This window comes from Simochromis diagramma, unplaced genomic scaffold (genome assembly GCF_900408965.1).
Source record: "Simochromis diagramma unplaced genomic scaffold, fSimDia1.1 OVJJ01000466.1, whole genome shotgun sequence".
In the NCBI taxonomy this organism is placed as follows: domain Eukaryota; kingdom Metazoa; phylum Chordata; class Actinopteri; order Cichliformes; family Cichlidae; genus Simochromis; species Simochromis diagramma.
In genome coordinates, this window is record NW_024387287.1 from 772741 (window position 1) to 916919 (window position 144179).

General features: G+C 41.4%; 7 protein-coding genes across 14 annotated transcripts; 1 reads left to right on the forward strand and 6 right to left on the reverse strand.

Moving 5' to 3' along the window:
• Positions 1-6049: 6049 nt before the first annotated feature.
• Positions 6050-9387, reverse strand: nppa (natriuretic peptide A). The gene is made up of 3 exons (XM_040003667.1): positions 9214-9387; positions 6918-7224; positions 6050-6344 (listed from the first exon to the last, which is right to left on the reverse strand). Exons 1-3 carry the CDS (start codon positions 9322-9324, stop codon positions 6340-6342), a joined length of 423 nt encoding a protein of 140 aa, XP_039859601.1. The 5' UTR covers positions 9325-9387; the 3' UTR covers positions 6050-6339.
• A 4853-nt stretch (positions 9388-14240) lies between these two features.
• nppb (natriuretic peptide B) lies at positions 14241-15575 on the reverse strand. Its single transcript, XM_040003790.1, has 3 exons — positions 15373-15575; positions 14716-15001; positions 14241-14630 (listed from the first exon to the last, which is right to left on the reverse strand). Exons 1-3 carry the CDS (start codon positions 15484-15486, stop codon positions 14614-14616), a joined length of 417 nt encoding a protein of 138 aa, XP_039859724.1. The 5' UTR covers positions 15487-15575; the 3' UTR covers positions 14241-14613.
• A 4997-nt stretch (positions 15576-20572) lies between these two features.
• nppal (natriuretic peptide A-like) lies at positions 20573-21968 on the reverse strand. Of its 2 annotated transcripts, none has more exons than XM_040003781.1 (3): positions 21715-21968; positions 21256-21566; positions 20573-20832 (listed from the first exon to the last, which is right to left on the reverse strand). In XM_040003781.1, the coding sequence occupies exons 1-2, from the start codon at positions 21796-21798 to the stop codon at positions 21258-21260; spliced, it is 393 nt and encodes a 130-aa protein (XP_039859715.1). In that variant the 5' UTR covers positions 21799-21968; the 3' UTR covers positions 20573-20832; positions 21256-21257. The 2 variants fall into 2 exon arrangements, with proteins under 2 accessions (XP_039859715.1, XP_039859714.1); XM_040003780.1 differs by having other exon boundaries at positions 20573-20829; positions 21715-21963.
• Positions 21969-42803: 20835 nt separating this feature from the next.
• Positions 42804-64561, reverse strand: clcn6 (chloride channel 6). The gene is made up of 23 exons (XM_040003710.1): positions 64456-64561; positions 63094-63150; positions 62884-62949; positions 61484-61549; positions 61342-61408; positions 60750-60856; positions 60424-60550; positions 59796-59863; positions 59590-59648; positions 57964-58096; positions 57357-57470; positions 55959-56125; positions 53903-54011; positions 51770-51899; positions 51141-51294; positions 49533-49689; positions 49341-49447; positions 47719-47905; positions 46594-46754; positions 45095-45251; positions 44904-45011; positions 44692-44817; positions 42804-44569 (listed from the first exon to the last, which is right to left on the reverse strand). Exons 1-23 carry the CDS (start codon positions 64528-64530, stop codon positions 44489-44491), a joined length of 2583 nt encoding a protein of 860 aa, XP_039859644.1. The 5' UTR covers positions 64531-64561; the 3' UTR covers positions 42804-44488.
• Positions 64562-64884: 323 nt separating this feature from the next.
• mthfr (methylenetetrahydrofolate reductase (NAD(P)H)) lies at positions 64885-78436 on the forward strand. Of its 4 annotated transcripts, none has more exons than XM_040003711.1 (12): positions 64891-66363; positions 66840-67098; positions 67955-68193; positions 70124-70234; positions 70308-70501; positions 70902-71152; positions 75041-75175; positions 76171-76351; positions 76699-76881; positions 76968-77069; positions 77154-77273; positions 77664-78436. In XM_040003711.1, exons 2-12 carry the CDS (start codon positions 66854-66856, stop codon positions 77877-77879), a joined length of 1977 nt encoding a protein of 658 aa, XP_039859645.1. In that variant the 5' UTR covers positions 64891-66363; positions 66840-66853; the 3' UTR covers positions 77880-78436. The 4 variants fall into 4 exon arrangements, with proteins under 4 accessions (XP_039859648.1, XP_039859645.1, XP_039859646.1 ...); XM_040003712.1 differs by lacking the exon at positions 64891-66363 and adding an exon at positions 66370-66700; XM_040003713.1 differs by lacking the exon at positions 64891-66363 and adding an exon at positions 66370-66649.
• A 3191-nt stretch (positions 78437-81627) lies between these two features.
• On the reverse strand, positions 81628-101581 carry LOC120716312 (solute carrier family 2, facilitated glucose transporter member 1-like). Its single transcript, XM_040003792.1, has 10 exons — positions 101208-101581; positions 98720-98812; positions 95543-95703; positions 95179-95419; positions 93391-93553; positions 92875-93062; positions 92008-92112; positions 87180-87281; positions 86583-86786; positions 81628-84087 (listed from the first exon to the last, which is right to left on the reverse strand). Exons 1-10 carry the CDS (start codon positions 101223-101225, stop codon positions 83881-83883), a joined length of 1482 nt encoding a protein of 493 aa, XP_039859726.1. The 5' UTR covers positions 101226-101581; the 3' UTR covers positions 81628-83880.
• Positions 101582-104401: 2820 nt separating this feature from the next.
• LOC120716291 (mitochondrial carrier homolog 1-like) lies at positions 104402-120489 on the reverse strand. 4 transcript variants are annotated; one of them, XM_040003762.1, is made up of 13 exons: positions 120395-120489; positions 120066-120218; positions 116671-116755; positions 116481-116582; positions 114672-114734; positions 113709-113766; positions 113009-113060; positions 112818-112877; positions 112633-112726; positions 107068-107115; positions 106915-106982; positions 105971-106046; positions 104402-105342 (listed from the first exon to the last, which is right to left on the reverse strand). In XM_040003762.1, exons 3-13 carry the CDS (start codon positions 116746-116748, stop codon positions 105277-105279), a joined length of 765 nt encoding a protein of 254 aa, XP_039859696.1. In that variant the 5' UTR covers positions 116749-116755; positions 120066-120218; positions 120395-120489; the 3' UTR covers positions 104402-105276. The 4 variants fall into 4 exon arrangements, with proteins under 4 accessions (XP_039859696.1, XP_039859693.1, XP_039859692.1 ...); XM_040003759.1 differs by having other exon boundaries at positions 114672-114731; positions 116481-116587; positions 120395-120487; XM_040003758.1 differs by having other exon boundaries at positions 116481-116587; positions 120395-120486.
• Between the last annotated feature and the right edge of the window lie 23690 nt (positions 120490-144179).

Sequence of the window (144179 nt, forward strand, 5' to 3'; positions counted from 1 at the left end):
TGAAGGCCTAATCCTAACCAAAATCATTTATTCAAAATCTGCACTTTGTTTTCACTGAGGCAACAGCAGAAAACCCCTTCTCACAGATGAAAGATGTGGCAAAGGGAAGTCGAATGCCAACAGCTGTCCATCCTCTCCTAATTACACCAAGCCAGAATTTACTCAGTGTTTGTGCTGCAAACCTCAGCCGCAGGATGGAATCAGATGTCATATCGATGAACTGGTGTATTTCAGGAGAAGTAAAATCAGCAGGTGCAGCTGCATTAAATGGATCTGTCATTTAGTCATACTGAGCACCGTTGTTTCACCAAGAGCATTTCTGGAAAAATGTTCTTCGGAGAAGAGATGTGTCCCTTAAGACATGTGCCACCTCCCAACTCCTTGGTTTCAGCAAATTTACCCAGATGACATGACTGACAGGAAATTACATTTCCTTCATCAAGTTTTCTGCTGAGTGAATGCACAGATTTTTGTCTGCCAAGAGGTTTTCTCTGCTTCAAGGCTGAAGATTTAATTTCACTTTATAATATATTGCTGATATAAGCCAGCTTCATCACTTCATCACTAAATTTTCTTGCTTTTCTTTGCCATAGTCTGTGCAACATTTATGCAAACATGCACACACTCACACAAACTGTCACAGATGCAGGAGAAAGACTACCCCAGATTCTCTTCTCCTTGCCAATTTCCGGCTTGGAGTAATAATCCGATGTCAACTGTCGCCACACATCTTCCTTAAATGCCACAGGTCTAAGAGGGAGGCTGATTAGAAGTAGCGGGCAGGGCGATCAAGTGCAGGTGAGTCCACAGCCGCGCGGAGGAGCCTCCGTCCGGGCCACACCTTCCCCGGAAGCGCGAGCTTCCGTAAACAAACGCCACGGTTGGGAGAGAGGAGAAACAGGAGAAAACCAAAATAACAAAACCCAGGTTGCCCGGGGAGGACCGTCCGACCGTGACAGTAACATTGTTTGTGTCCCATTTCAGATTATATTCTGTAATATAAGAAACAAGAAGCATAAAGAGCTCATGAGCTCATCTATTTGGGATGTACTTTTAACAGTGAAAATCCTCATGCAGTGACTCTTAGGTGACAAAGTAATTATAAGCAATGAATAGACATCCTTTATTGCTGTCTGCAGCCTAGTTGACCTGTAAGGCACTATTACCTTTACGTTAGCAGATTTTCCCAAGCAGCCAGGAAAACAGGCTGGCTTAGTAATGGTGAGGAGAAGGCATAATCCTAAACAGAAGCCCATGATTCATGTTTCAAATAGCTTTTCCCTACTCTGGCTGTTGGTGATTCTGTTTGGAGAAATGTGACGTTGTGTAATGTTGATTCGGTGTGTGGCTTTGTCAAAATGAGGAAAACCTGGTCTTGTTAGAAGATGTGGCATCCATCTCACTTTGGATGAAGTGGCTAACATTCCTCTCTCTTATAATTGCCTGTTAGCACTTAATAATTATTAGTATAGCAAGTAATAATTGATCAACATATTGATTTATTCTGCCTTACAGAAAGCTGATTACAGCAGGATAACTATGTTAGTTCAAATGCAGCTCATCTACTAATCGGAAGGTTAGTGGTTCGATCCCTGGCTTCCCCAGTCTGAATGACAAATATCGTTTGGCAAGATACTAACCCCATGTTGCTCTCCGTGGATCCATCAGAATGTGGATGTTGGCTAGGAAGCACTGAAAAGCACAGAAGGAACTGTTTGTGTGAATGGGTGAATGTGGCACTTCGAGTGCTCTGGGAGAGCAGAAAAGTGCTAAAAAATAGAATCTGCCCATTTACCATCTAACTCTTTGCATTGTTCCCCTGAACTGAAAAACTGAAAAAACAGTTTTAGAGTTTTCATTTGATTTTTCAAACTTTTTATCCAGTTTAGTTCTCATTTCAGGTCAAATTATTATTAAAATAAAAAAAACAAAACTAAAATCAGAAGTACTTGAATTCCTGGTATAACTGTGAAATGCATACCTTAAAGCAGATAACTCATAAACTGGAGAGGTAAGGGTGTCTCACACTATTCCTCTATCTTGGCCTCACTGGTACTGTACTCTTCAAGTTCCAGTCCTACCTTTCGATTTTGGCTATCCTCTGTAGCAGAAACCCTTATCCAAGTCTTTCTCACCATCTGGCTGGATTACGGCTGTTCAGGATTTCCAGCAAAGACCTGGACAGGCTCCAGTATGTCCAGAACTCAGCTGCTATGATTTTAACATGCACTTATCTCTGGAACATGTCACTTCAACCGACTCTCAGTTGACTCCCAGACTAGTCACACATTACTTACAAGATCCTTCTTCTCACTTACAAATCCCTTGATGCTCTGGGCCCTCAGTACCTGTCTGACACTGCTGCACCCATACACACAGTCTCAGATACTGCAGTACTCAGCCAGGGGTTTACTTTCTGTCCCTCACAACAACCTCCAAACCTTTGGGAACAGAGCCTTTAGTGTGGCAGACCCCACCCTCTGGAACTCTCGCAACGCCCCATCACTGGACTCTTTTTAAAAATCTTCTCAAAACTCACCTCTAGCCACAAAGCTTTTAACCTCTAGCCTTTTTATTTATATACACTACCAGTCAAAAGTTTTAGAACACCCCAGATTTTCCAGTTATTTATTGCAATTTTTGAACAGTATTGTACTGCAGAAAGCAGTGTAATGGTACACAAATGGTGAGAAAAAGGTGATTGACAATGGAAGAGAGACAGACCATCATAACACTTATAAATGTCAGTCTGTCCTACAGAGAAACTGCAAAGAAAGTCAAGGTGTCAGTGAGTACAGTTTCCTTCACCATCCAAAGGCTCAGAAACTGTGACAGGAAGAGGTCTGCAGACCCAAAGACACGACTCAATCAGAGGACAAGTTAACAGCTGTGTGATAGGCGGCTGACAGGACAACAGCTTCAAGCACAGCTAATTGTAGTCATAGTAAGTAAGTCTCAGTTTCAACTGTGAAGAGAAGACTTTGAGCTGCAGGTTTGACAGGACGAGTGATTTGATTTGATTTGATTTGATTTGACGAGTTGCAGCAAGAAAGCCAGATGTCAGAATAAGACAAAGAGGCTTGGCTGGGCCGTGAAACACCACCATTGGACTACTGAAGACTGGAAGAAGGTATTATGGACTGATGGATCAACATTTGAAATCTTGAGATCATCACACAGGATCTTTGCGGTGGAGTAGGTAAAGGATGGTTCCACAGTGTGTTGCATCGACTGTCAAACATGGAGGAGGAAGTGTGATGGTCTGGGGCTGTTTGCCGGTGACTTGTACAGAGTGAGAGGCACCCTGAACCAAAACCACAGCATTGTGCAGCACCATGCAGGACCCTCTGGTATGACCTTGGTTGGTCAGGGCTTCATCCTACAGCAAGATAAAGACCCAAAACCTAAATCCAAACTGTGCCAGAACTACCTCAGGAACAAAGAACAAGGTGGTGAGCTTGAAAATATGGAGTGTCCAGCACAGTCTCCAGACTTAAACCCCATCGAGCTGGTTTGGGATGAAGTGGAAAGAAGAGTGAAAGCAAAGCAACCTACAAGGTCCACATTTATGGGAACTTCTGCTACAGATATGGGAGAATATTTGATTTCTATTGTAGAAAGAAGCCACGGCTGTGTTCAGCTGTTATATCTGCCAAAGGGGGCGACTTTGATGAGTCAACCCTTTTTTTAAGCTACTATACAAGACTAAGTTATTCACGATAATAATTTAAAGCACCTTCAGTACTTGTGTCTGTGAAGGTTCTCAGTCATCCAGGTCATTGTAGTCAAAGGAGCTTGCAAAGAAAAGCGTCTGGACTTCTTTAAGTTGCTTGAAGACGTTTCCCCTCTCATCCGAGAAGCTTCTTCAGTTCTAAGGTCAAATGGTGGGGAGTCCCAGATTTAAACCTAGTGGGAGTACTTCAGTACTTGTGATTAATGATTTGGCATGATATAAGTAAAACTGGGGTGTAATGTCCCCAAGTGACTTAATTTCTTGTCTCATAATGTGAATGAAGTTGGAGTTAATTGAATAAGGATCCATTATTTTTTGTTTCATTTATTTTATTTACTTATCTTTTCTCCTTGTTACTATGTGGAGTGATATATTCTGATTGTAAATTTGTTGTTTGGTTTGAGTTAGGACTGGAAATAAGTGTTAATGTTAGTTTGTTCCTTGACTTTTGGTGCCCACTTGCGATATAAGTTGGATTGTAGATAGGGGGCAGGGTTTAATAAGAATATATTCTTCTGCCTGCTCCTTTTCACACGTGGTTGCAGTGCTTTACTGAGAGAAAGTGTAGTTGGTTTGTTTGAAAGAACTAACTGTGGAAACTGCTGACCAAGTGTGAAATAAATAAATAAATGAAATGAAATAATGTTACATGCAGATGTTTCCAGATGGAAAATACATACTGTTTGTCCACATCTCAAACCCCATTCACTGTGAAACCATGCACAAGATTACCTCTATCATATATACTCTTTGAATCCTTTTTTGCTGATTCTGGTGCCTCTGCCTCTTGTTTATTTTACACGTTATGCCCATATTTTAACTACATTTTTGTCTGGCATCATCTGCCTGCTAGCCCTTAAATCTCTTATGTATAATTTCCAGAGTAAAGCAAACAGGGTTCTTTCCAGCACAGCTTGAGGATGGCCCCGGGCATACTTCCACTTTTGATGGTCAGCCTGTCTTTGCTTGGGATACCCCACAGGAGGAAAGAGCTAATTTCCTTGTGCTGCTTCTGTGGAAGCTCTGCTCCTGCGCTCATGTTGGGTTGATGCCAGGCAGATTCACCTGAGACTGGTTGAGGCTGGACTAGTCCATGCTGCCTTGTGTTTACCACCTGGGCTGCCATCTAAAAGGCGTGGAAAGCTAGGGCCCAACACAGCAGGAACCCTGATTTTGTGTGTAGCTTATTCCACCAAAAAAAACTTGTAATAAATAGCCACTCAGTTTGTAGTCTTATATTTTAAAGGACTTGTTCTATAATGAGAATCTGGATTTAATGTTAATCTTTTTGGCCTGGCAGCGTGATAATAAAGTGTGGTATTTTTTAAAACTATATTCTAGAGTTCCAGTTCATTTGTGCTCCTCACATCTTTGCCAAAGGAAGTGGAACAGCTGTAAGCTTTAAAAAAAGACATTTTTATGCCCGATGATCCGTTTGAGCTTTCACAGCTCTTTTAAGGTTCATAATGATTGAGAAAGGCAAGAAAGTGTTTATTAAAACAAACAGTTTCTTGCCATTCTCAATCAGGTCACTCCTTACAAAGTGGCCCTTGCTCTGTCAATTTCCACTCACACCCTGGTTAATTAATAAAACTTGCAGCCTTCAATATTTCCATCGAAAAGCAGGATGACTGCAGAAGTCCCGAAGTTTGGTTGTCTACTGTGAACACTTCAAAGAGCTCATTCACTCTTACTCGCTCGAACCTCTTATGTCAGTAATCTTGCTATAAGAATAATTTCCGTTTATCATTGGATACTATCAACTGTATTGTTTCCCCTCCCTCAGCACGCTCTGTTACTTTCTGATGATGATTGTAACACATTTATCAATCACTTAAATCACATAAATAATGTGATGTCCTCAAACTGCTTCTGTTCGGTGCCTTGAGTCATTTATTTGGCTTTGCTAAGGTAACTCCTCTACTAAAGAAACCTAACCTTGTTGACAGCTCTATTGGTAACTATCAGCCTATTTCACAATTAGCAAATTATCAGAAAAATTGTAAAAAGTTCGTTCGAATCTTAAGTATGTCATGGTGATGGAAGCCAACAGTAACACGGAACAACTATTTCCCTTTTTATTAAAAACCTCAGTGTGGACAACCACTGTCCTCCTGCAGTGTGTCATATATGCAGTAAAATGTTTCACATACTTTACCACTTTGTTGTTGTGACTTTACCACTTTGTTGTTGTGAGAGCCGTATTCTTTTATAGCAGCATCAGTCACTCCGCTCCTCAATGTGCACACTGCAATCTCAAATATTATTTAAATTCTACTTTTTATTCTGTCTATAAAATAGAGAGAATCCTTCATGTAAGTAAAAAATATGTTTATTTTTGTTAGACCCCCACATGCAGTTACAGTAGTTGTTTAACTCTTTTCCATTAAAGTGTTTATGTTGCTCATCTACAATGGACTTATCGAATTAATTACCTACTTGAAAAACAGCCAGTTTCTCATGTCTGACACAGAAACATGCAAAATAGATACACAAAGTTGAAATGCAACTAATACAAAACCATACATTTCCAAACTCTATATTTCTCTGATATAATTTCAGTTCCAACAGCAGAATTCGTCATGCGCCCCTGGGAAAAGGCTGGACTATCCTAGGAGGACAATGACACAAGCACAAAAAGAAGACAGTACTGTTATTTAACTGGTCATGTTGCAATCCTGGTACCATCATCATCCTTCAAATGCATTTATTTCTAACTTCTACTTAAACTTTAAGTATTTATATTTCATTTAAAAAATAAATAAAACTAAGTGTCAATCAACATAAATGTGTTCTGCAAATTATTACTTGGCATACTTTATAGTACGAACAAAAGTGGACTGTCCAAAACATTTTTACAATGAATAGTGTGAAGAAGGTCAATGTTTAAGGCAAAGCTGAGATAGTTTGGACATGTGCAGAGGAAGTTGGTGTGATGGAGGCAGATGAAGGCTCAATGCTGTGCCAACCCCGAAAGGCAGCAGCCCGAAAGAATAACAAGTGAGAAAACACATCAACACAATTGTCACGTTGTCAAGTTAAGAACTTGTAGAATATGTGATTGCACATTTAGTCAAAATCCAACTGCATGCACATTTTTAAGGGTTGACATGTTCTAATGCTCTGTATTTATTTAACAAATTTAATTCAAATTTGTGTTTTGCTTCTCCAACTGCAGTCCTACCTCTTCCACTATTGCATCCCAAGCCACTGGCATTTCCTATTCGATCGATCCTGGCTCCAAAACAGCCAGAGGTGCGTTTCCTGGTGGCCATCAGCAGGTCCTGGAGGCGGCTCCTCTGATTCACAGTCTTGCCCTCAGTTAGTGGTTGGGCTTTTTCAGATATCAGAGGTTCTTGGTTCCCCTCTTGGTCCCATCCTTGGCTGGCCTGGCTGCTTTTGGGCTCTTGGTTCATGTCTTCATAATAAGCTTCCAAGTCTTCTTTCTGGACCACTTCATCCAATGTCTCCTCAAAGCGTTCCAGCAAAGACTGTTGTAGAAATCATAAAGCATCTAATAAATCAGGTGGGACGTGCAAGTGTGTGTGTGTGTGTGTGTGTGTGTGTGTGTGTGTGTGTGTGTGTGTGTGTGTGTGTGTGTGTGTGTGTGTGTGTGTGCGTGTGTGTGTGGGTGTATATACATAATGAGGGTGACAGGCTGCAACAACACCCCTGGGAGCCAGAGTCAGGTCCATTAGACCATGAGACCCAGGCTGTCCACGGACCCCCAAGAATAGTGAAGACCTGAGGCCACACATCTCGATGGCAACCACGTGAAGGAAGAGGGAGGCTCCACATGGAGCCCCCACTGCCAAAGGACAAGGGCCCCAGAGAACCAATGGGTAACCAACCCCACAAGAGGCCGGCCATCCCAGCGTGAGCCAAAAGAAAGGTCCCAGGTGATGAGAATTGTTTGTCAACCCTTGTTTAAAGGACAATAGTGGACTTTTAGAATGAGATGAAGTTGCTGAACCCTGACCTCCAGCATCTCAAATCAGTTGGTTTAGCTATAAACTTGTGTGAGGAATTTATTGACAGTGGGGGTCTGTCTGTCAGAAAAGGAGGAATAAAAGCTGCCTCAGCTAGGTAAACAGGAAGCAACAGTTAACCCAGCTGACTCTCACACTGGATTATTACGCCTCACAGAATCTCAGTTCCTATGTTATGTTTCTTCTGCTAATACTGATACTATAGTGTACACTGCAAGCTTTTAAATACAGACCTTATGGTGCAAGTGAGTTTTTGAGATATAAAGGATGAGTATGACTGTATGAAAAATAGAGTGCTTTTAAGATTGACAGTTGTGACATGAGCACCCGACAGCTGGTCAACAATGGTCACACTCAATGCCTCAGGTGCCGATCAAATTGAAAAACACACAGCAGTGACGAGTTGTGTGGGGCCACCAAGGTAGCCAGGAAAGACCCAGTTCATCAGCTGATCATCTACATCCCCTACTACACCCTACCTGGGACCCCAGGTAGGGTGTAGCAAAGCATGGACTAGAGTCAGCAGATGGGTCCCGAGTCTGAGAGCCCATCTGGAGTCACCCACTCAGCCAACAACAAACAAGAGGGACCCATCATTCACGATGTTTAAATTTTAAATATCACAGTTATCATCAGTGCACAGATATTGTGACGTTCACACTATGAACCAAAGGCTGCATACTTTCAAAACCATGGTGGATGTTTTTATTGTCTAATTTAATAGGTATGCAAATATTAACAGCATATCAGGAATAAAGGTGAAGGTTTTGTTCATGTCTTGTCAGTGCTGTGTCAGAGTCACAGCAAACTCCTTAATAACTGTCTACTTCAGCCACAGCTAAACCACAGCTTGTTATTCTGGAAGCAGAGAGCTCTAATTTCTAGTTCACCTCAGCTAATTATAAGATGAAGGAAGAATGAAGATGAAGGTTTTGATGAAGTTAAAATTACAAGTGAAAATCAGGAGAACAAAGTAAAGCTGGTATATCTTTGAGATCAGATCAATGTGAGGTCACACTCTAATGATAACTACTTTTCGACATTGTGTTGCTTTGTTTGTAATCGCCTGATCTGTTGTTGTGTCCTCTTGGTGTCATCACAACAGTCAACATTTTATCTTGTTATGCCCTCTCAATACTCACAAATCCATAGAAAAGCATGTCAACACGTGATCTGATTTAAACTATATTTGAAAAAAACTCTTTACTTTGTCAAGTAAAACATAAATCAGTTATACTGGACTGGATGCATTTGTGCAATTATAAAATGCTTGTAGCATTCCTACAAGCATTCTATAATTGAAGACACTGATACCAGTGAAACTGCCTTTGAATGATTTTTAAATGTTGTAATAACAGGAAATATGTTATTCATGCAACTATTTTCTCATCTTTGACCTTCTCTCTGTTTGAATATCAAAGTACCTGACCCTTCACAGTGTAATGTTTTCACAAATGGTGTGTTGATTACAGGTGTGACATGGTTTCTTACCTTGAGCTGAGCCAGGTCATTAGCAGATGAGGGCCTCCCCAGTATGTGGCTGCTAACCAGTGTTTGCTGACACAGCAGGGCCAATACACCCCACAGAACCTCAGTTCTCATGTTATGTTTCTTCTGCTAATACTGATACTATAGCATGCACTGCAAGCTTTTATATACAGACTGGCTCACATACACAACCATCTACATACACTTACCATGCGCCAGACAGGCAGTGCCATCATTTTGTAGACGGCCCCAAGTGCATTCTGACACCTCTAAATGATAAGGCCGCTGGTCAGATGTCTCTTTAAGTGGCGCTTGGTGGTAAGTGACGTGTGTGTGTGTGTGTGTGTGTGTGTGTGTGTGTGTGTGTGTGTGTGTGTGTGTGTGTGTGTGTGTGTGTGTGTGTGTGTGTGTGTGTTTGTGTTTGTGCATGTGTCTATGTATACAGTATATGTGTCTGTGTATCATCATGCTTTCCAGTCAGCAGTGGCATGACCTAAGGAGCCATCTTGGATCTCTGAGCTGTGTATTGGGAAGAATGCAGTTTCACTATGCAAATACTTAACACTGTCTACACTCCTAAGAATGAAACGTACCATAGTAGGTTAAAACTGCTGCTCGTGGTTCCATGGTTTAGATTAGGACAGGAAGGAAACAATGTTATAGTCAAAGGAATATAAACAGTATCGTGAATATGATTTATTACCATAACTGAAGGCATTTCTTCCTGCCATGAGTTTGTAAGGTAGGAATAATACAGCCTATAATCTTAAATTATAGGCTGTATTATGAACAGGCATGAACAGGCGGTATTATAGAAAAGAAGAAGCATATACTGTGAGTATGTTTCAATAATAGGTGGCCTTTAATAGAAAGTAGACAAGAATTACATGGACTCAACTTTCAAGAAACAATTATAAATTTACATGTTTTATAACAAACAAGTAATTTTCACATATTTAAAGAAATATTTACAAAATAAATATTTGAGTTTTAATGTGTATTCGGTGAGTTTCAAAGTTAAGAGTTACACAAACACCATGTTCTCATTTTACTGTAACTCCACAGTATTAATCAGACAAATCAGAGCCTGAGGTCTTTATTAGTTTCTAGGGTCTCCTCGTCTTTGCAGTCGCACATTTTGGAAGTGCAGACTTTGATGCACTATGATAAGAGATTGCATTTCATGGGTGGAGCTTTGCCTTGTTCCCTCATTCAGAAGGCACATAAATGGCACATTTAATAAGGGATGTGCTTCACACAGACCCCTAATAATCCTGCTGATCTGAATTCTAAGGAGTCATTTTAAATTCCTATTTGGAGAAAATTAAAAAGCAATTTAAAAAAATCACAAGGTCACTCAAAACTAAACAGAACTGAAATAAATAAATAATATTTAGAGAATCATTCGTTTCATTTTGCTGAGAAGACTAATACCATTGTCATGCTCAGACCTCATGTTTAAAACATACAAAAACTTTTTTTTTTATTTGCTTTTTCTTTTTCTTTACACTCTTGGCATGGGACAATCCTCCACAGCTGACCAAGCTCCCAGAGGACTTTGTAGGACCTATGATGGCTTTCATAGCTAGAGCCGGAGACTTATAGGGAATGTAAAGTATTTGGGCAATAAAATATGAGATTTATGTGGCTTTGCAGCATTACAGATGTGTGACTTTAGCTGCCTTCAGGCTGTGGGCTGACAAGGACATTAATCTGAGTGGTAAGAAGGAATATAAAGGGAGTGCACTGGGTGTGATTGAAAAGTAATGTGATCCTGGACATGCTGCTGCAGGAGGTGTCTCTGTGGCCTGATGGTTGAACTGCTAGCTGTTGGAATGCATTTAAATTACCCAGAATTAATCATTGTTGTTGCTGTTTGAATCCACTTCAGACCAATACAGTTTGGACTCCTTTCCATCATTTGAGGAACAGGCTAACCAAATGACTGTGGCTGTGGTGAATGGATGTGGATCCTGAGCACCCAGCTTTTGCGTGCTCTCTCATGAAAACAGAGCCAGGAGAGCCTGAAAGAGCGTAATGTCATGGCTTGATGCTTTGGCTTTATGAGAACTCCAAACAATGAAAATTAAAGCAGTGACTGCAGTCAGCAGTTCAAAGCTGGGCGACCTTCATTTGGTTCCAGTTGCAGCAGCTGTGCTTTAGATGGGACTGAACTGGGAGCACATCCAGTTCCTCTTCATGGGATGGGAATGGGGTGGCTGAGAACCAGTTGAAACTTTAAACAGTGATTGCTTTTAGCACTGAGTGAGTTATGGGCATATTCACAAGACAACTCAAAGTTATGGATTGTTATGGATAATTCAACCACAGGCTGCTGCTACTTCCTGCTTTCATCTTTCGATCTGTCCATTTGTCTGACGGTAGAATCCAAAGCACTTGCTCTTGTATTATTATACTGTGGTGGACCACTAGAGGGCTCCACTCACACCCAGTGTTGAGGAAGTGTGTGTTGCTGTGTTTTGTGGCGCGATGTGTTCAGTTGATGTTGGAGAGGAATAAAGAAGGAGTGAGAATTAAGAGCTCTGTGTCGTCCATGCTTACCTCCACAATGCAGTCTTTATCTTACAATTTAAAGTGCCCTGAGTCAACTGTTGTTATGATTTGGTGCTATATAAAATTGAATTAAATTTAATTGAAATTGGAAGCTGAGGGAGCTTCTTCAGGGCCACACAGTGAGCTGCCTCAGAGAACCTGTACACAGTGGTTAATATAACTGTCTTTCCATCTGAGAGGAGAAAATCAGTGATAAAATCCAAAAAGATGTATGACAAGAACCTATTTGGAATTGTTAGTGGGTGAAGGAGACATGTGGGGGAGGCAGGAACGTACTCTTTAACACTAATGAAGGACAACAAAAATGTTGTTTCAGGAAAGAAGTAGTTCTACTTACCCAATGGTAGCAGGCAAACCTAGTGATGTGGTCCCAGTGGAAGCTGGGAAGGAATGCCATGGTGGTAATTTCAGTTCTTAAAAAAAAAAAAGAGTTCCAAATACAACAAAAGTTGCCTCGAGATGCTGTAAGGTAAAAGTCTTCAATCACCGGTACAAGCGGTACATGGTGGACAAATTGAATCTTCTAAAAACAAGAACCATTGTGTAAGATTGGAGTTCAAACTTTTAGCAGTCTGCAGGTAGGAGAGAAATTGTAGTCTGTGGTCCAGCTGGACCTGAGGTGGGGCCAGGCTTCACCTGTCACCCTCGAACAGGATTTAGAAAAAAGTAGAGGAAAATCCCAATCTAAACACAAAGATGAAGATGCTAAAGAAGTCTCTTAGGACATCTTTTCTGAGGGTCTGAGACACTGTAGGGATCGGTTAACCCAAACAGCATACGAGGTGTTTGAAATGTCCCAGTGGAGTTTTAAAACAATTTTCCATTCATCTCCATCTTGGATTCTAACCAAATAATTAATTTTTTAAAACCCAGTTTAGTAAATAATGTTGCAAAGATCAGAAGACAGAGTTGATTAAAGGCTGTGGATACTTACTCTTGACAATGGTTTAGTTAAAGTTCTGTAATCTATAGACGGTATGAGTGTTTTATACCTTTTGTTGCACATTCTACTCGCACATTCTACTTCAAACAGACAATAAAGAACCAGACTTAAAATAAAATAATGCTGAATATGACAAGAAAACTATTGCATACTCTTACTATAACTAAAAAACACAACTTTTCCTCAGATCCCCAGACTCTTGAATGATGCACATGGTTCATGACAACTACTTCAATAAAACCTTAAATCTAAAATGATAAATCGATAAACCACCCCGCCATTTTCTTCTGCTTCTGTGAAGTTGGGCTGTAGGGGCAACAGTCTAAGCAGGGAAGCCGAGACCTCGCTGTCACCAACCAGCTCCTCCAGCTTATCCAGAGAAACATCAAGGCATTCCCAGGCCAGCCGACAGATTTCTCCAGCATGTCTTGGAGAAATCTGGCCTCCTCCTGGTAGCACATGCCCAACCAAACATGGCTGCCTAACATTTGGGACACAACAAGTTGCTGCCATTGGGCATCCATTAAAATGAAAGCAATTAGATTAAACAAATAGTACCTCTGGTGCCCACTCGTTACAATAGCAATGATTAGTCGTCTAGTCGTGCACGTGCCTAGTATACTTCTAGACGAAGAGATTTTTAAGATGGGTTGTCAGACCCAACCCATCAAAAAATATCCATAAAATTCTGATTTTTTTGGAACTGAGATGTTTATTAACCCTTATAACAAAATCCACAAATCTTTTTTTTCCCTACATAATGTTGTGCATGATATATGTTTATTATATATTTATTATATATTTTTTGTATCGTATTTGATACATTGGATGTTTTGGCAACTTTTTGTTAACAACAATGTTAATTTTAGACAAAAAATGAGTTTTGTCCATAAGATTTTGAAATTATGGCAAGTATTGATCATGTTGATGAGATAGAGGTCTCAGAAACTCATATTAAATATGATACAAAGGACATTATAGGGTTAATACCCTGTTCGGTGCCTGTAACAAGAAATCACATGTGATTTTTCTTCCCCCTTTATTATCTCTAAAAGGGGAATTTATTTAACAAGCTGGGGACTTGTAAAGTGTGGTGGAGTCAGTGTGAATTGTTATACATCTAGTGGAAACAATCAATATATCAATCAGTCAAACAGCCATCTAAACCATGTGGCCATGAAAGGTGGTTTGAACCTTCTAAAAAAGTCAGCAAATTCAAATTCACTGATGATGATGTAATTGTAGCTTTAATCAGTGGAGTGCTAAGCTGTACTGTAATTCACTGTACATCACTTCCTTGTTAGAAAGTGTTTAATCAACCTCAAAGACGCAATCAGGTGCCAAGCTAAGCATGTACACACTAAACTACTCAGCTGATCAGCAGTAACGCACTGGCAGTGAAATAAATGGGAATGGAAAATCATTATCACCAATAAACAGTTCAGCATATTAATCAATGTTGTTGAGTAATGATCTGTGTCAGATCATTACTCTTTTTTTATGAAGACAGAAAAATAAATCTGTTATCAAATGAATTCTGTATATAAACGTCCTGCATAGAGCTCCCTGCTGCTGTTAGTTACTCAGAATGACAAGAGCTTCTTCATTAAGACAACACTGCATGTTTCACTGTGTGTTTTTATATTTGACAGTTCAAAGAAAAAGTCTCCCGTACATTTGTGCCTTTTTGAAATATGTTGGCTGTGTCTCATGGTCAGTGATGAGGGCCAATGACGTGCAGTTGTAAACATTTATTAAAACATTCAACAGTACACATATATTCTGCTGAGCAACAGTATTTAATAAATATTAGTAAATAAATAGCCTTTAAATAAAAGTATCTTTGGGTAGAGACGTTGCAGTTTTGGAATTTAGATGGTAAGACTTCATCTTTGCTTTGGATCTGCAAAAGAAGAGTAAGAGAGTAAGAGTTAAATCTGTGGTACATTATACTCTAACCGTGTTGTAGTGTAGTTACTGTAACTTACTGTATCTTCCCACAGTGTTGCACCCCAGAGAGCTCATGGAGCCTATTCTGTCCATCCGTCGCCCAAAACAACCAGAGGATTTCCTAGATGAATCATTGCGGACACTCTTGAGGTTCTTGGCTGAAAGAAACTCCCGGATTTCAGCTTCATCTAGTCCGGTGTCTGGCTGATGTCCATCTCCTGCGTCCTCTCTGCTAAGGCTGTCTAGAAGATCTCTCTGTCCAGGGGCATTTTGGTCTACTGCCGTTTGGTCTGAAACAGACTCTTCCAGTCTGCTTAGGAGCACCTTTAAAGATCCGCACAGATGAAAGTTGTACTGTGTCTTGAATAATAAACATGGCAATTTAACTATGGCATGAGGATAGACAGAGGCACTCCTATGTATTTGTCAACAGTTTATGTCTCAGTTTATTGAGATTGTTAGAAGCAATGTTGGAGCACAGGTGACAGATAAAAATGATCAGACTTTATGCTTTTATCACAAGAGAGATCAAGGCTAAATATTGGGAACAGCTATGGAAGGAAATGCAGGATGTTGTTCAACATTTTACGTGAATAAAATTGAGTTCCTTGTTCTGATTGCTGCTACAGATTGCCTGAAACTCCCAGAAAGACTCAACTTTTTCAAGAAAAACTTTAGTGACTTTAGAGACTTACCTTCAAGATGTCCATGTCAGTGTCAGTCAAGCCAGTGCTGATGGGATATGTACTAGTCAGCTGCAGCTTTAAAATGAGAAGGAGGCTACAGAGCGATATAGAAGACAGACGCATGTTGCTCTGTGGGTTGCTGCAGCTCGTGTTAGTAGTTGGATGAATGGATAAATTCTCTTTTTCTTCTTTGACTTGTAGGTGTTTGGATGCCGGAGCCAACAGCAGCACTCTCTTTTATACTTAAGGTTAACACACATAGGTATGCCAGGAATTGGACCGGCATGCCTGACACCTAATTCTGATAACACGAGCTGTCGGAAAATGCTCCTTTTAAAGCGTTGTATGCTAGTATTCTTATGACATAGCCGCTTACATATGCTACTTTGCTTGAGAAACATTCTCCAGAGCCTCCCCACCTCACACGGGACACTGTTGTCACTGAGTTACAGGAAGTAGTAAACTAATGTGACAACATGATAGTGTTACTAAATGAAGACACAGATGTAATAGTTGTACGGTCACCTCGTAATAATTGCTCTGAGAAATCATCTTTTAGTGGAAGGAATAAAAATGGGGGGGGGGGGGGGGGTGTCCACTCTGCTAATGGGCTGTTTACATTGCCTAATGTTCTTTTCTTGAAAGTGTATTTTAAAGTCTGTCACCTTTGCATGATTACAACATTTTTAATTGTCGGTCATCACTGACCTGCTGTGAGAAGCAAAGGAAAAACAAAACACTACACATATCACTCACAAGTCATATCACAAGTCTTGTGATAACTTTAATCAAATATAGCAGTGAATTAAATGATTATGAATTTAGGTGAAGTACTGTCTCTAAAAGACGGATTCAGCTCTGCTTTCATACAGACAGATACAGGAAATCTTTTATATTTCATGACTGACAAGTAGTAACTGCTAAACTCACTGCTGGGATTTTGGTAGGTCTAAATAAATAAAATCGTATTTATTATTGTAGCAGTCTCATTTGGACCACCAAGTCACAGAATCCTCAGTAACTGAATGAACACAAACAAAAAAAACAATAAGTTAATGAACAACAACAACAACAACAAATTTCACTTTCTTGTAAACAAATTAACTTCAGAATAAACTCCTCTAAAAAAATTAAAGGGTCATCACACTATCTGGGTTTGGGGCAAGGTGGAGCAGGAAAAGCACTGCCAGAGCCAGATCACCAGTAAGCTACTACTGCATTTTCAAACAAAACTGTCGTGAACGGACCTAGAGAACACTACAACTAGCAGGTCTGCCACTGGTGCCCCAAATATCCTCGCAGATGAGAGCAAGTTCAGCCCTGAATCCAAATAAGAATGAGAATCCAGCTGTGGTGGGGTGGAGCAGCGGGTTTAGGGTGTGGAAGCAGGGGAGGCTGATCTTCACAACTGATGAGCATCATTTAATCATGCATTACCTATTCCAGTAGCGGCTGGGGCCAGAGAGGAGCATTTTCATCCAAACACAGGAGCTGGCGTGACAGAAACTGACAGCGAAGATAAAAGAAGAGCGCTGCAAAGTTCAAGAGCACATCAATCAAATAAAAACTGCCCAAGCATCCGGGTCGTGCCAGGAGTTTTTTCCACAGTGGTGCTGAGGAAAATTTCCTCCAGGCCCAGGAGCGCCTGTACAACAGAGCGGCTAGATTCTGGCAATTTTCACTGGGAGACAAAGTGCTTGTATTAGTCTCTCCTTGTAGCTTCTCTGGTGACCCTGTAGCTTCTCCAGACCCTTCTCTGGTGGCTGGAGGTGCCAAATTTCAGCTTTCTGGCCTCCCCCTATTGTGATAACCATCTCATACAGGCCCAGAGAGCAGATTTTGCTGTGTTGCAATAGCAGTTTTTGCAGATGTGTTCTCCCCCCTGCCCGGCTTTACAAATGCCATGGAGCAACATTTTGAAATGCGGCCTGATGTGACAGCACGTTCAGAGGTTACCTGAACGCCAGAGACAAACTGTGCAAAAGGAATTGTTTGAACTGCTCAAGCTGGGAATGATAGAAGAGTCAAACAGTGCATGGAAGAGTCGCACAGCCCCATAGTTCTTGTACTAAAGAAACATGGGTTCCATATGGTTCTGTGTTGAAGTTGAATGAGGTTTGATGTTTGATCGACGAGCTCCTGGACCAGTTGGGCAGAGCTAGTTTTTTTTTTACGATGCTAGACTTAACCAAGGGCAACTGGCAGATTCCCTTATCTGCAAAGAACATCCTTCACGAGCAGAGAGAGAAAGTGGCTGAAATCCAGAAATCCAAGAGTGGCTGAACAAGGCACTAATTGTGGCAGTACAGAAACAAGCTTTCAGCACAAGATCTATAGAGAATGAAACGCCACAACAAAGTGGCCGGCATATTGTACAGCAGGGGTCCCCAATCCCATACCACGAGGGCCGGTGTCCCTGCAGGTTTTAGATCTCGCCCTGGGTCAACACACCTGAATCACATGATTAGTTCATTACCAGGCCTCTGAAGAACTTCAAGACATGTTGAGAAGGTAATTTATCCATTTAAATCAGCTGTGGTGGATCAAAGACACATCTAAAACCTGCAGGGACACCGGCCCTCGTGGTATGGGATTGGGGACCCCTGATCTACAGTAACATTGTAGCACTCCTACCCTTTTATTCAAAAGGCCTGCTTTCAGTAATGGTGACCACAAACACTTACCAACAATGCCATGGCCACGGTTAGAAAAACTGCTGAAACGGCCAGCAGTTTTTCTAACCGTAACAGTGGTCCCAGTGGTAATCGGAGTACTTGGTGCAGTGACTCCCAAGCTAGGCGAGTGGCTCCAGCAGATCCCAGGAACAACATCGGAGATCTCTGTCCAGAAGAGTGCAATCCTGGAAACAGCTAAGATGCTGTGCAGCACCCTAAAACTCCCAGGGCTCTGGTAGAGGACCCAAGCTTGAATGATGGACTTTAGACAATAATACAATAATATATGGTGATGGTGACGATTTAATGATTTTGTTTGCTTTCCACCAGGATGTCACCAACTTCTAATTTCTAACTTCTTAAGTTCTACATCTATCTGTGAGTCATTGTATGTTTTCTTTTGTATCCATTTGATTAAATATTTTAGTTGACTGTGACATAATAATGCAAATTTGTACTGCTTCTAATCTATCGTGTCATTTATTATCTTGTAGTGTTGCTATGGCAATTTTGGGTTTCTTGTTTTTCCGATAGATTTTTGTTGCTCATGCATCGAGGAATTTAAACCAGTTTTCTGTGAATGCTATTAGGGGCATTAAGAACAGATAATTATTGTGTGGACTTTAATTTTGACTGTTGCAAATCAGCCAGTTAATGACAACAGAAGGTTGATCCAGTGTTTGAGCAGATACTCACTCTTATTATTTGAGGTATTTGTGTCTAACTGATGAAAACAGTCATACAATTTAAAAAGGCCCCAACATAGTTTGGACTGGTTGTGCTGGTAAAATGTGTCTATATTGGAACAATAGTCATGAGGAATGGGTCAAAAAATTGAGAAGTAGTAACTAAAGGAAGCATCTAATACTCTACGAGTGTATACATGCCCACCTGACAAGCTTCACTACTAATTAGGTTTGTTTCACTAATAGATCCTGCCCTTGACTGGCAACAACTTGAAATGAGGTTCTAACGACAGTCAAGCAACACCTGTGTTAAGTAATAAGTAGGTAAAACATACTTTATTTCCTCTTCGGTAAGAAATACTTGACCACAAAGGAATACTTTTTGTCATAACTCATGGGTGTTTTATTTTATAATTGAAGATTTCAACACAATGTAAATGTAAACATTCAGTTGGTTTCATCACACAAATATCACATAAATAATGTTTACTCAAATGAGTGAAAATAAACTGCACATTTTTTATTGTTTATATTTGGTTGTAACCCTTTGAGTGGTCAATAAAAAACTATTCAGTTCCAACTTTTAGATGTTCGTTGACCGAGGGGCTGGTATTTAATCCCGACTGACTGACCCCACATATTTAGCCAGTCTTACTGTTTCTGTGCGTTGTACTTCTACCTGCCCAGGATTAGCCATCAGTTATGAAGCACTTCTTTTCTTCTTTTTGTAAGATATAGTTACTTGTTACTGTACAGCAGAATATTATATGATTCATATAAAATTATATAATGTATCAGACGAAACACAATGAAGTTTCATGCAGTGAAGCTATTAGACAATATCTAAAACAAGATAAATAAGGCTGATGTTAGGCTAATATATTTTACATTCTGCTTTCATCCAAACAGCACAGAAACAGTGCAGTGACAGAGCACATTTATCTGTGAAGTAGTCACTGACATAATAAAAAAAAAGCGTCTACACCAGTTTAGCTCAGTTGGATGAGCAGATGACCATATGCAGCATGGCTGAGAGCAGGCGGCCCGGGTTTGGACCTGCGGTCCTTTGCCGCATGTCTTCCATTCTCTCCTTCACTTTCCTGTCAGCCTTCACTGTTTCTGTCTAATAAAGCCAAAAAGTATATTTTAAAAAATACTTCATTTTTGTACTTTTGCTCATCATTTGAGAATTTTTATTGGTTTCTTTTTTGTTCTGAGACTGGTTGAGAAATTACAACAAAGTTGTAGAAATTTGGTGAAATTCAGTTTGATTCATTTTGTCATTTTTAACATTAATTGTTTGCTTGTTTTTTCATTTTGGTCTACTGGCATATACAATCAAGAACATGTGGAACCAATGTTTCATATGCCGTGTCTCTGAAAGCTGTGATTTATATCTTGTACCTCAAATACTCAAATATGAGAGCTTTGACTATGGACTGCTTGTGAAGCCTAACCCAGCAGCTTTTTATTTTCATCCACCCATCTCCTGCTAACCAGTTCAGGGTGGGATGGCTCCTAGCTCAGCTATCATGGGGTGAGAGTCAGAGTGCATTCATGGAAATTTAAAAAAATATATTCATTATATTTTAAGAAATATAGGCATTTTTTTTAAAAAAAACGTCTATATTGCTCCAAATGGAAGCAATAAAATCAGCAGAAGTGATGTTGTTTCCTATCAGGTGATCACATGATCAAATGAAACAAACCAAACAAATCCTTCAGGTACCGGCTCCCCATATCACAGACACCTTTATTTCACGTGTATATATCTCATTAAAATATTTCCTGGGAAAGTCTGGAGCTGCTTTAAATTGTGTCAGGAAAGAATTGAATGCAACACTCAGCAATTATGCAAAATACCTGTTTTACTGCAGTACATTCTATTACAAGGCAACTCTTATACAACAGCAAAAAATAAATAATAAATACATTTATAATAATTTAACAGCTCACATTTGAAAAAGGAAAACACAGTTTTGAATATGAACCATGTACAGCAGAGTCTGAATCAACCGCCCTTTAAAGTGTCAGTCAAAACCTTGTGGTGTGAGAGGAGCTCGGCTCTTGGTTGCGTTTCACACTGATGCGCTGAAGGTCCCCGCCTGCTGACAGAACAACACATTATTAGTCCCAGTGAAGAGCCACCCTCACCTGCTAGAACTGCCCAGCTGTTCTCACACAATGACATACGAAATCTGATCTGATTAATTATATGTATAATGATATTTATTAAAAATAAATAAATAAAATAGGATGTGACTTAAATCTTCCACATAGGGACCATAATACTGCTTCTATCATCGATTTATATTCATATTAACAAATCATATCAAGTTATACATGAACGCAAAATACCTCTGCATCAAGACAATATTTTAACTGCATTTATTCATAAAATGTAACATTTAGTGGCGCAAATTGTTTCTGTTACTCAGAATGAAAAGAAAGACATTGAAACTATGTTTGTCTTTTTTTCTGTCTTGCAACTATTCCAAATAGCGTTAAACGGAAAGTTTTCTGCTTCTTACCTTTAGCATCCCAGCCCACTGAAGGAACCGATCCTCTCTAATCGGACCCCGAAACAGCTCCTCATCCCACCCTTCTTATACCGGCTCCACGAGCGCTTGGAGGTCCTCACGAGATCTTTGAAGATGCGGGACAGGAGGTTCTGTTTAGCCACCAGTGCGGAGTTACTGGGGTCAGAGGAGTCCCATGGCTGTTCCTCTGGCGCTCCGAACACCGACTTGCCCGTGTGCAGGTCTTTCCCCTCCACCTCAGTCTCGTCTGCGGGGAGTAACGGTGAGGCGTTGATCTCCTCTTCTAAAAGCTGCTTGAAACTCTGAGGAGAAATGAAATAAAGATGCTTTTAGAATAAAGTTGCCATTTCTGCACAGTGCTAAGAAACTAATCCGCAAAGATTCAGCAATAAATAACTCATCATTATAAAAGGAGACATTTACACCAGCTGACAGCTCAGGTAAACTCACCTGAAGGTCAGAAACGGGTTTAGCTCCTACGAAATGAAGCAGTAACAGCAGAGACACGCCGCAAACAGAGACAGTCAAACTCATTTTCTTTTGTTTTTCTTGCTCTTTTCTGTGAGGACCAGCTGACGCAGGCGCACTCAGTCTGTCTCTGCTCCACTGGCTGTCCAACGGTGGACAGGTGCAGCTTTTATACGCGACCTGATTCCGTCATCAGTGCTGGGGAAATTAACGAGGTGTGACTAATGTTCTCACACGTGGGAGTAGAGTCTAACCTTGGCGTTCACACTCCTCTGAAGCTCTCTCTGCTGCTCAGTGTCAGAGCTTCATTTTAGAGTTGAATTACTCACGACATGGAACATCGCATCTGTTTGGCTTTCACTGCCATAACTTTGTGACAATACGCATCAACACACTTTGTTATAAATGTGTAATTACTCAAGAACAAATGAGAAAGGATTTTGGAAGTTGGCATTTGGATAGCTGACCCTTATAATCACTTCTTAACTTTATCAGCCCTGTAAGTACAGTACATGGTGAGTAGTTGGTTTGGAAATACCATATTAGTGACTCTTCAAGTAATTGAGCTCATTTATTTTTATTTCTGAGCCATAGTCGTAATTATATCGCGAGACCTGCCTGAATTCCAAACATAGAATTGGCACAAATATAGATGTTAGTATGTTTACAGCACAGGTACAAGTACTGGTTTATTATTTTAAATTTTCAACATAATAACTCAAAATGTCAGGTTTTGTTTGTTGGAGTTTTTTTAGTACCAGACCAGTGCTAATCCCTCAGACCTGATTGTGGGTTATCAAGTCGAAATGTTTTGTTGAACATTTTGCATTTTTGAAGTGATGTAAATGACATTTAACTGTATTAGGTAATTAAGGTGGTGTATGAAAAATACTTGTATTAAAGCACTTTTAAATGCAAGATAAAAATCGAGTAACTGTTCCTCAACTCCAGATTAGAATAAAGTTTGGTTAAGGTTTGGCGAAGCCCAGTCAAACTAATGTGTTCTGAAGTGATGAGCCACATGTGCACATACCGCTGCCCCTAGCTCATCTCCCTGCAGACATGTACCAGGGGTAAATGATGAGCGATTAGCCCTGGACCCTATGAAGCTGAGCACACCGTGTGGAGGTGGATGGAGGCTAATTGACATTTCACCAGGTTCTCAGCTGGAGGGCTATCATATGAAATTGGCGCAGGCAGCAGTGAACAATTCACATGGTTTTTATGGAAGAAATCTGCACTTTTCTAATTTGTTACACAGAGAAAGATACTACATGTGCCAGATGTGATGCTGTCAGACAGAAGACAGGCATTTAGAGCCTCTGTTTCTCAGCATTTAAGAAACTAAACAAACATATTGTATGAACCACTGTGCTTTAATTTTGGGGCTTATATGCAATAGTTACATGATAAAAGATAAAATGCAATTTTTTAATGCTGTGCTGAGAAACTTTGTCCTGCCATTTTTAGTTCTTTCTTTAGTTGTTGATTATTGGAGGGTTTTTCTGCCTCTTGGCCCATTTTCAGCAGCGGAAGCTCAGTCAGGTTAATATCAGTCAAATGGCTAAGCTACTGTACAAAACTGACAATATGTTTTATGTCATTGTTCAGCTCGTACAACTCTTCTTTCAGTGGACATTTTATTGCACTTGTACTTGTACAGACGTTAATGGAAGCAATGTTTTTTAGTGTTTTTCAGTGTTCACTATATGTATTCTAAGTTGACGGGCAGCTTCTACAATGAATTTTATTCTCATTTTCCTTTTCAGATTTTTTTAGTCTTACATGTATGGACAAGGTTCAAACTGGCTGCTGTTCCAATCATGTGTTTAATCACTCGTAGACTGTATGACCCGCCCAGTAATGACGTGCTGTCACTGGGCACTGCCACTCAATGGGGTATGATTCATTACTAGCAGATGCTTGATGAAGAAACATGATGAAACATCATGGTTAAATATCTTTTCTCGATCTCTTAGCTCTTTGTGTTTCTTTATACACACACTAAAGCTAATAGAGTCATAAGAAAGGAAATTTGACCTTCATGTTGTGCATGATTACTTTAGCTTTTACTTAGCGTTTATTTATTTTTTATGCTTATTTATTCTATCCTGTTATTCTATTATTAATTTAGGATTTACCTAATATTTATTGATTTTATTCTTATTCATTTTTTAATCTTCTTACTCTATTTATATTTATATTTATATTGTATCCTGTTCTTATTTATTTTATCATTTTACCCTGTATATATCGTATTGCGTCATATCTCCAGTGTTTCCTCGGAGGGCGCTCTCTGCACCGGGGCTGTTATTGACCGTGGCTGCTGGGTCTCTGGGGTCCTCTCAGCCTGGTTGGGGGGCTCCTTGGCCTCCCTCCTGCTGTGTGCCCAGCCCGGAGGCTGCGGTCTGTGACCGGCTCCCGGTGCAGACGGCTCCCTGTTATAATGTTTCCTCACTTGGCTCATGCGAGCCCAGCCCAATTTTTACTCTTTAAGCGTGCGCGTGTGTGTATGTGTGTGTGGGTGGGGGTGGGGGGATATATGTGTATTGAGAGTGTGGGGAGTGCGTTGGAGGGTGGGGTGGGCTGCTTTTAACTATGTAAAGCACTTTGTGCTACATTTTTTCTGTATGAAAAGTGCTTTATAAATAAAGATTGATTGATTGATTGATTGATTGATTGATGATTAAATATCCAAGCTTGCAGCTTTTTGGAGCAAAACTGAAACAACCGTCAACATCAGGTTAGGTACATGAACACACAACATTTTAGGATATTTTAGAGGTTGCTGGATAAATACTAATCAAAAATCACTGTGATTTCAGACAGACACCAAAAATAATACAATTTTTAAAAATAATAAAACAAAAAAAGCACTTGGTTGTAAGGTCAAAGCAAACAGGGCTAAGTAGTTCTTTCTTTCTTAAAAAGCAACAGTTACACATTTATGATTAAATATAAACACCTCTAACTTAGCATGATGTAAAGAGAACAGGTAGACGTGGTCTTTGACCAGCGAAAGACAGCAAGCAGGTCAACAAGCCTGTCGTTCACAAGGCCTCTACAGTATTTCACCCAGACTATGGACTCTTGTGGACAACAGGCATGCAACCAACTACCCCATGTTTAACTGATGTGTGCACATACCATAATAATATTAATACACATGTCTCCTTCTAAAGATTACATTTTACATTTATATAGCACATATAGCATGGATGGATGTGAACTATGAAACTGTAGGAAGGAACTGTTGAAACTAGGTTAAGGAATCCTTTGTGGGTCTAGTGAAAGAATTTAAATAAGAGGAGATCACTTGAAAGAACTGAATGCGATTTATTGAGATAAAGAAGTTGTATGACTCCAGTGACCCATCGTAGCAGATCAGAATCCCAGTGGTGACCCCCACCCACATCTGCTGAGCTCAGCTGGAACCACAACGCAAGTGCCCTGATAAGGAAGGCCCAGCAGCAGCTGCACTTCCTCCATGACCTAAGGAAGAATAACCTGGACCAGGAGCTGCTGCTGGCCTTCGCCCGCTCCTCTGTGGAGAGCATGCTCTCCTGCTGCTGGTGTTTGGTACACAGGGGCCATTACTGAGAACAGGAAGGCTGTACCGAGGGTCATTAACACCGTCCAAAAAAATATTGGCTGCCCTCTGCCCCCCCATCACACACACACACACACACACACACACACACACACACACACACACACACACACACACACACACACACACACACTCTACTCAGACTAAGTCCTTTGCACTACTTTCAAGCACTTTGCTGTCTGTCCTCTGATGTGTTTGTGCTGTCCTACTACTTATATTTTTACACCATGCAGGGTTGGTGTGGACCACCCACAGTTTCATTTTGCACAATGGCTGGGACTATTCTATTCTATTCTATTCTATTCTATTCTATTCTATTCTATTCTATTCTATTCTCAGTGTCCAAAGCTGTATTGTAAGTAAGAAACGCAGCACCTGATACAGGATGTGACTGAAAGACAGTCAGTCATGGATGATCCTCTGAGCTTCCTGTCATCATTTAGCTTATTGCCAAAGCACTGCTGGAAACAACTCTCAGCTGTGTGCTTTAAGCAGCTCCTCAACCCCACATGAGCCTACTTTCCCATTGAAACATGGCTGAATGAATGAAGTAATAAGTTGTTTCATTTTAGTTGTTTCATACATAGAAACATTGCAATGTGAAAGTGTTTTACAATGTTTGCTGAAAACAATATTTAAAATAAACTGGACTGAAAATCAGTAGCAACGGGTCCTACAAGGTGAGGAAGCCAAGTTGTCAAAATGTATGTACGAGGTCACAAAAGAGGTACAACAGTGAGCGTCTACAGCCATTTGTAAAAAACAGTGGGGGCACTTTCATGGTGTGGGGCAGCATGAAAGCTATTTAAAGAAATGTTGGATAAAGAGGTCAGACTGTGTTGAAGAATAAAGATGACTTTCAAGCTTGCTAGAACTGTACAATCTCTGCTTTTGACTTGTATAACTAATCCACATATGATTGCACATATTTCTATCAGTCATTGCATCTGCCTTCTATTTTCATAGCATAATATAAACCAAAGGAACTTTTTTGCAGTACTGTAACTAGATGTCAGTGTTACGTTTCTTCATGACTCATCTTTTTTAATTCACCATGTGTTTATACACTATTCAGCATTTAACCATTAGTTATTATTAATCTCTGGCTCTCTTTTATACTGTCTCCCTCCCCTCACCCTCAGCTGGCTGCCCCTGAGCCTGATTCTGCTGGAAGTTTCTTCCTGTTAAGAAGGGAGTTTTTCCTTCCCACTGTTGCAAATTGGTTTCCCATAGGGGGATTGTTTTCTCTGAATGACTGTAAAATGTAAAGCTCCTTGAATGAACTCTTGTTGTGATTCAGTGTATGCAGATAAAACCGAATTGAATTGAGCTGAATTAGTGTTGGAAGACCTCAATAGTGCCCAGTCCAAATCAAGGATACAGGTTTGGTTTAAGAAGTGGATTAATTAAGACACAATGCCTTTGTTTGTATTGCATTTGGAGATCATTATGCATGTGTGTCGATATTTTTTGCACTTACTAAATGTATTTATTTCTGTTCATCAAGAAATCCACAAAGTATACCAAGATATTAAAGAAACTGACTGCTGACAAACGTCTGTTTTTTCTCTGTTTTCTTTTCTTATGACTGTGTAGTTTCTTTCTGACCTTCTTCCAGCCCACAGCTTAGACATTTCCACCTACTGCTAATCATTCACAGCCATTCCAAAAATAGCCATCAAAATTCACTTCCATAAACAATAAGCCAGCTTCAGTTAACTCGTTAACTTGTTGGTAGACACTGAATGTTTCAAATATTACCAGCTTGTGTCTATTTTTGACTTGCAACCCCCCCCCCCCCACAGGGTAATTATGTTTCTGTAATAAAGCCATTTCTTAGTTGTGAGAAAAGCAGCAACATATGAAACTGAGTGTAGAAATAACAGGACTTTGGCTGTGTCGACTTTTATGCATCGTGCTTTCCTTTCTTCCTTTTTACATCATCACGGTCAATTTAATTCTATTCAAGTTTTATTTATGTATCACCGATTCAAAACAGCAGTTGTTTTATATTGCAACACAAAGACCCTAACAAGAATTCATTGTAAATTCATTGTGGTGCACTTTCTAAGAAGAGAGCGTGTGACCTTGATGGCTCAGAGAACTGCAACTTTAGATAAGACAATGCAGGATAATAGGGCATGAATCAAAGCTTATAACTCACATTAATGGCAGGTAGGTTTGCAATTTGTGTCTTTAGCGGGAACCAGAACAGTGATCATTCATTTCTCAAGCATATATGAAAACCAAGTGCCAGTGAAGCTCTAGCTCCTTTGCACTTTTACATAAAAAGAAACTTTAAAATGAGTTATAACCATAACATGAATCTAATTATTTAAAAACAAAATCTATGTTTAAAATGAGAAAATGGCCAATAAAAGTATGAAAGAAACAGCTAGTACAACTTTAATTTGTCAGTTTTAGTTTAAGAGAAGAGGAAGTCAATGCCTGTTGTCTATCATGTTGCCAATACGTGTCTAAGAACTTAACAATGGATGGATAAAAATATAAAAGCCCAAAATTCCTGTCATATCAGTGCACATGCGCCAACCAGCATGTGGCCTGTTACAGTTTCTCTGTCTTGGCCAGTGCAATCCTCTATGCTGGTGCATGCTGGAGGAGTAGATTGAGGGTTGCTGATGATAACAGACTCAATAAACTGATCCACAAGGCCAGTAATGTTGTGGGGATGGAGCTGGACTCTCTTAAGGTGGTGTCGGAGAGGCGGATGTTGTCCAAGATAAAGACAATGGTGGATAATACCTCCCACCCACTCCATGACATGCTGGTCAGTCACAGGAACACGTTCAGTAAGAGACTGAGATTACCACACAGGAAACCATTCCTGCCTGTGGCCAGGTCCCTGTACAACTCCTCCATCTAACACACTGTAAACACTGCAATAGCTACATCCTTTCTTTCTTTCTTTCTTTCTTTCTTTCTTTCTTTCTTTCTTTCTTTCTCAGATATTAATCAGTAAGTGACTTATATGTATGTATATATATTGTGCTATTTCTAACTTCTTGAATTGTCTGTTTTTGTTACTGTTATTACTGGAGCACTGTAACCAACATAATTTCCCCTAGGGATCAATAAAGTATTCTGATTCTGATATATGTATAAACTATATACAGTAGCTATGCTAACACATTTTTAATAACATCTGCATTCCCAATTCCCAAATTGTTGGGACAGTGTAAAATGTAAATAAAACAGAATGCAATGATTTGCACATATCACGAACCTGTATTTTATTCACTTTTATTCACATTGTCTAACACAGAAAACATACCAAATGTTTAAACTGAGACAATATAACTCTCATGAAAAACATTAGCTCATTTGAATGAGAGGGAACAAACTAGTGGAAAAGTAAGTAGTCCTAAAAAGAAACCACTACGGGAAAATTTATCAAGTTATTAGTTCAACTGGCAACAGATCTATATTCAATTCAAGGCTGACTTCACTTCAGCATTGTTATAATACCACTAACAGCTGACTATGGAATATCAAGTAGTAGGAGAATTCATAATTGGATAAATTGAATTAAATTGTTGCACAGCTACTTCATAAATTCTGTTTTCATGGATGCCTGGATGTTAAACTTAATTGTTACACCTGGTAGAGCAGCCACACTGATCATTTTCTTAAAGATGAAAGTTTGTAGACAGTTTGTAACTCTCAGTGTTAGTTTGACTTTGGGACCTGAAGCGAAGTTTGGACCTGCTGAAAGTAACCCACTGTTTCACAAGTCTTTGTAAAAAATAATAATATAGTGTATGATGCAAAGAAGAAGAATGATCCAGACACACTGAATCAGAATCATAATATTTTATTAGTCCCTGAGGAAATTACGTAAAAGAGAAAACGTAAAGTAAGAGTAAAAGAGAAAGAAAAGTTAAAGTATGGAGAAAAAAGCAGGAGCAACTGATGGTTCATGCATGCGTACTATATATGCTGCTGTCTTCTTTGGGGCAAAGCTCATTTAAAATAGAAATAGGCAAAGAAGAAAAGAGTTGTGTGGTCAGACAATTCTAACATTTTTCTGGAAAACATGGATGCTGCATGCTCCAGACCACAGAAAAGAGGACCATCTTGTTATTAGTGCTCAGTTCAAAGGGTTACATCTCTGATGGTTTGGGGGTGCATTGGGAATAAAATCAGAACAAAAAGAGTCTCTGAGCTCAAATAAAACAACAAATATAGTCCAGGGGCCTGGTCCATGGAGCTAAACAGAAGGCAGCGCAGATCAGGGAGTCAGCTTGAACACTGGCTTGATTCAGAGGCAGGGACTGCTGACAACATAGTTCACGGGGTCTGCCAGGAGGTCAATAGCTGAGATGGAGAAACTCTGGAGGCTCGCTGAGTGGGCATCAACAGAGATGGAGTAACTGTGGAGGCCAGCGGCTGATGATGGTGAGGGAGACCCTCAAGTGGCTTCGATGGCAGCCTACAATGGCGATGGCCAAGGAGACGCATCTCTGGCTTGGGGTGGCTTAGCAGAGAACCCAACGAGCTTAACTTGGGACAGGGACTGTGGCTGTTCTTGCTTTAGATTCTCCAGGGGGGGAGAGCTAACTGGGGGCTGTAGCCCTGTCTCTGGGGATGTGTTGGCCAGTGTTACGGCCCTAGCAGGGCCTCCTCCTGAAGGTGCCTGTGTGGGCGTGTCCCACTACCTCTTCTGCCTGCAACTGCAACTGCATTACAGTGGCCTGAAGACATGTGGGGGGTGATGTTGCTGTGTAAATTCACGGGTAAGGCTCAGGAAGTTTGTTCTGGTCTGCCTAGGCAGGACGGCCTAGTTTATGAAAAGATCAAAAGTGCCGTCCTCCAAGCCTATGAAGTTGTACCTGAGGCCTATAGGCAGCATTTTCGAGGTTTGGAGTTGGCACAGGGTCAGTCCTATCTTGACTTCGCTAGGGACAAGGCGAAGCTTTTTGGTAGGTGGTGCTCTGCAAGCCAGGTTAACAGTTTGGGGTTGTTACGTGAGCTCATGCTTGTGGAGGATTTTAAAAACTCTGTTCTTGAGTGTATTGCTCTTTATTTAAGTGAACAAAGGGTTTCCACATTACATCAGGGTGCCACACTGGCAGATGAGTTCACCCTGAGTCATAAAATAAATACTGTAGAATGTGATACCCCTCTGTGCCATAGTACATCTTGGCGAGGTAAGAGTGGGCCAGCTAACAAGGCTGAAAAAGTTGTGGTATCGAGACCCAAAACGAAGCTTTGTTTCTTCTGCCATAAACCTGGACACCTCATTGCTAACTGTTTGAAATTGAAACTCAAACGGAAAGCCGACTCAAAGCAAAAAGGTCCTTCTTTGAGAAAAGTTAGTCGTGGTTCTCAAACCGACAAGGTTGCCTGGCCTAGTAAAAGGCTACACTTGGAGCATAATTGCTCAGTAGTGTCATGTAGTCAGTGTAAGAGGTCAACTAACCCTGAGCTGCTGCTGGTTGACAATGTCCCAGTTCCTCAAAATGACCTGCAGGTGGACAGATCATGTATAACACCACCACTCAGACCTGCACCTCTGACTAACAAACATGCCTGTACCCGTGACCTGAGCAATCGTCTGAAAACTGTTGCAGTAAGGTCTTCTGACTGCCTGCTGTGTTCTCCCCATGTTATGGCTCAAAAAAGCCCTGGCTATCACATGAGACATTGTTTTGAGGGTCTGCGGCAACCCTCAGTAAGTATTTTTAACCCATTGAGATGGGGTTGGCAGCTTCCGCAGGCAATGCCTAACCGTTGCTATGGGGTTTGGTAGGTGGAAAGCCTGCAATTTGTTGATGCGACGGTTACGGACTTGATTAGTTGTTTTGGTTATCATAATCATTTGACAAACCATGGGTTTGTATTTATGGGAGGGGGTGTTACGGCCCTAGCAGGGCCTCCTCCTGAAGGTGCCTGTGTGGGCGTGTCCCACTACCTCTTCTGGCTGAGGTGCCACCTTTCCCTTTTGTGCAGCTGACTCTCGTCAGTAGTTAAGGAGATTTAAGCCCAGGGAAAGGTGAGCTCTGGGCCAGAGTGCCAGTAGTGTGGTTACAGCTTGTGAGCTGAGTGGTGGTTGTGTTTGCAGCTAGTGAGCTGTGTTTTTGGTGGTTTTCAGCTAGTGAGCTGCTCTTTCTTTTTGGCTTACGTTTTACTTTATTGACCAACGCCTGAGTTTTGTTTGTTTTCTTAAATGGTGATAGCGGCTTGTCCGTCTCTTTTAGTTAGTATAAATTGAAACTTTAATAAAACTCTTTAATTTAACCCTTTTGCCTCCTTGACTCCTTTTTCTGACCCGGTCACTTTTTGTTACTTCCCCCTCCCCGCCTAGACCCCTCAGGGAAACGTAACAGCCAGACTTACAGTCACTGGGCATTTTAGCTCAAGAATTTACCAAACAGTTCATTACAGAGGTTGGCTCACAGCTTGTGCCAAACATTCCATGTTGGGAAATGTTGGGAACAGGTTGTAAATGTCTCCTGTGAGTCTTTAGCATTAACTATGCCCTGGCAGTATTCCAGAAGCTGGGTAAACATTTCCTCTGAAGCCTCTGAAAATCAGAGTTTTGCACCTGATTCTTCACAGCCTCCTACCTGATGGGAGGGGACAGGTGTATCTCCTGGATGAGGAGCGTCTTTAAAAATACAGGACGCTGCTGTATATGTAAGGTCATCAAGAGGCTGCTGCCAACATCCTTCATGCATCCTTCGTGCTGAAGATGATGGGAGAGGAGTAAATGTTGTGAATTTTGATGGAAGAAATTAGATTGAAGAAAGAAAGAGCAGGCATGAACTTTTCAGGTTTGTGAAACATGCAGGAACTACTGATGATATGGCATCGTCTGTGGAATGGTTTTTCCTGTGGGTATACTGGTGTGGATGCACAGTGACATCGATGTCCTTTATCAGGGCTATAACCAGCCGTTCGAAGCACTTCGTGACCATGAGGGTGGAGGCCACCATCTTTTAGTCATTCAGTCATTTTTGGGAATTCAATTAGAATAAATTTATTTCAGTTTCAAGTGTTACTTATATAGCACTAAATCACAATAACAGCTGCCTCGAGGAGCTGTATGTTGTATGGGCAAGACCCTATAATGATATAAATGAGGGTGATTATGGCAGGTACTGTTGCCTGTGAGAGAGAGGCGTCCGGGATTTCAGTCAGCACCTCCAACAGCTTAAACAGCATAAATGAACAACATTTATGTTTCATTTAGTTGTTTAGACCCATGAAGAACAGTAACCCTCAGAGCAGCAGCAGCACAACAAAACCCAGTGGAGCTTTTACTGGAGCATTTCACAATAAACCTGTCTGTACTTCTACTTTAACTACTATTAGATGTAAACAATCGTGAAAAACACCACTGTAAACTTGCAAGACAGTGTGGCCGGCTTTGACAGTCAAATATTCTCAGGACCTCGACACCATGACTGTTTACCAAAACCAAGATTTGTACCAACTTTTGTTTATGTACACAAAGAGTCCTCATCCTGGATATTTCCCTGCCAGATGGTCTCGATACACATGAAAGCGTGGCATGCCATCGATCTGGATGGTTGAATCTGCTGCTGTTTAGCAAGGTTCCCAAAAGTCAAAGTACAGCACAGTTCTTCAACTTCCTGAAAACCCCAAACCTTGTCCACCTTGTTGTCCAGTGAGTGGACCAGAAAAAGAGACAGGATCAGTCTGTTAGCTTTTGGAATGGCTATCAAGCCAACTTCCTGATCTCTCCATTGCATAAGCTTCCTATTGCCTCCTGGCTGCTGTACCACGGTGTGCTCTAGGGATTTTATGGTTAAACTCCCTTATCTCAGTGAGGTCAATCTTTCTGTACATCATACCTTTGAAAACTAAGAATCCGCTGCAATGCTATGCACCATCATTGTATATGACACCCCAACTTCTCATGAATGATTATTGATTAATCTTCAAGTGAAAACATCTTGTAAAGTTTTGGTTAGATTTCAAGTTAAACTTCTCCTGTCTTCTCTTGTGTTACCATAGTGATGTTTTAGCACATTACACATTTAGCTACAGTTTTCTGCATGAAGGGACTATTAAGTTACCCTGTTAATTAAAGACATTATCTTAAACAGTTACCCAGTGCACTAAAGTATGGCATCAAGGGGCCTTTGCCAAATGATCATCAGTGACAAGTTTGGAGTGAGACTTGAACCATTTAGATTTGCAGTTGCAGGATACAGCACCAACAACGGTACAGCAACAGAGTGTTGCCACTCTCAGCAGGATTTGGTTAAGCTAATCTAAACTGTTTTACAATTTCTGTTTATGCATGAGCGACAAAAAACGTTTTTATTGTACAATAAATTCAAAAGAGGAACTGACCTATTTTTGACACTGGTGAAAGTTTTTTCAATGGTCACAGTTTTTATAGATGCAAGGTAACTTTAACCTAATACTTTTGCTTTAAAATATCATTAGCTATTTCCTGAACACCCAAAACTGGGAGATATATATATATATATATATATACACACACACACACACCGAGGTAATTTAAATAAATTTGATTACAATGGACCTGTACCCTTCTATATTACGAAGCAAGTCAGTCAGCTCTGAGCTGATGTGTTGAAAGCAGGACAAATGGCCACACTGTGGACTTGTTCTTACTTTATATGGTCAAAACCCTTTATTCTTTATTCTTGGTCTATAAGCCACATTTTCCCATTCAGACACTCTTATAATACAAGCACTTTCTAACCATCAAACTCACACTGATGGACGATTTGGTATCTTGCCCAAGGACATTTCAACATGCAGATTGGAACAGCTGGGGATTGAACCACCAACCTTCCAAGCTGCTCTACCTCCTGAGAAACAGCTGCCCCTAATTGTGATGGCAGGCAACAATATCAGAGCATTCTCAGAGCTGCAGGTCTCGGGGGTTGTTCCTGGTGTGCAATTGATGCCACATTAGCATCAATCCTAAACAAAGGAACAACCCACCTACTATGAACCATGTTTTCTTTTTCAAGATGCGCATATAAGTTAAGCATGACAATAAAAGAAAGAACATGCAAAATCTAAATGCATGTGGAGGCCATCTGTCCTCAGTTAGCGAGCTGTGATACCTGGCTCACTGTGGCTATTCATGGATTCATTTATGAGTCAATATCGGATGACAAAATGACAGCTCAAATATTTCAACTTGATCAAATATACATCCTCTTTATGCCTCTCTTCTCTGAGGGACTCAGATGCTGCAGTCTTTGCAGTATGTGTAAGGAAGCCTCCTGCTGACTTCCTGGTAGCTCCGTACACGTGCACTTTGTTAGTCTGCTTTAAAAAACCTAAAAACTAACTGTAATTCATTGTCAGTAGGCACACCTTTCTGAAATTATAGCAAATTCTGTTCTAACCTTCAGTGAACAATCCTTGTATATTTCTGTCCTAAACTGATCCCAGATGCACTTGACACCTCATACCTTCCCCTTCCCTCTGGCTCTGGAAAGACTAGCATACACATGTTGTAAATGTGACCTCTCTAGTGCAACCTTTGAACAGATAAGGCTATTTTCACACAACAGGAGTGGGAATGCATATATTTAGCATTAGTTCATGTTATTTTTAACACAAATGGCCTAAATACAGCAAGGAAGTACTTTTTGTCACTACCGGTCTTTCTTACTGTTCACATAAAAAATCAGGTGTTACATGCAGTTTAAATATTTCCCTGACAGTCTGATTTAACTACACCAGGCCTTTATATAGATTGGTGTTGTAGATTTACTTTATTGAGTTATTAAAATGCTTCCCTGTAGCAGCTGCTGGAAACTTTATCGTGGCCTCTAATTAACTCTGGATTTCTATCAGTTAACAGATTTCATTATTATTGTTATCTTTTTTCTTTTCACCTGTAGAGAGATAGAACTTTGTTATAAGCTATATTTAAATTAAATCTTTTATAAAGATTATTAGCATACCATTTGAGCTTATTATTAAGTAATCGATAGACCCGTTGAACCTTTTGAATTTTCAAAGCACGGTGTTTCAGATTGAAGGAAGCACAAAATCGTGCATCATAATAATAATATTAATAAAAGAGATTTGAAATCCAGAAATAATCCAATCGTAAAGCAGGATGGGTATAGCTGACATGCTGAACAAAGGAGATGGATTCTGAGTTAAGACTTGAACTTTGTAAAATCGTCAAACTGATGAAGGTGTCGCCATGATGTTTGGTTTGAAGCCAGGAGCACTCAGGATGATGCTGAGGATAAAGCATGTCAAGAGGTGTAAGGCTGAAGGTGGTCTGACTGATAGGGAGGTGCCAAATCATTAAGGACTTTGAAAGTAAAAAGCAGAATCTTTTATTGAAAAATCTGAGGAATTGGGAGCCAGTGAAGCTGGATGGGAATAGTGTAATATGGTCTGTAGTGTCCCATTTAGACCTCATTACAGAGTTTGTTGGGAAACCAGAGAGAATGACATTACAGTAATCCAAGTGAGAGGTGACCAGAGCAGGAAAAGGGCAAAGTCTATAAATGTTACGAAGGTGGAAGTAGCAAAGACTGGTTTTATACCAGTAGCATTGGAGGAGAAACCAAATCAGAAGCTGGCTCAGTCGGCTCGCTCTGGAAATAGCCAAAGAACAAGACAATTTGCATTTGAGTGTCTTACTACACGTACAGTGGAAATACATTCATATGTGGAAAATATAAAAAGATGAAAGAAAACAAAAGTGTGTTTTATAAAGCCCCATATAACAGTGGTACACAGAGCTCCTTCTTTCCATTTAGTGTTTCCTCAAGGCAACAAAACACACTCAGAGTCTGTTACATTTGCATGTAAGACACAGATTTGACAAAAATGAGAAAAAGAGCTTTTTACAATGTCATTAAACCTCTAAACCCCCCCTCCCTCCACACACACACACACACACACACACACACACACACACACACACACACACACACACACACACACCCTACTGCTGACCTCCTATTGCGTGCTGACAGATATTGATGGCATTACCTCCGGCTTCCAGGACTCCAACAGTTCCTAATGGACTGGTTACAACATACAAAGAAAAGAAGACAACACAACAATCTGGTCACACTCACTAACTCTCATGGTCCTCCATTGCTTGCTCTGGTGTGCTGTTTTTCACCTACTCCACCAGGGCGGCATCGGGGCCCCAGTTTCCTACTGATCCCCAAACCCACGCACTGTTCACCTGCTGCTCATCACTGCTGACTGATCCAGACAATAGTCAAGACCTCAGTGGATCGTGGCTCCTCACTGGATCGTTGTACTTACCTTTGTAAGTGTAGCCCCGGCTGTCTCTAGCGTACCTCCTTGTGTTTCCTGGTTCTTCTCCCCCAAAGGCTGCCTCTGTCTCCATGTACAGATGTTCCTGGACCTTTGCCTGTTTCCCTTGGACCCAACCTGGATGAGTGCGAGTGTGTTTCTTGTCACGGACTGTAGGAAGAGGAGCGTGTATCCCCTGCCCCGGACCCTCCCTTGAAATCCCTGGAACCGTCATCGCTGTATAAATGTATATAACTCTCCTTGTTTCAATCATAAACATGCGCCATTAAGTCTAATATTCAGATTTACAGTATGTCTGTGAGTGCATACATGTAACACACAGACTAGTTGATGCTGATACAGTTGATGCTGTATCAAAATTATCAGACAATTGTGTGATGAGCTCCAGTGACACAGCCCCTGATGACAGAATTGTGTATGTAGTATTTCATTTACTCCAGTGCAAACAGGACTGTTCTGCTCGACTTGTGTGGCGCCTCCATCATTCCTCGAGCTGTGTGATTATTTTTACATTGTCTCCATTTCAGCCACTCCCACTTCCTACTTTGAGACACTGCCCGCATGTAACTAACCCAGATAGCATTACCTCAGGCAGACACTGTTTACATGATGTTTTCATCACAAAGTTTTAACAAATAAAATATCACATTACTAGAAATTAAAATCAAGTATGCTTGTGTCTCTTTTAGAGTTCAGGTTTAGAGACGCAGACGTAAAACGCAGGACTGTACAGCATTCAGGAAAGTGCACACGATATTAAAGTTTGTAAAAATGATTTATTATCATGATTTCATAGTAATGTTCACACTGTTGTTTTGTTTTTTCTCTTTCGCAGATCTTTATGGAGCTTCTGCATTTGCCCAAACTTTACCTCTTTGTGAAGTTTGGTGAAACTGGGCGTGTTATTGTGTAATGAGTAATAGATGCCCTTGGCTCTCCTGGCAGAAAAATAAATAGGTGCACTTAAAGTCATTTGGGAAATGATTAGTGATATTCCATGAAACAGTGTGCATGGTGTAACATTGTGACTGTTCATCAGGAATCTCACCTTGCTCTGGGTCATATTCCCATACAGGCACGTAGAGATTTTCAAGACCTTCTCTTGCTACCATTCTGAGATCTAGAGCACTGGAGCAGATTTCAGTAATGTTTACAATGCAATAATTTAGCATATTCACACATATTTAAAAACATAAAAGTCCACACGGGACTCAGAATTTAGATTTGAATAATATGTAGACTATAGAATATAATAGAATATAATAATAATGAGTACATTTCAGAGCTGGTACTTTTTCACTCTCTGTTTCTTCAGTACTTCAACATTTACTGGAGATTTTTTAAACACAGGTATCTGTACTTCTACTTAAGTAAAGAAAGCGTGTACTTTTGCCACCTCTGATAAGAAGTATGTGAGGTTGGTGGCAGACATGTATGAGAACTGTGAGCCACTGGTGAGGTGTGTGCGTAACTGGACTTAACAAACAGAAACTTGAAGCTAACTGCAAATTTCAGTTCAGTTCAGTTCAGTTCTTTTTTATTTCAAACATATACATTCACCAACGTTTCATAAAATCATTCCATACAGTTGTTTGAAAAGGAGTAGGCAGAAGTAAATTTGAAAGTGTTTTGATAAAACATCAGCTGATATTAATAACTATTGTTTAATAAATGTTGTATGTGTGGTAAAGCTGCTGTTTTAAGCCACAGTGAACAAAGCTTGACATGATGACTGCGTGATGGCGTGGTTAATTCCAGTGCGCGAGCACGGGTCACCCATCACTCTGGACATTCCAGACTGTGGGTTCTTAGGGACTAACTGTCATCACACTCAACAAAGTTCGTTTTGCAGTCTTGGATGAACACGCCACTGCTAGTGTGTGCATGCTACTTTAGTAACTAATGTGCATCTGAAAGGCACAGTTGTATTTATAACAGGTAAACACAACCTGAAATGACACATTTAAACTCTGAACTACATGTTACATAAATATGAATATAATACAAGCAGGCTAAATGGCTGCTGCCTCTGTTCTTGAAGAAATGAAATGATTGACCTGCTCTTTGAAAGCCTTTGTGAGACGTATTAGTGGTCAAATTATGCAAGTTTCAGCTACTGTGATATTTCAGAAAGTGATACTTCTCTTTTGACATCATTAAAAAGCTTATATAAGCAAGGCAGGACAAACCAACCGACTGACACAGAGCAACTGAAAGGAGCAGCAAACGAGTCACACAGAGAGCGTGTTCGCTCTAATCACTGCAGTGTTGCAGTCATCACGCTGTCCCCCCTTGTGGCAGTTTTATTATCAGAGCTGGAATGCAGCACAAGAGTCATTTCCCCTAACGATCTCAGCCACCTTCCACACCTCAGGACAAGTGAGTGTGGCTGACATGAGTGTGGAAGAGGGGAGGGCAGCAGAGGAGGATAATACGTATACGAAAAGGACGAAAGATGGAAAAAAAATAGTCATGTATGAAAGTGAGCCAACAAAGACACCTGTTAGAACGGCAGCATTAATGAGATGAGAGTGAATGATGTAAACACAAAAGTGTTTATCTGATATACTGTAACACTGTCAACAACTAGTATTGTAAGTAAAGTTATCATAACTGGTGCTGTATGTCCAGATGCAGTTCACAGCTCACTGAGTACAGAGAGAGAAGCCATGTTTAACTCTGGAAAGATTAGATTGATAAAAATAAGAAAAACATGCAGCTGAGCAGACAGAAGGGAAAAAAATAAATGGATCTGAAGGTAGAAACAAAGACGGGGGAGACTTCCTGCCTGACCGCAATAAGTAGAATAGATAAATAAAAGTTGCTGCCTTGGTAATGGGTTTAGGTTTTTGTTGTCATACTCTATCTATATTTCTGTGTCTGAAGTTTTTCTTTCAGCCTTTAGAGCTGCTTTATCTGTGGCATAGACTCCACACTGGCTTTTGGATGTGATGACCTCATTGTGGTGTTCAAGAAACCAATATGAGACTAGTTTGGTGTCAGGATCGGGGCAGACTGGATGTTTTTCCCTCTTCTTTCATCACCAGGTGGATTGATGGGCAGGGTTTGCCTCCCAGCTCTCCACGGCTCCTGCCAAGTCATCCTCACAAGTCTCCTACAGGAAATTCTTCCCCGGTTCTCAGAAGTCCGTAAGAGTCACTAGCTGCCGTAACCTTAGCCAACTCTTCCTGCCCACACTAATCCTGCCTCTCCTCTGCAGACGCTCCCTGACTGCCAGTGCTACGTGTAGTGTCAGCTGTGATTCTCCCTCCTTGTTTTGCCTTATTTATGTTGTCAAAAGCAAAGCTCGTAATTGTGCTACGCACCGTCTCAGGCTGCTAGAAATTCTTCAGCCATGACACATGGTCTGTGATTCACCCTGAGAGGAGCACGAGTTATTGTTTCTGCACCATGATACTAAACAGTTTCATCTGCTCTAAGCTGCCTAGTTATTTCACACAACATTTAATAAACACTAAAATTAATCAGAATATGTTTTTCAACATATTTTCCAATATAAAATAACCTGATAACATCAGCAACACTTAATGTAGAAACCCAGGGTCTAACATGAATTAGGACATTAAAATAATCTTTGAATGTAACATTTATTAAATGTCACTCATGGAGAAGTTCTTACATCTTTTTTCCACCCTTATGAATCAAGTCATTACATGGTGAAAGCCTATCAGATTTAGTGATTTATTTGGTTAAGATGCTCTTTTTGTCCACTTTCCGTATGTATGTAAAACAGAATAATCTGTTAAAGCAAACATGATGCATAGCACCAGATTTCTTCTTCTACAAGAGCTTACAGCCACATCATCGCCATTAGCAGTCTGGCTACATTTTTCATGCAGTACGAGGATTTTTCTAGTCTTATTTTAATAATCCATCATAATAGTCTGTATTTCTCCTATTAAAAAGTCTGTTACATAAGCCATGCTTTGATTACCCTGCTGGTTACGGGTGACGCTTTTTAATGGCTCGAGGTAAATGACAGGATTGTATTCAATCAGCTCAGGTCAGATGGAAAGAGCCTCTCATAAATACCATCACCTCTCATCATCATGTTCAAGTGTGTAGGGTCTGTTAGAGCATAAAGTGTCACATCGTCATTATAGCATCGAAGAGACTGACATATTATGTTTTTATTATTTGCTAGTGATTTTATTTGAAATCTCCATGATGAAAAACGTTTTACCAGGTAAAAACCTCAGAATTGGACTCAGAGGTTAGCCATCAGCCTCGGCTGATCTAGGATGACGGTGTTACAAACAACAAACCATAATGACACATACATGTTACACCACAATAGCAACATAAATGCCTTTTTAAACTGTATCTGTTTGGGAAATGACGTTTGGCTAACTAGCAGTGCAATACTGACAACAGCCACTGGATTACTTTAATGCTGAAGCATCACAACGAGAAACAGGATAGGATGTGTGCATCGTTATGGTATAACATTATAACTTTGGCCAAAATGGAGACATACAAACATGCCAACAAAGTTACTCAGCCAAGAGCAAACAGTAGCACCGTGCCAAAGCGCAAATTATGCTGTTCTGCATAGGCCCGAACCCCCTCAGATCATTGACAAGACTGACTACGGATACATGGATGACATCAAGCTGTATGCCAAGAGTGAACGAGAGTCACTGATCCACACCACCAGGATCTACAGCAAGGACATCGGAATGTTGTTCGGAATGCAGAAGTGTAGTTGGATGGTAACAAAGAGAGGGAAGGTAGTCAGAACTGAGGGACTGAACTACCAGAAGGCAACATTGCAGACATAGAGGACAGCTACAGGTACCTGGGGATCCCACAGGCAAATGGGAACCATGAAGAGGCTGCTAGAAAAGCTGCAACCACCAAGTACCTGCAGAGGGTCAGGCAAGTCCTGAGGCGTCAGCTGAACGGTAAGAACAAGATCCGGGCTATCAACACCTGATCAGGTAACCTGCTGGGATAATAAGCTGGCCAAAGGAAGAGATAGAACCCACTGATATCAAGACCAGGAAGCTCCTGACCATGCATGGAGGGTTTCACCCCAGGTCCAGCACCCTGGAGAAAAATCTTATACAATTAGTCATATAAATGTATGTCTCTGATTGATTTCCACTGCCATACAAAATAAGGGTTATCAAAATAAATTGTGCCACAATCAATGTCATAAAGTAAAACAAAACCAAAAATAAATGTGAACAACTTGAAATAAGATCTCCTCCTAATAAAAAACTGAACTAGGAGAAATATGTAACACCAGGCACCTCCCTCATCCCTCCGAGCTGCCCCACAGATGTATAATCCCCCCACAAAAACAGCCCATGCAGCACTGGAGTGGTTGCCTCCAGATTCCCTCCAAACCCTCTTGTGTAAAGTGCAGCTTCTGTGATTACTGAATAAAATTATTTACCCATTTAGATCCCAAAATGAACACGAAAATAAGAAACCACGCATATTTTACAACAAAAACAACGGTACCGTTTAAGAACTGCTTCTCAGGCAAAATACAAAGCTCTATATGGACCATGTTAGTTCTCTGCACTACAAATGTTACTGTAAAACCACCTTTCATCCCCACTTTGCATTGTTGTCCATAGCATAAAGTTCACTTCTATAAACTGTCTGCATATTGGAGGTTTTCTCATGCTGAAACAGAGTTTTTCCTTTCCCACTGTTGCCAAGTGCTTGCTCCAAGGGGGATGTTTGATTGTTGGGTCTTTACTTCACAACATAAAGCTTCCTGAGGCAACCGTTGTTGTGATTTGGTGGCATATAAATAGAATTGAACTGAACTACATGGAACACTGCATCTATTATAACAGCATGGCTTCGTAGTACAATAGTAAAAAAAGTGTTGAAATTGCCTGGCTGCAATGCAGATCTTTCACTAATTAAAGACAGCTGGCACAATGTGAAACAAGATGAACTAAAAAAATGAAAACAAGAGAAGATGCTTCACGGCCAGTAAACGTCCTGATTCCAGTGAGACATGTTGCTGCCATCATGGTACATTTCCTCACTTTAAACTCTGATTTTATTCTGTTTTGAATAAACGATGCCTTTATTGCTAATCACTACATTCTGTTTTACACACCGCCCCAATGCTTTCAGAAAGGAAGGACCGTACATCTTATTTAAACCAAAACAAACACAAACACACAAAACAAGGATCTTTATTTAAGCCACAATGAAGTCATAGAACAGAGGGCAACATAAGAATGGTTTTACGTCGCGCGTTCTCTAGTATGTGACCACGATCCAGGACAGCCTCGGCCCATCAGTGAGCGATTCAGACTAGAGTCAGTAAATCATAAAGATAAAACTGTATAAAAATAAACCACAGCGCAGAGGCTACACTAAAATAAGAAATGTTTGACGTACACGTGTGCTGTTGTGCTTGCCAATAATAAAATAACCATACACATAAAGGAATTTCACCTCTTTGACTTGCCTTTACTCACATCTTTAGTCCCTTTTAGGAATGACAGTGAAATGATGTACCGGAAAATCAGATTAGAAACATATTGTTGAAAAAAGTAATAGTATGAGAAACAAAATACATAATAGACATTTGTTTTTCTAAAATATGGCTCTGCATTAAAAAAAATTTAAATGACATAACACGTTGGTCAGTGAAACCTGATCATCACAGCCCTCACAAGTCCAACACTGAACTCTGTGAACGCAAACATGGATTTACAGACAGCTCAAGTGGTCACAAATGTTACAGTACGGCATGTGCAACAAGGTCACAACGTTACTGCTGAGCTCTGGGTTAGTGTCAGACCGTGGGGACATCCGCCTGCTTTTAGTGCACATATCCAGTTCATCACAAAGATTCAAATACAGACAAAAATAAAAGTGCTATAGTGATAAAGCAAAATCAAAACATCAAAAGCAACATTCAGTCATGAAGCCATTCAGGAATCCTCAGTAGATGACATTTCATTTTGGAAGTTTGTGTCCTGTGCGTCAAACTGCGAGAAAAACAATCAGCAACACACTGAAGCCGCTGCTGCTTTTAGATGATTAGAGTGAGACGGACATGCTAGTTTGAATTTATTATAAGATGCAGATCTTCCTTCTGTCTAAGAGCTGTTCGGTTGGTTTCCCCCCTCAAACCAGATGAAGATCTCTCCCGTTTAAAGGGGGCTCTTCCTTCTTACCATTGCTGCTGCTGACTGCTGGGGTTCTCCCTCTAGTACTGTAGGGTCTTTGAGTTTTTCTTTCTTTTTAGTATCAACTCTTTAACCAGTGGAGACACGTTGGAAGCTCAGCAAAACAAAAGACAAATTAAGATGATACAATGTTCACCAAATGTACTGACGACAGGGTTAATGGTGCATTCGCACTGGATAAACAAGCTGCTTCATGTTTTTATATATGACAGAAAAATCCTTGCCGTCACTTCTAGAGTTAAATATTTGTAGGAAGGTGGACGTGCATGGACCTGTTTCTCCTCTGGGAACACATAATGTCCTTGAGAATTATCGGAATACTAGTGAGAATCTCGCATTAACGTGTGTAATGCTTTTAATGCTATCAATCATTCTGCAGCTGTTTCATCAGATGGCAGGATGACTCTCTGCGGCTCACAGCTTGAATGCACAGCAAGTGTTCTTGAATAATCAGCATCGATATCTGTGGTTTATGGTTTATTGTGTGTGTGTGTTAGCACACTGGAGGTTGGACTGAAGAAGACCAAAAAGACTGCAGTGATTGACAGCTGAAAGGTTTCGTTACCTGGATAACGACGCCCCCTACTGTACAGAGAATGTATGTGCATGTGTGTGTGTCAGAACGCTATCAGGGATGGAGGAGGTTTGAGGGGAGGCAGCTGGGTCAAATGGTGATGTAGTGCTGTCGCAGTTTGGCCATCAGGAACTCGTGGGTTAAATTGTGTCGTGTGATTATTCCCACAATCTAAAAAAAAAAAAAGAAAAAGAAAAAAAAAAAAAGAGTTGAGTTGGTGAGGACAACATAACACAACAACTCTGTGGCTTCCTCACACGTTAACTAGAGGCATGAAAGCCCAAATCACTTACTTCTCCAACAGCATTAACCACGGGTAAGTGTCGCAGGCCCATAGTCCTGAAGAGGTTAAACACCTGGGAGATGCGGGCATTGGGTGAAACAGTGTAGGGACACGGGTTCATGTAGGGGGTGACATCCTGGGTACACAAAAAGGACGGCCTGTTAATGAATCGGAATTTTCTGCTTGATTATTTTCTGTCTCAGTCGGGTAAATCGAACGTACCACTATCATGCGAGGGCTGAGCAGGGTGAGGTCGAGGTCATGGATGTCAGGGTAGCGTGGGTAATCTTCAGTCAACTCTGCATACGACAACCTAGGCTGATTGGTGCTCTGCGTCAGAGGGTACAGAGAAACTGCTCGTATAAGAAAAAGTCATCTCATTTATTATCTACACATGTGTGTCAACGACTGACCGACTGGTTCTCGGCGTAGCACACCCCTCGTATGAGCAGGTTAACCAGCTGGGAGCGAAGGATGAGACCGTGAAAGGTTAGCGGCCTGAAGCGCTCCTCCATGGTCCACTCCTCACTGGGAGACTGGTCTGGGTACAGGTTAGGGTAGGGAGCATGTCTGCAGCACAGAAATCACAGGAGTGCCAGATTTATTTGCAGTTATTATGCACCACAAAGAAAACACAGACAGAATGAAAGGCAGTGTTACAAATACTTGTAGTTACTATGTGCACTGACAGCATCAGGAGTAAATTCAAAAACTTGTGGTAAATATTAGGAGTTCAACTCTTTATACTACGCCATTCGACATCAGCTTCTCTGGTCATTTGTCATCTGTCTGGAGCAGGGGTGGGAACTCCAGGCCTTGAGGGCCGGTGTCCTGCAGGTTTTGGGTATCACCCTGGTTCAACACACCTGAATCAAATGTTCAGTTCATTACCAGGCCTCTGGAGAACTTCAGGACTTGTTGAGGAGGTAATTTAGCCATTTAACCCTCTCAAGGCAGGCGTTGCAGATTTGCAACAGTTAAAAGCTAACAACCTGATTACCCCACATACATATTTTATGAGATTTTTTTACTCAGAAGTACCACTGCAGGTATTCTTTTGTGCATTAGCAACAAAAACTTAATTTGAGCCTGAGAGGGTTAAATCAGCTGACACATCTAAAACCTGCAGGACAGCGGCCCCTGGAGTTCCCACCCCTGCTCTTGAGCGCTGCTTCTGGGTCCCCTTGGTTATACTGCCTCCTCTTGGTCTAAAGAATTATTTCGGACAAACTTCAAAAACCAAAAAACAAACCTCTGACACTGATGATGACAAGAGATTGTAATCAAATCTGTAACATTCAAACTTCTCTGAATTTTAAATCTTTCCTCTCAAGGGGTGGCTGTAGCTGTAGCTCAGCGGGTCATCTCCTAATCGGGAGGTGGTTTGATTCCCTGGCTGCACCAGTCTGCATGACAAATACATACCTTGGGCAAGATGCTAAGCCTGACCATATACCGTATAAATGTTTGTGTTTTCGGTCCATTTACCAAATACAAAACCTTAAATAATTAGGCCCCATTTTATCCAGGTTTCAGCTTTCAAGCCCCTCGTCTGTGGATCTCCCAGTTTTTATTTGGGACACAGACACTGTCTGTACTTTTAAGATTAGTCTAAAAACGTTCCTTTTTCATAAAACACATAGTTAGGGCTGGATCAGGTGACCCTGAACTCTGTTATTGCTATGCTACACTAGGCCGAGTGCTCGTCAGTCAACTGTCTAATTACTTCTGGCCCTCTGAAACTATAAATGTCTAAGTATTAATAGTTACTGCCGTATTGTTATCAGACATCCTGAATTAGAGCTTGATGTCTGCACTTTAATCACAACTTGATTGTTTGATTTAAAATCCACTGAGATCAAATTTAGAGGTAAAACTTCAGAGACTGTCTGGATGTGTTTATCTGGCCTACCTCCTCTCTAACATCTGCTGCAGCAGGTCTTCTCCCTCTTCTGAAGGTTCGACTGCAGCACTTTGCTCATCGCAAACATTCCTCAGCTCGCTCGATGGGTACGACTTCATGGACTGGCAGCGCCGTCGCTGTTCGCCCGCACGTGACACAACACTGGATTTCTACATGTAACAATCAAGGGTTAGAAGAAAACACAGCCTTCAAAAACCACAACAATGATGTCATCCAAAAATAAAGAAACATGAAATTCTTAAATAATTATCTGCACATCAACATATTGCAAAGCTTTGCTCACTACAGAGCCAAATCTATGGGCTCGCACTTTCAAACCCACCGATTCTCCCTGGAGACAAAAATACAAGCTCGGTAACTGATGTTACTTTGGTTTTTATACTTTATTTAGCTCAGTAACATTTCCTGCTGCCTCTAGGTTTTGTTAAACACTACTTCAACACAGACCATCGAAATGATAGAACCAGTGACAGAAAACTCGATCATCACAGTCTGACCTGTTAGGAAGCACAGACCGTATGAATCCATTTGATCTGCTTCACAAGTGACAACAAGTGCACTGCAGACACACTCAGGCTGCACATACATATGTGGAGACCACCGGTGGCTCCCCGTTCTCCTCATGTTCACACTTTCATTTGCACCCAAGCAGATGAAACTGATGCATGTTGGTTTCTGCTTCCTTACTGGACAGACTGATACACCAAAGGTTTACACTGTGAGGATCAATTTGCATGAATGACACGGCAAAATAGAGCTGACCAAATCAATCATAGTTTCTACTGTTGTTTAATTCTTAATCTTGGAAGGGAAACAAATCCACATTCTTTTCAGAATTATACAAATTACTGACTGCTGTAAAAGTCTGAATGCTCTTTGTTAAATCGATGACGTGTCTGTATCAAAACTATATTATGGGACGAGCAATGAGGAATTAGAAAAAACGAAGAAAAAAGCAGAAGCAACCTGAAGGACATTGCTGGAGCGGCTACAGTGTCACTAAAGAAATGTTTCAAAGTCACTGCTGCCCGCTGGCCCTGGTGGGGGGAGCCTTAATCACCTCCATTTGGACGAGAAGCTTGAGCTTGAGCTCTGTAAAAGAGCAGGACATACCTTGAAGTGGATATTGTTGCTGATCAGGATGTTGCCCTTCATGAAATCCCTCTCATTCTGACGGTTTTCAGTAACTACGGGGAAGGCATGGTAGACCGTGGTGCGCAGAATGCTGACTAGAGACTGGACTCGGGTGTGGGGGTACACGTAAGTCAAGTTGGTCTCCATGATATCACTGGCTGTCAGCCTTGAAGAAATGAGAGATAAAGACAACCTGAGTCCACAGGAAGAGCGACCATGCTCGAATCACACAGTTTGGGTTTTTAACCTCACCCTCACCCTGCAGGCTTATTATGGGGTTCCTAGAATTTGTAAAGGCAGAAAACGAGACAGAGCCTCTCATGCTAATGCTGAGACTGACAGCTTTGTCTTTTTGATGAAGTGCATCGAGGAAGCTTTGACACTGCTTCAGCCTTTCACCAAAATGGACTAAATTCATTTTTCACCTACATTTTTTCAACTATTTGCAAAAATCTCAAGCATCTAAACAGTTTGAGGCGTGTATTCACCGATGAAAGGCAACATCAAATCCCCTGACAGATCAGCTCTGCAATATAAAGTCTTGTCATAAACCACCTCATTTTTAAATTTCCACCTTAACCCTTCAGCTACCCTACCATGGTGGAGGGGTTTGTGTGCTCCAGTGATGCTAGGGTGAGGAGGCTCTTGTTTTGTACCCTCCCCGGGACAGGATTACTGGGGCCACACCCTCGAGTCAGGCCTGGGGAGGTAGCTCGATGGAGAGTGCCTGGTGGGTGGGCTTTAGCCCATGGGGTTTGGCCGGACTCAGCCCGTCTCTCTTCTGTAGACCCACCACCTGCAGGAGGCGCCATAAAGGTCCGAGCATTGTGTGTCGGGGTCTCAGGGTGTGTTACGCCCCTCTGCAGTCCCTAATCTCTTTGCAGTGACAGTGCAAGAGTGTTCAGCTGTTGCTAATTGACCACACCTAGTCAGGTGTGGATAAAGGCATACCTGAGGCAGGCTTTCAGGGAGGATCACTAGTCTTTGCCTTGGTGGTGCCAGCTATTTTAGCCAACTTGCCATGTAATTTTAGAAAAAACTATTCTTGTTGAAATTCTGGTGTTCGTCTCCATATTTATGTTGCGGCTTTCAAGCCGGGTCATAACAGGGTGTTTTTCACAAGTGAGAAGAGAGGCAGATTAACACATGGATTGATGCTGCGTCTACAGTACCGATTCGTCTTGGTAAATAAAGAGCGAAGCATAAAAGTAAAGCTTTTCTGATCGATTTACATCCCTACATGACCTGTGGTCACAAGCTCTGGGTAGCGATCGAAAGAATGAGATTGTGGTTCCCCCAGATAAGCTGGAGCTCTGGGCATTCTTGCTTTTAGGGTGCTAGCTCCACAATCCGGCCCCATACGAGCATTGGATGGATCAGACCCGTGCTTTGTGTAAGCAAGTAAGTAAGTAAAACTTTATTTATATAGCACCTTTCTAGACCTTTCTTGTGCTTCACACAAGGATGCAGCTGCATTGATCTGGAGAGTTGAACTGCTCTGGGCTAAGGAGGGATACCAACGCCTACTGACAATGCTGACAACACAGTTCATCCACCACAAGGGCCAACTGTCCTTTTTTGTTGCCAACAACAATTCTTACCTGTCCATCTCTACCTCAGTCTCCCACTCGAGCAGAGGCACTCCTCTCAGCTGGATGTGTATATCATAGATGCCCTTGTTGAAGAAATCACCAGTCCACTTGGCAACCTGACAGTCAACACAAAAGAATTTGCACATGAACTCAGGTCACAGTGGCGAACAGTGCAAAGTGCAAAAACACATGGTTGTGTACCATTAGCGTAATCATGATGGGCAGCCCGTATGTGATTTCATTGGTGGATTCAATGAGGATGACAGTGAGGCTGATGGTCATTCTGACCACACCTCCAAGGAAGGCAGCAGCTCCAATGAGAGCAAAGGTTCCTGAGTAGATGTCCATTCCCAGTTTCCTAACAGAGGACAGACTCATTAAGAACCAGTATAACCACTATGAGAGAATGTGACAACTGAAAGTGTTACGACTCAGTTTGCTTTGTTTTTACTCTGATACGGTCGATATTGTCTGTTCATTTTGTTCAGTCTTTTCTATCATGTAAGCTGCAGGTAGCAGCTTGTTGGAGACTGGATGCACCACCTTTTAATTGGTACCCATCCAGACCAATTTGGCTCCACCTTCTTCCTGACTCCCAGACAGATTGTGTCGTGTTTCTGAATCAAGAAATGTCTGAATCTAGAAGAGCTGGATTAGCAGCTTTGTATGTACTGTCAGTTCTCTACAAATAGCCCAGGTAAACACATTTCTCCTGTTTCTGTTAGCGAAGGATGTAAGAGTCCTGCATTGCTTTTGTTTATTTTTGGGGTAATTCCCCTGAGAACACTTTGAGTTTCAGCTGTACCCACCCTGACCTTTTGTAAGTGGAAAATACACCAAAATGTTTGGAGTGCAAATCTTGCCGCAGCACTGGGAGTGAGGAACAAGGAGTTACTTCTATGGTATTCTCTGGCTGCCTTAGGCTGGGGTGTAATATAAAGTGTAGGGGCACCAACTAACTGGAAGCTGGGCGGTTTGATACCTAAATATCACACCTGCTAAATATCCTTGGGCAATACACTAACCCCAAGGTGCTCTCTGGTGCATCCACCCATAGATGTGAATGTTAGGCTACGTTCACACTGCAGGTCTTAATGCTCAATTCCGATTTTTTGATCAAATCCGATTTTTTTTTTTTGTCTGCTTGTTCACACTACAAATAAAATGTGACAGCAAACGCGCTCTAGTGTGAACGGTTCACGGCCCTCAAAGCGGCCGCATGCGCAAAAGAAGACGTCACAGACAACGCGCTCTGTTTACGGAAGTAAAAATGGCGGCTACAGAGCGAGTAGGTGTTGTTGCAGCAGTCTATCAATTTCTGCACAGTCGTAACCGACAGAATTTTGACAAATTAATTAGAGAAAGGACATTGAGAAAACAGAGAGCCGTGCTTTAACAATGGCCGCCATGCTTTCTCGTTTGTCTTCTCTGGCGCTGATAATTGGCGTCTGTCTTGTGTCAGTGACGTAAAAGACGGATTTAATGCGACATGACCATTCACACAGCAGTCGCTTTCTAAAACATCAGATATGTATCGGATTCAGTGCCACATATGAAAGTGACCCAGATTGGATTTGAAATATCGGATTTGTGCTGTTCACATTGTCATACCATGATCGGATATGGGTCGGATAGGGTCAAAAAAGTCAGATTTGATGTGCTTTCACCTGCAGTGTGACCGTAGCCTTAGATAGAAAACACTTGAGCAGAAAAAAGTGCTTGTATCAACAGTGACTGCTCTCATTTCAGCTCAACAAGAGGCTGTGACAGAGAAAAAGTGAGAAAGAGCATATTCTAATTAGTTCTTACACTTTGAGGACGTTGGCAACCAAGCGTCCAAAAGCTGCCCCACACAGCAGTGAGGGGACAAAAAGGCCACTGGGGACAGACACACCATATGTCCAACAGGCCAGCAGGAAGTATAAGAAGAAGAACACTGACAGAGTCACAGGGCTGAAGGTACCTGAGGGGGAGAGTTAGAAACCAGCATTAAAAATGAGCATTATTATATATATGTAAGCATTAAATTTACTGAAGAGAGAAGAGATTACGACACTGAGTCATGAAAGGCTAAGCAATACTAAAGACAACACACATTTATTTCATTCAAAGTGTACATACACCATAAAATAAAGCAGATTTTCTTTTTCAAACTGCATTGTTGCGGTGCTGGAGAACGTAAAGACGTGGTCTGAAGGATTTAGGAAATATTAGTGGGCACATTTAATCAATGACTGTATAAAGATCCAAACAAAATGTTGATTCCAGTCTGACCTCAGAAGCCTCAGTGAGCAGAGTGAATGGAAAACTACAACTCCGTATAATAGTTTGTTTATTGATAGAATTGAACTTGATTTTTGAAAAATGGCCTAAAATGCCACTTTACTGTACGGGGTATGAGTAATGCATGGAATGAATCATGTGTGAACTCATCTAACCATCCTGATGGAAGAGCTGGTGGATGGCTGCCTCCTGTGGGTTGAAGAACAGTGTTGCCATGTCATTGTAGGTCTTGTTTGAGCAGAAGAACTGTCGAATGGTTGAGTTGATGTCCTCACTGCCAGCCAGCTAAAAAACATACGTCACAGGTTAACATGGTCACATAGTGAGGCTCTATTTTTCACCGGAGCTACAGTATCCAGAGTCGTACGTAGTGAGGAGGTAAAATTATTAACAAGATGATCGACCTCGGTTGGAGTAGCGTTCAGGTAGCTGCTCTGCTCTCTGTTGGTACAGGGCATTGAAGATGATAACAGTGGGTGGATTATATTCTTAAACTTAGTCACAGCGCTTTCAGAAAGACATCTACTGTGATAAAGTCTACTCCCCACTGCTGTGTAATCAATTATTGTAAATGTTATCAGGAAATGATCAGACAGGAGAGGGTTTTCAGGAAACACTGTTAAATATTCAGTTTCTATGCCATATGTTAACACAAGATCTAGAGTGTGGTTAAAGTGGTGGGTGGGTTCTTTTACATTTTGACAGAAGCCAACTGAGTCTAATAACAGATGAAATGCTGTGTTGTCATTTTTAATATATCATTCCATCATAAATCAGCACATTTTTAGGAGATGTTCTGCTTGACCACCTGATTTGTATAAAGCTTTTATGATTTAAAGTTTAAACATATAAATGAAAAATTAATATGCTTATATATCATTCAGACATCATCACTGATTAAAATGTGAAGTTTAATACTGCATGGGTCTTTATCAGACAGCTTGAAATAATTTCCATATTTTAGTGGGCCAATACTCATATTTTGTGATGCATCTGTGCCAAATTGCAGATCCTCATTTATTTTAATGGTAGAAACACTTGTAGTCCAAGAAAGGTCGTACACAGGAAGCAGGCAGGAAAACCTCGGGATCCCGCTTCTATGGACTTATAGTCACTCACTCACATGTTCTCAGCCTCTCCACCGGCACTGATCTACGAGTTCTCGGTACTTTGGATGTTTGCATTTGTTTGCTTCTTCCAACACGATCCTCACAGGGAACTGTAAGCTTAACTACAAGGACTCTTTCAGGGAGAAATAGCTGTAAGTACCATATCTGGCCTCAATGAGGTTTGTGTCATATGGTCTGGGAACTTCTCTTGATGCGTTTGTGAGTCTCAGTCTAAAGCTGAAAAGGCCGTCTGATGGTTTTGGCTGAGGCTTCTCTCTAGCCAACAGCAAGCAGCTGTGCTGGGGGTGGCATCAGCTCAGGAGGTAGAGCAGGTCACCTACTAATCAGAGGTTTGATCCCTGTCTGCATGCCAAATATCCTGGGCCAAGATACTCTCTGATGAATGTGTGAGACTTTTAGATAGAAAGCACTTACATGCTCCAGCACAGTAGACCAGTGCCACAAGAACCAGTCCATTTACCATGTTGGCCAATGAATTGAAGATGGTATTCACGGTACATGTTCATAAATATTTAAGTAAACCAAAGATGGTTGAGCAGAAAATATTCTGAAACTTTGATGATTACAGATGGAATGAAAAAGGAAAACATATTGAACTAAAGTATTTTCTGTTAGCAAACCATCTGAAAACTCAAGAATCCTGCTCTGTTTGAACAGGACAGTCTTATTTTTGTTTTTGTGGTACAACTTTTCATATTTGCTCAATCCAGCAAGAACATTGAAATGTAAAGTAAATTTAACTATGCACCATTAAGACGTTGTCAGTACAATATTAAATAAAAACTGTCATGTAGTTTAATGCTAACTTTGCAAGACTTCTTGAATTAGTTTTCATATTTTAATTGGCCAGTGTCTTTTTGATACATCGGCCCCAGATTACAGATCCTGGCTCATTTTAATGGTAAGAAAGGATCATGGAAATGTCAGGCTTTTGTCATTAATAGTTTCTGAATTATTCACATTCAAACGGTGTGACAGATTTCAATCTGAGGGGGAAAAAAAGGCCTGAAAGTGGGCTGACACTCACACAAATATATCTTAAAGAGTATTTGAAGCTAAAATATCACAGTAATCATAACATACGTTTAACGTTTAGACCAGTGAAAACACACCTGTGGTGTTTTAGTTCAGTAATGCAAAGATTATTAAAATTCTTACCGTGGTGTTGTGAGCTGTGGGAGTGGACAGGTCACGACATTCACCCAGCATGGAAGCCGCAAAAATCACAATCGTTGTCACCATGGTAACCAGCAGACTCTCTAAAACTCTGGAACATTAGAACAATCGTTTATTATCCTCTGGTTACAAAGTTAGGCACATATTTAACGACAGTTTGCACCTTTTATAAAAAGAAACACAATTACAGTAACTGATTGGAAAATTATCAATTAAAAGGAGCGCCTCGTTAATTTATTCAGCAGAATACATCATCTTTCTCTCAGTGCGCAGATTTTAGGGAAGAATCTATTTAAACAAATGATAGACAACTGGGACGGGAGCTCATTCATTACTAACAGTGCTGTTTGTAAAGGAGACGAAGCTCGTGTGAGTCTGACATATCTGTGCCAGCTTCTACTGAGAACAGGAATGTATTTTCCAGTGGAAAATGTGGATGTGTCACAGCTTTGAGGGCAGTGTCACTCTAACCACTGTGGCAGTGAAACAACAGTGAAATCTTTGGTCCAAATGTTTACAGACCCGTTCTGCATGTTCCTGGTCCTGATACATAACATGGATCACCAGAAGGAGTTTCTAAACACAACTCAGTTACTTTCCATAGTGAACGGAGCAGTTTGTGACTTTCCAGTAGGGCTGGGCCATATCATACCGTTCACGGTAATACCGGTATAATATTGGGCAACGATAAGAAAAAGAAATACCGCGATAGAATATGGATAAAACGTACGGAGCCCCGCAGGGGACATGGGAGAAAAAAAATTAAGACTGACTTTTGCGAGATCTCGCAAAAGTCGCGGAGTGATACGCACTGCGCTTCAACATAATATTACCGTATTGTGTGTGTATAACCTCTTTTTAAGTTTTGTGGATATTATACATGGTTATGCTGAGGATATGTCGGCCAGTTTCCACTGGAAATGCCTTTTGGTTAAACTGTCAGCAAGGAATTTGCATTTGCACTGTTACATTTTATATAACTTTAATGCACATAAAAAACAGCTGCTTGTTTAAGTGAAAATACATTGATGGGTTTTTTTGCACTAATAAAGTTGTGGAGTTGTAAAGTATTTTGTCTCACATCAATTATATCGTCAGTTATATCGTTATCGCAAATTTTCAAATGTATATATCGTGATAAATATTTTTGCTCTACTTTCCAGGTTTTTGTATACGTTACCATGGAGATCATTGTACTGGTACTTATAAAGCACTTTTCTAGTCTTACTGACCATGTGACCAAGTGCTTCAGACGATAAATTATCTTGTCCTCTTTACATCTAATCATACATTCATACAGAGTTTTATTCGATCCACTTGCTGATGCATGGTCAAATTAGACTGAACAATGACTCTATTACACATGCTGCATGGACTGTGAGAGAAAATTGGAATACCTGGAGAGGAACCGTGCAGGCACACAGGGAACAGTGTGTGTGCGCCACACAGGTCTCATATCTAGGCTTTATGGCCCATTCTAGGCTTCCTTGTTTGTTTCTCTACAGATGTCAGTATGTGAGACTTCTTCCATTCCTTTGCATGCAGCTTTATACCCCATGCAACAAAATGACAGTGGTATGCTTATTTATGCTATGATGTAACACAGGAACGTTCAGGTAATATTCTGGGTGTTGACCAACCACACATCTACCAGCTTGTTATACACAGATTTCAGGAATTTACTGAGGAATTGTTTGTAATAAAGCCTTTGCCTTTCTAACGTTTGTCCTGCTCTGAATGTTCCCTGTTATGTTTGTTCCAACTGTGAACAGCAGCTTGGCTCTGAGATAACATTATTATTGTCGGGTCTGCCTTACAATATAAAGCAGCTTGAGACGACTCTTGTTGTGATTTGGTGCTATATAAATAAAATTGAATTGTAGATGCTGTTCACACACTTATGCATTATCAGTAGATCACTTTAAAAACCTTTCACTTCAGTTCATGTTTGTCTTACACCAAACTGCTCGGCTCCTAGTGTCACAGTCTGATGAACATGAAAAGCACAGATGGGATCAAAGATGGTCAAACAGTTCACCTGATAAACTTGGCCTTAGGATGAATGTGTCTTATGCGATACTTGGCCAGGTTCTTGTTCATGCAGTTAAAGAGCGCCCCCAGAAGGCCGCCCACCACACCCATCAGGACAAAGAAGGCAAGATCCACAGCTGTCCACAGGTGGCAGTTCTTGTCTCCATCTGGACACTGGTCAGCAAGAGGAATAAAACCATAATAATATTTACATCAGGTTGATATTAGTGATAATAATTTGGGGTCTGATATTTGGATGATTTGAACAGGAGGTTGGCATCAAGTCCGTAGAAGGACAGTGTTTGCTCTAAAGAGAAAGCAAACAGTGGCAGCAAATATAAATTCTTAAGGCTTCGACAAATGGAGCAAGTTTCAACAGCAGATGAGGAGACATCCATGAGCTGTTTTCAAAGTGCAAAAACACTAGAGAAAAATGTATTCTCCCAAATGACAGATTTTGCCACTTGGATAAAAAATCCACATCAGTGTGGGTACAGAAGGAAAAGTCAAAACTGGAAGCAAACGAATCACCAAGCTTCTTTTTCCAAGTTTTTTTCTACAAAGTCTAATCTTTGCAAACTGTTGCAACATCTCCCTCTGTAGAATCTGTCAATATCTGCACATCTATACTGATACATCATTAAAATTGGGCTAAAGACCTGCGAAATAAGACACTCGCGTCTTCAACACAGCTGCCAGGTTACATAAATTGAGTGGTGCATGACCTGCAGATCTTTAGTCATGTCAGCAGCTGTCACATCAGTTCAACATCAACTTTGTTATCGAGTACTGGAAAGCTCTGCACAGCGGGTATTAACTGGGTCGGTTGCAAGAGATATCACAGACAGGAAGAGGCAGTAACGATGATGTGAGGAGCAGATATGAGGTGAGATGGTGGAACAGTTGGGCTAATGGTGACCCCACAGACTCTGTTTTTTAAATCCATATGTAAACATGTCAGAACAGATTAGTTGAGATTCGGATGTTTTAACTTCATTTGTGTCAGTTGTATTTACATATCACCTACTCACAAAAACAGGTGCCTCAAAGCACTTTATACTGTAAGGTAAAGCCCTACAATCCAACAATCGTGAGCCCCTGTGAACAGCATTTGGCGACAAGAAAAACTCCCTTTTTAAAGGAAGAAACCACATAAAAAGGTACCATATGGTAAAGTTTAGTCACCCCAGATCAGTGTTTCCCTACCCACAGGGTTGGCATGTTGCTTTTGGAGCCGTCCTCAAAATCAAATCAAATCAAATCAGGTGCTCCTACAATGAGTCACTGTGTAGACCTAGAGTCTGTTATTTCAGCATCATACTTTATATAAAAAATAAAATACTATATGTAATCTTTGAAGATACATTTTGTACCACATGGAATAACAAGATAAGAAACTCTTAACCTTGAACTCTCCAAAGTTCAGGAGGCCAGGCAGCTGGAAGGAGCCCCACTTGCTGAAGTTGATTCCCGAACGGAAGAAGTTGAGAGTAAAAGTGGCCGACATGGAACAGAAGAGCTAAAACAGTAGATAGACAAGAGGAACATTTAATCACACTCATTGGTCAGTAAAGGTCAGAGAGATTGGATGGTGCACTGTGTCCTGGTCTACCTGGCTATATCTGTAAAGCAGATGGATTGTTGTTGCAAATAAGGGAAAAATGACAGGATCAAATTTCGTGTACTTTTATCCTCTTGGTGTACTTCTGATCCAAAGCAAACGTTAATCTGTCGTGCAAACTTTCAGCTTTAGGTCAAAACCATCAACTGTTTAGGTTTAAAGACGTTTTTGCACATTTTCAGAGCTCAATTTTACAATTGACTGACGAGCAAGTAAAGCTTGTTCTCTTGTTATTTGATGACAAATGAAGCAGGTAAAATAGAAATAGAAGAATAGAATGAATTTTTATTTTATAGCTTTTCAGTGTAACTCCTAAATATGATATCCAAAGAGGTATCAGTGCATCTTTATCAAAGAAATTGTGGTGAAGTAACTATAAAGGGTGACCTACCACTTTCCATGTAAGGGCTTGGTTCCAGAATGACGAGCCCTCCTCCAGACTGAAGAGGGTGCCACCGATTGGCGCACCAAAGGCAGCAGCTACCCCAGCAGCAGCACCAGCTGACACAAAGTCTCGCTTGTCCCTGAAGAACAGGTAAGAAAACTGTCAGTCACATGTCACACATGTTACACTGCTAGGAGGCAGTAACAGTGTTTGTGCCAAAAAGTTGGAACATTGTGTAAACTACAAATTACAAGAAAATTTGTTGCTTTGGAGATTATTCAAACTCTTTGAACAACTAAAAATAGACTTTGTATAGTAAAGAGAGAGAGCTGGTCGAGAATATTGGAGAGTCTCTGTTATACCAGAGTAGGGATAATCTTTAAGAGAGGACACATAAATAATGCGAAGGTGAAGACAGCGTCATACAGGATCATGAGCCTGAAGCTGGAAATTAAAGGGGTGGTGTTGAATGCGGTTTTATTTAGTGCCAAATCACAAAAACAGTTGCTTCAAAGCATTTTATATTGTACAGTAAAGAAAGTATAATAACGCAACAATCAGAAGATCCCCTGTGAGCAAGCACTTGGCCTCCTGTTAAGTTTTTCCTGTTTAACAGGAAGAAACCTCCAGCAGAACCAGGCTCAGGGAGGGGCAGCGACCAGCTGGGGGTGAAGGGAAGGAGACAGGGCCCAAGACGAGCAGGGGAAAAGAGTCAAAGCTTAGTAGTAACTAATGATTACATGCAAAGTGGTTTGCATAAACAAACTGAGAGTGAAAAGAGGTGAGTGAAGAAGTCAGAAGAGAAAGATGAGGAAATAGTCAAAGAAAATGTGGCCTAGGCAGAGAGATGAAGAAAGCAGCCGGGAGCACAGGCGAGGTTAGGATGTGGATGCGAGGCTGGACGATAACGAAGGACAAAAGGACTTGTACTGATTGTCTACAAAGAGAAAATGAGCTGGAAAGGAAAGGATGCACAGCAGGTTAGTGTGGTTAACAATAACAACTGAAATCTACTAACAAGTGGAGAGAGTGTGTTGAGAAGATGGTAGGAGTGCTGTGAGGGGCTCAGGAATGAAGAGAGAGGACGGATGGAGCAAAGTCAGTGAATCAGGAACTGCAGAGGATTAGTAAGGAGGACAAGAGTGCAGCTGTGAATTCACACCATGCTCTGTATTAGAAATCATTCCCATGTTTCATCTTATCCAGATTATTAATCCCCTGTTCTTTTTTCTCAACAGACTCTCCTTGAATGAAGCTGTGTCGGTCAGCTTCTTCCAACGATGCTTCCACTGCTCCACGCCTCCTGCAGCTGAGCCACGGACCACAATCTGCAAGTTCGTCACTTACAAGGCTTGTAAGTAAACTTATGTCACACCCTTGCAAAAGCAGTTATACTGGCTCCCAGTCAGTGTCAGGGTCCAGTTTAAGAGTCTGGTTTAACTTTGGGCAATTGTGCAGCACAGATCAGTAAAGATTTACATCTGTAGGTCCCCAGCAGGTCCCTGAGGTTTTCAGGATATCAAGGTCTGCTGTGTATCACACAGCACTGAGCAAATCCTAGTATTCTGTTTTTATTTACATTTACACCATATTCCAACTTTAGTTTGGATCAGGATCGTTACTGTCACATACCTGTCGCTGCGGAAGTAGGGAAAGTCAAATTTGATCTTCCTGAAAGTAATGCTCTGAAACTGATGGAGAGAGAAAAGGTCTGATATCCACAAGTACGACCAGACAAATCACAAGAATAACACCAGTGCTATTTTTAGTGTCCAAAATGTTTCACAAAACAACAACAACAACTAGAACTAAGCAAACTAGAATAAGCTTTGGGGTACTTGAGGAAGGCCGGCTCCCACGATGGCTCCACTGTGGATCATTGGACCTTCCTTCCCCACAAAGAGACCTGAGCACACAGAGTCAGTCCATCAGCCTTCTGACCCTGGCTCATCATTTATCATTCATCATCAACATCATTTTGCTCTAAAGTTAGCAGAAGCTGACACTGCTTGACTCAAAGTATAAAACCTCATTAGTGATCTTGTTTTGCCTTAGTTAACCTAAAACACCACCGGGAGCACAAAGATATTTCTTCTATGTTTGCTCCCAATTCTGCACCTCCCATATGAAGTCATTATGATCACAACACAAAATATTCCAATAAAGTGCTTTGCTGTCAGTGTACAGGACTGCCTGTGGTGTCTGCAGGTTACAAAAGTAGATGCTTAACAAGTATCACGCAGGGAATACCGCAGGGCATCTGTGACGTCCATATTTTACACAACTTTCAGAAACAAGCCCAAGAACATGAAAACTCTACACAGAGTCTACCCTGCGCCTCCAGGAAGGAAACAACAGTAGTAACCAGGGAGGAGGAGGAGGAGGTTGTGTGCGTGCATCTACCCTGGGTTGTTGATAATATTATTATTGGGTACAGTAAATGTCAGGGAGTCAAACGCACTTTACCTCCAGCTACACTGAACAGGACTCCAGCAGCCTTGCAGAGAAAAGTTCGTAGTCGAACAATTCCAGGAATCTTCACTCCGTTCAAGTAACTTTTGATTTCTGGAATCCCTGATCCTGCAGCCACAGGCTGAAAACACGATACTGCAGGTCAGTGTGTATCACAAACATACCAGAATGAAACAACATGCTACAACCAGTTAACAAACTTGGACAGGTAGAGATGCAGGTAGACAGGTCTCAAATGCAAGGACTGCAGAATTTGCACACTTTAACTGTTAAAGCAGGAGTTCTTTCCTGAGTTTGTCAGCTGCAGCTGAGATGCTTACCTCGATGAGGACGAGTACACTGGCAATGAAGACGAAGGTCATGTTGAACGCCAGGAGCTCCAGCAAGGACAAAGACAGACAGCCTTTGTCACTGCACTTCTCTATAGCTGGAGGCTTCAGTTAAAGTAGAATCACCACCATCAACAAACAAAGTGTGGTTACACACAGTAACACTCTTTAGATGAAGAGTCAGGCAGTAAAAAGAAACCATATGACAGATACTAGCGAAGGGATCAAACCCAGGCATGAAAACACACATATACAGCACAGGATGAACCAAACATTACTTCACACTATTATTACAGCATCTGCATCATATGAATGCACTCTGAATTCTTTCTAGAACAAAAAGATAGACCTGACATTTGTTTGGACCAACTCTGGACAATGTTCAAACAAACACAAAAGAAAAAGAGCATAAAAATGCGCACCTGCTGTCAGCAATCTCTGAAGAAATAATGCAATATTTTGTGCAACTTTACAAACGCTCTCCTTCTGTGCGAGGATCTTCTAAGGCACAACATTTCTGCCCAATATTTAGCTGCTTTGGTATCTGCCCATCCTCCACGTACAGAGCCATGTTAAAGGATACAATCACCAACCACAGTAAACTTTAGTTTGTTGAAGAGGCGTACGAAAAAATCCACAAACAGGCCCAGCTGAAAGAGAGCAACGTTTCTTATTGAGCAGCTGAAATCCAGCAAAACAAAAAGAAGACCCAGAATGCACCTTACCAGGCCCACTGTGACCCCGATCGCAAACACCATCATCCAATGCACCGCCTCATATTTTTTGGCTTTCTGTTGGCAGACAAGAAAATAAAAAACAGTTTTTTTCTCTCATATATAAGAGACTAAAAAGAGTCTAAAAACATTTCTACGTTGGATGAATAATACACACACGTTCCCAGTCGCACAGTTTGTGCTTTATTCTGTGGTTTTAGTGGGAGTTCACAAGCTCCACATACTAAATGTATTCCCCCAGCATTGAATCTATACAGGATTAAAAATGCTGTAAATAAAAGTGATGGAGACGTGGAACAGAACCTCCCTGTGACCAGGCTGTGTTCAGCATAAGCTACTATAGTGGTTTAGCAGGTAAAAAGAGAGCCACTGTAGTGATACAGAAAACCCCTCTAACTTTAGCTAACCATGCTAATCGTGCTTCGTAGTACAGCCCGCAGGACTTTCAATGATCTGTATACAAATGCTGCCATCTGTATATGCCTCATACATCGAATGTAGGGCCGAAGAATAAAGCTTGGTGACAATGACGTAGCTCTAGAACGTTTGCAGGTATGGTGGCGTAACAGTGGCACTCCAGGGCAGTCGCATCAATATCTCTATGACTGGATAAATGGAAACGTAATGCTGACAAATAATTCACAATAATTCTTCAGAGTCTTCATTGATATTCTTGTGGCCATGTGTAGCAGTACTGTCTGACAGTATCCTAACCGCCCTGCTGCTTTCATCCCTGACCTCCTCCCAGCTGTAGGAGAGTGCTGTTCTCTGCTGTGTTTCCTAATTCCTGGAACACTGTTATTATCACTGCAGTGACCGTGACATGTTACAGAAACTTTGATTAAATGGAGGCTAAAAGATCGTGATGCTGTCTAAGTTTAAATCCATCAACGATCCACGTGACTTCTAGATTCAAACTACTGTTACAGTCATATTTCTTTGGATTTTGAGATCTGCCCCAATAAAGTGGACAGATCCCACGTGACCTGTTCTAACATAACACTGCATAGAAAGGTTTCCTTAATCTGATTATGAATCATTCACAACTTTTAGAAAATAGGAAAGATTTTTAAAAGGAAGTTTGTTCAACTTAATATTAAAATATTTGAGCTAGCTCAATATTTATAATAGAGTGGTTTCTGTGTGTCTGTGCAATCAACAAATCAAATATGAAAAGCTGATTAGTAACACTGATCAAGATTAAAAACACAGAGCTTTGTGGAACATCAACTTTAATACAGATCACATACAGTTTAACAGATCAGCTGCTGGCACAAGTCCTACTATCAGTGATCTCATCATGTGATGTAAAACAATAAACGTGCATCGGTGACAGCCTTTGCACAGGCGTCATCCACACAGGAGCCGATGACACATTTAACCTGTCTTACCTTGTTGTCCATCCCCTCCAGGACCTCCACATAAGGCTCACTGATGCAGCGGTCATAATCCAAGCTCTGTGGACACAAAACACTGTGTGACTATTTCCTGCCTCACACATCGACTGTGTCCAGTACTGAAAAAAATAAATCTGCTCTGGCATTTCTGCTCTAAATACATAATATAATATCTCTTTGAAGGCTTTCTCCAGCAAGTCTCACCTCATAGTCTTTCCTGGGTAGAATCTGTTCCTCGTCTGGGATTTCCCCAAGGATTGTCTGGGGGGGGGGGGGGGGGGGGAAACAAACAAACACACAAACAAACAAATAACAATAATAATTATGTATGTATTTACATATACACACAAGGATATTTGACACCAAATTAAGCTTCCTACTAAAAGTTCAGCTAAATGTGTGCGCCTGCATGTTGGAAAAAATAATAAATAACAAATAAATAGAGGAAATAAACAAAGAAATGAGTGTGGAATTAGTACTTGACTCCTGCACCACCATCCAAAGCATCCAACACTGGACACACTTAGTTCCTGTAGGAAGTGATGCTCGGACTTTTGGTTTAAAACCAGCGAGAAGCAACAGTTTGTTCACAGATTCTTAGACATGGAATATGTTTTATATGTGCAACATGTGAAGCTGTGCCTCGGTGAAACCACAAAATGAAGACATAAGCAGCACTGTTGCTGGAATTTGCATATATTAAACTGTCAATACAGAAAATCTATGAAAGTTTTTATATTTGGTTGTAATCTGATCTAAATCTGTTTTACATTGTGGAACTAGAACAGTTGCAGTTGGAAGGTAATTGTCTCCACAGTAGGTCTCCTAGTCCATCAATAAACTCCATTTACTCTGCTGTGGTTACAAACTACAGCGATTAGTAACCTTTACTTTTTAAATGTATGTAGTTGAAAGTTTCAGAGCTTTCATGTCAAGCTGTCCCGTTAGAATTACACAGCTTTACTTAAGAGCAGCGTTCAATTCAATGCACAAACTCCAGGTTACATGTTTAACTAACGCAAATAAAGCCGGGCTATGTCCATACTGCCTTCGCAGTATATTTCTCGGAGGTCCTGTAAGACTACGTCTTTGCTTGGTGTAATCACAACATTCAAAATGTGGGGAAATAAATAGAAAGAGGTTATTTTCCACGCGACAAACACGCCGCATTGCACAATAGCTTCCCACACCTACTGAAAGATTAAAACCATATGAAATGAGGCAGATTAAATTGATTAAAATAAGAAGATTGCTTAATCTGAAGAAATTATAAATGGAGTTTGGTCCACGGACTATATCGTCACACGGAAAAACGGGAAGCTCTCTCTTCTGTAAGCAGCAATATTACAGCTGACTTAACGACTATACATTCATAATGTGCATTAATAAGTATTCCTCGCTTTCCTGCAAAAGAACCAAGACAAGAGAACATAGTGAGCAGCGGGGTGGAGCAGCTCAGCCAGAATAAAGCGCTTAGAATAGCTCAGGAGAAATCCTAAGAACCCCAAAGTAAACACAACATAAGCAGATGATGCTTCCTGTGCTTGTTATCACGTCTTTCTTTACCAGCTCTTCTGGGGTCCGTGTCTCTCCCTCTCTACAACAACACTGGCAACAAAAACATCTTCCACAGCACGCCATCTTCGTTGTTGTGTCATGCTGTATTCAGGGGCTGTCATAAAAAGTAAAGATTGTTTTAGACGACTTTGAAAATACAGTAGAATAAACAATGTAAAACAAAGAACGGAGAAAATAACCGAACATATCTGAATATAGCTGAATTCTAACGTTTTACATTTTTAAAATGTATTCATAACAAATAACGTTCCAAGTAATTTTGAATTGCGGATTTCCGATGACAAGTAAACGCAACAACGCAAGTCTCGCGTGAGGACAATGTTGCGTTTGATTCCCGTAGAAAATTAGAAAGTGACAGTTCCTCTTAAAGTGCCAACCTCGGATATTTGATGTCTCTGCTCTGTAACAGACAGTACACAGAACTGGCCATACTGAATATGAACGTTTTGCGACTGTCCGTCTGTGGTAGCCGTGTGATGGATTTGCGACAGATTTCAGAGTCGAACGGCACAGATTTAAACTAAACGCTGCAGCTTCATAGGCTCACTTTAAAAGTGTCTTGGTTGCCTGCTGTGGCTCTCCTACGGGCTGTCATGTGACTCTAATCTATAATGGCGTCATCTGCTGTTACTAACACAACAGCGGGAGCCTCTTTAGAAACTCCCGCTCGGGTTTAAGAAGACACGCAGCGTCAGTCTTACGACAGAGAGGCGCAGACACGGATATTATTCGGGAGAAGAATATTACAATGAAACACACCAGGGCGATTTATAAGATTATTAACGGCAGAACTTGGAAAAAAAGCACACACACATTTGTTTGTTTGTATGTGTCCGATTAAGCGCCACTTTAGCTGTCGGGTGGCTGCTGCTGCACCGTGGACAGCAGTACCAGCAACAACCAGGCCTGATAGGCTGAGCCCATCAGCCATGGAGAGGTGCAGCAGGAGTGGCCGCAGTCCCAACGGCACTGTGGGGACGTTAACGTGGTAATAAAAGGAGATTCACTGATCCCAGTAAAGGGTCACATGCCGCCCGTGTTGTATTGGAGCCCAGCAGGAGGAAGTGTGTTTCGGGTTCTTGTGGCGTCTCTGCAGGAGGCCGCTTCACAATAACGCCTTTTCTCAGTACACAGCGATTATGAGCTTCTCCGTGTCTGAGCCTACATGCCACAGCTGATGATGTGACAGGACCATAAATAACACGTCCTACGTTTAAACACGTAGGACAGAGGGCTCAGGATAGGAAATGATTTTTGGTGTGCTTCCACACAGCCCACGGTCAGGTGTCACACATTCTGGTTTATGCAGTGGGATCATTTGTAATAATGCACCTGTCCTCTGGGTAAATCCTCCACTCCACCCGTGTCTCACTCAGTCCTTAACAGACGGGCTGGTCCTTACTGATTCTTCCTCAGCCTCTTCTCCTTAGCTGCCAGTGGAGACAACGTTAGAGATGCAAGGCTGAGATTGTTTGGACACGTGCAGAGAGGATACGTGACAGCTGCCAGGCAGGAGGGACAGAGGAAGACCTCTGAAAGTTTGGATGTAATGAAGGAGGACATGTGGAGAGTTTGTGCGTCCGAGGAGGAGGATGGGATCAACCGAAAGGAGGCAGCAGAATCTGGAAAGATCAACATAAAGCTGATAATTACACGAAAGACCAAATCGTGTAGCAGAATTCTGATTCAGAAGAGCGCTTTGTGTTGCAGACCATTTGGAGAATGAGCACTAAGAACAGAAGGGGGCAGTATTGCAACTGTAAAGGATGCAAACTGTTGGAAAACTCCAAAGAGGAAGCAGTTTAGCGTAAAGTTCGCTGCAGCTGTAGCAGTGCTTATTTTTGTGGCTGTGGACGAATGGGAGCTCAGGGGCATAAAAGCAGCAGGACCGAGGAGGTGGTATAAACTATCTGCACATTGCACCAGTGTAAATCAGTCCAGCACGATGGCGTTAGGCGCACTTGGTTGACTCGATGTGTTTACGTTTACGATGTTTACGATTCTGCGTTTATGTGTGAATGCAGCCTGAGCACGTGCTGAGCCCGGACAGCTAGCTTAAGCAGCGCGTGCGCGCAAGAGCTATAACGAGCCGCTCACGTCGCTGTTAGGCAACCGACGTTATCACAGCCGTCGGTCACCATTCAGTCAGGCCATAATTAACCCGTGATGTAAAGGGTCAGAGGTAGGATATAGCGTGTGTGTGTGAGTGAGTGCCGTGCTGCCTGCTATAGTGGTAAGTCCGAAACAGCTGTTATATCCGGGATGTGGAAAAGTTTCGTGGAGAACATTTAGCTAAAGTTGTGCTTTAACACGTTTTCTCATGCAGGCAACATTAAATCTGAACACACCGCCGTATCTGTTCTTCTTCCCAGTGTAAGTTACAGTCATGGTGAACCAGGTTCAGCAAGGGGATGGCACCTGCCAGTGCAAGAGCGACTCCAGCGGGGCCAGCAACAGTGGCGGGGACAGCTCCAAGGAGAGCTCCCGGTGCTCCACGCCGGTGCTGGATGCTTACCGGTCGGACAGATTGCGGGACAAGATGCGCAGAAGGATGGAGTCCGGAGACCGCTGGTTCTCGTTGGAGTTCTTCCCTCCACGCACAGCCAGTGGGGCTGTTAACCTCATATCACGGTATGTGAACTTAAACGGGACGCATCAAGAATGAGACGTCCCTGTCAGAGCCTGGGTTAACAGCGACCGCTGGTGGGGCTGTTGGTGGGTGCAGATGGGAACTGAAGAGGGACAAGGAAAGGCAGGAGTGTGATAGTAGGGCTATGTATAGCAACAGGAGAGATGATAGTGTGTGTGTGGGGGGGGGGGGGGATCCAGTAGAAGTGACAGAGTCTGGCAGTAAAATATCCCAAAACGTCATGATGGCGTTCTGTCCTACTTTGTTTTTGTTTTTTTAAACTCATGTTTTGGTCCACAGGCAGCATCCACTACCTCAGGATGTTTATTCTAATGCTTATAAAATTGACCGATTTCACGATTGGGACCTTTTCACGCCTTCTTTAACTTAATCACAAAAATCCTTTTTATGAGCAAAATCAACAGAAGGTTGCAATTTGACAGCTGTTCTGTTATGAAGTATGTGATCTCTCTGATATGTATTCAGGGAACTCTAAGACACAAAATACAGTGTTCTTCACTGTCTGGAGCACATCCAGTTCTTGGTAGAATAATAAACCCAACACGCAGACCAACACAGACTAATGAACAATCCACCAAAAAAGTACAAACATTGATATGAATTTTCCACAGCAGACGTCCTCAAATGTGTGACAATAAAAGCTTCATGAAACATAAAACTGTACACACTATGATCTTATCTGCAAAACTGAAAACCCCTGATTGAGCCCATCTGGGAAAACGTGTCCCGGTTTGGCTCCCAGCCCTCAAGTCCAGATTGTAGTTGTTATGTATGTGTTCATCTTTACTACCTCACTCCCACCCCTGGTTTGAGTGTGCCTTTGTGTTTTTTCTACAGGTTTGACCGTATGGGCTCTGGTGGGCCCCTGTTCATCGACATTACCTGGCACCCAGCAGGCGACCCGGGTTCAGACAAGGAAACTTCATCCATGATGATTGCTAGCACAGCTGTCAACTATTGTGGCCTGGAGAGCATCCTCCACCTAACCTGCTGCAATCAAAGCAAAGAGAAAATCACTGGCTACTTGGCAAAAGCAAAGCACCTGGGCCTGAAGAATATCATGGCACTAAGAGGAGGTAATGCTGATGGTAGCCATACCAGCACTCTTCTGTTTAACATTTACGCTCCAACAGATAAACCGGAGAGCAGCTTGGGATTAGTATGAGCCAGGGATCAAACCATCAACCTTTCAGTCATTAGATGATCCGCTGTACTTCCTGGGCTGCAGCAGCTCAGCAGCCATAAAGGTTGATGGGGCATTGTCATCCTGTGAATGCAATAACTCGAGAACAAGAGGATGTGGGATTTAGAGAGGCGTACCCACTGAAGGGTAGCACTGGCTGTCAAGTATTTTTATCATGTCTTCACACAGCAGCACGCCAACAACACTCGTACTCGTAAATTAAATGCATCATTAATGGAATCATCCATTTTTCTGTACAGCCTGTGATGTACTAAATCTCTCAGGATGTACCATTTATTTAAAAGAAAAAAAAAACTCCTAATAAACTGCAAATGTAAAACCTGATGGAGACATCCTGCTGCAGCGTTTGTGCTCTGAAATATTCCAGATCACATTCAGCTTCTGAGACGAGAATTAGAAACACAATGTCAGACCTACTTTTACCTTTACTTTGGTCTTACTGCAAGCAAGAAAAATATTGGAAAATCAACAAGCAGCATGATTTCGAATGGCTTAAAAAATGTAGTAAAGACAAATGTCAGGTGACGTGAAGTTGCTCTGTGTAACAGTGGACTGTGTTCTCCACACTGCCGTGGGTTACAGTGGACTCTCCAAACACTGATTCTGTTCATCTGGACGTTTTCAGTGGGAGAAACGTTTCGTCACTCATCCAGGTGACTTCTTTAGTCTCAGCTGACTGCAGGTTTCCCCAATCTTATAAACAGTACATTTGCATAATGACTAAAACCAGCCCACTGAAGGAACAATGGGCTGTGAGGTCAGTCCCTTAATCATTATTATGCAAATTCTCATGACCATTGATCAACAGCCACTGATCAGTGGTCATGAGTACCATTCACAGAGAGTTGGGGAATGGCTGCAATCACAGCATTGTAAGATGGTGACAGATGTACCCTTAGGCCCCCTCCTCCATTCAGAGATGGTCTTTCCCTTTTCACGTAAATGGCCTCCTTGACTCCGCCCTCAAACCAGCGTTCCTCCCTGTCCAAGATGTGTTCATCCTCATCATTGAAAGAGTGTCCACTGGCCTGTAGGTGTAAATAGACTGCAGAGTCCTGGCCTGATGGTTGCTGATCAATGGTCATGAGAATTTGCATAATTATGATTAAGGAACTGACCTCCCAGCCCATTGTTCCTTCATTGGTGCTAGTTTCAGTTCAGGCAAATGATCATTATGTTTATAAGGTTGGAAACCTGCAGTCAGCTGAGACTGAAGAAGTCACCTGGATGAGTGACGACACGTTTCTCCCACTGAAAACGTCCAGATGAACAGAATCAACTTTTGGGATTTCTTTACCTGGATGACTGAACATCCATCAAGACGTTACAATGGACTGTTAACACAGCGCCGCATGCACGAGCAGTGCTCTGCAGAGGCGGACAGTTTATGTCCTGTTTGTAATGTTCTGTGACACTTTGTTAAAATCATCGGTCACAACCATAAAAGCACTTAAATGCTGCGTTAGCAGGCATGCTACATGCAGCGAGTGATGTCACACGCTACATCTGAATCAGCTGATGGCTGAATGTCAATAATCTCATCGCTGACGGACGAGTTTTTCTTTGGCAATTAAAATCGATGCATTCCCACTGCTAATGCTTCCCAATCTGTGGAGACGTTCCTTCACCGTAACACGCCCTCGATTCAGCTGCACTTTCCCCGATTCATACAAACTAATGGATCTCCCTCTTTGTTTTAATCGGCACTCAAAGCTCATCTAGTTTGTTGTACAAGGATGCGACCTGTCTCATCCAGCTGTGCATGTTTTTAAACCTTAGGCGTGTGCCAAATATCTTCACAGACCCAGTAGGAGAAGATTGGGAGGAAGAGGAGGATGGTTTCAACTATGCCATCGACCTTGTCAAACATATCCGCTCAGAGTTTGATGACTACTTTGACATCTGCGTCGCTGGTATGTTCTCACCGTCGAGGTCAGCAGGATGTAGTTTGAGTGGATTGTCGCTAATTTAAATGTGTGTGTCCAGGCTACCCCACAGGCCACCCTGAAGCAGAGAGCTATGAAGCTGATCTCAGGCACCTGAAGGAGAAAGTGGATGCTGGAGCAGACTTTGTCATCACCCAGCTGTTCTTCAGGCCCGACACTTTCCTCAAGTTCCTGGATGATTGCAGAGCCATTGGCATCACATGTCCCATCTTACCAGGAATCTTCCCCATTCAGGTAACTAAGTTCTTCTAGGAACAGGAATCCTCTTATCTTTATCTTCAAATCAATTTTCTCCTCTTTGAAGTGATAGTGTTGTGTTCTGTTACCCTTTACACTCCCTGTGATTGTGCTTTCCTCTTTCGTCATCTGAACCATGGAGCAGTCAAAGGGGTAGCTGGTTGCAGTGATACTAAAGAGTGTTAAATGTACTCGTCATGGTCCAGATTTCCCTTTTGCCTTCCACACAGGGAACGACGACTCGATGGAGCTAATGTTTCAGACAGACACTGTAGCATTAGCAGTCTCACAGTGACAGCAGTGCGTCCTGACCACACGTAAAGCTGCTGGATAACAGTACGTTCTGTTAGAGCTGCACAGGAGTGGATCTCAACTTTCGTGTGTTCATGTTGTTCAGGGTTACCAGTCTCTGCGTCAGCTTGTCAAGCTCTCCAAGCTTGAGGTCCCAGAGGAGATCACCCAAGTCATCGAGCCTATCAAAGACAACGATGCTGCTATCCGTAATTATGGGATACAGCAAGCAGTGGAGATGTGCCGTGTGCTGCTGGACAGTGGCAAGGTGCCAGGTGTCCACTTTTACACGCTGAACCGTGAAGTTGCGACCATGGAGGTGCTTCGACAGCTGGGCCTGTGGATAGAAGACCCCAGGTCAGTGAATCAAACACCAGTGCTTTGAGCAAAAGTGAGATTCAGTCGAGTTTAATAAGAAAATGTAGTTTCGTCAACCATCTCCACACAATATTAACCCCGATTCTAAGTTAGAAATATGAACATGCTGCCAAAAACCCCAGAAAAAATAAATGAAAGCATACACAAGGTTGGAGCCGCATGTAGACGGAGCTGGGCATTGCTTCAGGAATGGAACTAATAAACTGTGCGGGCCTTTCAGAGTCGTACTTTGCCTTGAGTGTATCATTACACTGCAGCTCCATCTGAATCTGCACAGGTGCAGTTTCCACGTAAATGAGTTGCGAAGCAGCTCAAAATTCTCTTTTTGTGCTTCAAAGTCACCAAAGCGCCGGGTGTGCGCAGTGCGCTCAGTTTATCAGCAAAGTCCACTGACTTGGTTCAACATTACTTGGCAACAGGGAAAGTGAGGCAGGTTGCACTGGTGCATTTGTGACAGCTTCACTTGAAATGCCTTCACCGCATCATACATGTCCATGAACTGACAGATTTCCTTGCTGAGCTCAAAAACTCTATTGAGAACTTTTCCCCAACTCAGCCAACGGACCTCTGTATGATAGGGAATGTCAGCAAACTCTGAATCTATTTCCCACATAAAAGACTGAAATTGACGGTGATTTAAACTTTTAGCTCAGATAAAATTTACGGTTTGCGTTACGGTGATCATTACATGCTCCATTTTTAGGACTTTACCACACAGCCTTTCCTGGTGTGTGATGCAGTATGCTGTTAACTCACCGGTACAGTTCTCCTGCATCTTTACTCGCATCCTGCCGACAACACCGGTGCTCCATCTGTTGTTTGTCCCGGGGCAGTTTCATGTCGGTTACACTTTGACATACGTTTCTGCTCAGGCTCACATTTGCCAAAATCTGCGTTTTGTCTGGACACATGACGTCGCACAGCTTCATCATGCAGCTCTTCAGAGTCGTAAATGGCCGGGCTGATTTGGCTATCTCCTCTGCTACAATAAAACTTGCTTTCACAACAGCTTCACTTTGTGATTTTGCTCTGCTGAAATGTTAGATTCTTCTTTAGCTCTTCTACCTTCTGTAGTTTCTGCATTTAGGTTTTTCAGCTAATCCTGATGTTTTTTTTTTTGTCATAGTACAGTCTTAAATTAAATTACTTAATTACAGCATATTAGCTCCACTAATAAGACACACGGGGTTACCAGCAATGTCTGTAAACATATATTCAGCCTCCCACCGGTGCTGAAAGGCTCTGCTTTCAGAATCAACTTTTCGCTTTGCCATTGTGAGCGGCTAGCTTTGCAATAACAGAAGTTTGACTTGATTGACGCGGGAATGTTCCCGGGTAGCCTAGCAAGGAGGCTGCAGCGCTGCATTATGGGATCTGTAGTTTCTGTGTTATTAGCACCTCATATAACCATGCATAACACTAATAATAAATCTGTATAAAATGATTTCGGCCTGGAGTTTGACACGTGCTTGTAAGGAGTCTGGAATGATGCTGCATTTACTACTTTAAAGACTGGAAATCAAACCCTGACCATGTGGGTATAATGAGAGGATATGGCGATAGACTCCCCAAAGCACATTACTATCTTGCCTTTTCAACTCGCAGCCATACTTCACCTCTGTCAGACAGATCCTCGTCTATGCGATATGACACGTTTGGGCCTGTAATATAAGAAATAAATAATAATAATATACTAAAGTTAATTTTGTATCCTGAGAGTTTCCCAAATCGAGTTAGTGTGTTGAGAATTGCCGAGACGGGGTTTGCACCGTGTAATCTGTTTAAAGTGATGATTTATGTGAGAGGCCTCCAGTCACGTAAAATGATGATTATGGCATGCTGGGTTCCCCAGTGTTCACCAATTCAATTCAGTTTTATTTATATAGCACCAAATCACAGCAACAGTTGCCTCAAGGCGCTTTATATTGTAAGGTAGACCCTACAATAACACATAAAGAGAAAAACCCAACAATCATATGACCCCCTATGAGCAAGCACTTTGGCGACAGTGGGAAGGAAAAACTCCCTTTTAACAGGAAGAAACCTCTGGCAGAACCAGGCTCAGGGAGGGGCGGCCATCTGCTGTGATTGGTTGGGGTGAGAGAAGGAAGACAGGATAAAGACATGCTGTGGAAGAGAGACGGAGATTAATAACAGATATGATTCAGTGCAGAGAGGTCTATTAACACATAGTGAGTGAGAAAGGTGATGGGAAAGAAAAAAACTCAATGCATCATGGAAATCCCCGGCAGCCTACGTCTATTGCAGCATAGCTAAGGGCTGGACCAGGTGACCCTGAATCCTCCCTATCTATATGCTTTAGCAAAAAGGAAAGTTTTAAGCCTAATCTTGAAAGTAGAGATAGTGTCTGTCTCCCGAATCCAAACTGGAAGCTGGTTCCACAGAAGAGGGGCCTGAAAACTGAAGGCTCTCCCTCCCATTCTACTTTTAAATACTCTAGGAACAACAAGTAGGCCTGCAGAGCGAGAGCGAAGTGCTCTAATAGGGTGATATGGTACTACAAGGTCATTAAGATAAGATGGGGCCTGATTATTTAAGACCTTGTGTGTGAGGAGCAGGATTTTGAATTCTGGGTTTAACAGGGAGCCAATGAAGGGAAGCCAAAACAGGAGAAATCTGCTCTCTCTTTCCAGTCCCTGTCAGGACTCTTGCTGCAGCATTCTGGATTAACTGAAGGCTTTCAGGGAGTTTTTAGGACTTCCTGATAATAATGAATTACAGTAGTCCAGCCTGGAAGTAATAAATGCATGAACTAGTTTTTCAGCGTCACTCTGAGACAGGATATTTCTAATTTTAGAGATGTTGCACAAATGGAAGAAAGCAGTCTTACATATGTGTTTATTATGTGCATTGAAGGACATGTCCTGGTCAAAAATGATTCCAAGGTTCCTCACAGCGTTACTGGAGGCCAAGGTAATGCCATCCAGAGTAAGAATCTGGTTAGATACCATATTTCTAAGATTTTCAGAGCCAAGTACAATAACCTCAGTTTTATCTGAATTAAGAAGCAGAAAGTTAGCGGCCATCCAGGTCTTTATGTCTTTAAGACATTTCTGCAGTTTAACTAATTGGTGTGTGTTATCTGGCTTCATGGATAGATAGAGCTGGGTGTCATCAGCATAGCAGTGAAAATGTCTGCTATGTCTTCTAATGATGCTGCCTAAGGGAAGCATGTATAATGTAAACAGAATTGGTCCTAGCACTGAACCCTGTGGAACACCATAATTAACCTCAGTGTGTGAAGAGGACTCTCCATTTACATGAACAAATCGGAGTCTATTAGATAGATATGATACAAACCACTGCAGCGCAGTACCTGTAATACCTTCCAGCATGTTCTAATCGCTCTAATAGGATATTATACCAGTCATCTTGGGTGGAATTTGATTCCACAGCGAGATTTGCTCAAGTTGCAGATCTGCCGATGGTTGTATTGACTGTTCAGGAGCTCACTGATGCCTTTTTCAAAGTCTGGGAGGAGATTCCCATAAACATTACTGCCTCACACCAACTTTCGTGACACATGTTGACATGCTAACACTGTCATGTGACATGTGTTGAATCAAACTGTAAGTTCTAACTTCAATTTAGGTGTAATTTTGAATCTGCTTAAAAGGTTGATTATTACATCTCCACTGACAATTTTATTATCATTACATTACAGTGTTACATGAGTAAAGTATTTCAGCTTGAATGCTTCGTTCATCAAGAACTCATGTGTGATCAAAGTAGTGACCAAAGTATTTTCTTCATTTCACTGAGCAGTGTCTTTTGTAGAGCAGGCCTTTATTTCTTTTCCTGCCCTGAGAGAGTGCTGTAGAGGCTGACGGTGTGTTTCTGTGCCAGGCGGCCTCTTCCCTGGGCAGTGAGCGCCCATCCCAAACGGAAGGTAGAAGATGTTCGACCCATCTTCTGGGCTTCCAGGCCCAAGAGCTACATCTACAGAACCCAGGACTGGGACGACTTCCCCAATGGCAGATGGTAGGTTTCATTTATCACGATGTCCTCATTGTTACATTTCAGACATTAAATGAGGGCTGTTCTGGTTGAATGCCTCAATTTATGCAAATTATTGCACAAGTGTATATAAGAATTTGCATAAGAGTTGTGAGTCGTGCTGTTGTCCACAGGGATCATCCTTCATCTCCAGCCTTTGACTCTGTTAAGTGCATACTGGAGTTACATTAACAGCTGTTCTATGTGATAAGTTTTCTAATGTGTGTTCTTGTAGCTGCAGTTTTTCTTTTTCGGTAATAAACGGGCAAACACACTGATGTCCTCATGACCATTGTATTCACTGTGTGTTAACAAGAAAACTGCCATCACTCTGAGCTGAGTGGACCCTGGCAGACGTGGGAAGTATGATGCAGGTTTTAGGCTCGCTGTTGCTCAAAAGCTCACCATCAGGAGACCCTGCTGCTTGCTTGTTTGTGCATTTCTCCTTTAACCTCCTAAGACACAAACGCTTTCATAGCATGCATTTTTAATTTCTCTTTGATATTTGGGCTGATTGGGACCTGATGAATGTAAAAACAAAGAGTTAACTTTTTTTTTTTTTTTTTTTTTTTAAACCTGATTTTGTTTCTAAGAAATGAGATCCACATATGAGGATACTTGTTTAAAATTTCAATAGAACAGAGGCAGTATAATGTCCTCGTAAGTGGATATCAGGCCCTTGTAGAGCAAAATTTTGTATTTTGGTCTAGACAACCGAAAATGTGATGCCTACATATGTGGACGCCAGGTCCTAGGAGGTTAAATATCTGACTCATTTGTTCTTAAAAAAAAAAAAAAAAAAAGTTCTTCAGATGGACTGGTTGTTTCCTACTCTGCTCGAGCGCTCACATTGACACTATGAAATGTGTACACGCGTTAAATTGTATTATTATTGTTTCTTGTTTTTTAATCTAATCACTTTCTGGAACCTCGTTCAGCTTTTATTGAACTTTAGCTCAGAGTCTTGTTTTCGTCCTCAGGGGAAATTCCTCGTCTCCAGCTTTTGGGGAGTTGAATGACTATTACCTGTTCTACCTGAAGAGCAAATCATCTAAAGATGCACTGCTGCAAATGTGGGGTGAAGAGCTACAAAATGAAGAGAGCGTCTTCGAAGTCTTTACCTGCTACATTACAGCTCAGCCAAATCGCTGCGGACACAAGGTATCCAGGATGAACCACGGAGCTCGGTCACTCGTAGCTTTCCCAGCCTGTGGCACCACAGATTTCCTATATCTGTCCTTGGTTTAAGTATACCAAGCTGTTGTCTACTGTATGTTCCAGCTAAATTAGATAAGTCAAGTGTGAAAACTAACCTTGTGGTTGGCTGGTGTGCCATTGTTACTCTGTTTCAATGAATCCTGTCCTGAGTGCACTGGAAACACTGACACTCACTCTGAGAACAGGTTTTTGTTTTTAACCATACCCCACGTAGCCACTCGTTCTTCCACAGCAAGTCTTCTGTATATAGCAGCAGTAACAGCAGGCTAAGGCTTTCTCTTCTGCTATAGGTGATGTGTTTGCCTTGGAATGACGAGCCTCTGGCCCCAGAGACCAACCTTCTGAAGGATGAACTGGAGAAAGTGAACAGGCGAGGAGTCCTCACCATCAATTCTCAGCCCAACATCAATGGCAAACCCTCCACAGACCCCATTGTGGGCTGGGGACCTCCAGGGGGCTATGTCTTCCAGAAGGTACAAACACTAACAGTATTTTCAGTACCTTCAGATGGGATACTCAGAGTCTGCTATTGTTAATATGGATGTTATTCAACCGACAGGCCTATCTGGAGTTTTTCACCTCCAGTGAAAATGTGACCGCTCTTCTTAAAGTACTGAAGAAGTACGAGCCCCGTGTGAATTATCACATTGTTAATGTGAATGTAAGTTTGTTCACAAAGCATCAGTCACTCCATGGTTTTGTGTGTGTGTGTAAACATTGGTCATGGTGAACATTTTGCATGCAGGGCCATAACCTGACCAACGCCCCTGAAATGCAACCAAATGCTGTGACTTGGGGGATCTTCGCCGGAAGGGAGATTGTTCAGCCGACTGTAGTGGACCCAGTTAGTTTCATGTACTGGAAGGTGAGACACTGTCTTCTTTCTGTCCACAGTTTGGGGAATGTTAAACCTTGTGTCGTGTTTTTAAATGACTGAAATATTCAAGGTTTAAAAGGGTAATAATAAAGTATGACTGCGTTTAATGGTAGAGTAGGAGGCGGAGCTCTGGAACCAGCTCCAAGCGGTCGCAGCAGATGGCCCCGCCCCTCCTTGCTGCTGGTACTGCTGGAGGTTTCTTCCTGTTAAAAGGGAGTTTTTCCTTCCCACTGTCACTAGCTGCTCGCTCATACGGGCTTATCTGATTGTTCGTTTTCTCTGTATTTTTGTATAATCTTTAACTTTAAAGACAGAGTGCAGTGTGACGTAAAAGCTCTGGCATGTTGTGTTGACCCAGATGTTCTCATATCTTCTCAGGATGAGGCGTTTGCCTTGTGGATTGAGCAGTGGGGCAAACTCTATGAAGACGAGTCTCCTTCTCGGATGATAATTAAATATATCCATGACAATTACTTCCTCGTCAATTTGGTGGACAATGACTTCCCTCTGGAGAACTGCCTGTGGCAAGTCATCGATGACATGTTTGAGCTGCTCGATGCTCCTCCAGAGCTTCACAGTGAAGAAACTGTCTGAATAAAGTCTTTTTTTTTTTTTTTTTTTTTTAAGAAAGAAAAGAAAACACTAAGAACAGTTGAGTTTTTTAAAAAAATGCCATTAACGTTACAGAGTATGAATATCAAACTGTAAAGATGTTTTTATTGATATTTTCAAACCTTTGAGTGAATAGGAAACAATGATCAATGAAATTGTGCGGTCATGTTGGCTCCTGATGAGTAATGTCACTGTCAGGCAGATTAACCTGTTTTGTTTTTACGTATGTGGAGCTGATCATTTGTTCAAAGGGAAACTTGTGCTAAACAACAAAACCTCCAAACGATGACCTCAGAACATGAATTGTGAACATTTCACTTTTACTCTTACAAAGAGTTCAGATGGCCTACATGTAAGAATGAGCATTAATGATGTGTTATTATAGGTGAGAACCTAGTGTAGTGATCAAATATATGTAAGATGTGTGCAAATCTTACACCTTATGATGAACTTGATGTCATGACAAGAGTCACACTTAAAGCACCTGCTGCCTTATGTACATGATTAATAATACTTATTAAATACTTTTCCTTCACTAACGTAACTTGTCCAGTAACTGTGTGGGTGGGAGGTATGGAGCTGGGCATCGACGCTGGTCTGTAGTGACAAGTGGCTTTATTAGGTGCTAGTGCTAACGTCAAGTTCAAAGTCCAGGTCGTACAGTACATGACACTCCAGCAGCCAAGTGGCATGTGGGGATTTTCCACATATTGAGTAATTCAGCGCGTAAATGTACATGTCACAGCTTATTGACCAGATCACCTACATCATGTTGAGCCAAGCAGAAGACACGTGTAAAGTATAGTTTGTATTTGTGCAAAAAATATTAGTAATGGAAGAAGCAATCAAAGTTTAAAATTTCTATCATTTTGCAAAATGTATTTTCCAGTGAGTTTTTTTTATTTAAAAGTCCAGTTTAAGTTAGTTTTCTGGGTTCTTGTATCTGTATAAGCTTTTATGGCATGTTAGAATGGGTGTCAGAATAATCAGCACTAGCTTGCAGTGTAGTTTCTAAATCTACGTTCCATTTTTAGTGATTACTCAAAATCTATTGCAAATATAAATGTTGACTGGTCAGTAACATACAGGCAGTGGCGGTCCTAGCCTCTTTGGCGCCCCGGGCGAACACTCCCTCTGGCGTCCCCCCCCCACACACACACACACACAACTTATTAAGGATTGTACATTAACATAAAACTGTTGTCGGAACCATACTGTATTTCACCAGAGAAACATACACATATGAAGAGAGACAGATATGCATGGTATGCAAACGGCTACCAAACAGCCATCATAATTCGTCATACAATGAGAACAGGACAAATCAACAATTAACAATGACTAATTAATATTAAAATCTGTAACACAAGGTATTTTTTTGGAGTTTAGTCTGTAACTGTTGCTATTTTTACCAATTCTTGGAGCAACTGTAACCCACAGAATTTCCTTAGGGATTAATAAAGTATTCTGACTGATTGTTTCAGGATGAGCTGCCATAATCCAATGACACATCTGCTTACCTGTATCTTTCGCTCGTTTCTCCTCCTTTTCTATTTTTTCTAAACTGAGCACGATGGCTTTGAACTTTTCCTGTCCATCTTCCATTGGTTTTAATTTTGCACTCCATGAACAGCCATCCCCCAACCCGAGGATCGCCACAACATAACAGACCTACACCTTAGTTCACAGATTCACTTTGTCTAAGGTTTATTTCTGGGATTTCACACAACCCAGGATTCAAATCGTGAATACATAATGGGCTTAGATTTACATCATTATGAATGAAATGTGCTCTATTTGAAAGCAGCCCCCCCCCTCCCCTTTCGACGGGTTGTGTGTGAGACTTTAAATCATCAAACTGTAAATTATAAATTTTAAATTGTTATTGATCCCTTTACCCCGAGTCCTAAAGTGTATATTTATTTTCTTACTCTTCTTATATTTATTGTTTTCTTGCTGTGGTATCGCAAGAAATAAGTGGTTATATAAATATATGAGTATACATAATAGTTATTATTCATAGATACCTACATCCTAAGTTCCTGTTATTCTTCTGAAAGAAACAGAATGAATGTGTTGTTACAATGGTAATGCCAGGAGAGGCAGTATTAGTTCTGTGTTACATTAATGTGTAAGGAAGTGGAAGAAGTGTGTGTCCTGTAGGAGGCAGTAGAAAATGGATGCTCATGTTCTGTACATGCCCTGAAAGTAAGGTTCAGTAAACCAGTGCAACGATACTCCGGTGTAAGGCTCAGTTATTGTATTTTTATTTTTTGAAGATGCAACACTTGCACTGCTGTAACTGGAGCCTCGTCATCTCGTCTCTCTATATACTGGACTGTATGTAGCGGAGATGACAATAAAGTTTACTTTGACTTCTTCAGCAGCGAGCAGGCGCACCGAGCAAATTATAAGTCTGTATCATGATGTCTGGTGTTTTCGTGTTTGTTGTTTTGTTTTTATTTTGTTTACTTTGCGAGTTGGTTATTAGATGCTGCTCCAGCCAGTTAGAGAATCCCCCGCCGCCCCGCCCTCTCCACCCTGTGCCGCAAGCAGCAGGCGCACCTCGCAAACGGAGGGCGCCCTTACTGCCAGCAAATGGGTGATAGAAAACCGATTGGTGCCTGTACCATTCCCAATATGTGCTGGCTGACGTCGGGGCAGCATGAGTACGAGCATTTTTTAATTTATTTTTGTTGCCGATGCCCGTGATGCCGCCCCCCACCACGATGCCGCTCCGGGCAACCGCCCGTGTCGCCCGTATCAAAAACCGCTACTGCATACAGGTGACCAGTGTTGGTCAAGTTACTTGAAAAAAGTAATCAGTAACTAATTACTGATTACTTCCCCAAAAAAGTAATCCCGTTACTTTACTGATTACTTAATTTTCAAAAGTAATTAATTACTTAGTTACTTAGTTACTTTTTAAAAACACGATTTACAACCTGAATAGGTGATAAAGCGATAGATCTTTCAGCCCAATTCTACTTTTTCTGCATAATCCATCATACAAAATGTAATCAAATGGAAAAGTCTCTTTTTTTAACTTGTTTTATCAGTTTTAATCTTTTAACTTTATGCATCAAGTAAAAATTAAACTATAAGCAACATTCTTTGACTTGAATAAATTAGTTTAACATTTAAACCTATTTTCTACACATTCCAGCACATAAAATAAAATATTTTTTGTGTTTACACTCAGTCTTTCAAATAGATGCAAGTAAAACACAGCAGAAAATAAATAAAGTCAAAGACTCAGCGGTCCTGTTGCTCTATTTTCACCTGTAAAGCAGGACTGCGGTAGGCGGAGGTTTACCCTGGTGCAGGTGTGCCGCGGTCAATGGAAGAATCCGCGAGTTTCTCTGTGAATTTCCCATTACGTCATAGCGCACTCGGCGCTTGCTCGGAAGTTTAGGGTTTTTTTTCGCTGTAAAAAGAAGTTTTCTTCCCACGCACAATGGACGCTAATGTTTTTGTCACTTTTTATGGAATCAAACTCAAAGTAAGGTCAGTACTTCCACGCTTTAAACGCTGCACGCTCATACTCTCTCCCGCACTCGATATGTGATCCATTGTTGATCTGCACACAGCTGTTGTCACTAACGGCGCACTCGCTTATGTCACTGTCATGAGACATTCTCGCAAAAAATCACGGTTTTAGTAACGCAGTAACGCAGCGTTCCTACGGGAAAGTAACGGTAATCTAATTACCGTTTTTGCAATAGTAATCCCTTACTTTACTCGTTACTTGAAAAAAGTAATCAGATTACAGTAACGCGTTACAAGTAACGCGTTACTGCCCATCTCTGCAGGTGACACACACTGAATGTAACGCTTTCAACAAATCCAAACAGACAAACCAACATCGCCCTTGCATGAGGATGCTGAGCATGATAGAAAAGGACAAAATAATTGGTTTTCGTTTGCCTACTTGCTGAGGAGTTGGGTAAAATGCAGACATGTACAGATATATACCCTGTGATCATAATGAGAGATGAATGTGAATTGCACAGTCTACCCATTCCTGGTACTCCCAGTATTTCATTAACTGAACCTGTTCAACAAGTATGAGTGTTTCTAATCACCGTGTCCAGGCCCATCAAAAGAACTACAGGTCCCATCAGGTCCTACGTCTGCTGTGGTTGGCCCCCTGCCCCTAGTTGCTCTAAGGACCAGCAGGGGGAGCCGTGCAGCTCCAGAGAGCTCAGCTCTGCCTTGGAGCAGCATGTGAACCATATAATTATACACGTAATGTTATATAAATGACAGTGACTTGACTTTGGTTAACACAAAAGGCCTATATTCAGGCATTTTCACAGTTCATGTTTGAGGTCTATTTGTTCACTTATAATAAAATAAACACATTTAAATGGGCCAAATATATTATTTGAATGTCTAAATATACGATATGGGTAAGATAATGTTGCTGAAAAAGATGTTTAATGTGTTTATGTAGATTAGTGGTCTCAGTAAATAGTTTCCTTCCCACACGCATTGATGTTTGCAGTGTTTTCTCTGACAACTGTAAAATACCTCTACAGCATGCTTGACTTTCACACTCAGTGTGTCCAACATGCTAACGTGTGTTAGCATGAGAATAGTGGTGTTTTCACTGTTATGTCTATTCTCTAAATAAAGGAAGTAATGTACTTAACATAGAGGAGAGAAACTGAAACACAAGTTTTGGTCCTGTAACGTTAGTATGGTATATTTAATGATATTATTTAAATATTTGAAAGCAGAATGGGAGGCAGAGTCTTAAGCTTTCAGCCCCCTCTTCTGTGGAACGAGCTTCCAGTTTGGATTCGGGAGACAGACACCCTGTCCCTGAACCCTGGTTCAGCTAAAGGTTTCTTCTAGTTTAAAGGAAGATTTTCTTTCCACTATTGCAAAGGTGCTTGCACAGAGGTGGCCATCTGGCTGTATTAATAAAGGGTCTTTACCTTAGGATACAAAATGGCTTGAGATCACTGTTGCTGTGATTTGGCACTGTATAAATAAGACTGAATTGGAAAATGAGTGATGGAGATCTAGTACTTCTATTTTTTGAATGTTTAATTAAAGTATTAATGTTTGGAATAGTTAGAGCTTTGTCATCATGGAGCTGAACAACATGTGTGTGGTTAGATTTAGGCACCAAAATAATTGGATAGGTTTCACAGAGATTATAGTTGAGGTTAAAATCCATTTTTCAATATAAACCAAAGGCTAAGAAGACTAACTTCTTTTCAACAAGATTCTTCGTCTATGCTTTTTACTTGAATTGAAGGAAAAACATTTCAAAGCATTGGAGACTCTCCAAAGATATTCTGCAGGCAGAGTGGGAACATCGGGAGCGTACAGGGAGACGAAACACTAACATGCATTTGCAGTGAGGCCACACAATGCAGAAGTCAAGCTTCATGTATGTCACATCACATCCAGTGCCATTTTATAGGTATTAATTTAATAACTCAGAAAGACAAAAAAATCAATTATTAAACTTTGTTAAGTTTCATTTTCTCTGTTTGACACACATGTAAACACATTTGTAGTTCTAACATATTACGTTTGACTAAAGTCTTAATTATTAAACAAAATCAAATGTATATAAAAAAGCACACAACCAAGATTTTCTGTCACCTATCAAACATGAAACAGTCCATCTAATGTTTTATATCATTAACTCCAAAACTGAAAGAGACGTGTGGGCAAAAAGAAAAAAAAGGTTCAAAACTCTATTTCCTGTAATAAATAAGGAGAGGATTCTATATAGTGATTCCATATACTTAACCCGGCTTTTTTCTGTTACAAAATGACACTTGGTTCATTTTGAATGCCTACTGGGATGTCATTTTTACCAGTGACCAACAGTTTGCTGTGCTACAGATCAAGCCCATGGTAACTCTGTGTGAAAGCCCTTACACTGTGGATTACTGGCTCTAACATTAATGAATGAAATATCTAAAACATGGACAACAGTGTTCCCTACATGAACAAACTTTCAAAGATCAGGGTCATCCCCCCTCAGGGTGTTGAATTCTTCCGGGGCTGAGTACTTGTCAGATCCCTGACCTGCTGTCTGGCGGAAGCCCGCTGCAATCTCATCAAAAGTGCAGCCCTTAGTTTCTGGAACCTTGAAGTAGGTGAAGACGAAGAAGCCGAGCAGCAAGATGGTGAAGATGATGAAGACGTAGGGGCCACAGAGTTGCTGGATTAAAGGGAAAGGCTCAATTCTGTTGTTGTTGCAGACAACAAGCTAATAATTACATTATATATATATTAGGGGTGCAACGATACACAAAATTCACGGTTCGGTTCGGTTCGATACTTTGGTGTCACGGTTCGATATTTTTTCGATACAAAAAAATGTTCATGTCTTTTTAATTTGTCATTTATTAAAATTATAAATATATATTTTAACTCAAAAGTACAGTTTTTAAATTTAACCCTAACCCTTGTGCGTGTTTTTTATTTTGACAGCGAATACGCACCTGTGGACCACTTATGTGCAGCCCTGGTTATTTAGCTCATCATATTGCAGCCACAGAAATTCTTTTGTCCATGAAACCATAAAGCTGCACTTTCTTTTTGCCTTATAGTCTGATTTGTCATAACTTCTCCGTTTTGTGGTAAGCTTTTCTTTGGCTGTCACTTCTTCACCCTGACCTGTCTTATTTGGCTCAGCAGAACTAAAATATATATCCTGCTGCTTTTACACACACACTCACATAAGCTCAGCGATTCTCTGCGCGATCAACCTCTCACATGTTTAAGCTGCGGGAGATTTCACTTGTCATGTTTGCATAGTAAGCTAACAATTAATAAGACGATGTCAGAGGAATTGGTGCACAAATTATCATCACTCACAGATCAGTGCTGTCGCTCTCTATACACAGTTCGCGCGATTGCAAAGTGAAAGCAAAAAAACAAGCGCAAATTCAAACACGATTTCAATATGTCACATATTGACAGTGGCTCACCCAATGACATAATTACCCAGCTACATTTCTGAAAGAATGCAAAAGCATTGACATATATTTTTCCTTCCTACAATAGCCCGACAGGCAGGGCAGAGATAGCCCCGGGACGTTGGGCTAGCGATATTGCAAGCCCTGTATCTGATTGAGGAATCACTCATCTTTGGAAAAGAGAGTTTATTACAGAGAAATGTCTCTTTCCAAAATAAAAGCTATACTATCCGCTTCTTCTGGGCTATATTCTCAGCAGCATATTAAACATATCAGGTCCCCATAAGGAGAATCATGTGCTAACAGCTGTCTAAATGACTCGGCTAAAGTTTGTAGCATGCGTGCTTGTTGTTTTTGTCTTTGCACTAGGATGATGTCGGCGTAAATGTGCAGTCATATTCGTTGTGTTCCCACTAGTGCTTTCAGGTTAATCTCGTTGAAATAACCTTAACGCCACAACACGGCAAATCTCCGTTAACGAGCTACCACCGATCGCCCCGTGCATGGGGCTAGACGGCCAACACGTTAACGAGCTAACTGCGCTAACACACTAGCTCCCACCCATGTAATTGAGCATTGCATGGCACATCCAACATACTGTTTTACTTTAGTCCATGACTCGCTTACCTTCAGGGTCATACGTCACATGAAAACCAAAATAATTCCAAACGCCAGATCTGAATGAGGGTGGGGGAGGTCCACTTCTGTCTCGCTAGCTTGCCCTGCGCTCTTCCTTCTGACCATGCTGTCTGTGTTGAGTGCTCAGTGAATCTGCGTTCGACTACTCCGCCTAGGCTGCACTCTCGAGCCTAGGCGGAGTAGTCAAATGCAGATTCACTGAGCGCTCAACACAGACAGCATCGTCAGAAGGAAAGTTGATAAAATAAATTACAAATTTTGTATTGTTCTTTTTTTTTATCCCCTTTGGTTTTCTTTCTTTCTCTCCCTCTCTTTCTTTCATTCTTTCCCCCTGTCCTATCCCACAGTCATGTCTGTCCCGTTTGCAACTGAAAATAAAATAAATTCATAATTATAATAAAGGTCAATCAAATGGACCAATATGATGATCCACTTGGTAAAATAAATCCTCTTGGCATCTTTCTTGGCCTCAAGACAACAATTCTGATGGCTATAGATCCAAACGGGACACATAAAAAAAAAAAAAAAAAAAAAAAAAAAAATTAATTTTTTTTTTTTTTTTAAATTGTATTGTTCGATACATATGCGTACCGAACCGAAAGCACTGTATCGAACGGTTCAATATCGATACGAATATCGTTGCACCCCTAATATATATATATATATATATATATATATATATATATATATATATATATATATATATATGTGTGTGTGTGTGTGTGTGTGTGTGTGTGTGAGTGAATTGGAGCTATAGAAATTGAAATACAAATGGTCCGCAACACACTCACAGAACAGGACTTTCCTAGACCGGTGCTGAGAGTGTATTGCTTGAATACCAAATTTATTAAAAAAAAAAAAATTGGCTCTTTGTTTTTTAAGGGCAGTCAATTCAAACTGAATTATGAATTCTGATCGGATCTTCTGTTGTTAGAGTGCATATTTACAGAGTTTTTATGTTCACCGGATTATACCTGTAGCCAACTGAGAGTCTGTTGTTGTCTAATCCATGGAACAAAAGCACTCTATGAGTTGTACAACTGAAAATAGGAGCCCCAAAACAAACAAACAAAATTTTAAATAAAAGCTGTCTTACCTCAATGTACTGGAAGCACATCCCCACTAAGAAGTTGGCAGACCAATTGGAGAAACCAGCAACTGCAATGGCAGCAGGACGGGGCCCTTGGCTGAAGAGTTCAGCCACAATAAACCATGGGATGGGGCCAGGGCCAATTTCAAAAAAGGCTACAAAACTGAAGATGGCCACAATGCTAATGTAAGACATCCACTTTAGCTGGTCCTTAGAGCAAAGCATATCACAGAAAATGATCAGTTTCATGGTCTATTTTTTTTACATGGTCAGATTTTTATTACTCTTGATCTACAGCAGGGGTCCCCAATCCCAGTCCACGAGGGCCGGTGTCCCTGCAGGTTTTAGATCTCACCCTGGGTCAACACACCTGAATCACATGGTTAGTTAATTACCAGGCCTCTGGAGAACTTCAAGACATGTTGAGGTGGTCATTTAGCCATTTAAATCAGCTGTGATGGATCAGGGACACATCTAAAACCTGCAGGGACACCGGCCCTCGTGGACTGGGATTGGGGACCCCTGATCTACAGTAACATTGTAGCACTCCTACCCTTTTATTCAAAAGGCCTGCTTTCAGTAATGGCGACCACAAACACTTACCAACAATGCCATGGCCACGGTTAGAAAAACTGCTGAAACGGCCATTCCCATCAGACCAATGAGGTGAAGGGGTCTCCTGCCCATACGCTCCACCACAAACAACTACAAGACATACAGATGTTACAAAATGACAACATAAACCAAACATAATACCAGTATTCACAGTGGAGGTAATATCAATGAATCATAACTGTAATCCATTAAAAAAAAATTTAATATTTAAAATGCCCAAAGGAAACCATCATAAAAACAGTAATATATAATCATCTACTGTTCAACAGTACTTAAAAAATCCCCCAAAATATATGGAATAAAACTTAAAACTCATAAAACTCAGTGCAACATGATGTACCCACAACCCACGCAGCCAGTCCAGGCACTGCGACACAGTGTCACTTCCTGTTCCTGTTGCAATGCACAGTGGTGTTTTGTGTTGTTTATCTGTGTAGCCCATTTCATTGAAACTTTTAGATAACATCTTATTTCATATTATCCATCCATCCATCCATCCATCCATTAATCTTCTTCCATTTATCCGGGGCTGGGTCGCGGGGCAGCAGCCTAAGTAGAGAAGCCCAGACCTCCCTCAACCCCAGCCACCTCCTCTAGCTTGTCCGGGGGAACACTAAGGTGTTCCCTGGCCAGCCGAGAGATATAATCTCTCCAGTGTGTCGTGGGTGTGCTCCAGGCCCCGTCCCTGTGAGACATGCCTGGAACACCGCACCCAGGAGGCGCCCAGGAGCAATGTTCCCTCTAAGCTGCGCGCGTGCGCAATTGCGCACTGCTGGCACGGTCTCTGCGCACAGAAAATCTGCGTTGCGCACTAAAAAAAAATCTAACCTGAATTAAAATTAAAATTAATACTTTAACAATTCTGTTTTGCAGTGTTGGTCAGTAAGTGACTGGCTGCTCCAGTATGGGATTAGAACGATGTCACCTTATCCCGTAGTCCAGCCAATTATGCGATTCACATTCGTATATAGGCAGCTAATCAACTTTGTCTATGACAGCGTCCTTATGTGCCGACACCGGTGCTTTAGCTAGCAAAGCGGCGTGGCTGATGTGGAGTGAAGCCACGTTAATGACAACGTGTACAACTATTGGAGATGTGAGCAGGACAGACGGAACAATTGACGGAAAAAGTGTGGACTTTATACCAGTTTTTAAATTGTGTTGATAGGCCACATAAAACCAGAGATAAAAATATATGCAATGTTTGGTTTTCTTCCTGAATACTATCGTTGTTTATATTTACTGCGGGAAGAAACGGTCAGAGCCAAATCCAAGAAAAACCCCCACCCTTTCCTATTGGTCGTAAAATGTACCATGTCGACCAATCAGAAAATGTTATGGCAACATGGCACATAGTTGTTTAGGGAGGGGGAAGTTTTAGGAGTGACTGCGGTGTTTTGAGATGTGAGAGATTTGCGACATTGAGGGCAAATCTTGTGTAGTTAGTGTGTAGTGTAGTAAATAGTTTTGTTGTGTGTGTCAGAACAATACGGCGACTACTGAATGTTACAGGTGTTACAGGAGTGATACATCTGCTGTTGTCAGGCCTGCAGGTATCAGGCTTTTGATGTTCTGCTTTATCTCATAGTGGACAGAAATTATTTTTGGAGTGGCACAAATAATTTGTGCATCAAATTTGATGCAGAACAGCTGATTGTTCTGTAAATAGTTTAAAATGTTTATTTTAAAAAACGCCTTGGCTGCATTTTTAGGTAAATTGCTGCAAAAAACTTTGTTGTTTGCATAACTCAGTTACTTTTTTGAAGAAGTAACTATATAATTAATTGCCCAGCATTGCTCATTATATACTGTATTTTGCAGACAGAGAGTTACAGGACTCTCTCCCAGACCACAGACTCATAATACAAGTCAGAGCTTTATAAAAAAAAAAGAAAGAAAGAAAGTTTTGTTTTCAAAATTGGAGTTCAAGTTATTTTTACTTGTAATAGTGTTAACATACTACACAGGTCATGAACAAGATTTTTTTTTAAATTCTCATTGTAAGTGGGCTAAAGCAGTTAATTAAAAGTAGTCTAACATAAATGTAAATGCTGTAATTTGATTATTTTAATAAACCATGTAACTTGGATGGATTCGATGCTGGCGTGACCACAGTGCACACGTCTAATGTTGCTCACAGTGGTCCAAGGGACCGCTCAGGGAGTTAGTTAAATTAGAGGGAACCTTGCCCAGGAGGCATCCTTGTCAGATGCCCGAACCACCTCAACTGGCTCCTTTCAATGTGGAGGAGCAGCGGCTCTACTCTGAGCCTCTCTCTGGTGACTGAACTTCTCACCCTATCCCTAAGGGAGAAGTTCAGTCACCCTTCAGAATAAGCTTATTTCCGCTGCTTGTATCCGCGATATCATTCTTTCGGTCACTACCCACAGCTCCTGACCATAGGTGAGGGTAGGGGCATAGATCGACTGGTAAATTGAGAGCTTCGCTTTTACGCTCAGCTCTCTCTTCACCACAACAGACCGGTACAGCGTCTGCATCACTGCAGCCGCAGCACCAATCCATCTGTTGATCTCCAGTTCCCTTCTTCCCTTCTTAAAAATGGGGACCACCACCCCGGTCTGAAGTCCAGGGGTACTGCCCCTGATCTCCACACAACATTGCAGGGGCGTGTCAGCCAGGACAGCCCTACATTCAGAGCTTTCAGGAACTCAGGGCGGACCTCATGCACACCAGGGGCTCTGCCACTAAGGAGTTGTTTAACTGCCTCAGTGACCTCACCCCCCCAAAATTGGCAGGTCATCCCCCTCATCCCCAGACTCTGCTTCCTCCTCGTAAGACATGTCAGTGGGATTGAGGAGGTCCTCGAAGTATTCCTTCCACCGCCCAACAATTTTCGCAGTCGAAGTCAGTACCGCATACAGCCTCCTGAGTCGCCTGACGGATTGCCAGGATCTCTTCGAGGCAGTCTGAAAGTCTTTTTCCATGGCCTCTTCGAACTCCTCCCACACCTGAGTATTTGCTTCAGCCACTGCCGGAGCCACATTCCGCTTGTCCTATTGGGCTAGCCAAGCCCGATAGGACTCCTTGTTCAGCCTGGTGGCTCCCTTCACCTCTGGTGTCCACCATTTGGTTCAGGGGTTACAACGACAGGCACCAACCACCTTGCGGCCACAGCACAGTTAGCACAGCATGCTAGGCGTTCACAGCACACCCTCACTATACGTTTAGGTGCACCGGGTCTGTCCAGTGTTCTCCCCCGTCGTCTAATCCAACTCACCACCAGGTGGTGTTCAGTTGACAGCTCAGCCCCTCTCTTTACCCGAGTGTCGAGAACATATGGCCGCAGCTCTGGTGATATGATTACAAAATCGATCATCAACCTGCAGCCTAGAGCGTCCTGGTGCCACGTGCACTTTGGACACTCTTATGTTCGAACATGGTGTTCGTTATGGCCAAACTGTGGTTTGCACAGAAGTGCAATAACAAAACATCACTTGGGTTCAGATCACGCCCCTCCAGTTCTCGCTGTCGTTACCCACGTGAGCATTGAAGTCCCCCATTAGGACAACAGGCGGAGCATCTTCCAGCACCCCACCCAGGGACTGACAGTCAGGACCTGTTCCCTGACCCAAAGGTGCAGGGAACAAACCCTCTCATCCACCGGGAGGAACCCCAACATACAGGCAGTAAGCCAAGGAGATATTAAAATACCCACCCCAGCCTGCCGCCTCTCGCCAGGGGCAACTCCAGACTGAGACAGAGTCCAGCCCCTCTCCAGGGGACTGGTTCCAGAGCCCAAGCCATGCGTTGAGGTGAGCCTGACTATATCTAGCCAGGAACTTTCAACCTCACGCACTAACTCAGGCTCCTTCCCCACCAGAGAGGTGACATTCCATGTCCCAAATGCCAGTCTTGGATCAGTCCACCAGGGCCTCCACTCCTGGCCGCCGCCCACCACACAATGCACCCGACCCCTATGGCGCCTCCTGCGGGTGGTGGACTTGCAGGAGGATGGCGCCTTTAAATAACATGTATTATTATTATTATTATTATTATTATTATCATTATTATTATTAATATTATAGTTTAATCTTCATGTGCCTTATTCAAAGCACACTCTCTGTTGAATCTATCTAATATTCACAGTATTCATTCACTGTGACTTTAGGGATTTGTCAGCTTAGCTTAGTTCATAACCAACTAGCTAGCTGCACTTTCCTGCTCAGTGTGTTACATGTTTAGGTACTCAGCCTTCCTTAGTATAAATGATACATTTAATAAATGTAGCCAGTTTACAGCTCTGGAGGCTAAAAAGAACACCGCGGTATACCAAAATCTTTTCTCTTCCTTAATCATTTTTCCCAGCTATCCACCTGGTATTGGTTTAGGTCTTCCACGAGAATTCCTTCCTCCTGTGTGTTTTTCCAACATTGCTCAGTATTAGCTCTTCATGGGTCTGCTCTTGTACTATTGTTCCCATGCAGCTGGGACTGTACCCTGGATAGGTCTTTGGAGGACAGGCTATTTATTCTTTTGACCTCTGGTATTTTGTTTGGCAGTTTATAGATCCTCAGTTATGTACAGTTATGTATCTTATTCATACAGGACCTGTCTCAAATGATACTGTTTCACACCTCTGTTAGCCGCCTACCCTCAGACCGAGATTCTCTCATTCTGGAATATAAAATTCCCCTCTCGTCCCTGTAGTCAGTCTATCCTTAAGGCCTGGGTCCTCTACCAGAGGCCTGGGAGCTTGTGCAGTATTTTAGCTGTTCCTAGGATATATATAGGATATATATATGTATATATACGTAGAGCTTATTTCTTTGTTTCAACTTGTTCTTTTGCAACTTACAGAAACAACTGTGAATGCAGTGTTGACCACTCCTGTGCCGATAGTTGCATAGACAGGCTGGGACACACCTGCTCGCTCAAAGATCATAGTTGAGTAGTAGAACACCTACAGAAGATGACAGACACAAGACACAGGTGCGATACTTGCACTTTATATCTTTCTGTGCATGAATTTCTTCTCTACACCTTGCACTTCAACTCGAATGCACTGTTAATGAATAATGATTTCAAGAACATGAGTTATGACTAATCATTTTAGTAGTAGTAGTACAGTAGTAGCGCAGTAGTTCATGTTACTAAATAGGATCTCATTACTTAATGGTCCATCCATCCATCCATCCATCCATTCGCGTCCGCTTATCCTTTTCAGGGTCGCGGGGGGCGCTGGAGCCTATCCCAGCTGTCATGGGGCGAGAGGCGGGGTACACCCTGGACAGGTCGCCAGTCTGTCGCAGGGCCAACACACAGAGACAGACAACCATTTGCACTCACATTCTCTCGCACATTCACACCTATGGGCAATTTGGATTAACCAATTAACCTATCCCCACTAAGTGCATGTCTTTGGCTGGTGGGAGGAAGCCGGAGTACCCGGAGAGAACCCACGCAAACACGGGGAGAACATGCAAACTCCACACAGAAAGACCCCAGCCTGATGGTGGAATTGAACTCAGGACCTTCTTGCTGTGCGGCAACAGTGCTAACCACCGTGCCTACTACTTAATGGTCGTTAAAGTTATTGTTTAGGTCATTTGTAATCTATGCAGCTTAAGAGATGTAAAACATTTTATCTTATACCCTTTGTTTTATACTCTATGGCATTCACTACAATAGAATGCACAAGTTCTCTTTTGCTCATTTGACTTACAGCATTGATACCAGACAGTTGCTGTGACAGCTGCAGCATGATGGCAACAAAGATGGGCTGGCGGTACACGGGGGAGCGGAAAAGTTCAGGGATGGTCACCTTCTTTTCCTTCATCATCTGCTGGCTCTCCTCCTTCATCTCCTCCATTTCCTCACTCACTTCATCAGTACCCCGTAGTTTAATTAGGACTGGAAGACAGTAGTTATATCTATGATGTTATGTTACAACTGTCTAGCAGTATATTAGATGGTTTTGGCAGAAATTGTGTGGATAAAAGAAGATTTATTTGTGTAACTTCAGATATAGGTGTTGTTTACAATGAGTCTCTATTGTATATTTGAGTGTCTGAACGTGAATGTGTCTATGTGTGTATTCTTCTGTGTTTATTCTAATGAATAGCAATTTTTAGTTTTAGACGTTGGGAGTCAGGACATTTGAGAACATGCCTGCCCAAATGTTCCTGTCTGATTGCATTTGATTTTTTCTTCGTCTCTCATGACAGTGTGTTCATCTTACCGCCGCGGGCTTTGTTCTCCTCGTTGCAGTTGATGAGGAGGTATCGGGGGCTCTCAGGACAGAGAGGCAACAGGACACATTGCAGCACAGATGGTAGCAGAGTAAAACCCAGTAGGAGGGGCCATAGGGATGCATTCCCCATGATGGATTCAAGCCCAAAAATCTAAACAATGTATACAATACACTCCTTATTTGAAAGCCCCTTTCAGACTTGGAATATGCACAACAGTAAATTAGTAACGACATCAAATGCTTGAAGTGTCAGCATTTATGTATTTTTTAAAAATTAAATTCCCCTCTCGTCCCTGCGGGCGGTCTATCCTTCAAACTCGGGTCCTCTACGAGAGGCCGGGGAGCTTGAGGGTCCTGCACAGTATCTTAGCTGTTTTTGGGTCTGTGCTTTTCTGGATAGAGATCTCCAGTGTTGTTCCTGGAATCTGCTGGAGCCACTCGCCTAGCTCGGGAGTGACTGCATGTAGTGCTCTGATTACCACTGGGACCACATCTTCTCCAGCTCTTCTCTGAGCCCTTGGTACTTCTCAAGCTTCTTGTGTTCCTTCTTCTTAATCTTGCTGTCATTTGGTATCTCTACGTCTATCACTACGGCTGTCTTCTTCTGCTTGTCCACTGAGTTCCTGATGAAGGCTTTTAGGGTCCTGTTGCTCTTGTATAGTTCCAGGATCCAGGTATGGGGCATCGAGTCATAGGGCTTCTTGTAATCAATCCTGGCAGTGCATAGGTTGGTCAGTCTTGCAGTCTTGGCTGACTGCTCGGTCTACCAGTAGCTGGTATTTTGTGCCTCTGGTATTCTTACCAATTCCTTTCTCTGCCCTGCTAATGTATTGACCCATGTGCCTATCCAGCTTAGCCACTATGATGCCTGACAAGAACCGCCATGTGGTACTGAGGCAGGTTATTGGCTGGTAATTGGATGGGACCGGTTTCTTCTGGGGATCCTTGAGGATCAGGACTGTCCGGCCTTCGATTAGCCGTTCTGGGTGTCTCTCATCCACTAGCAGCTGGTTCATTTCTGCAGCCAGACGCTTGTGGAGTGCAGTCAGCTTCTTCAGCCGGTAGGCGTGAACTATGTCGGGGCCTGGTGCTGTCTGACTCTTCATATTGGCGATCCTTTCTTGGGTGTCTGCCAGTGTGATGGTTACTGGACCCTGTTCAGGGAGGTTGCTGTGGTCTACTCTTAGATCCACTAGCCACTGAGCATTGCTGCTATGTGTTGCGTCCTTCTCCCATATGCTCTTCCAGTATTGTCCCATCTCCAGCTTTGGTGGTGCTGTTCTACTGTTTACCTGGAAGTTACTAAAATTATCTACAGTATAGTTGTGTCTTATCCTGTAGAAACTGCAGTGTTGTCAATGTGTTGCCAGGCCTTCACTGCAGCTGCCTTGTTTGTTGGCATCTGTGCCTTCATTTTGTCTTCATTAACTGAAAAGCAATATCTATTGGATTGAAATCAGGTGACTCTCTTGGTCATAGCGAATACAGTTTCTTTGCCTTGAATAACACTTGGGTGGCTTTTGCGGTCTACACTGCGAAACAATGCACGTGGATAATGAATATTTTTACAGCATTTGGCTGAATGTGAGCAGAGTATAGCCCTGTAACACTGGACTCTCCTGTGGTGGTGTGCAGAGTGTACAGAGGCAAAAATCACAAAAAATATGTCATTATCTAGGAACTTATGAAAGTGATTATACGCAATCTTATTAATCAACTGTTACTCAAACTGGTAAATGGTGGGAGTATTTGTGGTTAAAAATGTAAGGCTCTCACCTGTGCCATGAGAATGCCGATCACTACACCAAGCTGATGCAGCGTTCCTAATGCTCCCCGGAGAGATGTGGGTGAGATTTCCTCAATGTACATGGGCACAAAACCAGTGGACAGGCCAGAATAGACACCCACAATTAAACGTCCAATAACGAGCATCTCAAAGGAAGCAGCCAATTTGGAGAATCCCATAAATATTGCAGAAATGAATGCAAGCACATTGGCCATGAGCATGGAGTTCCTCCTTTAAAAATAATTTACCATAAATGCTCTTTAATAAGAAAACTTTAAAAAAAAAATATTTTTAAATTTAATTAAAAAAAATATGGATGTATATAGATCTTGTTAGCAACGGAGAGAGTCATACCTGCCAAAGCGGTTAACAAAGAGACCGACAGAAAAGGAGCCAAACATCCCTCCCACAGAGAAGATGGCCACAGAGAGAGACCACAGAGCTGTTAGAGTGGTCTGAGGGATGGGCTCTGAAAACCTGCTGCTCCATGTCTCATTGTAGAAGCTCTCAATGATCTAAAACATAAAACAGTACGCAGTAACAGTCTTATTGTAAGACACATAAAGACAGATTAAAGTAAAGTGAAGTAGCTCTTATGTACACAACAGCACTTTAATCCCAACTTTTGCTTAGTGACCCTTAGTGATTTAATACTTTACGCTCAGGGTGAAATACGAAGACAAATATTGGATACACTGCGTTGTCATTTAATTTCCAGAGTCTAATATTTCCAACTCTTTCAGACTTCATGACTTGGGTGGTCTTTAACTTTCTCTCCAGAACTTTCATCAACAGGTCATATGTAAGAGTAATACAGTCAGTCATTATCCTTCTGATACCATTCTAACTTGGTGAACATGATACCTCATACGCATGTATGCAGCTACATTTATGTCACGGCCTGCAAAGGCAGACCGTGTGGAGTGTGTGAGGAGGACTAGGTGCAGACGAGGAGCCAAAACTAAACTTGAACAAAAAGCGAGCCTTTATTTTGGGGTTGAAACTCACAAACATAAAACACAACAAACAAAATGAGGGGAAATCTAAACACACACTGGGAAAACCATGACTTTTACTATGACTGAAACAAGATAATGACTATGAGAACTGTGACATGATGGAGGTAATGTAGAACACAGACACAGAACAAAGGAAGACAGAGGACTTAAACACACACATAAGGTTATTAGGGGAAATGAAGGCACATGGGAAAACAGCTGACAAGAATGAACCTAATGATGCCACAGTGGAAGTGAAACTAAAACAATGAAAATGGACCCCAAGACCCCCTCAAAGTAAAACAGGAACCATAAAAAGACGCAGACATGACATGACAGATTAGATACACTAACCAATAAGGGAGACTAAAACACAGGGGTGAGCCACAAGGGGAACCTGATAAACCATGAACTGTAACCTAGGTGTGACAGAATTTAGCTAGATAAGCTGAAATGAAGAACACAAATGAATAACAAAATACAAAGAAACTCACAAACACTGGGACCCAGTGACAATTTAAAGATGATTTTTCTTCAGCCTTAACCTCCTAAGACCCAAAGTCTTCCACAGCATGCATTTTTAATTTCTTTTTGATATTTGGGCATATTGGGGCCCGATGAATTCAAAAACAAAGAATTACCAGATTTTTTTTTTTTACCTGATTTTTCTAAGAAAATGAGAGCCACAAATGAGGATATTCGTTTAAAATTTCGATAGAACAGTGGCAGTATAATGTCCTCGCAAGTGGATATCAGGCCCTTGTAGAGCAAAATTGAGTATTTTGGTCTAAATAACCCAAAATGTGATGTCCAAATATGTGGACGCAGGGTTCTAGGAGGTTAAAGCAGTTCTGGCTAAATGTCAGGTAACTCAGGAGGGGTGCTCTACTCACACTGTATAGTATAGGCACTGCTGACTTCAACCGAGGATCAGTGGTACAGTAAAATCAGTGGTATGGAAGGAATACTTCTTCTTCTTCATTTAATCCTTAGTTATATTTATTATCTGCCTCTCTTGCACAGTTGTAGAATTCTTCCTGTTAAAGAGCGTTTTTCCTTCCCACTGTTGCAGAGTGCTTGCTCAAAGTGGGTTTACTGACCATTGCAGTTTTCTCTGTATTATTGTAGGGTCTTCACCTTACAATATGAAGCACCTTGGGGCAACTGTTGTGTTTTGGTGCTATATGACTGGGATTGAATTCAGTCTGACTTGTTTACAGTGAGTCTTTGTCACCACTTTGTTCAGAATTTTTATGGGTAGAATTTGTAGGTGGAGCCAAGTGGCAGAAGGCTTCTACTTTGGTAGAAGCCTTCTACAGGATCTTGTGGCTGCTTTTTGTAGATGACATGGTTCTCTTGCCTTAACCAGGTGGTGGCTTGAAGCAGTGGGAAAGAGAATCAGCACCTCCAAATGTGACTCCATGGTTCTCAGCAGGAAAAGGGTAGAATGCCCACTCAGGGTCGGGAAGTTATTGGCTCATGTGGAGAAGTTTAAGTATTTCTGGTTCTTGGCCACATGTAAGGGGGGAGGATATGAGATTCCACACCACTGCAGATTTGAGTGCTTTACTGGTCTGTTGAGATGAAGAGCGCTGAGTAAAGCTGTCAATTTACCGGTCACTCTATGTCCCTACTCTCACTGATGGCATCAAGCTCTGGGTAATGACCGATAGAATCGGATTGCAGATACACACAGTAAAAATTAGTTTTCTGCAATCAGCGTTAGAGATAAGGTGAGAAGTTCAGTCATTCAGGAGGGACCCAGAGTGTAACATGGTAAACTAATGTGCCTGTATTAATTCATCTCCATATTATTGTGTGACGTTGCACTGGGTTGGGAGTGTGTGTGTGTGTGTGTGTGTGTCACATTTCTGGTGAGCCAATGGCTGTAATGTGGTTGGACTACTAGGCAGGTGTAATTGATTGCACTGATACACTGGTCTACTTATAGCCCACACTACAAACACTGCTGTGTCATTTTGTCTCTCTGTGCAGGTATGTAATGTGATGAAACCTGATATATTTGGGATTGATGGGTTTTGTGCTATGAATTATATAGTGGAGGTGTTATTTTGTCTCTCTGTGCAGGCCAGGGCCTATGATATGCCACAGCTTAAAGGCAGCGGAGTTGCAGAGGCTGGAGTGACCACTGGCTATCTACTTGCAGGGTGGTGGGTCTCAGAGGACAACTGCTAACCCTGTTGAAGTCATCGTGTGGAGTGCTACTGGCATTGTGATTTCATAAAAATGTTCTTTTAAGTCATCGGAACTTTTCACTATGTGTTAACAGCATTTAACACTGACGCGTTTGTTTGAGATGGGCCTGTTTAAGCCACATAAATTAATACATGTGAAAACAGTAAATATACCACATAGATTCAGCTTCAAAACCTTAACTGCAAAAAAAGAGTTGATCTTCATCAGTGAAACTAACTACTGTATCGCTATTCTAATTCCATTTGTTCTCACACATTTTCAAATATGTGTATTTTTTCCTCTTTTGCATTCTTCATTCAGACAATGAAACTCTCACATTTTGAGGAGCATTGATGACGCCAGTATTGTAGCCAAACTGAAGCGAGCCAATCACAGCTGTCCCTACTGTGATCATCAGCTGGGGCGTCACCTATTGTTATAAGACAGAAAGAGAAGATTGATAATTACTGTTGGAAGAGGAAATATCCCGTTTTAATCATGTTACAACCCTCCTAAAACTGTGTGTGGGTAAAAAGATCAAATTTGGAGCTCTCTTGAAGCTATTTTTTATTGTAATAACTTTATCACTTGATAACATTCATTTCTCTCGATCATTTTGATTCATGCAAAAGTTACATTTTCTTTTGATATTTTGTAGTTATGTAGCACTTTATTTCTCTAGCTGCAAACCTCGTTCATGCATCAGCACAGCATTTTCAATATATGCCTTTGCTTTGTCTAAGATTCACACACTCACTGATGGATGGATTGTGGAAACATGGTGTACAGTATCTTGCCCAGGAGCAAGGGATCAAAGCATCAATCTTCCATTTAGAAGAAAACCTGCACTACCTTGACTGGTTAAGTCAGGTTTTACCAGGCTGCTACTCGTTTTCCCTTACTCTCTTGGAAACAGAAATCAGCAACAGCTGATTGCTCTGACTGTTGTGGTACCCAGAATGAGGATCGTAATCCTGGAGGAACTTCATAGCAAACAATGAGATTTCAATCGAGCTGTTTCAGCAAGCATCATCAGGAATGTGAGATGTATATTTAACAAAATGGACAAACTTAGTGAGCTGATCAAACCCCAGAGAGCACATCAGAGTGACAGAAGTGTTTCATGGAGCACTGAAGTATTGCAGTTAGATGCTGACACACTCAGACATGGCTTGAAGACTTTTTAGGTGAACAAAGAGGTTATTTTGCACTATAAGAAGAAATAATTCTAATTGAAATATTGTGTAAACTTTGAATGGATGGATGCAGGATGTTTATCGTTGATGGATTAATCCCTGATGCATCGATTGGCATGTGTAAATATATCTATTGATCTGGTTAGTTAAGTAGCAGAGGGGGTGGTTAATCAGGTTCAGCTACTTTGGTGTTAATGAAATTAACAACAGGTGCACTAGAGGGGCAGCACTGAGACAACTCCCAAAATATGAATACATCTGTCCCTCTTCATATTCTCTGACTATTTTTGATTAGTTTTACATTTGCCTAGGGTCAGTGCAACCACTGGTAGCATGAGGCAATACCTGGACCCCACAGAGGTTGAACAGGCAGTTCACCTCCTCCAGGATGGTACAAACAAGGCAAACAAAGTTTGCTGTGTCTCCCTGAACAGACTCAAGAGCATACAGGGGAGCTGGACATGTTCATAGAAGGTAAAAACCCATCAGCAGTACTGGTATCTGCCTCTTTCTGCAAGCAGGAACTGGGTGAGTGCTGCCATAGTCCTACAAAATGACCATCAGAAGGCCAATGTCTCCCACCAACCAGTGACTTTATGTGGGTGGCCTGTGGGCTCGACAACCTATAATGGGCCCTGTGCCCACTGCCTGGTACCATGCAGCCCAGCTGGCATTTGACACAGAATACCCGAACTGGCAGGTCCACCACTGGTGCCCTGTTCTTTTCACTTTGATTTGTTTTCTCTGATCTCATCCATCTGTAGGCTGATACTTTTACCTTCCATTTAACAATATGACATCCTCTGTTTCTTGACTTGTTTTCAAAGTGTTATCAGTGTAGATGAAAGCATTGTATCATTGTGTATGTGACAGGGTGAAGGAAAGAAATTAATACTAATAGTAATTATAATAAAGTTTATTTTATATAGTTTATATGTATTTGTGTGCTTGCTCTTTCATTTGCAGTGCTATAGCTTCTAAGCTAACTATTATTATAGCTAAGCCTGTAATAAAATTAAAGTCTAATCCCTGTCATGTCAGGAGTGCTGCTTCTGCTGTACAGTCAAATACATCAGCATATATAGTACGAATGTACACAGGTCCTATGATGTGTAACACAACTTTACACAAAATTGCATGGCATGCTGTATAAAAGTGCTTAAATACTTAAACGCAGACCATCTTACAAAACTACTAATCCACATATTAATGCATCAATTTTACTTCTTTACTGATAGTTTAAGACTGATCAAACTTCTTATTTTACATAAATTTTGAATCACTTGTTGTAAAACAGTGTTTATGCAAAACATTTGTAAGACAAAGACTAAAATTATCTTCTGTTGCTACTATCTCACAGTGTAATAAGAAAATGGAAGCACTGCTTACAGCTGTAAGAAAAGGAGTAGAAGTCCTGACTGTGCTGCTGAATTTAGGTCAAACACACCATTAAAACATCCTAATTTTTATATCTGAAGTTATTGTTTCACTCACTATGACATGGTGTCTGCTGTGAAAACGTGCTGCCACATAATGGATTAAACACTGGAGCCTTTTAATTGTATTCCTGACCTATTTATTTTTTCAACAAACAAAATCTTCATCCTGTATGAATCAAGCAGCAGTTACCTTGCCACTGCACTCCATGGCAGCCCACAAAATCCAAAATCCGGATTGTCAGTAATCAGTCAGGTAATTTACTATCTACAATAAAATAGTGCTCATGATGTTGCCTGCTAGACTTGAGTCCTCCATCAGTGTAAACAAATCTTTTTCAGTTCCTTCCTCCATTCACCTGCAGCAGTAAGCAGCTTAGTGACGTCAGCACTAAGTGGATCTTAATGAGCTGCTGCGGTCCCAGCAAAGCAGCACTATCATGATGTTGACATCCTAGGGCTGAAGTCTCAGAGCTGTAATACATTCACTGACTGATTTAGTCTTAGATGCATTTAATAAGTTAAAATATGAAATTATTCACACATTTTTTTCAATGTACATCTTCTTATAGATGATTAAAAAATGTAAATACAAATTAAATTAAAAAAAGAAACCCTAGTGGGGGTTGTCTCTTAAGAGGATTGTTGGCCTACTATTAATCACGAGCCTAGTCACTTGAGCCAAGGAGTGAAAAAGGCGTCTTTAATGATCACCTGAGGTTTCAGGTGAGAACACTGTGAGACCTTGCTTCACCCTGTCATGTGACCTATTGAGGTCAAAACTACACTGTAAGTGGCAGACAGCTGGTGTGGTCAGCCGCTGTTCAATGATGGACACTCACAGTGGACACAAAGGAACTCTTTTACTCTTCCATCTGTCTTTTATCTAATTTAGTGAACAGTTCAGATAAAATAGTTACATGTAGATGCTGAAAATGACAGCCTCAGTGTTGAACATACTGTGACTCACTTGGCCTCTCTCAAAGTGTAAATTAGCCCACCCACCTCTCAGATCACACTCTGGCTCTCGTTCTGATAGAAACTGAATATTTAACAGTGTTTCCTGAAAACCGTCTTTTGCATAATCACTTCTTAATAACTTTAAATTTACAATAATGAATTACACAGCAGCGGGGAATACATTATAGGAGATGTCTTTTTGAAAGTGCTGTAACTGAGTGTATGGATGTAATCCCTCCAGTGTTATCTTCTTCATGTGCCAACACAGTGCAGAGCAGCCACCTCAACTCTGCTCTCACAGAGGTCAGCTGTTGTGTTATTAGTGTTACATACATCTGGATACTGACAAAGAAATCCACAAATCACAAGTACTTGACTCCCTGGTGTAACTCGTAAATACATATCTTGAAAAAGATAAGATGGGAATAACCCCGGCTTTGTTTTCAGAGCTTTAGCCAGGCTGACAAATACAGAGGGCCATGTGTGCCAAAATGAATTAAATAAATACATCATGAAGTATTAATTAAATATGGCATCAATTAAAGTATATATAAATAATTAAATAAATATCAGTTAATTTTATTATTAAACATTTAATTAATTATTAATTCATATTAATGAATATTTTCTAGTCTAGAAATTAATGATCTAATCTTCTGGTCAGTCTAACAAGACAGACTCCATGTGTAAAACTGCTCCAACGTTTTTGGAGATGTTCGTTCCCGCTAACATTCAGCTCAGTTTTCAAAACTGCTGCTCCTCACTTCTCAGTGGAGGTAAAACCCAAGGTTTAGCATTTTAACACCTGATTTGTGTGTTTTTTGTTCAATGAGCAGTATGACCTGATGTGTAACCCTGTGAAAACGCTTCTTGTTCAATAAAATAGGGCTGGAAGTGAATTTAGTTTCTTATGAAACTATCTTTTCTTATTGGACAAACCTGTTGAGATTAGAACTTTATAGATTTGGCACCTTAAAATCTTTTCAATCATTGTCACACGGATCGAGGGCATCTGTCTCAAAGTGACATCTGTCATAGTCCTGGTCATCTGCAGCAGTCACCCTGGATGTATTTAGGACCTCCTCAGACGTTCGCCAGGTCGTCAGATGTTCTGTACTGCTAAATCGGCCTCTATGCTTGCTTTAAACTCCTCGTAACTTTCTGTGCTAAGTGTTTTGCTCCTTGTGTCTCCTGTCACCGGTGCTTTGGATCACTCCCCACGCTAACCTGTTACTTCCTCAGATTGTCTGAAGCTGGTCTGCTATCTGCTACTACTCACCTGCTGCCTATCCACTGCTCACTGGAAATCCAAAAAGGATCGGAAAGATCACCTACCTGCCCTACCTTCACTCTGAACACAATGGGGTGATGCAGGTGAGACTTTGGAAAGAACGCTTCATGTCTCTTTGAAACCAAAACAATACAATTTGACAGCTTGTGCAGCTATTTGAAGAGCTTGGGAAGCAGGAGTGCTGTTTTGCTGTAAAGGCAGCCATCACAACACTGTCAAATGCAAAAAACACAAAGGTGCTGAAACCCTTAAACACTGTTGTTGTAGTTATTTTCTTTCTAAGAAGAACCATGGTCGAATGACCGATGTCACGAACTAGTCTCCAGTCCTTGACATTGTCCGTGTCTGGGTCTCGTCTGAGTATTATTCTCCAGCTTGTGATTAAAAATATGGATATGAAACACCATGATGCAAACAGCTTATTATTTATTATTATTTGACTCTGCTTCTGCTCTGCTCATGCCAAACTGCTTTAATAAAATATCCTGTAATATCCACCAAAGTCTAAATTGTAGACGTTCTCTTTTTAACCATTTGTGAAACAGCAAACCCTGAATATTCATCCTAAGTTTAAATAGCTCCTACAGGTTACTGGAGCCTTTTAAAAGTTACAGAACAGGTCCCATTTCACTTCAGGGCAACCTGCATGTGGCGAATAAAGTCTTGATTGATCAGAAGTTAGGACTTTTTAAACAGAGCCGTCCTGTGTTGGGAGAACACTACAGGCGTCATTTATTATCAGCTCTGATGTTCTGTAGCACTCAAGCTCGCAACCTTTATTACAGTGTTTATATTACAAAGCCTCAGAATATCAGGCTGTTAGAAAGCTAATGAAGCCAAATAGTTAATTTAAACTTACCTATGGATTATCTGCTCATCACTGTAAAACCTCATTAGTTCAGAGAACTTCAAAAAGTATGTAAACTTGTCGCCTTAGAAAAACGGTGAGTTATTTATTCATGTTTAAAAAAGTGGCCCAGGCAATGAACTATTCTTTACTATTCTATTATTCTATATCTACTATTCTATATCTAGTAACCCTCAATATGTTCTTATTTACTGCTTAAGATTGGATCTTAAAGCATCAGTATACAACTTATATAATATTTCACATTTTGAATATGAAGTGAACACTGTTGTGGCAAAGATTTGATTTTTTATCAATAAAAACAGGCAGGTGGGGTTGTTACTAGAGTCACAAACAAAGCAGAATTCATTTATCAGTCACATGTATCAGCGAACATGGACGCTTTCAGAACTAACAGACTGTTAACAGGTTTTTAAACCACTCGAGTGGAAGGTTTAAAGGTTTAAAGGCTGACTGATAAAAAAGAAAACATTGTACAAACTTCAAAATCATATTTCTCCGTTTTATTAGACTCTGGCATATATAATATCTTGAGCTTCTTGACTTTCATACATTTCTCCAACCTCTTTTAAAGAAAATATTTTTTACTTAAAAAAAATAGTATTACCTCTTTACTCAGTTTGCAAGAGCAACATCAAGAAAAAGACAAAGAGGTTTTTAATTGCAAAGAAACTGAAAACAGATCATCTGTTCAGCTGCAACACTGGAGTGGATTAATAACATCTAAAATCAAGCAAAATGACAAGTTTTAAAACAACCAGAGATATTTAAAGTGCTGCAGACTATAGCAGAGGTACCAACAAACATATTGGTGCAATTTGGAAGTACTGTTCTCACTGCAAGTCAGTCAAATAAATCATTTCATGTGAGAATCATTTCTAAAATGTCTTTGTGAGTCTCAGCAACAAAACGGTGCCCATAGTTGGTGCATTGTTTGGAAGTAGGGAGGAAAGGAGTAGAAGCTGGTATAATCATAACAATGAATGTGCTTCTCATACTTCAAAAAAGGTTCTGCTGCTCCAGCTACACGTGGCTGTCTGGATGGATACAGCAGGCTGATGACAAAGGAAGGATCAATATCTTTGGAAAATGTTTCTGAGCAGGAGGTGAAGAACATCCCAGCAGGTGGTGGCGATGACCATGTTAGTCCTCGATGGAGGTCAAGGGCACTCGGCGGAAAAAGAAACTGGATCCTCTAAAGAGGTGACCCTGGCGTGAGGGAGACAAAGACAAGGAATATAAGAAAATATATAGTGCACTGGGGAACTCCAGCTCTGGTCTTCTGACTGGCTTTTGCAGTATGCTTTGCCTGAGCAGAGAGCATAGGCCTGTACACGTCGCAGTTCATCCTGCTACTTCTATCAGCAAGTGACCTGTTCCCTTGGCATCCATACATGCACATGCTGCATCACTACCTCCACCCTATTTGACAGGCAGTGTCCTGCTTACTCTCCACTATCCTACTGTAGTGTACAAGTGGTTTCCACTTTTTTGTGAACCCTCTGCATTTACCTTCACAAAGGTGTTTCTTGATTATAGATTTTGACAGTGATAGACCGACTACCTCCTTTCTTGACATGGCTACATACTGTGAATGTTTTTTCTGATCTAAGGAAGAATTCTGCCTCTTCAGTTGTCTTCTGTGGTATTTCAGGCCTTTTGGTGTTGCTGAACCAGCCAGTGCATTCCTTCTTTTACAGATTGTTAATTTGAACATTCCTGAAGCTTCTGCATCCATCAGCATCTCTATTACCTCTATCTTGAGTTCCAGTGAATTGGTCATGGAATAATAAAATGGCATTAAGGAATCAAATGCCATGTGACATAGTGAGTGTACCTTGTTGCTCAGGTGATTCCAGCAGTGCAGCCAGGAGCTAAAGACGGGCGACAGAGGAGGAAGTCCTGCAGCCAGTCTGACAAGACAAAGCTCAGCAGTCAGACTGAAGCATCAGCGATTATTTTGCAAAAAAATATTAAAAGCATATTTACTGTAAACATAATAAAGACTTTAATGTAGCACAAAAAGCCCCTGTTCTGGAGACAAACTTCAAGTGTGAAAATGATGAACCATTTATTGTATGAGCTTCACATTAGTCAGATTTCGAGATCTTTAGTGATTTGGAAATGCTGTCAGACTCCAATCAATGCCTACATGGTAACACAAGAGCAGTTCATGGAGGAATCTGTAAACATATTTAAAACTTTAACTTTTGTTATGAGCACTGGTGCTTGTCCTTTGTCTACCAGTGGTCCTTGAAATATTTCTACAACTTCAGTTCTGCTGAAATTATTGGACATAACCTGGAAAGCACATACTAAAGCCCTTCCTTCGTAGTATATATATATAAATCTAAGCTGCTAGAAAACATGTATGTGGCAGTCATATGAAAAACAGGAAGTTCCTCATTTAGAATTTCACCACTTTGTTTTTAATCATTGTATGAAAAAAATCTATGAGATCAGGAATCCAACTGCCATCTGATTGAAATTACCCTTAAAAAGTTATAAATGATATGAGCTCCAGTTTCTCTAATCTTTGTTGACTAAATTTAACCTTTTCCAGAAGGTTTGTGCAACTTTTGTCTTTTTATTCTTTTGTATTCCACAGACCTGCAATCACAGCATCATGTTTCAAGTTGGTGAGAGAAAAAAACAATCGCTGAAACCATTTAATATGAGTGCGATAAAAAGCTAATTATAAACCTTGAAAGAGTCTATGGCATCAGGTTTAAATCAATATTACATTTTAAGTTCATAACTGTGTTTAGCTTAATGACTCACCCACAATTGTTTACCACCATAAGATCAGCAACCAGCATGAATGGATATGTAAGGACACTTACTGCAATCTAATGAGGCACAAAACGCACACTGCATTATTACTGAATTATGACATACAGGAGAAACCTTTCATGGTCTGAAGAGAGAACTTACGCCCATCACAAATTTAGTGTAGCTTCTCACTGCAGAGGCCTGACTGAACTGCAAAGAAATGTAAAGAGAGGGGGAAATGTTATTGAATGAATTTACATGTTTCCAGAAACTAAAACTAATGCACTTAAAGTTCAATAGTTACAATTGTTTGTATAATAAACAACAAATTACCATGTAAGCATATACAAGTGTCTCTGAAACACCGGTATTAAATGATGAGTTTTCTTTCATTCATCATTTTCGTTTTTGGTGTGTGAGGGTGATGGGTTTGTGTGCTCCAGTAATCCCAGAAGCTTTGTTGTCAAGTGCAATTTGCTACTGGTAGGGTCTTCGAAATCAAACTGGTCCTGGGTGAGGAGCCAGACACCCTACGCAGTATAATAAATCAAAGGTCCAATGTAGCCTGCTCGGGACAGGGTCAGCGGGGATCCTACCCTGCCACCAGGAACAGGATAGAGGCTTATGGGTGAACGTCTGCTGGCCAAGCCTGAGCTCACAGCCTGGCAAGGATCAGCATGAAAAAGCTAAGTGGGTTTACTGTGGGACCACCACTCTCACAGGATGGGCTGCAGAGGAATGAAATATTGATAAGACATATGAACATGTGCATGGTACCCAGACACTGTAGATCACTGGATGATTTTGTAATCAATAAAGACCAAGGAATTGACCTCAGGGGCAGGATTGTATCATGGCACAGATCTGAGGGTGGCTACAGAAAGATTTCTGCAGCACTGAAGGTTCTAATGAACACAGTGGCCTCCATCGTCCGTAAATGGAGGACATTTGGAACCACCAGAACTGTCTGACCATGTCAATCTACATGATCTGGGTAAAAGAGCCTTATTCGGGAGGTACCCAAGTACCCGATGGGCACTCTAGTAAAGAGCTCCCAGCATTGCTCTGTGGAGAGAGGAGAAGCTTTCAGAAACAACCATTCCTGTACTCCAAGTAGCCAGGGTGAAGCCAACTCCTCAGTAAAAGACACATGAGAACCTGCCTGACTACTGTGTGAATGTCTGGCCCTGCCAGAGCCCAGACTGAAATCTGCCTGAAACCCTCTGGAGAGAAATGGCTGTGCACTGCTGCTCCCCAGCTGAGGTTCCACAAAGGAGAATGGGAAATAAGCTGCCCAAAAATAGGTATGCAAAGCTTGTAGCATCACTCTCAAAGAGGCATGAGGCTGTAATTGCTGCCAAAGGTGTTTCAAGTATTAAGCAAAGGCTGTGAATATTTAAGTACTTGTTATATTTTTCTCTTTATGAATATAAATTTGCAAGAATTCCAAGCAATTGCTTTTATAGGTTATTGTATTTAACATTTTGCAGTGAACAATGAATAGGGCTGTAACATGACAAAATGTGGAACAAATGAAGCTCTGTGAATACTTTCCAGATGTACTGTATGTATTATAGGAGACATATATAAAAATGTCTGAGTAATGGGTAATTAAAAAAATAAACCTATCTGGTAAAATGCAAAAGACAACTAGTATATGAAGCTAAAATTTCACAGCAATCCTCATAAACTACCAGTAACAAGTTTTAGAACACCACATTTTCAATTTCTTTATTGAAAATTACGCAGTTTATTGTCTGATTGAACTCTGAAATGAAAGCATAGCACAAATAAGTAATTGGAGTTAAAAAAGAAATCATGGAATCAGTTTATAGACCAAAGTGTATTCTAACCTTTGACCCATCAGAGTAGCCTCCTTTGGCAGATATAACAGCTGAAGACAGTCGTGGCTTCTTTCTACAATAGAAATCAAATATTCTCCCATATCTGTAGCAGAAGTTCCCATAAACGTGGACCTTGTAGGTTGCTTTGCTTTCACTCTTCTGTCCAGTTCAAACCAGCTCGATGGGGTTTAAGTCTGGAGACTGTGCTGGACACTCCATGTTTTCAAGCTCACCACCTTGTTCTTTGTTCCTGAGGTAGTTCTGGCACAGCTTGGATCTATGTTTTGGGTCTTTATGTTGCTGTAGGATGAAGCCTTGACCAACTAGGTGCATACCAGAGGGTCCTGCATGGTGCTGCACAATGCTGTGGTACGTGTTTTGGTTCAGGGAGCCTCTCACTCTGCACAAGTCACCGACCAGCAAACAGCCCCAGACCATCACACTTCCTCCTCCATGTTTGACAGTTGACACCACACACTGTGGAACCATCCTTTACCTACTCGACCACAAAGATCCTGTGTGATGAACACAAGGTTTCAAATGTTGATCCATCAGTCCATAATACCTTCTTCCAGTCTTCAGTAGTCCAATGGTGGTGTTTCATGGCCCAGCCAAGCCTCTTTGTCTTATTCTGACGTCTGGCTTTCTTGCTGCAACTCGTCCTGTCAAACCTGCAGCTCAAAGTCTTCTCTTCACAGCTGAAACTGAGACTTGCTTACTACGACCACTATTAAGCTGTGCTTGAAGCTGTTGTCCTGTGAGCCGCCTATAACACAGCTGTTAACTCTCAGAAACTTGTCCTCTGATTCAGTCGTATCTTTGGGTCTGCAGACCTCTTCCTGTCACAGTTTGTTTCTGAGCCTTTGGATGCTGAAGGAAACTGGACTCACTGACACCTTGACTTTCTTTGCAGTTTCTCTGTAGGACAGACCGACATTTATATGAAGGTCTGTCTCTCTTCCATTGTTAATCACCTTTTTCTCACCATTCTTGTACCATCACACTACTTTCTGTTCAACTGATGCTTTCGAGTGTATGGTACCACAGTGTGTTCCAACACTGCTTAATGGTCTGCATGTATCAAGTGTGTCTCTTCTGTATGTTGTTTATTTGCAATAAGGCAACTTTGTCATTAGCCTAGCCCAGGCTTTTGTCTAGCTGGTGATGATGATAATAATACCTCTGCCATAAACACTAGCTTAGCTTTTTGTCTATGAGACTATCCACTTGTTAAGTGATGATGTAACAACCCTGCTTCTGGGTCCAAACTCCTCCTTCTTTAATGCTGTTGTCTTTTTCATGTATTGTAATGCTTTGTATTTTGTTTTAATACAAACAATACTAAAAACCCCTTAAAAATAATCTATGTTCACTGTAGGCCTCTCTGCTTTTTTATTAGCACTATTCATGTGCACTGCATTTTTAAGCTCAGTTTTTAAAACCTTACGATGTAATTAGAATCCATGGGCTCACAGTCCGCTAGACGCCAAATATTTGAATGTTGAAATTTTAAAAAAAGAAAAGAAAAGAAAAAAAAAGGACTCAGACTAATAATGGATTGCATTTATATAGCGCTTTTCCAGACCCTCAAAGCGCTTTACAATTCCACTATTCATTCACTCTCACATTCACACACTGGTGGAGGCAAGCTACAGTTTTAGCCACAGCTGCCCTGGGGCAGAAGCAAGGCAGCTATATCGCGCCATCGGCCACTCTGGCCAACACCAGTAGGTGGTAGGTGAAGTGTCTTGCCCAAGGACACAACGACCAATACGACCAAGACTTGCAACCTTCCGGTTACAAGATGAGCTTCCCAACCCCCTGAACCACTCGACTAACTAAAGACTTCAACTGTTACATTAAGATGAGAATGTTTTGTTTCTTGTATTATATTCATAGTGATAGCAGAGCTACAACTTTTAGCTTAATTTTATGTTTAACTTTTTATAAATCCTTCAGTCAGAACATGGCATATCATTTTCAGTGAGATAACTTTCTTTGAACCTTGTGAATCCTCTTTTTCATGGATGCCTCAGTGTTAAATTTTATTGGAACATCTGGGAGAACAGCCAAACCTATCATTTTATAGAAGATAAAAGACCATTTTTAACTCTTTAAAGAAGAGTTTTGACCCTGAAATGGCTAATAACGTCAGATGTCAAAAATATATTTTTCTATAGAAAGCACTCAGACATAGAAAAATGTACTTGTAAGATTGTGTGTGTGTGTAAATGGGCCAAGTGGAGCAGAAAAGCACTATATAAGTGCAAGTCCATTATCACATCACACAGTTTGATGGCGATGGCGGCGCGTGCACACGCAGCGGCTTCTCTCTCTCCCGAACAAACTACTTTTTCGTGTTTTTCGTCCTGTAAGTTGCAGTGTTTTTGTAAGACTTTGTCGCGTCTATCTCATCACTGTGTGGTTTGGAGCCTGCAATGCGTCCTGTCATAGAACCCTCCAACGCATAGTGAGAGCTGCAGAGAGGATCATTGGTGTCTCTCTCCCCTCCCTCCAGGACATTTACAGCACCCGTCTCACTAAAAAAGCCCTTTGCATAGCGGCTGATCCCACGCACCCAATGCAAAGCTTCTTCAAGCTGCTGCCGTCGGGGAGGAGACTGCGGAGTCTCCAGGCCAGGACCAGCAGGCTGAAGGACAGCTTCATCCATCAGGCTGTCAGGAAGCTTAACTCCCTCCCGATTCTGCCCCCTCTCCCCTCTCTCCTCCACGGTCTCACTGAACTCTGTCACACACACTCACACACACACACTCTCTGACTCACTCACTGGCCTGCACCAGTTACCAGTCACTTTGTGGAGCATTGGACTGCCATTACCTCATAAGACTTTGTTGTTACACTATCTCTTACCGTACATTACTAAATCTCCATTTGCACTATTTGCCCATTTGCACTACTCTGCCTGGTTTGCACTCAATGTCATTTACCCTTATATTGTATATTGTATAGCTTTCTTGTTATATGTAAAATTGTATTATATTATTTAATTTTATTTAATTTTTTTTACTTTAAAATATTTTACTTGCATTTTTAATCACTCTTATATTTAAATGTTCATTTTCTATTTTATCTAGGGATTGAGAGTAACGAAGTTTCTATTCTCTGTATGTCCTGTACATGTGGCAGAATTGACAATAAAGTTGACTTTGACTTTGACTTTGACATCAGGATAGCCAGTGTCAACTTTAAGAAAATATTTTGTGTTTTGTATGATTAGCAGCATTGGCCAAATAGATTTCTAAGATTTGCAATCATTTATATAAAGTTTAGATTTCTTTCTAAATTAAGTGTTATAATATTCTGGTGTACTTCCGGGCCTTTGCTCTGTTGACAGGAATCTGGTCTTATTTTGTTGAAGGGATACAAATTGGATTATATTAACAGATTTTAAATTATGACAGGAATTTTACAGTTGCATGAGAGCTCTTTTGTTTGTCACATTGTAGCTCTTACGGTATGTTTTTGAATGTACACAGGAAATCTTTGATACCACATGAACAGGATAATACGTATAATACAGAGATTCATCTGTTAATCTGTCAAGTGTGCAACCTCTCATTGTTTAATCCCCCTTACTGCACTGCACTGTCCATTACACTTGAGCCACTTAATGTTATCTAATTTTTGCATTTTGACTACATTTTAAATTCTGGTTTTTTGCTTTGTGGAAAATAAGGGCGCTCTACCTTCTGAGGCACAACCTCAAAGGTGGGCGTGGCTCAGGAGGTAGAGCGGGTGTTGAACATGCTCTTCAAGTGCCCACCTAGAACATACAATAGTTTTCCTAATAAAAATACAGTACTATTATAAAATTATATTTATTGTCAAAGCTTGTTGAAATAGGTAAAGGTGACAGACTTACACTTTCATCCACAGCATAGGTGTTAATAAAGTGAGCCAGGAGATTACAACACCACAGAAACAGAACCTCTCCCAGGACATGCGGTATGAGACCACTGCAAACACACAAACACTGCTATGATGGTTGGAGGTGAAAGATCACGATATCTGAGCAGGACAGACTGTACTAATAAAAGCATGACTCACACATAGAAGCCAGCAACTCCTTCCTCCTTGAAAATCTTGACCATACAGCTGAGCATCCCACTAAAAATCAGACAGACCTTTAATATCATCTTGCGTTTTTATGTAGATGTGAGTGTAGAATGTTTCTTTTAATCCACTTTCTTCATCTACAAAACACTTGTATGAAATTTATGTATAAACCAAAGTCTTACCCATACTTGACTTCTCTGCCAACAAACTGAGCCATGCAGCGTACCGACATAACTGCCAATGCAGAAAGGTTTATCAGATCATTTCATTCAGACAACATAACACTTTCATGAGGACTGGGAACATGCTACATACTGTAAACTGCAAACAAAGATTGATGCCTCAGAATAGTTCAATATGTAAACAAGTCTGTTAGTCCAACATGAGATTCCTGCTTCATGTGACGACTCAAATCACTACCTTCACATTTTAGGCCACTGTTCACAATCAGGTATTAAAAGGAGTTACAAATTTTCAAAGCACGCAGTAAAGACAGAATTCAATTAAAATTACTTAATCAGTAGTTAAAAACAACAGAAAAAGAACACAGTACTTTTTTTAGTTATACTGACGACACACATTTATTTAGAATACAGTCACATTTTAATCATATGTTGACAGAGTGCTTTGTTCTATAAACTTTGAGCACTTTATCTACCTCAGACCTACATTCACTTTAGACTCACAAACATGCGTCTCTTTAGATTGTGGGCGGAGCCACAGAACCCATTGGAAGCTCAGGAGCTGGAGTTCAAACCAGGAAATCTCTTCCTGTAAGGTGACTGCAGCACTATTTTATTTTACTAATCTCTGCATAGCTTTTTTTATTTACTCAAAAGAAATGTTTCATGGCAGAATAAACATTTCCTGTTGCTGACATACCATGAAAAGGATGGGTGGCTACTCTGGACAGGCACTGGATGATCATCTCATGTGAGGTCTGGGAGACAAAGCAATGTAAAGAGAATGTTTTTCAAAGCCAGAAATAGCAAGACAATGTCTACAAATATCCTCTGCTTTCCAGATTTTTCACTTGATCACCACTTGCCTGTCTCAAATTTGCCCAGAGAAATTCCAGGGAAAATATAAGAACTTCCTAACAGGAATTATGCACAATTTCTGGTCCCTACCAACATTTTGTTTCTCAAAAAAGTATTTTAGGGATGAAGGTTGTTTCTAGACACTTTTTGGCATTTTTTAAGGAACATAATCTCTGATGAATCCTTTCAGGACCTGGTTGAAAATCTGCCATGAAGAATTAAGACAATTCTGAAGGCAAAAGGAGGTCCAACTCGCTTTTGGTCCATTTACGGTCCTGCAAATGACGGCAGGTTTCCCCATATATAAACAGTATAAAGTTATAAATATTACATGTTTTTATAATGACTATAATTAGCACTACTGATGGACAATGGGCGTTGAGGTCATTTTTCTTGATCATTAATTTGCAAATTGGGAAACCAATGGGAAACCTTAAAAACCAGGTCCAGTAGGAAGTAGTGGAAAACTTGTAGTAACTAGTTCTAAGATGTTTTGCAAGGTTTTTATTTTGTGGCATGATACCACATTTCAGGTTTTACGCTGTGCCCTAACAATTTTCTGGAAATGCATTGATTAATCAAAAAGGATCCAATATTGTTTTCAAATAAAACCAAATCTATCAGTTACAGCATTTGATACTGATCATCATTGAACTATTTACCCTTTAAATTTAGGGCTTAAATGATTTTCAAATCATCGTATTCTGTCTTTTTCACAACTTATGAATAAGGAAACATTTGTACATCACTTCAGCTACACTCTAAATGAAAGAAGTGAAGAACAGCCCTCACAGAGTTGTCTCACCTCTTTGACCACTTTCCTGAGTGAATTCTGCTGGTCGCCGTTCTTAAACAGGACGTCTATCTGCTGAACAAAGAACTCCGATTACCCTTCAAAACACACTATTGTGTAATCAGATATTTAAAGAACATAACATTCATCGACAACGTCAATCATCTACAGCTCCACCTGCACAATCACTTAAAAACCCAAGTTTATTTTTGCAGAACCACAAATTCTTATGCATGTTTTAAATAAAATCATATGCGTGAGCACAGTGATTACACTTTACTGCCTGTCATTTCTCAAAGGCCTATTCAAGCACATCAGCTGTTCTTATTTGTAACTGGTAACAAATAAACAACATGTAAGTCCTTTGAACTTCACTAATATTTTGACTACAAACTGCAGCAAGATTACAGTGAATTACAGACCATGTTTACATGAAAGGCAAAAATGAATTAATTGATAATAAAAAGGAATTGAAATTGATTCCTATTGTAACACTTCTGCTATCAAACTGTGCCCTGGCTGAAAATCCATATGTTACAGCAATGTGACAGCAGAGGATTATTATCATTATGAAAATTCACTGAATGAGAAAAAGCTTTGAATGTGCTTTTGTCAAAAACTGAACCAGTAATGACAACAACACTGAGCAGCAATAAAAACCAAATTAAAAATATTATTTAAAGAAAAAAAAAACCCCAAAACATTAGCACAACATTGGCATGAAACCTGAAATAACTTGTCCTCTGTCAGGACATCACAACAAAAAGGGAACACAAACACTGGAAATGGCATCCCACTGATTCAGGAGACTTTCCTCCAGACAAAAGCAGCCTGCAAAGCTGGGAGAGCTTGCTGTTAGTGATTCATACAGGAGAACGGTAAAAACCCAAGGTTTCTATTCAACACTGAATATTATTAATTTAGCTTTAATAATAGGCGGTAAGGTGGCGGTAAATAAATCACTTCCTGTTCGAGCTGTTTCAGCCAATTACAGATCATTGAGACCACAGGCATGTCTCGAGTTTTAATCATCTTAAATTCCATCCACAGGTTTTTGGAAAACAATGACAATTTGATTTCATTTCATAAAACTGTAGTTGTGTTAGTGCAGTATAGTGTCAGACGAGTGCCTGTAATCTTCACACACTTGGCAAATGCCTCTTGTTTTAGAGGCATTTAAATACACAGGGGGAAAATCTTATTTGCAGCATGGCACTGCTGGGGCCACATAAATATAAGCACAGTGACCCTGTGCTGTATCTGAAACACTGTGACGTGAAACATTCAGCAGCATGTTAAAGTAATAATTCAGTAACACTGCAGTATGGGAAAAGTCAGAGTGTAGTGTTTATACGTATTCGTTTTTAATACGAAGGCTGGTAAGGAAAGTCTAATATCAGCTGTTTAACAGTTTGGTTCCCACACTCTGTGTAAAGTACAGAGCGTGCCCTCATCATTGGCTATCATCATTGTGCTTCTGTATAAGCCTTTGCAATAGAACATATAGAACATATGCAGCTCCGCTTTTGTTCTTTATCTTTCAGATTTTAAAGAGTTACAATCAATACAATACTCCAGCTTGTCCAGGTTGAAATCTAAAGATAACAAAGGGAATTACATATTTGTCTCAATTTTCAGTTTAATGTTAAGTTCAAGATGAATCACAGAGATTCTTGATGGAGGTCACACTGTCAGAACTGCTAATTCAAATGACTTATACAGGCACCTCTGATGGATCCAGCTATAGAGAAACATCTGCTTATTCATCTTAGCAAGAAGGGTTGTACCATTTGTACCATCTTAATCTCATTTCCTGCTTACCTGTTTAACTTTGCTCCTCACCACAGTAGAGATGGCACTGGATACAATACGTGGTGAGAGGCCACGAAGAAGTCCTCTCTTTCCATCCACCTTCACAATATGCTGCGCTGAAAACAAATTCATGTCCTGTAAAACGTTCATACTTTGTCCAGTTAGACGATAAGTCATCCATTAATCACACTTCACTCACCATAAGAGAGAAAGCCGGGCAGGTATAAAACTCTCCTTCCAAACATAGTTGTGCCCACAGTCGGGGGAAGAGGCTCATGTCCCACCTGGAGACAACAGCAGTTTCAATTAAACAGATTCTCTACATGACCATTTTCTTTTTTTCAACTACAGCTTCAGGTGTTTGCTTTCCAAGAACAGACTGGACGACTTAAAGAACTGACCAAAATACATTTAAATCATTATTTTAAATCAGTGACAAACAGAACAATTCAGGTTTTGAAAAACAGACATAATGAGCCAAAATGAAAGAGTAAAAAAATGTAAACACTGAATGAGATGAAATTAAAGAAAGATGACCATCTCAGCAACGTGTCATCAATTTGCCTTTTGGAATAAAAACGCCACCCTCAATAAAAACCAGTTTATCTGGATGTGCTTTTGCTAATAGTAAATCAGCTTTATTCTTAATCAAGACATAAAACAAAGTACACGTCTGACTAATATGTCAAATGAGAAATGGGTTGAGTATGAAAATTATTCTCATGGCTGGATTTTTGCAGACATGATCCAGATTTGGCCCGTGCAGATTAGCGTCTGCATGCGACTGCAGCAGTGTGACTCTGAATCAGGTGTTGAACCATAACATATGTGTTTTTGCTGATAGTTAATTATAGCTTAAAGCTGATCAGAGTCTAATCAGGTGTAGCTTTGACCAATATCATGAATAAGAAAATATAATCTATAACAATGATTCCAATCAGTCCTCTTACTGAGAAGCTGTGCAGAAACAACCTTGGAGTGAGTGTTCATGTGTGTGTGGAAAAGATGTGACGTGTGTGGGAGTGAGTGACACCAACGAGCCACTAATCTAAAAGGACGTCTGACTTCTTAAATACAGTGTGTAGGTGTGCTGTGTATTCTGTACAAATGTTTGTGTGCGATCTTCTCTGCTTAGGCTGCTGCCTCGATCAGCAGAAGGAAATGGGTGGATGGAGGTTTAAACTTTGGTTTATATCAGCTATGTGGAAAAGTCAAACAGATAGAGAGAGAATGATAAGAGTGGCTGGACATCAGGTGATCAGTTGTCAACCACATGACTGGATGTCACAATGGGTGAGGCCAGATGTCACCTGAGAAGCTGTGCCATTCTGTAACAGAGGTATACAAATTAGGTGAAGAAGAGATTCAGGGTTTATCCCTTTGTCTTCTGCAAGATAAGCAGTTAAGCCGACTGGAACTCCGATGTTCACAGTTGAAAATTCCAGCAGAGACACTAAAGGGATGTTGGGATGCTGTCCACACTGTGAACCTGCACACTGGCTTGTTTTTGTTTTTTACCCTTTAGCTTATTTTTCCGGTGTTAGATGAAAGAATCCGGGTTTGGGTTAGGATCTGGATTTCCAATCAACACGGAACAAAAGGATGAGTACATCTTCAGATCCAGTTGTGCTCACTGTCTCTCTAACCTTCTTCACACACAAGATCTGAAAACTCAGCATTAGCTCAGAGTGGGTTCATTAGATAATCTAATTCAAAGGATTTAATCAGAAAAAAACACAGTTTGACACTGCTTTGCAAAGTTACACACCAATTCAATATTCATTGTAGTGACCTCCAATTTATGTGATCAGTGTCATTACTGCCAACATGAATTATGATTTTACTGAATCTACATTTATCCTGAACCAGCAGGTTCATGTCTCCCTCAATGTCATCTGCTCTGATGCCTGAAAGACGATTAAAGCGGAATCAACAATAACTAGATAAAGTGTAGAACAACTAAATTTGTTTTACTGTTATTTAGAAGCAAAAATCACAATAAAGGACCAATCATGTTAAGTGATGTGGTTTACAGATGACAAGCTAGAAGAAAAAGCAGTGTAAAATTTCCACGTTTTTGGACATCAGTGTGCCAGAACAGCATGTTCACAATAAAGTCTGCACTGAAAAAAACTTAAATAAATCTTAAATACAGATGGTGAAGAGAGCTGTTGGGCACATGAGTTCAAAAATATTTCACAGGCGATCGCTGAAATCTAATGACTGTGAGGTGTACAGTCTACAGTCCTATCAAAAGTTATGGAATCACCAACCTTGATTTGAATAAAGTAAAACATAGTAAAAACTCTGAAAGCACATCCTCAAACTACAGATGTGACACAAAACTATCAGTCCATGCAGTTCAACCCAGCTGTCACAGAGTGACACCCAAGGTGCACGTTGGACAGGTCGTCCATCACAAGCATCTGCAGTGGATCGAAGCTATTTTATGTTTAAGAACTGGAAATTCTGGCTTCATTAAAGAGGCCCCAAACAAATCACATTGCTTTAATTAAAGTTGACATGAAACACTACAAGAGTAAAGGTTCATTTACACTATGGAGACCTGCTTTCAAAAGCAGAACACGTTTAGCGCCATCTTGTGCCACATGGCATCACCGACTTGGTTGGTTAGTTCTGGCTAATAGATTTAAATATTATTCAGAGATTATCTCTCTCGTAAAATCATGGAAGGACAGGCCCCAGCACGGTATGTACCACCAGCAGATAAAGGAGGTGGCCTCCGGTAGAGGATCCGAGCTTGAAGGATAGACCACCCGCGGGGGGAGCAGGGAGTTATACATATCTATGTATACATACATATACATACATACATACATACACACACACATATATATATATATACCTAATTATTCAAAATAGTGAAAAGAGGGTGCTTGCAGCCCTTAACAAGTTGTAACATCTGGCTAAGTAAACGAAAGCATGGCCCCAAAATAAAGATGTAGCTTGTTCCAAGTCAAGTGTGTTTAAAATTTGGAGAAAATGGAAAAAGGACCTCACAGTAGAGCCATCAGAGTCTTTGACTACAGGACTCGGGGCTTATAGTTTTTCCTGTCATCCAGCTTTTGCAATACATTTTCAGTGTTTAAAACAATGCTGGATGTTCATTTTAAGTTTGGAGGGTTTTACAGAATGAGCACAACAGAATGTCTTGATGCATCATCCAGGTACGGAAATCCTAAAAAGTTTATTCTGTTCATCTGGACGTTTTAGTGGGAGAAACATTAGTGGCATCTTCAGTCTCAGCTGACTGCAGCTTTCCACCTGTATAAACAGTACATTTGTAAATGGTTCGACGGAGCAGAAATAACTGCTTAGATTTACAGTATTTTTGAGGTGAGGCTCGGATTTAAAAGTCAAACGCAATTTCGTATCGATGAGGAAAACAAGACAACACTATAGACTCTTCTGCCCATAGCGGTTATAAATGTAACCCACAGCAAGCGATTACATTTCACTGCTAAGCTAAATGAGTAAATAGAAGCATGAGTTGACATATTTCCAAAAACAGCACGGAAGCTGTATATTCATATTCAGCCTCTATGATGACTGTTAGCTAGCTACATCGGCTACCTGTATTAGCAGCTTGACGTACAGCAGCGGGTGTGTGAGGGTTGTTACACCCGCTCCCAGCAGAAACACTGCGGTGTCCACGTCCACGGTGGTTGGTGTAGCATCCTGCGTGACACCGACTGCTGGACCATGCAGGTTTTCTGGCGACTCCATCTTTAGTTACCGTGAACGAGGGAGACGAATCATTAGCGTTGTGTATCAAACAACAAAAACAACTTCCGCTTTTCAGAATAATAGTTTAAGTGGAGACGTTTTCTAGTGAGTAAAACGCAAGCGTGAGTGAGAGCAGATTTCACAACGTATTCTGTCTAAAAATAGCTATCTGTTACCAAAACTCGTGAAGTCATAAAAACACGTGCGTGTACTTCTTATCTGCTACAGCCAGAGAGCTTCCTGTCAGCGTGGATAGAGATTAACAGCGCCTCTTGGGTAGTCTGCCTTAAATTCTAGAAATAAATAATAAACATTGAAAGGCTTGTGTTGTGTAGCATGCTGGTTAAAAACGTATAAACTGGTATATTTTTTCTTATAGTGCTTAATTTAATTCTGGATCTAGAAGAAGCCGATTGGACAGACTTAATCTCGCTGTTTCTCACTATTTTATTTTAGTAGCAGTATTTTTCTTTTTTTTCCCTTTTTTTTTAAATGATGCATTATTTTTAAATATTCCTGACGAAATCAGGAACCGCAAAAAAAACAAAAACAAAAAAACGTTGTATGCATATGGTCATTTATAATTACATACATACACGACTATCAGCCTTCCAGTGCTTATTCAAAATAGCAGTGCTGTTCATGGCTCAGTCAGCTCATCCATCCATTCACTTACCTAACACATAACAAATGTTTTTATTTTTTTGTTTTTGTTTTATTTGATTTTTAAAGTCAGTTACATCCCCGAAGCAACTCAATTTATCAAATAATATGAGATCGTGCAAAAATAAAAAAAAAACTATCCATCCATCCATCCATCCATCCATTCACTTCCGCTTATCCTTTTCAGGGTCGCGGGGGGCGCTGGAGCCTATCCCAGCTGTCATAGGGCGAGAGGCGGGGTACACCCTGGACAGGTCGCCAGTCTATCGCAAGGCTAACTAACACACAGGGACAAACAACCATTCGCACTCACATTCATTTGCACATTCACACCTAGTGACAATTTGGGTTATCCAATTAACCTATCCCCACAAGCTGCATGTCTTTGGACGGTGGAAGGAAGCCGGAGTACCCGGAGGGAACCCACGCAAACACGGGGAGAACATGCAAACTCCACACAGAAAGACCCCGGCCTGATGTTGGAATTGAACTCAGGACCTTCTTGCTGTGCGGCAACAGTGCTAACCACCGTGCCTAAAAAACTAGATAAACATAAAAAGGAAAATGCAACATTTTTGTAAAAAGGACAAGAGATGAAGCAGGAAATTATCAATCTAGTGATAACAAAAACAATTAAATAAAAAATGTAATTGGTTGCAAAGCAATACATCTCACTATATGTTGCTGTCAGCTGAATTCTCTATTATTATTATTATTATTATTGTTATTATTATTATTAGTAGTAGTAGTAGTATAAGTATTATTATGCTTCCTATTCTTTCCCACACCGTTTGTCATGGAGGCAGAATTTTCACACCAAATCAACCAATGAGATGTATGTTTTACATTTTTAGATTTTTGTATTTATTTATTTCAAATAATTCACCTAAAAAAAATTATTTATTTATTTTTTAAATTTCTCTGGCTCTTGTTAAATTCCCAGTAACCCCAGTACAAGAAGTCTCGACCGTCTCTCCATTTAAAGAGTCACTCTTTAAATATCACTTGCTAGGGACTTAATTACGCCGATGTCAGAGGGGCATGCCTAGTTCTATTTGCCTACGTCCTGAAGCTGAGCTTATACACTCACTGAGTAGCCTTAAGCACAGTTACTAGCCACACCCATTAACAGCAGTGCTCCCATTAATGATCAGAGAAATTGTGGACACTTAATTAGGTACGTCTGTGTACCTGCCAGCCATGACAGGCTGTCCACCTTTCTGAAGGTTGTTGGATTAGTCCCTCCAGTCTGCATCTTAAAGTGTCTTTGGGCAAGATACTCAACCCTGAGTTGCCCCAGTTACACAAGGTATTGTTGTTTGGCATTGTCCATTGTGTTGCCAGGTATGTTTTTAACAAGGATTTACAGTACAAGCAGAGGTAGATATTTTTATTTTAAGCCAACATGAAATAATCATGAGAAAGTGTTTATAGAAACTTTCAGGTCAGGTCATCGAGACGAATCATCTGCTCCAGTCTGCAGGCCAAATATCCCTGAGTGAATGATGCATGTGTTACAAAGTGCTTTGAGAGCCCTGAGAGAGTAGACAAGTAAGAATCAGTTCATTTATTTATATGTTAGAAATGATACAGCGTGCTAAAACAGATGTCATCTATATGTGCTTTTGCTAGAGGTAAATCATCTCTAATCAAAATATAATCAAAGTATAAATCTAATTAATGTGTTGAATGAGAAATGCAATTTGAGAAATAAAAATTATTCCAATGTTTGGATTTTGTGTGTGTAGACATGATTCCTGATCATCCTTGGCAGATGTGTGTGTGTGTGTGTGTGTGTGTGTGTGTGTGTGTGTGTGTGTGTGTGTGTGTGTGTGTGTGTGTGTGTGTGTGTGTGTGTGTGTGTGTGAGTGCAAGAATGTGAAAGATAAGATAGTACGAGTCTCCACCCAGCATTATCCACAATTCTGAGTGAGAAAAATGGTATTAAAAATGTTGTAGATGCTAAACACAGAATCATAATTTATAATGATTTCAATGCAGCAGACCCCTCAAAGCACTCGGAGGGATCTGCTGATAGTTCATCATGCTATTAACTATCAGTAGACCCTCCAAGCATCTGGGTCATTAAAACATGGCCAGATATTTGCTTCTCTACTACAGGACTGTTTTGATCTGATTGGTTCACTCAGTCTGTCCTTTTCTACATAAAGTGTTTTAAGAAAATGTGACAGTGACAAAAACCATCTAGGTTTTTCCTAACCGAAAACCTTGGATGACAAGTGAAGTACAGGCTCTGATCAGAACTCATAAATCAGCCTTCAGGCTGAGAGGCAGTTCCCTGTATAGCACTGCCAGAGCCAACCTGCGGAGGGGCATCGAACAGGCCAAGGAGGCCTACAGGAGGCAGATAGAGGGCTTCCTCACTGACAACAACCCCTGCCAGATGTGGAGAGTTATCCAGACTCTCACTAACTAACTAAAGTAGCCCTCCAACAGCAGCCTCAAACTCGCAGAGGAGCTCAACAACTTCTTTGCTCAGTTTGAGGCCACTCCTGAAGCTGAATGTCCTTAAAACAGAAGAGCTCATAATGGACTTCAGGAGGCACAGGCAGGTCCACTCTCCTCTGAATATAAATGGAAAATGGGTGGAATCTGTCTCCACCTTCAGGTTTCTGGGCACTTACATCTCTGCTGTTCTCACCTGGACCCACAACAACATCGCTCAGGTAAAGAAGACCCAGCAGCAGCCGCACTTCCTCCCTGTCCTGAGGAAGAATAAACTGGACCAGAAGTTGCTGCTGGCCTTCTACTGCTCCTCAGAGGAGAGTGTGCTGGCATTTGCCAGAGAACACCAAGATTGGCAACTTGGCCACTGGTGCCCTGTGCTCTTCACAGATGAAAGCACATTCACACTGAGCACATGTGCATGTGACAGAGTCTGGAGACGCCGTGGAGAACGTTCTGCTGCCTGCAGCATCATCCAGCATGACCAGTTTGGCAGTGGGTCAGTAATGGTGTGGGGTGGCATTTCTTTGGGGGGCAGCACAGCCTTCCATGTGCTCACCAGAGGTAGCCTGACTGCCATTAGGTACCGAGATGAGATCCTCAGACCCCTTGTGAGACCATATCCTGGTGCGGTTGGCCCTGTGCTCCTCCTAATGCAAGACAATGCTAGACCTCATGTGGCTGGAGTGTGTCAGCAGTTCCTGCAACACGATGCTATGGACTGGCCCGCCCGTCCAGACCTGAATCCAAGTGAGCACATCTGGGACAACCCGTTCTCACTCCCAAAGCGTAACATTTTACGCTAGGTGACAAATCGTCACCATATTACGTTTTCGGCTACCCACCACGTTCCTAAATGACGACCTCGGAAAAAAGAGGAAATATGAGAACCGTCTGGACTGAATCTACACATGTTCGCTCTTTTTCTTCAAATCGCTTAGAAACACGCTATTTAACATCATTATAGTCCTGGTTAAGATCAGGAATAAGGTTATGGTCAGGGCTAGGGATAAGGTTAGGTTTAGGGCTGGAATACAGGGCTGGAACGTCTATTACCGCGGGAGCGTCATTGCACTGGATTCCAGCCATAACCCGCCGCGTACCATAAGAACGCCGAAGGTCTCCTTTCGCGTTCCTCAGGAACGCCGCGGGACATGACAAAACGTCGACATGTTACGCCTCGGGAGTGAGAACGCTCTGTCTGGGACATCATGTCTCGCTCCATCCGCCATGTTGCACCACAGACTGTCCAGGAGTTGGCAGATGCTTTAGTCCAGGTCTGGGAGGAGATCTGTCAGGAGACCATCCGTCACCTCATCAGGAGCATGCCCAGGTGTTGTAGGGAGGTCATACAGGCACGTGGAGGCCACACACACTACTGAGCCTTATTTTGACGTGTTTTAAGGACATTACATCAAAGCTAGATTAGCCTGTAGTGTGTTTTTCCACTTTGAGTTTGGGTGTGACTCCAAATCCAGACCTTCAGTTGATTTCCATTGATAATTTTTGTGTGATTTGAAACAAAGTATTTAAAGTACTTAATAAGAATATTTCATTCATTCAGATCTGGGGTGTCTTATTTTTGTGTACATATAATTATACACACATATATATATATATATATACATATATACATTTTTTTTCTCCTGCACAGTTGGCGTGGAGCACCCATACTTTCGTTGTACATGTACAATGACAATAAAGGGCTATTCTATTCTATTCTATTCTATTCTATCCTTAACTGCTTACAAACTGATCATAAAATCATCTGTAAGTTTAACCAATAGAATTAATAAGAAAATTCAATAATGATTGTAATAACAGGCCTTCTATGCCAGAAACATTAAGTTAGGTGACTGATGTGTATATACATCTACATGTGTTTGTATCGTCCCTTTAAATGTTTTCCCATCACTCGTTTCATGTTGGTTTGAAATAAAATATCACCCTCTGCTGGTACTGCAGCTTACTGCGATTTGAGCATGCGTGCACATTTCAAGCTTCAAATAGAGTCAAACTGTGACATTCACACAGTGGACCAGAGTGCCTGTTACCAGTGTTGGGAAGGTTACTTTTAAAATGTATTCCATTACAGAATACAGAATACATGCCCCAAAATGTATTCTGTAACGTATTCCGTTACGTTACTCAATGACAATAACGTATTCTGAATACTTTGGATTACTTAATATATTATCATGCTTTTTACAACAACGTGAATGTACTATTGCTGTGTGATTTATTACTATTACTGAAGGTCCGCGACTCCGAACTGTAGTAAAGGGACCTCTGACTAATACGGCGGGGTCCCTGTCAGCTCGTAGCCGAAAAATAGCTTTACTTTGTTGTGTGGGTCAACTTTTCTTGCAAGAGACAGAGAGAGGCGTTGAAAGGCTGCTCCAACGGAACTTATTGTTTTCGGAGGAAAACACGAACACGGTGTACAGTCGAGTCTTAATAGCTTACTTACAACTGGGCTCGTCAGGCACTCTTCTTGGCTGGAGTGGTTATTATTATATTTACATGCTTCCAGCTCCCGTTTTTCCTCGATGACAACTCGTACCTTTCCACTCCCCTTTTTCTCCCTCCTCGCGCTCACAGACCCATAACGTCAGGCAGTCCATTCTCCCTGCAACACGGACTACACTGCCCATGATGCTACATTCTTTAGAGCTATGCTTGTAGCATTCTGCCTGTTAGCTTAGCACAACAACAACAACAACGAAAGGGCGCTCTCTCACCCAGGAAACACACAGTCGCAGAGAGAGAGAGAGAGCGTCGCCCTGTAACCATGGCAACCGTAACGCTGCCGCCTGGAACAACAGAACGTAGCTGTCAAACAAAACCCAAACAGTCCTGACCCGTGACAAAATGAAACAGGAAAGTACCGCAGTGTAATCCATTTATTTCAACAAAGTAACTGTATTCTGAATACCACCTTTTTAAACGGTAACTGTAACGGAATACAGTTACTCATATTTTGTATTTTAAATACGTAACGGCGGTACATGTATTCCGTTACTCCCCAACACTGCCTGTTACACACTTGCATGATGTCAGGTTTAAGTGCTAGGTTCATTCTACACACGTGAACAACTCAAAAACAAGCATGGAGTAAAAGGCAGACACTGCAGATCAGTTGATTTACTGTCGTCATGACAGATGCTGGTTTCAGCTCACTGAGCATTTCCATTTACGCTGACAGACACAAGCCCTCAGACTGCTGTTAGATACATCACTTCACTAGACCATTTTATTCTGCTGCTATCTAAGCCAGAGGTAGTAAAAATTAAGCTTAAAGTGCAATCTTTTCTTCTATCACAACAGCCTGTGTCCATGCATCTTTCCTCAGTCTGACACTACTGATTTTACTGTCATGACTAAATGAAAAACAGACATAAAATATTTTTGCCTTGCCTTTATACAAATGGTCATTGGTCAAATTAAATGTGTTGCCCTGTTAATAACCAGTATGGCTGTACTACTAAACAGCATTAGTGACTAATGCTTGTCCTTCTAGACGTCAGAGCAGCATTTTATACCACTGACCACCATATTATCTTAAAGACATTTAGAGCTGCAGTGGTTCAATCATATCTGATCACATGTCACATGTTGAACAGACTTCTGTGTTGGGACCAATACATTTTGCACTATACGTTAGACCAGTGGTTCCCAAACTTTTTTGCTGCGCCCCCCTTTGTTTTACAAGAAAAATGTTGCGCCCCCCCCCCCCCCCCGCGTGCACGCGCGTGCACACACGCACAAACACATCCTCCAACCACACACACCCATATTTTGCTCCATTGCGGTTTATGTCATACCTCAAACATTTAGTAAACAATTAAGCAAATACAAGTAATCTGCAAATTGCAGGTAGTAATAAAATAAACTACTAACTCTTTTACGCTACGTCCACACCCACACGGATATTTTTGAAAACGCAGCTATTTCGTCCAACACGGAAACGGCGTTTTTGAATCACCGAAAACAGAGATTTTTTTAAAACTCCTTTTGCGTTTATGTGTGAACAAGGGATACAGAGTTCATCATGCAGCGTCAAAGGTATGTGCCTTTTTTCACGTCACGCTGTGCGCCACGTTATTGTTTACATGAGATGAATTGCAGAATGGCAGATAGAGACAAAATACTGTTAATCTGACTATCTGCAGGTTTTACAAGCTTACATACACAAAGGCAGTTACTGTCCCTCCATTTAGAAAGGCAGAGGCGTCAAGGTGTAATTATTTTACATGGAGTTTTTTTTCCTGTGTAATAATCTTCAACATTGCTATCAATACATTTTTCAAAAAATGCCTCTCTGTGCAAAATAGGTTTAAAAACATAAACAGCTGTGGGATACTGTTTGTCCGTGGTTTGAACCGGGGAACAAATTGTGGCAGGATCAGCCTGATGTTATTTGTATCCTGCTGTAACTTTACTGTATAAAGTATGGTATAGTATGTATATCTCCAAAATGTCAGGAGTAGTTAGTCATTACAAGAAGTGTTTGTGAACTAAAAATCACGAATGTGCGATACTGTTTGTCCTTGTTCTAAACAGCCCAGCGCTGCTCCTGACTAAGGGAAAACCAATTCTGCTGAGGAGACCTACCTTGGCACCTGTGCAGGTGAAGCCAAAGGGCAGATATGCTTCACCATATTTTCTAGTCTTTGGCTTAGAATGAAGTTGGTTTGGAAACATATTCAGCTATGCTTCATCTACTACTTTGTGTTTCTGTAGGCGCCCGGTGCTAGCAGTGTCCAAGCGTTTTGTTTTCCCCCCCCCTTGTCATCCCCCCCCCAGCCATGGCTCTGCGGGGGCGGGCCCCACACTTTGGGAAGGTCTGCCTTAGACAATATTATTAGAAAACACGGCATACATGTTAATTCCTATGCAAATGATACCCATCTCTCCAGTGTTAAATTAACACTAGAGAGTGTCTATATGGGTCCACACCTCTGAGTGTTAAATACAACACTGTTGAGTGTTAAATTAACACTTTTGACAGTGTTATATGTTTAAAAGTAACCTAGTCAGTTTTGAAGATTGACAAAGACTAACACTGAGCAGTGCTGATTTTCTAACACTGGAAAATAACTCAAAATGTTAGAAATATTCCAGTGTTAGAAAATCAGCACTGCTCAGTGTTAGTCTTTGTCAATCTTCAAAACTGACTAGGTTACTTTTAAACATATAACACTGTCAAAAGTGTTAATTTAACACTCAACAGTGTTGTATTTAACACTCAGAGGTGTGGACCCATATAGACACTCTCTAGTGTTAATTTAACACTGGAGATTTTGCTGTGTACAAATCAACTAGTTAAAGTACGGGCATGTCTTAAAGACATAACAGCCTGGATGACCTCTAACTGAGGTTATTGTACTTGGTCCTGAAACCTTAGAAACATCTCTGACGAGATTTCTTTAACTGTCATTAGCTTGGCTTCTAATAACACTGTCACAAATCTCAGAGTAATTTATAATCAGGCTATGATTTATGCAATAGCTCTAAAATTAGAAACATCCTGTTTCAGAGTGATGCTGAAAAACATGCATTAGTTTTTGGCTGGACTATTACAGTCATTATTATCAGATTCCTCTAGAACATAGGTGTCAAACTCTGGCCCGCGGGCCAAATTTGGCCCGCAGCCTAATTACATTTGGCCCGCAAAGCCATACCAAATTACTATTAGAGCTGGCCTGCTGGTATTATACAGCTAATATATATATTGTTTAGTATTAAGCTTTGCTTGTTCCATATTCAGCTTTTCAGCAAAACGTGTTTGAGTCCATAAGAAAAGATTCATTCTTATATCTGGAGGAATAAATATATTTCAATAAATATTAATGTTAGCCCACGACTTTGTTCCAGTTTTGAATTTTGGCCCACTGTGTATTTGAGTTTGACACCCCTGCTCTAGAAGCTCACTGAAAAGCCTTCAGTCGATCCAAAATGCTGCAGCGGGAGTATTGATAAGGACAAGGAAGAGAGAGAGCAGATTTCTCCCATGTTAGCTTCTCTTCATTGGTTACCTGTTGGATTCAGAATTTAATTTAAAATCTTTCTCCTCACTTCTCTTGAATAATCAGGACCTCACAGTACCTTACTATCCTAACAAAGCACTTCACTTTCCATGAAGTGGAACTTGTGGTTCCTGGTGTATACAGAAATGGAAACTAAGGCAGAGGCTTCAGCTATCAAGCCCTTCTACTATGGAACCAGCTCCCAGTTTGGAATCGGGACAGAATCTCTCTACTGTTCAAATTAGGCTTAAAACTTTTTTTTAACAAACTTACAGGGAGTGCAGAATTATTAGGCAAATGAGTATTTTGTCCACATCATCGTCTTCATGCATGTTGTCTTACTCCAAGCTGTATAGGCTCGAAAGCCTACTACCAATTAAGCATATTAGGTGATGTGCATCTCTGTAATGAGAAGGGGTATGGTCTAATGACATCAACACCCTATATCAGGTGTGCATAATTATTAGGCACGTCCTTTCCTTTGGCAAAATGGGTCAAAAGAAGGACTTGACAGGCTCAGAAAAGTCAAAAATAGTGAGATATCTTGCAGAGGGATGCAGCAGTCTCAAAATTGCAAAGCTTCTGAAGCGTGATCATCGAACAATCAAGCGTTTCATTCAAAATAGTCAACAGGGTCGCAAGAAGCGTGTGGAAAAAGCAAGGCGCAAAATAACTGCCCATGAACTGAGAAAAGTCAAGCGTGCAGCTGCCAAGATGCCACTTGCCACCAGTTTGGCCATATTTCAGAGCTGCAACATCACTGGAGTGCCCAAAAGCACAAGGTGTGCAATACTCAGAGACATGGCCAAGGTAAGAAAGGCTGAAAGACGACCACCACTGAACAAGACACACAAGCTGAAACGTCAAGACTGGGCCAAGAAATATCTCAAGACTGATTTTTCTAAGGTTTTATGGACTGATGAAATGAGAGTGAGTCTTGATGGGCCAGATGGATGGGCCCGTGGCTGGATTGGTAAAGGGCAGAGAGCTCCAGTCCGACTCAGACGCCAGCAAGGTGGAGGTGGCGTACTGGTTTGGGCTGGTATCATCAAAGATGAGCTTGTGGGGCCTTTTCGGGTTGAGGATGGAGTCAAGCTCAACTCCCAGTCCTACTGCCAGTTTCTGGAAGACACCTTCTTCAAGCAGTGGTACAGGAAGAAGTCTGCATCCTTCAAGAAAAACATGATTTTCATGCAGAACAATGCTCCATCACACGCGTCCAAGTACTCCACAGCGTGGCTGGCAAGAAAGGGTATAAAAGAAGAAAAACTAATGACATGGCCACCTTGTTCACCTGATCTGAACCCCATTGAGAACCTGTGGTCCATCATCAAATGTGAGATTTACAAGGAGGGAAAACAGTACACCTTTCTGAACAGTGTCTGGGAGGCTGTGGTTGCTGCTGCACGCAATGTTGATGGTGAACAGATCAAAACACTGACAGAATCCATGGATGGCGGGCTTTTGAGTGTCCTTGCAAAGAAAGGTGGCTATATTGGTCGCTGATTTGTTTTGTTTTTGAATGTCAGAAATGTATATTTGTGAATGTGGAGATGTTATATTGGTTTCACTGGTAAAAATAAATAATTGAAATGGGTATATATTTGTTTTTTGTTAAGTTGCCTAATAATTATGCACAGTAATAGTCACCTGCACACACAGATATCCCCCTAAAAATAGCTAAAACTAAAAACAAACTAAAAACTACTTCCAAAAACATTCAGCTTTGATATTAATGAGTTTTTTGGGTTCATTGAGAACATGGTTGTTGTTCAATAATAAAATTATTCCTCAAAAATACAACTTGCCTAATAATTCTGCACTCCCTGTATAATTCAGGCTGGAATAGGCTGTAGTGCAAACAGTAATGTTATTAAACTCTGGCTCCATTTGGCCTATCTCACTTTTCTCTTTAGTAAAATATCGTGGTCAGTGGTCTCGAACACTGCACGTCTAATAATCTAATAGGACCAGCACAGAGATGAGTCAACTGCCAAACACATTCTAAACCCTGACTGAAACTCTTCAGATAAACTACTCCTTAAATGACAAGTTAAGTGTTGGAAAACTATTCTTTCAATAATTTTTTAAATGAAAAAACGAAGGTGAGAAAGCAGTTTATAATGAGCTAAGACAGCTGAGCCAAGTAAGGGTTCTTAAAGTAATGTTTTTTTAGTAAATAGTAAAGTAATATTCGGACTTTTCAGCATGAAAAGTTGCTGGTCGACACATGTTTGAAAGACTTGGACATATTCCTAAATATTAAAAGATAAATGGACTGGTTCTTATATCGCATTTTTCTAATCTGCTTTAAAGATGCTTTATACAAGAAGTCTCACTCACTCATTCACATACATTCATACAAGCACTTTTTTCGACAAGTCCTGGGGCTGGGTATCGATTTCAATTTCTATATCTTTATATATCTTTCTGCTCACTGCTCACTTTAAACAATTTATATTCTGTTTAATCTCCAGTAATGCAGTTATGTGGGACCCTCTCTAAGTAAAAAGATCTGAATCAACTCAGAAATACAGATCTGCAATGTAGGGCAGCATGGTGGCACGGTGGTTAGCACTGTTGCCGCACAACAAGAAGGTCCTGAGTTCAATTCCACCATCAGGCCAGGGTCTTTCTGTGTGGAGTTTGCATGTTCTCCCTGTGTTTGCGTGGGTTCCCTCCAGGTACTTGGGCTTCCTCCCACTGTCCAAAGACATGCAGTTTGTAGGGATTGATTAATCCAAATTGCCCATAGGTGCGAATGGTTGCTTGTGTCTGTGTGTTAGCCCTGCAACAGACTGGCGACCTGTCCAGGGTGTACCCTGCCTCTCGCCCTATGACAGCTGGGATAGGCTCCAGCGACCCTGGAAAGGATAAGCAAATGGATGGATTTATAATGTATTCATTAAAAACATACAGCTGAATTAAAAGGCTTGAGTGTGAGCTTCTGTGTGACATGTTAACTCTCAATATCTTTAATTTAAATTTAGTCAACCAAGTGATGCTAATCTGAAGTGTTGGCAGAACCAACACTAAATAACGCTGCTCCAGTTTGCATGACAGTATTCCTGAGGAGGACAGAGATGCCTTTATTGGAGTGTGCATGAAAGCACTTAGGCAGACATTTAAATCAGCTGTGTTGGATCAAGGACACATCTAAAACCTGCAGGACACTGGCCCTCGAGGCCTGGAGTTTGACACCTGTGCTCTAAGTGATTCATGTGTCTTCTTCAGCAAACAACATTAATCTAAAGTTAAACCTGCCTGCTGGGAGGTTGTATTTAAACCTCAATTCATGCCTGGACTAGCTCTAATTTTCCTTCAGACAACAAGCTTAGCTAAATCAGGAATAGCCTTAGTCTAGTGCTGACCAAGGAAGCAGATTTCTGTTAGTCTGCAATAAAAGCCTGTTCAAATCTAGGACTAGCTTTAATCTCCACTTTAACATTTAGGATTTGTCCACTGCCATGCCAGCTTCTCTAGAAAAACAATCCTATTTAATTATGAGGGTGAAGTTATGAGCTAAGACTAGCCATCACAGTGCAGACAGATACCTGCTAGTTGTTGCTTGCAGAGTAATAAATGTTTTCATCAGACTGAGGACTAATTTGTTTTTGAAGTCAGCCTAAAGAGCCGACTTCAGGAACTCCGGGTTTTGGCAGTCAACAGACCTCCCAATATTTAGATGGTTTTAGCTTTTTTAGTTAAATGAGTTAAATTCATGGCACCTTGCAAACTTATAAATCTTTATTTCAAACAGGGATCTTTTTGATACTTGGGACATTTTCAAATCCTTTATCACCAACTGCTTATTTTGTACTTAAGATTTTTTATTTTATTTTATTGTTTGAACATACAGAACAAACTAAAGAAAATTTTCAATCAAAAAGTAATTGCTTAAGTAGCTGCTGTCAAGCATTAGTGGTACCTTCAAAAATGTAATTATATTAGTGCTTTGGATTTTAATAAATCTCATAACTTGTAGTGGAAGGTTGAGGAGTACTGGCTTAGAATAGTCTCTGAAAGTGTTTACACTATCAGGAATACTACTTTATACTTATGTCGTTTTTAGCTTTCAATTGAATTCTGACTTTAATTAGACAAAAACCTGTTATTAGGATAGAAACGTGAATTCTGAAAAAATGACTGAATCTCAATATTTCAGTCTCACAGGAGGAGGCTGTACTGACGTGGGTCTGACTTGGTAAACAGCAGGTATGTCAGACATAAATCATCCACACCAAAGCTGTAGGTTGTGAAATGAAAAAGTCTGCTCTACAAATTGATATAAAGCAGGTTGAACAACCACCCCCTGTTCAAATGTAGTAGAGTGCTTAGGTGTTCAGTAATGCGACCTAAATGTTTCATGTGATGGAGAAACTGTCATGTCTAAGCTCAAATAGGATTAAGGAGCACATGCAACAGGCCAACTGTGAGGGCTGGAAGAGAAACGTGAAAGATGAGATGAATATTCATGGAGCAGGTAAGTGGATCGGTGATCTTAAAAGGTCCAATAAACCTGGGTGACAGAACATGTGGTGGAAAAAACAAACTGAGCACTGAAACCAAATTGATTTTTTGATTGAACAGTATTTACACCAGCATACAGAAATAAAAGTACTAAAAGTTTTTTTCTACTCAGAGCTTCATGACTGAGCGGATCATTCTACCTCTCATCACTTTAGAACATTTTCTGCTTAACCAGTTTGCATAAAGGTTTTATGGTCCAAATGTTAAACATATATAATGAGTGCAGTGAAATTGTATCTTCATATTTTGAATACTTCTCAAGACAAAGTTTTTGAACTATGGTTGGCCAACTCATGTTCAAACCATTTTTTCAGACACTGAAATTTGCAGCAATGTTTGAACACAAACATCTCAAAGCACTAAAGATAAAAGAAATTTTCACCAGTCTTTCATACCACACGCACAATTCTTACAGTGTTAATGATTTGAAATTACTTGTAACATCCTCAACAACTCCCAGAGAGTTGAAGCGGATAAAGAGCTGCTCATACCCAGAGGCTGTGGAGACTGTCAACATAAACTTTATTATTATTAGTTACTGGCACCTGTTGATTTGGTCTACATGGCTGTGGGAATCGCGTTTTGGGATTGTTATTGTTTTCTTTATATGCAAACTGTTCTGTACATTTCTGAAAGTGCAACTCACCAACTACACACATCACATTCTTGTGGCTACATCAGAAGGGGCCGTCTGTCAACACACTATTGAAGGAGTAAGTATGACCCTGTTGACTATCTTTATGATATGTTTCATTGTTTAAAGTTCTGGAGGTTTTGGTCAACTTACAAGATGGTTTAGAAAAATTGTATTTGATGACAGTTTTACAGGTGTTTGAACAGAAACTGAACACACTTTAAGGTGGCCAGACAAACTGCATTTCAGCATACATATATATATATATATATATATATATATATATATAGTAAGAAAGGGCATGGAGAAAGCTGTGCGCTTATTTGTGAGTGTGTTAATAGAGGTTTTGTTATTTGTCAGACAAAAAGTAAACAAAGTCCTGACTGACTAAATACTGACAGAAAAAGAGAGAGAGGCCAAGGGACAGAGAGATTTTAGATTTTTCAATAACCTTTTATTAAAACAAAAGGCATCAAGACATTACTACAAGTCAATAAGACAAAAAAAACAAACAAACAAACAAACAACGCCACTGACCATGCAGTCTTTTTGGAGACGTTCCATGCCACACTGGAGGCGTGTTGCTGGCCGGCGGTGGAATGGCTGCCGCGGCTGCTGCCACTGCTGTCGGGGGGGAGGCCCAGATGACAGCCCTGAGTCTGCCGCCGGCATCCTGAAGGGAGTTTGATGACATCTGCCATGTTGTGCTCCATCGTCTAGGGCTTTCCATGGAAGACCATCGGTGGTGTCTGATGTCCGGAGAGGAACAGCCATTCTCCTGGGTACGGAAGCTGCAAGGTGGCTGCAGCCTGGACCCTCAGAGGAAGCCCCCTGGCCCAGCCCCGGTCGATCAGACGCAGACGGAGAGTGCAACTAACCAGTTTGTCTCTCTCCCTTCCAGAGCCTGGAAGCGCCTGGCACTACACCCCGAGCCACTGGGAGCGGCACAGTCACAGGAGTGCTGGAAGTGCAGATGACCAGGACAACTGAGGCGGGAGTGTCCGCTGATGGAGGTGGGCAAGGTGTTTCACCCTCCCCTCAGCCCAGGAGGGATGTACCGCATTCTGGTAAGGTGTCAAGGGGGTGTACGCCAGGCTTTGGTGGACACAGGCTGCACGCAGACCATGGGCATTTGCAGTTGGTCGGAGGGAGGTACAGTATTTGGGGTACCACTTGGGGGGTGGGCAGGTGCACCCACAGGTGGAGAAAACAGCAACAATCACATCCTGCCTACGAACCCAAGACCAAAAGGGAGGTGAGACGGCTTATGGGGCTGGCAGGGTTCTACCGCCAGTTCGTGCCAAAATTCGTCGACCTGACCAGTCGATTGATTGATCTCACCTGTAACGGTGCCCCAGATCTGGTCCAGTGGACAGGGCAGTGCCAGGCAGCGTTTGTGCGGGTCAAAGAGGCTCTCTGTGGGGAGCCACTCTTATACACACCTGTTATACAGCACCATAGAAAAGGAGTTTCTGGTGATCCAGCGGGCAGTTGATTGGCTGTGCTATTACCTCCTAGGGTGCTCATTCACGCTCTGCTCAGACCACGCCCCACTGCAGTGGTTCCACCGCGTGAAGGATGCCAACAGCTCTTTAAGTTCAAGGTGGTCTGTAGGCCAGGGACAAAGATGGTTGTGGCTGATTTCCTCTCATGCTCGCGGGGGAGGGGAAAGGTGAGTAGGTTCGGCCAGATGTAGCCCCGGAGGAAGCCACGGACAGAGCAGAGAGACAGTGTCGAACTCAATAAGAGTGCTTGTGGCCAAAAATAAAGCTTACACCCTGCTAATTGTACGCTGTGTGGGTCCGGTCATTTCACACTTCTCTTTAGCTGCCTCAGGACAGAACTTCCCGCTCACCTCTTCTTACTTTGTTTTTGTAAAATAGTTCCCACTGGCACAAAAGCATCAGAAGCAGATTTTAACTTTGGGCATATCACTAATGCCATAACACACTGGACAAGGATACAGAGTCCAAAGAACACCTTTGAGATCTGTGCTTACTCCAGAGGCCATATTCTCAACACAATATGGCTACAATCAACACAATCATATTGTGTTGAGCATGTTCAGATAATAACTCACCTAAGAAAGTAGTTTGCTATACTACTTGGCTAGCTTTTTGTTAGCATGAAGTCTGCAGAGATGCTTGCAAAGAGGGGAGAGAGTTCTGTTAGCATTATAAGGCTGTTATTTCTGTCCTTGATGCAGTATGCATTCTACCTTAACAGCAATAGCTGTTAAAAGGCCGGAGGCCCGTAACTGAACTGCACCCAGAGCAGAGATGGAAGGAACGATTTAACAATGTTTAATTTCAGAACTAACGCTTGGCAGTGACAAAATATACAGTGGCTTGGTGAACGTGCCGTGGTAGCGTGGCTGTGGCAAAACAGAAACAAGACCGGGAAGGCAACTAGGGCGTGACGGGTACATACCGAGGAGAGAGGAGAATGGAATTAGAATGCAACCAGCAGTAAGCTCCAGAAAAGGGGAGGATAATAGTTTTTCCCAGCTTACTTTGCAGGACAAGTGACAGAAGGGTTGAGGGAGAGGTGGTGTAGGTCCGGGTGAGTTTGACGATGTGAACTGGCTGATGTGAGTTCTGTTTGTTCTGAGATTGTGAGATTACAGGAGGGCAGGCAGGTGAGGTATGGAAAGATTTCCAGAGAGCAGGTAAGGGAGCCAGAATCCAAGAGAGGAGTAGTTCTGAGCCGTGGAGTTTCCGGAAGAAACTAGAGCACAAGACAACAAGGTAAGTAATGCACTTGGGATAGAAAGCATGAAACATGAGGCCTGGTTACCAACATAGAGTTGTTGATGAACTGGTGGAGAAGGGCCATCAGCACGGAGCTTAAATCTCCAAACCTATTTGCCTCAATCAGCTCCACGTGTCTGTGGCTCAGGTAGTAGAGTGGGTTATCTGTCAGGAATATGGGCAGTGGCTCAAGCCCTGACTCCTCCAGTCCTCATGTTTAGGCACAACCTTCAGTTGCACCAAGTATATCAATGAATGCGTGTTAATGAAAGTGCTGCAATCAAAGTGTAAAATTACCACTACTCCATTTTTCTTGTCTACTCAAAGCACTTGTAATAGAAAACTGTGAGTGCACAATTGGAGTAGAAAGGTGCCATAAAAGTACCAGAAACGTTCATTTATTATTTTTTTTTTTTTAAACAGAAAAGTTACAATATCTGTTTGTGCAGCTAGTTGGTAATCGTTCTCTGCTTCCATGTTTACACTGCAACTCATTTCATATCATATTCCTCTGTCCACACCATCTCACCAATCGTAATTATATTTAGCCACCTTAATACCAGTGAATGCACAGCAGTCTTAATTACGGGTTTCATGTGCTCTCAGTCAAGATTACAGTTGAGCTGCGTTGTGTTCCCCTTTGTCCTGTGATCTGCAGTCCTCTCTGCCTTTGTTGTGATGGTCTCCTCTTAGCAGACCTTTTAAATGTCCTTCACCCCTGCAGACCAGGCCAGCTGATGAGACTGTGCCAATGCTCACAACAGGCACAGTGACTCAGTCGCCCATTACCCTCAATCACTGACGAGGACAGAACATTTGCATCAGTTAATTAGTAAAGATGCCCTCGCCTGTGAAATGAGACACTCATTAGCATATACTAGGAATGTGGTGCAAAGCCGTTTCTGTCCTGTAACCCAGAAGGTTTAGGGGATAATCAGCAGACAAGATTTCAAAAGGGCTGATGAAACGAGGAGACTGTTTTTTAGATTCTGTGTGGAGCTGAATATTTTAGGTAGACAACCAGACTTTCTGACCTTGAGTGAGTACTCTGTGGAAAGGCGATCACGGTTTGTCATTAAACGCTGTGTGGCAGGCAGGAGATGAGGACTCAAAATGCAGGACTCACAGACTCGAGGGATGAACTCAAAACCACAGCTTTATTTGCTGGCCGCAGAAAAACGAGCATACAAAGTAAACTAAATTAAACTGGGAATAACACTAAACTCACAGGGAGATCCACACAGCATGAGGGACGACACAACACTGACTCAGAAACACAGGGTTTAAATACACTGGGAAGTAACGAGGGGAATGAGACACAGGAGGGCACAGCTGGGAGAAATCAGGACTGACGAGACAAGGAAGCAAAGCAAGACACATTCACATAAGACACGAACCTTCAAAGTAAAAGAGGAAGTATGACACAGACGTGAACTTGGCACAGTGGAGACAGCAACTAAGAAATGCAGAGACATAAAGCATAAGGCAGAGGTCTAAGAACCAAAATACACAGAGGGAAATACTAAGCTTTGAACACAAGAATCTAGACTCGAGGGAGTAACAAAAGACCAACCATGAGAACATAATGCACAATACAGAGTGACAGAAAACAAGAAACTCAAACACTGGAGACACGGGGAACTGAGAGCTTCTGGCTGGGCAGCCAAGTGAGCTTCTGGCTGGGCAGCCAAGTGAGCTTCTGGCTGGGCAGCCAAGTGAGCTTCTGGCTGGGCAGCCAAGTGAGCTTCTGGCTGGGCAGCCAAGTGAGCTTCTGGCTGGGCAGCCAAGTGAGCTTCTGGCTGGGCAGCCAAGTGAGCTTCTGGCTGGGCAGCCAAGTGAGCTTCTGGCTGGGCAGCCAAGTGAGCTTCTGGCTGGGCAGCCAAGTGAGCTTCTGGCTGGGCAGCCAAGTGAGCTTCTGGCTGGGCAGCCAAGTGAGCTTCTGGCTGGGCAGCCAAGTGAGCTTCTGGCTGGGCAGCCAAGTGAGCTTCTGGCTGGGCAGCCAAGTGAGCTTCTGGCTGGGCAGCCAAGTGAGCTTCTGGCTGGGCAGCCAAGTGAGCTTCTGGCTGGGCAGCCAAGTGAGCAAACACAGCCCCAGAATAAACAGTCCCAAAGTCAGGAAAATCTTGATTGTCCCTTCCACTCACCACAGCTGGTACCTCAGAAGTCTCGGGGTCCGGCTGTGGGTGTCGGTGGCGTGAATGCCGTTTTCTTCGGGAAGCCGGAGGTGCGGGGGATGGAGGAAACTGGCAAAGACGGAGAGGTCACGGCCGGCTCCTCATCCTCCGACCACATTGCCGCGAGAAAAGCAGCGGGTGAGTGACAGTCAGAGCGGAGGGTGGATGGAGAGGAGTTCTGTGGCAGCGGCGTGGAAATGTTTTCCGATTGTGGCGGTCGCTGTTGCGGTATGACGAGCTCCATTAGCGACTGTTGCTGCGGCACGGCGAGCTCGCGAGCTCGTACTGCCTCCTTGGCTTTATGCAGATTGGAAAGTAGGCCCGAAAATCCTGAGAGCTCGCGAAGATGGGGATTCCCCTTGAGAATTGCCTCGATGGCATTTATCCCAGTGACATTGTTTTAGTGTCCGAGGCGTGGGAAACGTGCTTCCACAGGCTGAAGATGCGGGCCAAATAGCTTTCCCGGGAGGAGCCTGCTGAGTCCATGTCTGGTTGCGTCGTACTGTCATTAAACGCTGTGTGGCAGGCAGGAGATGAGGACTCAAAATGCAGGACTCACAGACTCGAGGGACGAACTCAAAACCACAGCTTTATTTGCTGGTCGCAGAAAAACGAGCATACAAAGTAAATTAAATTAAACTGGGGAATAACACACTAAACTCACAGGGAGATCCACACGGCATGAGGGACGACACAACACTGACTCAGAGAAACACAGGGTTTAAATACACTGGGAAGTGACGAGGGGAATGAGACACAGGAGGGCACAGCTGGGAGAAATCAGGACTGACGAGACAAGGAAGCAAAGCAGGACACATTCATATAAGACACGGACCTTCAAAGTAAAATTACAAAGAAAGAACAATAAAGTATCCACATCTGAACCAAAGAGTAAAACAGTGAAATGTGGATTATTAAATATTAGGTCTCTCTCCTCCAAGTCTCTGTTAGTACATGACTTAATAATTGATCAACAAATTGATTTACTCTGCCTTACAGAAACCTGGTTGCAGCAGGATGATTACGTTAGTTTAAATGAATCAACACCCCCGAGTCATTCTAACTACCAGAAATCTCGAAGCACAGGCCGAGGGGGCGGTGTGGCAGCAATTTTTCACACCAGCCTATTAATTAATGAAAGACCAAGACAGACTTTTAATTCATTTGAAAGCCTGATGCTTAGCCTCGTCCACCCCAGCTGTAAAACTCAGAAACCAGTCTTACTTGTTATCATCTATCGTCCACCTGGGCCTTACACAGAGTTTCTGTCTGATTTCTCAGACTTTATATCTAATTTAGTTCTGAGCTCAGATAAAATAATTATTGTGGGTGATTTTAACATCCATGTAGATGCTAAAAATGACAGCCTCAACATGGCATTTAATCTGTTATTAGACTCAATTGGTTTCTCTCAAAATGTAAAAGAACCCACCCACCACTTTAATCACACTTTAGATCTTGTTTTAACATATGGCATAGAAACTGAACATTTAACATTGTTTCCTGAAAACCCTCTCCTGTCTGATCATTTCCTGATAACATTTACATTTACAATAATTGATTACACAGCGGTGGAGAGTAGACTTTATCAAAGTAGATGTCTTTCTGAAAGCGCTGTAACTAAGTTTAAGACTATAATCCACCCACTGTTATCATCTTCAATGCCCTGTACCAACATAGAGCAGAGCAGCTATCTGAACGCTACCCCAACAGAGGTCGATTATCTTGTTAATAATTTCACCTCCTCACTACGTACGACTCTGGATACTGTAGCTCCTGTGAAAACTAAGGTCTCTAATCAGAAGTACCTGACTCCGTGGTATAATTCTCAAACACGTACCCTAAAGCAGATGACTCATAAGCTGGAGAGGAAATGGCGTGTCACAAATTTAGAGGATCATCATTTAGCCTGGAGAAATAGTTTGCTGCTTTATAAGAAAGCCCTCCGCAAAGCCAGAACATCTTACTATTCATCACTGATTGAAGAAAATAAGAACAACCCCAGGTTCAGCACTGTAGCCAGGTTGACAAAAAGTCAGAGCTCTTTTGAGCCAACAATCCCTTTAACGTTAACTAGTAATGACTTCATGAACTTCTTCACAAATAAAATTTTTATCATTAGAGAAAAAATTACCAGTAATCATCCCACAGATGTAATATTATCTACAGCTACTCTTAGTACCACTGATGTTAAGTTAGACTCTTTTTCTCTAATTGATCTTTCTGAGTTAACTTCAATAACTACTTCCTCCAAACCATCAACGTGTCTTTTAGACCCCATTCCTACAAAACTGCTCAAAGAAGTCCTGCCATTAATTAATTCTTCGATCTTAAATATGATCAACCTATCTCTAATGATCGGCTATGTACCGCAGGCCTTCAAGCTAGCTGTAGTTAAACCTTTACTCAAAAAGCCATCTCTAGACCCAGCAGTCTTAGCTAATTATAGGCCAATCTCCAACCTTCCTTTCATATCAAAAATCCTTGAAAGAGTAGTTGTCAAACAGCTAACAGATCATCTGCAGAGGAATTGTTTATTTGAAGAGTTTCAGTCAGGTTTCAGAGCTCATCACAGCACAGAAACAGCTTTAGTGAAGGTTACAAATGATCTTCTTATGGCCTCTGACAGTGGACTCATCTCTGTGCTTGTCCTGCTAGACCTTAGTGCAGCATTCGATACTGTCGACCATAATATCCTATTAGAGCGATTAGAACATGCTGTAGGTATTACAGGTACTGCACTGCAGTGGTTTGTATCATATCTATCTAATAGACTCCGATTTGTTCATGTAAATGGAGAGTCCTCTTCACACACTGAGGTTAATTATGGAGTTCCACAGGGTTCAGTGCTAGGACCAATTCTGTATACATTATACATGCTTCCCTTAGGCAGTATCATTAGAAGACATAGCATACATTTTCACTGCTATGCAGATGACACCCAGCTCTATCTGTCCATGAAGCCAGATAACACACACCAATTAGTTAAACTGCAGGAATGTCTTAAAGACATAAAGACCTGGATGGCCGCTAACTTTCTGCTTCTTAATTCAGATAAAACTGAGGTTATTGTACTCGGCCCTGAAAAGCTTAGAAATATGGTATCTAACCAGATTCTTACTCTGGATGGCATTACCTTGGCCTCCAGTAACGCTGTGAGGAACCTTGGAATCATTTTTGACCAGGACATGTCCTTCAATGCACATATTAAACAAATATGTAAGACTGCGTTCTTCCATTTGCGCAACATCTCTAAAATTAGAAATGTCCTGTCTCAGAGTGACGCTGAAAAACTAGTTCATGCATTTATTACTTCCAGGCTGGACTACTGTAATTCATTATTATCAGGATGTCCAAACAACTCGCTGAAAAGCCTTCAGCTAATCCAAAATGCTGCAGCAAGAGTACTGACAGGGACTAGAAAGAGAGAGCAGATTTCTCCTGTTTTGGCTTCCCTTCATTGGCTTCCTGTTAAATCCAGAATTGAATTCAAAATCCTGCTCCTCACATACAAGGTCTTAAATAATCAGGCCCCATCTTATCTTAATGACCTTGTAGTACCATATCACCCTATTAGAGCACTTCGCTCTCACTCTGCAGGCCTACTTGTTGTTCCTAGAGTATTTAAAAGTAGAATGGGAGGGAGAGCCTTCAGTTTTCAGGCCCCTCTTCTGTGGAACCAGCTTCCAGTTTGGATTCAGGAGACAGACACTATCTCTACTTTCAAGATTAGGCTTAAAACTTTCCTTTTTGCTAAAGCATATAGTTAGGGCTGGACCAGGTGACCCTGAATCCTCCCTTAGTTATGCTGCAATAGACATAGGCTGCCGGGGGATTCCCATGATGCATTGAGTTTTTCCTTTCCAGTCACCTTTCTCGCTCACTATGTATTAACAGACCTCTCTGCATTGAATCATATCTGTTATTAACCTCTGTCTCTCTTCCACAGCATGTCTTTTATCCTGTCTTCCTTCTCTCACCCCAACCGGTCGCAGCAGATGGCCGCCCCTCCCTGAGCCTCGTTCTGCCGGAGGTTTCTTCCTGTTAAAAGGGAGTTTTTCCTTCCCACTGTTGCCAAAGTGCTTGCTCATAGGGGGTCATATGATTGTTGGGTTTTTCTCTGTATCTATGAAGCGCCTTGAGGCGACTTATGTTGTGATTTGGCGCTATATAAATAAAATTGAATTGAATTGAATTGAATTAAAAGAGGAAGTATGACACAGAGACACGAACTTGGCACAGTGGAGACAGCAACTAAGAAACGCAGAGACATAAACCATAAGGCAGAGGTCTAAGAACCAAAATACACAGAGGGAAATACTAAGCTTGGAACACAAGAAACTAGACTCGAGGGAGTAACAAAAGACCAACCACGAGAACATAATGCACAATACAGAGTGACAGAAAACAAGAAACTCAAACATGCTAAGACACAGACTTACACAGAGAAACATGAAGGGCAAGGGATCAAAACTAGAAACCATAGAATAACTCACAAGTACAATAATACAAAAACCACGAAGAACTAAACATGCTGGGTCAGGAGACCCAGGACCCTGACACGGTTGGCTTGTTGCTAATTTTCTGCAGTCTTCTTTAGCACAGACTGGGTTGCCTTCCAGAGGAAAATTGGAGACTGGTACCCCCGGCTGAGCTAGAAAGTTAACCAGGAAGAATTTGTGGCAATTTTAACATTTCATAGGTTTTGTGTTGAA

What these genes read in the sequence shown, in the direction of transcription:
- nppal (XM_040003781.1), bottom strand. Translation starts at nt 21,798, where the DNA reads ATGAGTTTGACTGTCTCTGTTTGCGGCGTGTCTCTGCTGTTACTGCTT. An exon ending in AACCCGTTTCTGACCTTCAG is followed by an intron (nt 21,567 to 21,714) that starts GTGAGTTTACCT and finishes ATTTCTCCTCAG; the next exon opens with AGTTTCAAGCAGCTTTTAGA.
- mthfr (XM_040003711.1), top strand. Translation starts at nt 66,854, where the DNA reads ATGGTGAACCAGGTTCAGCAAGGGGATGGCACCTGCCAGTGCAAGAGC. An exon ending in CTGTGGATAGAAGACCCCAG is followed by an intron (nt 71,153 to 75,040) that starts GTCAGTGAATCA and finishes TTTCTGTGCCAG; the next exon opens with GCGGCCTCTTCCCTGGGCAG. An exon ending in GGGGCTATGTCTTCCAGAAG is followed by an intron (nt 76,882 to 76,967) that starts GTACAAACACTA and finishes TTCAACCGACAG; the next exon opens with GCCTATCTGGAGTTTTTCAC.
- nppa (XM_040003667.1), bottom strand. Translation starts at nt 9,324, where the DNA reads ATGAGAACTGAGGTTCTGTGGGGTGTATTGGCCCTGCTGTGTCAGCAA. An exon ending in ATGACCTGGCTCAGCTCAAG is followed by an intron (nt 7,225 to 9,213) that starts GTAAGAAACCAT and finishes TTTCTACAACAG; the next exon opens with TCTTTGCTGGAACGCTTTGA.
- clcn6 (XM_040003710.1), bottom strand. Translation starts at nt 64,530, where the DNA reads ATGGCGTGCTGTGGAAGATGTTTTTGTTGCCAGTGTTGTTGTAGAGAG. An exon ending in TGGAGGGGATGGACAACAAG is followed by an intron (nt 61,550 to 62,883) that starts GTAAGACAGGTT and finishes GTCTGCCAACAG; the next exon opens with AAAGCCAAAAAATATGAGGC. An exon ending in GTTTACTGTGGTTGGTGATT is followed by an intron (nt 60,857 to 61,341) that starts GTATCCTTTAAC and finishes TGAAGCCTCCAG; the next exon opens with CTATAGAGAAGTGCAGTGAC.
- LOC120716312 (XM_040003792.1), bottom strand. An exon ending in TCGGCATTCTCATGGCACAG is followed by an intron (nt 93,554 to 95,178) that starts GTGAGAGCCTTA and finishes TACATTGTTTAG; the next exon opens with ATTTTTGGGCTTGAATCCAT. An exon ending in GGAGAACAAAGCCCGCGGCG is followed by an intron (nt 93,063 to 93,390) that starts GTAAGATGAACA and finishes ACTGTCTTCCAG; the next exon opens with TCCTAATTAAACTACGGGGT.
- LOC120716291 (XM_040003758.1), bottom strand. An exon ending in GGAGTTGCTGGCTTCTATGT is followed by an intron (nt 112,727 to 112,817) that starts GTGAGTCATGCT and finishes GTGTGTTTGCAG; the next exon opens with TGGTCTCATACCGCATGTCC. An exon ending in CCTATGCTGTGGATGAAAGT is followed by an intron (nt 107,116 to 112,632) that starts GTAAGTCTGTCA and finishes ATTTCTTTGCAG; the next exon opens with TTCAGTCAGGCCTCTGCAGT.
- nppb (XM_040003790.1), bottom strand. Translation starts at nt 15,486, where the DNA reads ATGCGTCTGTCTTCTATATCGCTCTGTAGCCTCCTTCTCATTTTAAAG. An exon ending in CTGACATGGACATCTTGAAG is followed by an intron (nt 15,002 to 15,372) that starts GTAAGTCTCTAA and finishes GGATCTTTAAAG; the next exon opens with GTGCTCCTAAGCAGACTGGA.